The sequence below is a fragment of the Sorex fumeus genome, unplaced genomic scaffold (assembly GCF_029834395.1).
Source record: "Sorex fumeus unplaced genomic scaffold, SorFum_2.1 ptg000086l, whole genome shotgun sequence".
Classification (NCBI taxonomy): Eukaryota; Metazoa; Chordata; class Mammalia; order Eulipotyphla; family Soricidae; genus Sorex; species Sorex fumeus.
This window is the reverse complement of record NW_026606143.1, coordinates 2,055,280-2,199,458: the sequence shown is the minus strand read 5'-3', so window position 1 is coordinate 2,199,458 and position 144,179 is coordinate 2,055,280.

Sequence of the window (144,179 nt, the reverse complement as noted above, 5' to 3'; positions counted from 1 at the left end):
CCCCCTTCCTGGTGGCCACGTCCCTAGCCCGTCCCAGGCCACTCCCACCCAGGATCCTGGAATGGAGGAAGGGTGGTGGACATTCTCCTCGCTGGGCGGGGATGGAGGCACGGCTGGGGGGCAGGAGCGCTTCCCGGCTGGACGCCCCCTACCCACCTGGAGGGGAGGGGCCGATGGACTGGTGGGCGGTCCTGTGGAGCTGGATGGACAAGTCTCCCCACTGGGCTTCAGGCGGGAATGGAGACGCGGCTGGGGGGCAGGAGCGCTTCCCGGCTGGACGCCCCCTACCCACCTGAAGGGGAGGGGCTGATGGACTGGTCGAAAGTTTTCATATTCTTAACTTCCATAAAGAAGTATTCATATTCCATTAGGCTGTTAAAAAAGAAACAAGCAAACAAAACAAAAAGAAACGTGTTTTCTGTATGACTGAAACCCAAGCATGAACAGCTTTGTAACTCTGTAGCTCACGGTCATTCAACTTTTAAAAAGTGTTTAAATACCAGTCTTCCCAGTAATCTTGTGCCATAATCATCTGGAGGTAACTCCAGGAAGAGGGTCTAAATCTGACAAGTGACCCACTCAGAAAACAGAGAATTCACTTTCTCCGCATTTGAACCCTTTCCCAAATTGGTGCCTTTTTTTTTAACCATTGATACCTGCATTTGGAAGATTAAATAGCAAGAAGTGATGTCAGTGGGCCCATGGGTGACTTATGAGAAACGGGGTAAAGAAAGACGGTCACTTTCTCCTCATCTGTCTCTGCCACCCGGGACCCAGGGTTCTTGTCTCACCTCACAGAAAGTAACTTCAGGAGTAGACAAGCAGTGAAATAAATATATTTTATTTGGAGGGTTTTTAAGATGTGGAGGGAGGAAGGGAGGGAGGGAGAGGGAGAGGGAGAGGGAGAGGGAGAGGGAGAGAGAAAGAGAGAGAGAGAGAGAGAGAGAGAGAGAGAGAGAGAGAGAGACTCAAGAGAGAACATGGGCTTCTCCAAGGGCAAAGAGAACCCCTACACAGATCCTAGCATTAGACACGAAAGCATGAAAGTACACATCTCAAGAGGGGAGATGCAGGCGACACATGTGCTTAGGCGCCACATGTGCTCGGCCACGTGGGCACAAGAAGCACATGGGACATGTCTCAGGCAGCATATGTGTGCCCTTCCTTTGTTCAAGGTGGCTTTTAGAGGGTTTCTCCAACTTGTTTCCATGTGGGGCTTCTTCCTAGGTAAAACTTCGTTGCTAAGGAGGTTACCAGGGAGGTTGGAAGTGATGATGGTCTTCTTTGGGCTGAATCACTTGATCACTTCACATCCCGTTGCTCATTGATTTGCTTGAGCAGGTGCCAGTAATGTCTCCATCCCTGTCACATGCTAGTTTAGCCCAATGGTGTCTGCTCACTCCAGGAACATAAAGAGCTCAAACCATTCGTTCAGGGTCTTGATGAAGAAGTCTGAACATCTCGTAGGTAGGCAGCCATGCATTCTTTTGACATCCCGTGGAATCCAATAGGTAAGGACTCTAGTCCAGCAGTCATCTTCAAATCGCATTACATATCCAGCCCATTTGATTTTCGATGCCTTGACAAATGAGACAGTGTCCCTGATTCTCAATCGTTGACGGAGGTCAGAACTCCAGATTCCTTCTCTCACTTGAGTGAAGTGTGATACTCCAAGCATAACTCTTTCAATTCCTCTTTGGGAGACCTATACAGCATTCACATCCTGTTTCCATAGGGCCCAGGTCTCTGAGGCGTATGTTAGTGCAGGAAAAATGGTGGAGTCAAAGAGATGTGCCTGGAGCCGGAGGTCCTTCATCCTCTTAACTATTTCTTCAACGGTCTTGAAGGCGTTCCATGCCACTCTCTTCCTATTGCGCAGCTCAGGTGCCAGGTCATTCGTCATGCTGAGTTCTCGACCTAGGTACACATAACTGCTACATTCGGAGATGTTCACTCCATTGAGAGTAGATGGACTGTCAGGAATCAGTCCGTTTTTCATTAACATTGTCTTCATGAGATTCAGCTGCAGTCTGACCTTTCCACACTCATGGTTGAAGTCAGCCAGCATCCGTGCCACTTGGCTAATGTTTGGTGTTATTAGAACGATGTCATCAGTGAAGAAGAGGGGGTGTAGTTGCCGACCACCTATCTTCACTCCCATTCCTTACCATTTCAGTCACTGCATGATGTTCTCGAGGGTGGCACTGAAGAGTTTTGGTGAAATGGTATTGCCTTGCTGAACCCCTCTCTCTACCTCGATGATCACTTCCTTGTAGAATGGTGAGATCCTGGTGGTGAATCTGTAATACAGCTCATAGAGGATCCTGATGTACTGAGTTTGAACACCCTGTTTGGGTAGGGCTTCGATGGGTTTCAAATATGGTGTGAACCATATGGTTCACTGCCTCATAGTGGCAGGGGTGGCAATGGTGCCGACCAGCGAAGAGTGAACCAACAAGTGCTGCAGATGGTTGCAACATGCCGGTCGACCAAACGTTTGCATTCAGTAAACTAAGAGCACCTGTAAGGGTGATTGGAGGCCGCCCTAAAAGCCTCCGTCCCTCGCAGAGAGCCCGGCAAGCTACCGAGAGTATCCTGCCCACATGGCTGAGTCTGGCAAGCTACCTGTCACGTATTTGGTATGCCAAAAACAGTAACCCTCATTCCTCTGGGTTCAATCACTAAAGTTAATCAGATTAAGGGAGAGGTAGGAGGGTATTCGAAGAATTTCCTTCATGGAGAGGGTTCCAATCTCCTCAAGGTCCTTTGCGGCTCAAGGTCTTATCCTTATCCACAGGATGGATCAGCCTTAAAATTTTCTTCCCAGAAGTTTTGCTGACTGAGTTTCATTGCTGAGAGCTTTCCCTATCTACCTGCCTACATCAGAAGGAAGTTTGTCTTTGGGGTGTGAGGACATGGGGGTTTAGGGCTTAGGAGTGGGGGTGGGAAGTGTAGGGGGTGCTTTTGTAAGAGGGAGAAAGGTAAGCTATGAAGGTTTGTTTGCTCAATTGAAATCATTTTGACGAAACATGGATCCCTCAGTCTACAAGATATAGTTAGTAGCAGTGAGAGCTTTCCTCTTATATTCACCGTTATTCTAGCATTTGATGAATTTTAAAAATCATTTCAAGCACTGAGAAACATTTCATTATAATTACGTTTTACTTTCATATAGGAGAGTCTTCACAGCTTGTTTTTAACAGATACTTTGCTTTGGGGGAAGGGCAGCTTTCTCATTCTATTTGCAAGGAAACTATTTCAAATATTTACATGCAAGATATTATTTCTTTTAATATTGAAAAATAAAAAAGATAAATATCCTAATCTTATTTTAGAAAGCTGTTACAAAATGCTTTGAAACAATCTGTACCTATGAGGCGAGTGTATCAGCAGCCTGACGGCACCTTCAGACTTCCAGATACCTCAAAATTGCTGCTGTGCCTTTAGCCAACCCCAAAAACTTGGGGCAAAGTTTACCAAGAAAGTAAATGTCCAAAAGTTAGGTATGTGGGAAACACACCCACAAACCACCTCTGGTTCAGCTATATAATTGGAGGCATGGCCTCTCTGGTTCCTGATTGAACTGCTTAACGACCATGATCCCAGAGACTCAGAAACAAATCTCAAAACCCAGTGGCTTTTGGCAGAAATGTGTCCAGTCCCTGCAGTAGGTTACAGGTGCTGGGCCAACCCAGGTGGGAATAGGTTTCATGCCTTGGCCTGTTCCCTCTGGTGGCCCAGTGTCCGCCGTCCTCCAGAGGCCACTAGACAGTCAGGTTTGGGTCCGCAGTGACGAGACATGCGGGGCCTCATGTGATGGGGGTGGAGCCGGTCCTGTCCTCCCCACCTCAATGAGACCTCAAGTCATCGCCCACGAACAGCCTCTCTGGCTCCTAATCAAGCTGCTTAACAGCCATGATCCCAGAGACTCAGAAACAAATCTTGAAACCCAGTGACTTTTGGCAGAAATGCGTCCGGATCATGCAGTAGGTTACTGTCACCAGGCTACCCCAGGGGGGAAAGGGTGTTGTCCCTCCGCCTGCTTCCCCCTGGTGGCTCAGTAGCTGTCATCCTCCAGAGGCCATTGGACAGTCAGGTTTGGGCCTGCAGTGAGGAGACATGCAGGGTCTCATGGGATGGGGGTGGAGCTGGTCCTGTCCTCCCCACCCCAACGAGACCCTAAGTCATAGCCCACAAATGGCCTTTATGGCTCCTGATCAAGCTGCTTAACGGCCATGATCCCAGAGACTTAGCAGCAAATCTCGGAACCCAGCAGGTTTTGGCAGAAATCCCTCTAGATTTAAGTGTTAAAATTTCAAAATTTCAAAATCACACGGCCACTACTGCAGCCACGTAACATCATATGTTATTTATAACCAGCAATAGAAAACAAATTGTCTACTGCTGCCTTTTCAGCAGATCTGAGTGTTGGGGTAAAATCTCAAATAGTAATGGTGGGTCGGGTGGCAAAATATTGAATGTGATCAAAGTAAAGAGAGAGTAATGTGGAAATCATCTGCCCCACAGGTAGGGTGAAGATGTGGGATGGGGGTATACTGAGGTGGTTGGGGGTGGAGAATGGGCACTGAAGAAGGTATGGGTGTTTCATTGTATGACCGAGACGTAGACCCGAAAGCTTTGTAACTGCTCTTACGGAGGTTCAATAAATAAGATTACAAAAAATGAAAAAAAAGTAAGGTGGAGTTCATGCACAATTCAATCAGCTAATCAGTGGCTGAATAAATAGCAGTATTCCTACATAAAATAATGCTTTGAAAGTTTTTTTAAAGCCATTTGGAAGTAATGTATGTGTAAGATTTGCTCTGACAAAATGGCAACTGGCTGATGAAATAGTGACATTCCCAGAATCAGAGATAAGCCTGCCGCCCAGCTCGGAAAACAGGACTTACGGTCCTTGAAACAGGAAACCACCAGACTGAATTCCATGCTTCCACACTTCCATGCCCAGTACACCGGTTTGCTACTGTTGTCTGTACCCCTTTCCTGCCCAAGACAACTTAAAATCCCCCCCACCCCCACACCATGTTAGTCTCTCTCAGGGCATGCCTCTACCCTAGCCTTGCCAGGTTCCTGTAGGGTCTGCCTGGGAGTGCACCCCTAATAAACTTCTTTTATTTCTTCACTTTACTTGTTTCTGTCCCTCCGTCTGCACTGGCTGAGGTCAGTGATCTATCAGTATGAGATTTAAATAACTGTGTTAGTGATTGTATGCATTTTTTGTTTTATAGATGATATTCTCTTTTGTCATGATTTTTTATTTGCTTAAAAAATTAAGCAAAGTTATACAGGCCTAAAATTTAATAAATGCACAAGGACTGCTGCAAAACCAAACCAAACAAAACAAATCAGTAATCTCCCAATCATGTGAGCCTTGATCTCCAGAGACAACAAATTTTGACTTCTTAACCTGATGATTTAGGTATTTACCTCAATATTTCCACATAATCCTTAAATTTTTTTTTCATTTTCTAGCTTCCTCTCCCTTCCGTTTGTAGTTGTTGGTGATGGTCATGATGGTGGTGTTGCAATAACTGGGTGTCACACACACACCTGACTGAGGTACTTACACATTTTTACTGTGGTGTTCAGTAAAGAATTGCACATCAGTTTGTAGTGCTTGCACAGTCTTCATACTTACAGAGGTTTGGGCTCCTTCCTTTTTGTGATTGCCCACATGCTCACTAGGGTTCATACTCTTAATTGAGGCACACAAGTTATGATTGTGGTGCTTACTGCAGTGCTCACATATATACTCACAAGGAGTTGCATTTCTGATGATGCTTATACCTCTTTTTGGTTCTGGTGCTTGTCTGGAGTCACACCCCTTTGTGGTCCTACACACACTTGGATGCTGTGTGAATGGAAATCATCTGTAGAACTAGAGATCACAGACAACAGGGCTGCCTGTTTCAGACTCAGAAGTGGTCAGTATCACTCTCAGGGCATATGGGACAACAGGGATTTGAACTCATGACCATATCATTGCAATTCAGATTAAGCCATTGCTCTATTCCTTTAGGGCTCTCCAAAAAGTATTGATTTAATTTTATCTTTTTTTTTTAAGTTTCTGGCCTTACCTATGGACTTCCTTTTAGAATAGAAGAGGATTTTTGTTTTCCATATGTACATGATTCCCATTCCACAGTGGCTAACTTCTCAGTAGAATTATGTTGCAATTTTGGCAGGATCAATTGGGTATTTACACTATCATAACTATGTATATTCTGTTTATGACTGAACAATGTTGTTTTATGTATTAATAGCATACTCCCCCCCAAAATATCCTGGGGTTAAAGAAATAGTATCACTTGTCATCCCATTGATCATCGATTTGTTAGAGTTGGTAACAGTAACGTCTCCATTCATCCCTGTCTCGTGCTAGTGTAGCCCAATGGCGTCTGCTTGCTGGAGGAACACGAAGAGCCTCAAACCATTTGTTCGGGGTCTTGACAAAGGAGTCTGACCATCTCGTAGGTGGGCAGCCACCTGTCCTTTTGACATCCCGTGGAATCTAGTTGGTAACAGCTCTAGTCTAGTGGTCATCTCTAAATTGCATTACGTGTCTGGCCCATCTGATTTTCGATTCTTTGGCAAACAAGACAGTGTCCCTGATTCTTGATTGTTGACAGAGGTCAGAACTCTGAATTCCTTCTCTGACTTGAGTGAAGCGTGATACTCCAATCATAGCTCTTTTGATTCGTCTTTGGGATACCTGAGTAGCGTTCACATCTTGTTTTCATAGGGCCCAGGTCTCTGAGGTGTATGATAGTGCAGGAAGAACGGTGGAGTAAAAAAGATATGCCCAGAGCTGGAGGTTTGTCTTCTTAACAACTTCTTTGATGGTCTTGAAGGTGCTCCACGCCACTCTCTTCCTCCTACACAGCTCTGGCACCAGGTCGTTCCTCATGTTGAGTTCTTGACCCAGGTACACATAGCTGCTGCATTCGGAGATGTTCATTCCGTTGAGAGAAAATGGAACATCAGGGACTAATTCATTTTTCATGAACATTATCTGAAATTGAGATTCAGCTGCAGTCCGACCTTTCCACACTACGGTCAAAGTCAGCCAGGATTTGTGTCACTTGGCTAATGTTTGGTGTTATTAGAATGATGTTATCAGCGAAGAACAGGTGGTGTAGTTGCCGACTGTCTACCTTCACTCCCATTTCTTCCTATTCTAGTCATCGCATGATGTTCTTGAGGGTGGCACTGAAGAGTTTTCACCCTGCCGAACCCCTCTCTTCACGTTGATGATCACTTCCTTGTAAAATGGTGAGATCCTGGTGGTGAATCTGTAATATAGCTCATGGAGGATCCTAATGTACTTAGTTTGAACTCCCTGTTTGGCTAGGGCTTCGATGAATGCTTCAGTCTCAACAGAATCAAAGGCCTTCTTTAAATCAATGAACGCTAGACAGAGCAGCATCTTGAACTCTTGAAAAACTTTGATGAGCTTGGTCACTGTGCGGATATGGTCGATCGTGCTGAATCCTTTTTGGAACCCAGCTTGCTTGCAGAGTTGTCCTTTGTCTAGTGTTCTGCCTATTCTATTCAGGATGACTTGAGTGAACAACTTGTAGACGATGGACAACAGTCAGATTGGGCAATAGTTGCTGATGTTGTGGGTGTCTCCATTCTTGTACAACAGAATATTCCTGCTGGTTTTCCATTGGGATGGAACCTTGTATTCAGACAAGTAGCATGTGAAGAGCAGAGTCAGTGTATTGACGAGTACTGGCGGCAAGTTCTTCAGGTGTTCGGGTCTGACCTTGTCTGAACTGGGTGCTGTATGCTGTATGCTTCTTTACTGATGTGTTGGATTTCAGAAGGGAGAATATTGGGAAGGACATATCCATCCTGCAGAATTTGGTATGTGGGCAGGTGGACATGGCTATTGAAAAGATCTGAGTAGAAGTCATGGATAATCTTCTCCATTGCCCTTCTGGAACATGTGAAAGATCCAACAGGATGTTGGAGGGCAGTCATCTTGGTCTTGTGGTTGGTGAAGGACAGGTGAGCCTTGCAAATACTTTTCCCGGCTTCTGCCACATCGGGCAACACTACTGCTCTTCTCTCTTTGAGGTCTTCCTTTATCGCTTCTCTGCACAGCTTTGCGATCTCAGATGTTTGCTTGTGGTTGCTTGAGACTTGCGCCAAACCACATTGGTGAATGAGCTCAAGAGTTTCTGAAGAAGGCGTCTTTTTGTGGCTTTCCCACTCTCGGCATTCCTTATGCAGTCATAGAGGTGCTGAACCAGTCAATTGTATTCCTCATTGATGTTGTCAATAACAGCATCTTCTCACGTTGCCCAATAGTGCCAAAATAATCCCACGTTGTTGTAATAGTGCCAAAAGGCTCACAGTTGGTGGTCATTCTGGGAGTTCTCATCTTAAAATTTGCAGCCCTTTCTCCCCGCTCCATGAAGTAGAATTTTGCACAAAGGAGACAGTGGTCTGATCCCGTTTGGAATTTTGGGACAACAGCGACATTGGTCAGGCAAAACCGACAATTGAATATGATGTCATCAATTTCATTGAGGAACTTTCCATCAGGAAACTCCCATGTCCAACGTTTAGATCCGGCCTTCTGGAACTGTGAGTTGCCGTGGATGGTCATGGTCGACATGATGAACTCAGACCTGTTCTCACCCTGTTTGTTCCATTCTAGGCCATAAGTCCTGATGTGGAGTTCTTCTGCTGACTTTCTCGGTCCTATCTTGGCATTAAAATCACCGACAATGATCTTGTAGAAGGTGTGGTCTTATAGAACTTCTTCAGGTCCATGTAGAACTTCTCAATTTCTTCTTCATCGTAGTTGGATGTTGGTGTGTAGATGATGAAGATAGAAACTTCCAGCAGTGAGCCCCATCTATTCAAGTGTAATCGTCCAATTTGGGTTGTTAGGCATTCGAAGAGGTAGTACAGTGGTTAAAGCACTTGCCTTGCACATGCCCAACTCTGGTTCTATTCCTGGCACAACATATGGTCCCCTGAGCACCACCAGGAGTGATACCTGAGTACTGCCAGGTGTGGCCACAAAACGAAAAAATATCCTTAGTTTTACAATTTTAACAAGTGAATTATTGAGGTTCACCTCCACAGCCACCACCATGTTGACTCACCCACTGGCCCTGCTCTACTGCTTCCCGACTAAATCTCCCAGGAGATGCATGCCAGGCAGCTAAGCTTTCACAAAAACACTGGTACCTGCAGCTAAAAGTACTGGGGTGCCCTCAGGAGGTGGACAGACCAAATACCCAACCAGCTGAAGCCCCAGCAGTGGTGCTCACACCCTACCACTGCAGACATGCCAAGGGCTCAACTTTATTGCTTCATAAATATTCTCTGCAGAGAAACCAAACTACAAATAATTTTAATTACCCAGTGCCTAAGCTGTGAACTCTGATTTGGGGGGGGGGGCATTGCGGTGGGTAGCTCCCTTCCATATTTCTGGAGGTCCTAGCAGCCATGCTCACCTCCCAATGCCATCTCCTTGTCAACTCATTGGCCCAGACCATAGATTCTGAAGTCTCTGTACCACATAGGAAACACCTTCTAATTCCTCAATACTGAAATTCCAGTAGGAGCACACCTAGTTAAATGGGAAAGTAACATAGAAGCCAACTAAACTCAGAAAACAAAAACAATAACACAGGTTGTTTCCAGAGTCTGGCTATTGCACAACTAGCAACAAATAGCTTAATAAATTCTTAGACACGGACTTAACAACCCCATAATCAAATGTAACAATTTTCACATAAATTGATTTGGTTTTATGCTTATTGATTTTAATATCGAAACTTTGTTATCTAATCAATTTTAGATCTAGAATTATATCAACAGTTATAGCTTTTTCCTACAATAATATAAACATTTGTCTTCCCGTTGTTCATCGATTTGCTCGAGCGGGCCCAGTAACGTCTCCATTGTGAGACTTGTTACTGTGTTTGGCATATCGAATACATCATGGGTAGCTTGCCAGGCTTTGCCGTGTGGGCAAGATACTCTCGATAGCTTGCTGGGCTCTCCGAGAGGGGTGAAGGAATTGAATTCTGGTCAGTCACATGGGCCGCATGCAAGGCAAATGCCCTACCCGCTGTGCTATTGCTCCATGGTGTAATGGTTAGCACTCTGGACTCTGTTTTTTTTTTTAACTGTCACTGTCACTGTCCTCCCGTTGTTCATCGATTTGCTCGAGTGGGCCCAGTAACGTCTCCATTTTTTTGAGACTTGTTGTTACTGTGTGTGTCATATTGAATAAGTCACGGGTAGCTTGCCAGGCTTTGCCGTGCGGGCAAGATACTCTTGGTAGCTTGCTGGGTTCTCTGAGGGGGTGGAGGAATTGAACCCGGCTCGGCCGGGCTGGCTGCATGCAAGGCAAACGCCCTACTGCTGTGCTATCTCTCCAGCCCATTTTTTAAAGAAAGGAAAAAATAAATTATTGACACGGTCACTTTGGCACCTGATCTATATACCATACTGCTCAAAGAGTAAAGATTTAAGAGAGTTTTAAGGCTAACAATCCATTCTGCATATTGTTATTACTAGTTAACTAGTTGTAGGATTAATGATTAAACACAAGTCCTCAAGTGACACATTCAACCACTTCAAGATTTTCATTTTTGACTAAAGTGCACTGCGTAAACACCCAATTAGAAGTAATAGAAATAGTTTTAACTGACATTTTGAGTGTGTTGAAGATTTTTGTGCAATCACATTCTTTGTTTCCCAAACTCGTGTTGGCACATTTCCCTTCATCAGGGAACTTACTTCAGTATGAAAAAGTTTTCTATATACGGCTCATTTCTTTGCACATGATGCTGAAAAAATTCACATGATTTAATTATATGCAGATTGTTTGCTTTTCTCACCCAACACAAAGTTGCATGGTTCATTGCTTCCTGTGGATTATTTTGTGGAAATTAAGCAAAATGTAGATAAATACTGAACTGAACCTGCTCCAGATACACTTTGCACTTTATCAAGCTACATCATGGCTCATCAAATAACCCATAGTAAAGAAAACATCTACACTGTTGGTGGGAATGAAAATTGGTCCAGTTGTTATGAAAATCAATATGGGGTTGCTGTAAAATTTTAAATTCAAACTATCATATGATTTGTATTTCTACTTTGTATTTCTACTTTCTTCCTAAAGGAAGAAAAATATATCTGTACTCCATGTTCACTGTAGTACTAAAGACTATTTACAATAGCCAAGTTACAGGAGCAGTCTAATGAATAGGGGAAGTGAATGAATAACGAAAATATGATAAACACAGATATGCACACACAGAAATATTATTCAACTATAAAAATAGAACCTTAAAATATACTAAACAAATTAAATCAGGAACAAATTCCATAGATTTATAGATTTTACTTTTATGTGAACTTTAAAATAGAAATAACAAAAACCAAAGTTCTTATAAGAATAGATTGATGGTTTCCTAGAGGCAAGGGGTGGGGAAATTAGATGAAAGGAGTTAAAAGGTGCAAACTTCCAGTTACCAAATAAATCAATCATGAGGATGTAATGTACATCACGGTAACTATAATGAGTTATACCATATTGCATATTTGAAAGTTGCTAGGAGAACACATCAAAAAGAAAAAGAACAACCAGTGCTAGAGCGGATGTGGAGAGAAAGGGGCTCTCATTGTTGGTAGGAATGCCGACTGGTCCAGCCTTTTTCGAGAATATGGGCATTCCTTAAAAAAAAAACTAGAAATTGGGGGGCCAAAGAGATAGTACAGCAGGTAGGGCGTTTGCCTTGCACACGGCCGACCTGGGTTCAATCCCCGACACCCCATATGGTCTCCCCAGAACTGCCAGGAGTAACTCCTGAGTGCAGAGCTAGGAATAACCCCTGAACATAGCTGGGTGTGACCCAGAAAGCAAACAAACAAGCCAAATAAAAAAAGAAAGAAAAAAAAGAAAACTGGAAATTGAGCTTCCATATGACCCAGCAACACCACTTCTGGGAATATATCCCGGGGGTACAAAAAAGCACAGGAGAACTAACATCTGCACCTGTATGTTCATTGCAGCATTGTTTACAATAGCCAGACTCTGGAAATAACCTGAGTGCCCAAGTACAGACGACTGGTTAAAGAAACTTTGGCGCATGTACACAATGGAGTACTATGCAGCTGTTAGGAAAGATGAAGTCATGAAATTTGCTTATAAGTGGATGGTCATGGGGAGTATTATGCTAAGTGAAATGAGTCAGAAAGAGAGGGTCAGACATAGAATGACTGCACTAATTTGTGGAATATAAAATATCATAATATGAGACTAACACCCAAGGACAGGAGAGACAGAGCCAAGAAGATTGCTCCATGGTGTGAAGCCTGTCTTATGAGCTGGGGAAGAAGGCAGCTGGGATAGAAAAAGGATCACTGGAGGTGTGCTGAAAGTAAAGAACAAAATGTGATGGCCTCTTATTATCTGTATTGCAAACCATAAAGCCCATAAGTAAAGAGAGAGTAAGAGGGAAACTGTCTGCCATAGAGGCAGGGGGTGGGGTGGGAAGGGGATACTTGGAGGAGTAGGGATACTGGGGACATTGGTGGTAGAAAATGTACACTGGTAGAGGGATGAGTGTTTGATCATTGTATGACTGAAACTCAAATATGAAAGCTTTGTAAGTGTAGCTCACAGTGATTTAATAAAAAAAAGAGGGAAAATCTCAGCATTCATAATAGAAAGAAAGAATGAAAGAAAGAAAGAAAGAAAGAAAGAAAGAAAGAAAGAAAGGAAGGAAGGAAGAAAGAAAGTTGCTAGGAGAGTAAATCTTAAAAGTTCTCATATGAAAAATATTGCAACTCTATGTAATGGCAGGTGTGAATTAGATTTATTGTGGTGATCATTTCACAATATAGATAATATTAAATCATTATATTGTGCACCTGAAACATAACATAATATATCTATTATGTCTTATAAAAAAAGGTCTCCTCTTATAGCAAGACTTCTCAATTATAATTCAAGCAAGCTGTCATCCAGGCCTTCCTCTTCATATATATGCAATGCAGTTTGCTAAGCGCTGAGTCATACTTGGCATTTCAGAGTTTTCACCTCACTGTAAAGCAAAATATCAACCTATTGCAAGATACTATTTTTTCCAACAGCTAATATCCTCTTTTTAGAATAAAATATTCATCAATTTTGAGTTTGCTTTTATACGTTTCCAGAAGTAATGTTATTTATTTGTATCAGCCACAAAAATGCCAACTTTGAATCATGTCTCTTTGACTTGATATTTTCTCTAGATTTAAATTAATAATTTGCATGTCAGGAAGCATTATTTTATGGGCGTTTTGGGGCAATATACATAATAAATTTATCAGAGGAGTTGAGATATAATACAGCATGTATGGTGCTTGCCTTGCACAGAGCCAACCCAGGTTCAATCCTAAGCATCCCATTTAGTCCCATGGGCCTGCCAGGAGTAATTCCTGAGTGCAGAACCAGGAGTAATCCCTGAGCATCACTGGATGCAGCCCTCTATCCCCCCCCAAAAAAATACCAGGGAAATTACTTTGATTTGAAAATATTTTTGATCCAACTACTTAATAGAATTGTGTAATAAAGATATTTTATCTAATAAAGTTGTGTAATAGACTATGCCTTAGGAGATTTTAAAGAAATCACAGGTCCACTAAAATTCAATTTTTAGATATTACTAATTATGCTTCCAATTTGACTTTTCTTTTTCAACTCCTTGTCACTAGCAAATTGGCTTATATTAGCTCTTTCACACTCGTAGCAGTACTATGATAGGGTGCTTGCTTGCACACAGCTGATCTGTGGTGCACACAGCCACTAACACTGCATATAGTTCCCTGAGCACCACCAGAAGTGACTCCTGAACACAGAGCCAGTAGTAACACTGAATATCACCAGGTGTAGTTCAAAAAGCCAAAACAAATACCCCAAAGTGAAGCAAACAGACTCATAGTAAAAATTAGGGTGGAGTTTGTTGATTATATTTTTATTGGCTGAAGAATTATTTTAAGTTGAAACATTTTTACCACTGTTTCAATCACTATATTTCAATAAACCACATGTGATTCATCGACCTATTTGTGTGAATTGCAGATTCAACATTACAATAAGACAGTAATCATGAAAACATGCAAATTTAACGTATGTACTCAATGGCTTGGAAATAAAGTTAGACAATATTAGCAGAAAGAGTTATCTTAGTATTACCATTAATGAACTGATTAAAAGAGCGTTTGCAGAATATGTTCATCTAAAGATATACACGTTCAGAACAAGTAGGGAAGCATGCCTGAAGCCCAAGGTAGGGGTGCAATAGTGTAGCATATCCTTACCACTAGTTGGCGGGGAAATCAGCACATTAAAGGGACCCAAACTCTTTGGTCTCTGCTTCCTGTATAAGCTCTAGCTTCTTCCACTGCTTTATTGAACATAATAATAGCAACATCTGTTAAACAAACATGGTACCTTAAGCATTGTTGAAAAGATAACCTTCTGGCAGGGATCTTCTCTGATCACAAAGTTAAATAGGCAATACTCATTTTAAAAAGCAAGATTCTAGAATTGACCTCTGAGCACTGCCAGGTGTTGCCCCTCCTCCAAAAAAAAACCCAAATAAAAATATTCTACAAAAATGATTATTGATTTCATGTTTCATATTTGACAAATCAGGTTGAACAAAATTGTTTTGTTTACTTTCCTCTGAAGCCACCACTCCATCTCTAGACCTGTTTCATTCACCCCCTACCTCATTCTCCCAGATACCCACAGTGATCTACAATGCATACTTAAGAAAGAATACGCTGCAGTGTTTTATTTTTCCTTTTACTCTTTTAATTATAGAAAGTACAGGGTCTGGAGCGATAGTAGAGCGGGTAGGGCATTTACCTTGCATGCGGCAGACCCAGGTTCAATTCCCAGCATCCCATATGGTCCCCTGAGCACCTCCAGGAGTAATTCCTGAGTGCAAAGCTGGGAGTAACCCCTGTGCATCACCGGGTGTGACCCAAAAAGCCAAAATAAAAAGTATAGATCACAGAAAGATATTTTGATGAGACTGTTGAGGAAAAAAAAACTTACAAAATTTTTTCTTGAGGAAAAGGAGGAAGTTAATGGGCAGCATACCAAGGGGCTTATGGCACAGACTGTAAAAGAAAAACGTATTGAGTACAGACATACAGTCTATATTCCAACCACAAAGGATAGAAGGACCTCAGTTAATTCAGTTCTAACTATTCATTTTACAGATGAAGGGGCTGGAGTGATAGTACAGTGGGTAGGGTGCTTGCCTTGCATGCATCCAATCAAGTTTTGATTCCCAGCATCCCATACGGTCCTCTGAGAATCCCAGGAGTAATTCCTTAGTTCAGTGCCAGGAATAACTCCTGAGCATTGCTGAGTGTGCCCCCTTCCCTCCCAAAAAAATCAGATGAAGAACACAAATTTCAGAAGATTTTTTAAACATGGCAAATGTGGCAAGTTGTACATTAATGGCTCCCAATGAGTTAAGTTAGACCTCCTAGAATCCAAGCCTTATTATGGTCTTGTATAGTTATTCTGAGTTTTACCGTATGACTTGTTTTAACCAATCACAAATGTGACACAGGAATAAGTTTGATAAGTTCTTGTGCATTGGGGCTTGCTTTCTTGTAAATCTGATACTGCTCTGTTGAATAATTATTTTGTAAAGAAGCGAAGATAAAAGGCTACATGTAAGTGAATTCAAGGTCTCTAGTATATAGCCCACATCATGGACCTGACATGCAAGTAAAATCATGTTGGAAAACGAAGTTGAGCCTCCAGTTAGTTGAGCCTCTGTTGTTTGCAATAACATGAGTGACTAAGGTCACACCAACAAAACTGGCCAGCTGACCCACTGAATCTTGCAAAATAGTAAATTATGGTTGTCTAATCCAATAAGTTTTGTTTGTCTTAGTGTCCTGGATCAAAACCTGGGCCCCACACATTCTACTCATGTGTTTTACCTTTGAGTCACGTCCCTAGCTTAATCCATTAAGTTTTGAATGATTTACTTCCTAGCAATAGATAACTGAAACAGTGACTGGCATACTGGAGACAAAACCCCAAGTCACTTCAGAGGACATAAACTTTGGATTCAGATCCACTTGAGTTCAATACCTTACCAACTATATGTAGGTAAATTTTTATAGGTAAAATTTTCAAGACTCAGTTTTTATTTCTCATAAAATAGGAATAATTATCACCGCCTCATGGCACTATCCTAAGGATCAAAAGAGTTTGCCAGCTTTTATGTGTTGGAGAGGGGTAAAGTTCAGCAATGAGTAATCTAATGGAGGGAATTAGAGCATGTGCTTATTTAGAATTTTATTTAGAATTTTAACAAAGAACGAGAGTCCCCTGCCCCCGCGCCTGGCTGTCCTCACCGGGGCCCCTTGGAGGGGAGCTGGTTGAGTTTCCCTCCCCGCCCCGACCAGGGCTCCGGCAGCCGAAGACCTCCAGAACCAGCCACCACCATGCTGAGATCACTCTCCACACGCATGAAGGTACTGGCAGAGGAACAAAGGCATGCGGGTCCCGGGACTGAGATCTCCAAGCCTGCTCGGATCGGGACTGAGCATCCTCCACCCAGATCCTCCAAATTCCAGTAAGCAGGGGTCACACCCACCAATTGGCCCCCTGAGCCGTGTAATCCCATCTATGGCCAAGACTCAGAGACTATAAAATCCAGCTCCTGGAAGAGAACAGCGCAGAATCTCCTGCCCCCGTGCCTGGCTGTCCTCGCCGGGGCCCCTTGGAGGGGAGCTGGTTGAGTTTCCCTCCCCGCCCCGACCAGGGCTCCGGCAGCCGAAGACCTCCAGAACCAGCCACCACCATGCTGAGACTACTCCCCACATGCATGAAGGTACCAGCAGAGGAACAAAGGCATGCGGATCCCAGGGCTGAGATCTCCAAGCCTGCTCGGATTGGGGCTGAGCATCCTCCACCCAGATCCTCCAAATTCCAGTAGGCAGGGGTCACATCCACCAACTGGCCCCCTGGCGCCGTGTAATCCCATCAACGACCAAGACTCAGATACTATAAAACCCAACTCCCAGAAGCGCGCGACCACATTCGTGACTGCACAACATCTTATCATCTCATTCCTATTTTGGACAAACTGGCAGGGCTACCAAATGTAACCTGCCCACAAGGCACAGTCTGGCAAACTCCTCATGGTGTACCCAATATGCCAAATACCAGTAACAATGATGGGTCTCATTCTCCTAACCCTGAAAGAGCCTTGAATATGGCACTTTAAAAAAAAATATCAGGCCTAGGATGAAGGAGACATTACTGGGTCCTTCTCGAGGCAATCAACGAACAACAGGATGGTCGTGATCGTGATCGTGAACAAAGAACAACAAATTAATCGAGAGATGACAAGGAAAAAGAAGAGTTTATCTTCCATGGGCAGCAAAATATAGGAAGATAGATATATGAGGTACACCAATGGAAGATAAAGATTATTTTCATCAGGTTTTTAAGGTAGATTCCTCTCAAGGTTGTTTGTGGAGTGATAAGCAATACCATCTCATGGGAGTAAGAATCTAAGCTTTCTCTTAGGTAAACAGTGAGGATAATTGAGAGCTTCTTTTTTTCAGAATCAGCTGCCTCTTAAATGTCTTCAACTCAAAATAATCCTCAGGCCAAAGTTGTGTTGAAAGATAGATAAACTGAGGTGTATTACATTTTTAAGAGTGTATTTGAGTGAAAAGCTGATTAGATTTGGGTAGTGTCAAATCAGAAAGGGTTAGTTAGGAATATCCTAATACAGGAGCCAAGCAAATGTCTTTTATAAGAAAAAGGCAGAAGCAATGCCAATAAATTATAGCTGAAGGGTTTGCCTGATTTTGAAATGCCCAGCTGACTGATTCTGATTGGTTATTTTATAATTATAGTTTCTCAAACTTGAGATGTCTATATATAGGCTTCAGTTTTAGTGTGCTTACTCAGGCTACTAAGGTACAAGAATAGTCTCAGTTTAGTGGTCTCCTTGCTTTTATTCACTTAATCACTTAACTTCCCGTTAGTCATCGATTTGCTCGAGCGGGCACCAGTAACGTCTCCATTTGTCCCTGTCGCGTGCTAGTGTAGCCCAATGGCATCTGTTCGCTCCAGGAACATGAAGGGCCTCAAACCGATCGTTCATGATCTTGACGAAGAAGTCTGACCATCTGGTAGGTGGGCGGCCACACGGTCTTTTGACATCCCATGGAATCCAGTCAGTAACAGCTCTAGTCCAGCGGTCGTCTTTAAATCTCATTACGTGACCAGCCCATCTGATTTTCGACACCTTGGCAAATGAGACAGTGTCCCTGATTCTTAATCGTCAACGGATGTCAGAATTCCGGATTCTTTCTCTCATTTGAGTGGAACGTGATATTCGAAGCATAGCTCTTTCTATTCTTCTTTGAGAGACCTGAATAGCGTTCTCATCCAGTAACTACAACTGGTCTCATTCACCTGCTTTTATTATTTTATTTATTTATTTATTTTGCTTTTTGTATAATGTTTTCTTTTTTAAAAGATCTTTTGCAAAATAGCACAAGTTGAAAAATCACTTTTGTTTGGAATAAAATATGTAGGTAAAAGGGAGGGATTAAATGCACTGTGCATTCATTTTTCAGTCCTGTCATAAATATCAGTACATAAGATAAAAAACAATGCTGCCAAGCACTCACCACCAGAGAATTCTTCAAGTAGAGTTATCACGATCACAATCACGATCGTCCTGTTGTTCCTCGATTGCCTCGAGCAGGCACCAGTAACGTCTCCTTTGTCCTAGCCCTGAGATTTTAAAGTGCCATATTCAAGGCTCTTTCAGGGTTAGGAGAAGGAGACCCATCATTGTTACTGTTATTTGGCATGTGGGCAGGTTACATTTGGTAGCCTGCTAGGTTGTCCAAAGTAAGAAAGAGATAAGATGTCAAGTTATACTCGGGCACAAAGCTAGTTGCCAATTTTGATGGACTATAATAGATTTATTTCCAGTTTTTTTAAAATTTTTGTTAGTGAAACACCATGAGGTACAGTTGTAGACTTACAAATTTTTGTGCTCGGGTTTCATCTCCTTGCTTTTAATTTAACTTAACAGTGACATAATAATACTCAAGATACATATGGTAGCTATCATTACTTCTCTTCCAAACTTTTATGGTCCCCTTCTTGTTTCTGTCCAGCAGCTTTTAATCATGTTGTTGTACTTTATGTACATTCTTGCTTCCTTAGGGCAGGGATGACTCACTCACGTTTATACTCTCCAGTTTGGATCCTCCATATTGATATGTTTTGTGACTATATGTTTCTTAAATAGACCTTTGCTCATAACAAGAAGTTTCTGTGGTGCAGGACTATTACACTGTGTGCAAATATTATTGCTAAGAGCAGTGTTCCTTAGAACAGATAACACAATAAGGTCTGGCTTTTCTTTATTGAAATGCAAAGTGCTGTTTTTGTTAAGTAGATGATCACTAAAACCAATAGCTGGTCCAACCAGCATATTTTTTCCTTCATAAGAGAATTAATTTGCTAAATAATTATTTTCCTTTTTGGCAGTGGAGGTATATTCTAATTATTTATAATGTGATTTGATGCTTTCTGTATACCTATGTCTAATCCAATTTATGAAACAAATACTTCAAATATCAATAGATAAAATTGATTTCTCTTTTCTCTAAAAAAAGGCAGTTATATTAACATACTAATGAAAGAAATTTGAAAAGCAATAACGTTTTAAATCAGAACTGACACTGTATGTCATGCTATTTTGCTTTTAATGCAAGGGTGTTTGCTGTTTTCAATAAATGCAGACTGCATAGTGACAACAAATGTAATAAACACAGAAAACACAAAGATCCATTTTGTCACTGTGAGTTTCAGACTGTAAACAAATTAAAGAAATGTTGTATTTGATTCACAAATTAAAGGAATGTTGCATTTGGTTCCTGCATAGGAAATAGTAATCTTGTTCAGATTACTGAAATAGTATCTTGTTCAGATAAAGAATTTCATTCTTACCCTCAGGAAAAATAAAACTAAAATGTAAATACCACAACAAAATTCATGCAAAATTAATCTTACACTTTATGCCAAGTTTACCTATGAGCACAGCCAAGGTAATAGCAACAAGACCTGCTTTTATTTGTTTGTTTGAAGACCCCACCCAGAAGTGCTCAGGGCTTACTCCTGGGTTCTGTGTTCAGGGATTACTCCTGGCACTACTCAGGAAATCATACGTGGTGCCAGGGATGCAAACCGGTGACTGTGTGCAAGGCAAGTACCCAAACCCACTGTTCTATTGCTCAGGTCCAAGGCTGCTTTTATTAACACAAATCAAATGATAATATTTTCTATTATATATATTCCTAGTTTTTCATTCTTGTAGTGTTTGATATTTTTTTATGTTGTTTGTGCACTGTATGTGTCTGTTCAGTTTTCTTCTGGAAAAAAATCATTCATGGGGCCAGTAAATAACTCAGTGACTCAAAAGCATGCCTTGTCAGTGCAACATCACCAATTCAATCCCTAGTGTTGCCATATCTGCTGAGCAAGGTCTCCACAGCTCTACTGGTTGTACTTGGTAGTTATGCTATCTGTTCCCTGTAAATACAAGCGGTTTTCAGGCACAAATGAAGTGCACAACCCTCCCCTTCTGCCAGCTAGCACTACAACTAGAACAGGCACAAGCCCACAACTAGAGAATTGTGACTCTTGACCCGGTGTGTCAGTGCCACAACTTGATGTGTCACCCCCACCATGAACACCACAACCTAATATATGAACACATGGTCAGTCTTTTTTGTGACTCTCCTCAACCATTATAACAAAAACAGCACCAATAGAAGGAAGAAAGAGAGACTCTTCAGATGGAGTTTAAAATAGAAGCAAATCTCTACAGATAAAATGCAAGGTCTCCATCCCCTCCCCCGCCCCCACTTCCAGTACCCCTTCCTTTGCCATTGAGTGTGGGGAGGACCTATGGCCTTTTTACTAATTACTGTGTTTGGCATATTGAATACTCTCGGTAGCTTGCCAGGCTCTCTGAGAAGGGCAGAGGAATCGAACCTGGCTCAGCCAGGCTGGCTGCACACAAGGCAAATGCCCTACCATTGTGCTATCACTCCAGCCCTTTACTAATTAATAGAGTATGAAAAAAGTGATAAACATCACTACTCCTCTAACCATGCCAATACAATGTGAATGTGGAAGGCAGTACTTCCAGAGTTAGGTCTCCAGTTAAAATCTTTCCAAAATCTTGATCACGACTTGGGAGAAAGTGTGTGAAGGACCAATAAGTAATGAACAAACTTCTGACCACAGAAACTGTGGGATAATCAATGTGTATAGTTTTTAAAATGTTTTATAGGACTAGAGTGATATAACAGTAGATAGGGTGCCTGCCTTACTTATGACCAACCTGAGTTCTATCTCTGGCATCCCATATGGTCCTCCGAGCACCACTAGGAGTAGTTTCTGAGTGCAGAGCCAGGAGTAAGCCCTGAACATCACTAGCTGTGGTCCTGAAACAAAACAAAAGTTATTTTATTTTAGGCACTATGATTTATAATACTGATAATGATAAGGTCTAGCTACTGGAAGATGGAGAATCTGGGTGGAGGAGGCCCAGTTCCAATCGGAACAGACTTGGAGATCTCAGCCCCGGGTCCCGCACACCTGGGTTCCTCTGCCAGTTCCTTCATGCCTGAGGCTCATCCGAGCATGTGGAGAATGGTCTTGAGCATGGTTGTGGCTGGGTTACAGAGGTCTTCAGCTGCTGGGGCTCTGCTTGGGGTGTCTAGTTCTTGCTCTTGGAGAACCCGGCAGGCTACCAAGAGTATCCTGCCTGCACTGCACAGTCTGGCAAGCTCCCCGTGGCATATTCAATACGCCAAAACGCAGTAACAATGATGGGTCTCATTCCCCTGACCCTGAAAGAGCCTCCAATGTGGCACTTGCTAAAATCTCAGGGCTAGGACTAATGGAGATGTTACTGGTGCCTGCTCGAATAAGTCAATGAACAATGGGATGACAGTGTTACAATGAATAATAGGGCTTGTGCATAAAGCATTCCATCATCCTTCACAGCCTTCTATCTTCCTTCACAGCATTCTATCTTCCTTCACGAGAGTGTCTACACCCTACAGCATTATCTCAGTGTCTACCTGACCCCAACCTATTCCCTTCTCATCCTCTTTGCCATGGTAAGCTTCTTATTTAAGCTTTATTTAAGCTTCTTAAATAAAGAGTAGTTCTTTATTTCTGCCACCTTTGGGCATTTGTTCTTCCCTTACTATGTTTCTGTATATACACACATGAGAAAGATTATTCTGTCTGTCCTTCTCCTTCTGACTAACTTCACTCAGCATGATACTCTCCAGATCCATCCACTGGGAGAAAATTGTATTATTATATCTTTTCTCACAACCTACTGGTATTTCGTTGTGTATATTTGCCAGAGTTTCTTTATCCAGTCATCTGTTCTTGGACCCTTGGATTGTTTCTGGATTTGTGCTATTATCAATAGTGCTACAATGAACATAGGAGTGCATATGTCTTTTCTGAATACTGAGTTTTGGGGTCCAGTGGGTAGATGCCAAGAAGTAGAATTGCTGATCATGAGAGATTAATTCCTAGCTTTCTGAAAAGTATTCATTCTATATCCCACAAAAGCTGGAGCAATCAACATTCCTACCAGGAATAAATGAATGTCCTTTTCCCCCCACATCCATGCTAACACTGGTTGTTTTTGTTCTTGAGGTCTCATAGCAAGGTCCTTATTTTGTGCGTGGTGTGAGGTCTGAGTTCACTTTCTTTTTTTAATCCCAACACCATTTGTTGAAGAGGATTTCTAGCTCCATGTCATCCTCAACTTTTTGGTCAAAGATTAGCTGACCATATACCTGTGGATCTGTTTCTAGTCTCTTAATTTTATTACATTGGTCTGAGAGATTGCCATTATTCCAGTACAACAACAAAAATGTCAGCATTATTTTATCTCCTCTTATCTCAAATCTAAGCATTATCTCAAAATTAGTGTATGTTTTTGTTCCCAAGTCCAAATAACTTTCCTACATTTATGTTTACTGGTATATAATTTGTGCCATTTTTTATAGATAGAATAATTATGTTTTCCCCCAAATTCATATGCCCTCATATCCTAACCCCAATGTGATGGTATTCAGAGATGGTGGATTTTAGAAATTGATTATATCATTAGGGCTCATAAGTGGGCTCAATGTTCTTATCAAAGACACCCAAGAGAGATCCCTTGGCCTTCCACCATAGGTGAACATGTTTATGAACCAGTAAGTGGCCCTCACCAGACACCCAAATCTATAGGTATCTTAATCCTGTGTTGGGGCCAAATTGAGCCGTCAGGATGAGCCCATGTAGACTGTGCCACGCATGGGCAGGAACAAGGGACCCATGAAAATGGGAGTGATTACTCATGTGTCCTGACTGGTTTGGATTAGGCTGAATATCTTTTTCTTTAGGCTGCCTTAGTAAATAATTTCATTAAATTTCAGTATACCGAAATTGGCAGTATTCCTCTTCTCACATATCCTAGGTACTTTGTTTGTTTTCAGTATGCAGATCCTAGGTACTTGGCTTGTTTGTTTTCAGTATGCAGAAAAGCTTTCCTCTTTCCATTATCTTCCTGTAACTTCTTAGTTGATGACCTCACTGTGTTGAGTCCTTTAGAGGTATGAACAATAGGATGACAATAAAAGGAGATTTCAGGGTGCTCTACCATTGTCGCAGTGTCTGAGTGAACCTGGACTCTCCATGAAATATAATTTCTCTCGCGTTCCTTGTCTTAAAGCCTCCGACTGAACATTATTGCGTGATAATTCACGCAACAATCCTGGACTTCCTACCTTCCAGAGCTGTAAGAAATAGATCTGTCTCATTTACAAGAGTCTCATTCTAGTGCATTCTGTGATAGCCTCCCAAATTGATCAAGACACATTATTTCATGCCTTTTTTGATTTCCATAGTATCACAAAGGGTGTATTGTGCAACTGACTTTTTAAAAAATTCAATACTATATACTTGGATTACATCTAGATGGTTCATTGTAGAAGTACACTGCACTTGCTTATGTATTCTAATATTGATAGACATTTAATCAGTGTATTAATGTCTTCTAGTTTTGCATTTATTGGCATCAAGAGCTAGAAATCAATAGTGTACTGATATCAGAGAAACTGGCAGAAGTTAGAAAGTAGCTGTTTATCCTCATTCAATCCCTAAAGCCAGGGGCCATATATGAACAACTCACCACTTCATATCCTGATGGAATGGAAAGAGTTTATCCAGGTAAAAGTCCTAGAGATCACATTTGTGACTCTTACAAAACTGACACTTAAAATTTTATTCTGTGTTGTCAATTAGTCCTGGAAAACTTTCTACCATCTTTTCTTTCCATTACCACCATGAAAGTTCATTTTTCCCAGTCTCTCACCAACACCTGATATTCATGTATGCCAAACAGAACTAATAGGTCTAAAATAGTATTACTGTTTGATTTTTGTTGGTAATAATTGATTGATTGAGCTATAATTTACATAATATATCATGTTATTTAATGTACAGATTGATACATTAAAAATTTTTCGTTTTGTTTTTGGGCCACTCTGGGTGGTGCTCAGGGTTTACATCTGGCTTTACACTCAGGGATCACTCCTGGAAATTTTGGGGATTGGGGAGGGGGAACCAGCGTGGGACTACCGAATGTGGGCAGCGGGAGTGATAGAGCTGCCGCTGCTGTCTTTTATTGAGTTTACACAACTAATAATTTTGAGCATATTTTCACGGGATTTATTTGTCCTTCATGTATCTTTTATATGGGGTGCCAGGGATCTAACCCAAGTCTGCCACATGCGAGGCAAGCACCCTACCTTGCTATACTATTTTTCCAGCCACAAACTGATATTTTTTGTTTGCTTTTTTGGGTCACACTGATATCTCTGTGCTCAGATATCACATGTGGAGGGGTTTGGGACACCATATATGGTGCCGAGGATCGAACCTGTCAGCCATATGCAAGGCAAACATTGTACTCATTGTACTAATACTCTGGCCCGAGATTGGTAAGTTTTAATTCATGAGTGATGGTACCCTTGAAACCATCAGTATAATATGATAAGCAGTAACAAACATATCTATTATCCCTAATATTTCTTTATATTCCTTTGTTACTGTCTCATATCTCATCCCCATACCCCTAGCTGCAGCTAATTATAAAACTCTTTGATAACATTATTGTTAAGTTTGCATTTTCATTTTCTAGAACTTAGATAAATGGTATTATATAGTATGTATTGGCAGGGGGGCGGGGGCGTACAATTTTCTAGCTTCTTTCACTCAGCATAAATATTTTTTGGTTCATTCATGTTGTTTCTTGTTCATTTCTTCTTGTTGCTAACTAGTATTATATTTTTATTATGGTTTAGGTAATGCAGTCACAATAGTGCCAGCTATTGTACAAATAAGCAGATGTAAAAAGTTACTATACTGCACCACTGCCAAAATGCCTATGACTCACCAACGTTATCCCTAAGTCACCTTCTGTAGATCTTCATTCCTTCCCACCCCCAACCATAGTGTTTGGTAATTAGCTTTGTAATCCAGGGCTAAGGTTTTGTCATTGTTCACTTCTATTCTATGGTATACGGAAGTTTTTATTTATGCATTCACAGGTTTACAAATAATTTTGTTTCTTCTAGCTTTTGGATTTTGCAAATGAAACATCTATGGATCAGTCTGTGTGGACATGAGTTTTTATGGTGTTACTATATCATATGTAAGCACAGATTACATTTTTAAAGAAATTGCCACATCATTTTTCAAACTTATTATATAATTTAACATCCCTATCAGCCATCTCTGTGAGTTCTCGTATTACATATTGCCAACATTTGGTTTGGTGAGATTTTTCTGTATTTCAGAAATTCTAATTGATATACCTTTCATTTCTCTAACAACTAATTGTAGGATAACATTGCTTTGTCCTTTCTCCCTTGCCACAGGAGCTTAGGTTTATCAGGTTACACCCATCACAGTGCTCCCGAGTCACTCCCATTCCTTTGTTTACCTGTAACCACTTCTCTATGCCCTCTTCCCCAACCAGTTAATCAGCTTTTCCCCCTAATCAGAATCTGTTAATTTGTAAGGTCAGATCCTTCTAGGACACTGAAATTGTATTGTAAGTTAATATTGTCTTTCTCCTCTCCTTATGTCTTATGAATAGTTTACTTTAAAGCAATGTCCTTTTTGCATAGATACAGGAAGATAGTTAATATTATGCTTTTGTAACTTAGGGTTTAATTGGCTTTAAATATTATTCACTCCCGGGCAACTGTTTTCTTGACTTAAGTCTCAGTTGCCCTTGGTTCCTAACACCCCAAAAGCAGGGTTCCGACGAGGGACTGAATGGACCCAGGGCAATCAGTGAGCTACTCTGGCATAGAAATGGGCCAGGCCAAAGTGCCACAATTCTTAACTATAAGTTAAGAGCTTGATCATAGACAAATGCTGTCATGATCCAAAAGCAACGATGAAACTAGGACCCTGCTAGGGATAGGAAAGACTATCTGGCCTGAGCACTGTAGTCTGAGATCGAGATGGCCCTAGGAGAGCAATTCTATAAGCTTAAGGTATTTCTTACTGTATTCATACAAAATGATTTATAGTACAAGGAGAAGAGAAACACACCCAGGGGATTCCGCTCTAGGGTGGGTTGTCCTGCTGAGAGACTATCTGTCCTAGAAGCTGCTTTCCCTTAGGGAAAGAACTTTACCCCTATTGATTATTACCACACCTATGTGTAATTGTTACCCCAACTCCTCATGCGTTGGAATTTAATGAGACTAAAAGAGTAGGCTGGGGGATCCAGACTCCAGAGCAAGAGGAGAAGGGGATCAGGATCCAGACTCCAGAAGGAGAAGGAGAAAGGGGATCCAAATTCCAGAGTAAGAAGGAGAATGAAGGGGGATCGAGGAGGAGAATGAAATAGCATTGGGGAGGAAGAAGCAGGAGGAGAATCAGAGTAGAATGGAGATGGGAATGGAATAAACTGCAACTGACATCAACCAGCCTGGCCCTCATTTCCTTCCTTCGCCTGCCCATTGCCATCAACTCCCCCCGGGGTGGGGGAACCAGTGTGGGACTACCGAATGTGGGCAGCGGGAGTGATAGAGCTGCCGCTGCTGTCTCTTATTGAGTTTACACAACTAATAATTTTGAGCATATTTTCACGGGATTTTTTTGTCCTTCATGTATCTTTTATAAAATTGTCTGTCCAAAGTTTTTGCTTATTCTTTTTGTTGGGTATTTATATCCTTACTATTGAATTTAAGAATTCTTTATTGAACCAGAGGATAGTTTGATGGTAGGATGCCTGTCTTTCCTTGAGCACAGAGTCAGGAGTAATCCCTGAGCACCATTGTGTGTGGCTCAAAAATAACCACCATCACTACCACCACCGCAACAAAAATCTCCCCCCAAACTAGTTCTTATCAGATGTGTGATTTCCAAATATATTCTTTTAGTAGTAGACTTCTCCCTATGTTCTTTTTAAAAATTTTTTGCTTTTTTTTGGGGGGGGGGGTCACACCTGTCACTGTCCTCCCGTTGTTCATCGATTTGCTCGAGCAGGCCCAGTAACGTCTCCATTGGAGACTTTGTTGTTACTGTGTTTGGCATATCGAATACATCACGGGTAGCTTGCCAGGCTCTGCTGTGTGGGCGAGATACTCGGTAGCTTGCCAGGCTCTCCAAGAGGGGCGGAGGAGCAATAACACAGCGGGTAGGGCGTCTGCCTTGCACGCAGCCAACATGGCCGACCCGAGTTCTATTCCTCCGCCCCTCTCGGAGAGCCCGGCAAGCTACCGAGAGTATTCGATATGCCAGACACAGTAACAACAAAGTCTCCAATGGAGACGTTACTGGGCCCACTCGAGCAAATCGATGATCAACGGGAGGGCCTTTACTTTACTTTACTTAAAATTTTTTTATTTATTGAATCACCATGAGAACAGTCACAAAGCCTTTCAGTTTAAGTCTCCGTCAGTCATACAATGATCAAACACCCATCCCTTCATCAGTGCGCATTTTCCACCACCAAGGACCCCAGTATAATCCCCCCCACACACTTTTTCCCCTGCCTGTGTGGCAGATTTCCACTTTACTCTCTCTCTCTCTACGTTGATCACACTCACTATTACGACAGAAGACCCACCATTATTATTTGGAATTTTCCCCACAATCAGACCTGCCAAAAAGACATCATTAGATAATTTGTTTTCTATTGCTGATTATGAAGAGCATATTATGTCACACGGCCACTATTGTGGCCACGCGAGTTTGGATTTCTGATATTCTAGTAATAAGTTTGGAAGGATTACTGCCATAAACCGCTGGGATCTGAGATTGGTTTGTGTGCCTCTGGGATCATGGTCATTCAGGAGCCAGAGGAGGCTTTTGTGGGTGGCAACTTGGGGCCTTGTCATGGCGGGGAGCAGGGCCGGTTCCATCCCCCATCCCATGAGGTCCTGTGTGCCTTGTCACTGCAGTCTCATACCTGGCTCTTCATTAGGCTCTGAAAGATAGTGGCTACCATGTCACTGACACCAGGGGGAAAGGCAGAGGGACAAACACCCTTCCCCTCCCGGGGCAGCATGGCAGCTTATTTAATGCACAGTCCAGATGCATTTCGGTTGGGCATTATATTTTGCTCAAATTTTCCCACCACCATTCAAGCCTGCCTTCCAGGGACAGAGGCTAGATAATTTACTTTCCATTGCTCACTTTGCATATCAGGAAAGGTTGCATGGCCACACACAAAGCATCGCACAGTTCAGAAAGAATAGTCCTGGTGCCCACATACTGGAGCCATGCCTGTAGAAGCTCATGGTGGCCGAGATTCCATCTGGAGAAGGCGGGGAGACAGCACTTGCCCCATCTGGAACCTCCCAGTGATAACGGTTGGTACGGGGCCTAGAGAATTCTCTGAGTGTTGTGGAGCCTGCCGGCCAGGTTTCTTCACTGCTGTGTAGCAAGATCTGCCTACCTTCTTTTGACAGTGTCTTTTGAAGAACACAAATTCTTAATTTTAATGAATAATATATCAATTTTATTGTTTTTGCATTGTACATTTAATGCTATATCTAATAACTCTTTCCCCAATACAAGATCACAAATATTTTCCCCAATTTATATGCCAAAGGAGGGAAAAGATATATTAGATAGAATACAATAGGGGAACACTTTTAAAATATTGGAATATATATGTTTCCAGTGAAATATCTGTCAAACTTTAAGGCAAAATAAAGACTTCTTAAATATATTAAACCTGAAAGAGTTCATCATCAGCAGGTCTGCACGGGCAGGAATAAATGATACTAGGGAGAAGTCTGAATCTTTTCGAAGGAATAAAGGGTAATAAATTATTAGTGGTATAGATAAATAGATTAAGAAAAAGATATGCTAGAACTAGACACACATATATAGAGGTGGATAGAAATAGAGATAGGGTATATCCATTTTCTATTATTGCACAGTGCATTACCACAAGCTAAGTTATTAAAAAATACAAATTTATTATTTTACAGTTCTGTATATCAAAGTATCAGAGGCATAACACATGTCTCAATGAAATAAAATCAAGGTATTGGCTTTCATTGTGTTTGTGTTTTATTCTGGGAGCTCTAGGGAGGAATCCATTTTCTTGTAGAGGTTATTCTTTTTTGTTTGTTTTGGAGCCACACCCCCACCTAAGCTCAGGGTTACTCCTGTTTCTACACTCAGGAATAGCTCCTGGTGGCTTGGTGGACCATATGGAGTGCCAGGAATTGATCCCAGGTCTGTGGCATGCAATGCAAGAGCCTTACCTCCTGTACAATCTCTCCAACCCAGACAATTATTTTATTGTTGTTCTTCAGCCATACCCAGTGGTGCTCAGGGGTTAGTCCTGCATCTACACTCAGAGATCACTCCTGGCAGGGCTCAAGTGACCATCTGGGATGCCAGGGATCAAGTTTGGATTGATACTATGTATCAGATGCAAGCCTGTGCTATCTCTCTGATTCTTAGAGGTTATTCTGTTAGCTCTTGTTCAGAGTTCTCTGGTCCAATACAGCCCCAACATGTCAGACTCTTTCTCATATTGCCATCTTTCTGATTCCCTCTTTTTTTTTTGGATATAGCAACTCATATATTTATTTATTTTTTAAAAAAATTTTTTATTAGTGAAACACCATGAGGTACAGTTATAGATTTACAATTTTTTGTGCTTGGGTTTGATTATACAATGATCAGATACCCATCCCTCCACCAGTGCCCATTTTCCATCACCATGGATAATATCCCCCCCACCCCCATCCCCCCATCCCCCTCTGCCTCTGTGGCAGCGCAATCCCCTGTGTTCTCTCTCTCCTTTTGGGTGTTGTGGTCTGCAAAAGAGGCATTGAGTGGCAAACATGTTCAGTCCATAGTTCACTTTCGACATGCATCTCCCCCTCCTGGGAGGATCCTCCAAACACCCTTTATTTGGTGTTCCCTTCTCTATCTGAGCTGCCCTTTCCTCTAGAGTGCCCGACTGGCCACTAAGCTATGGAGTAATCCTAATGGTGCTGATCTCAGCTATTCTTGGGTATTAATCTCATATTTTGTTACTTTATATCCCCCAGATGAATGCAATCTTTCTATGTCTATCCCTCTCTTTCTGACTCATTTCGCTTAGCATGATACTTTCCATGTTGTACCACTTGTATGTAAATTTCATGACTTCATCTTTTCTAAGAGCTACATAGTACTCCATTGTGTAGATGTACCAAAGTTTCTTTAACCAGTCATCTGTTCTTGGGCATTCAGGTTTCTTCCAGTTTCTGGCTATTGTAAAGAGTGCTGCAATGAACAAACAAGTGCAGATGTCACTTCGACTATACATTTTTGCCTCTCTGGGATATATTCCCAGGAGTGGTATTGCTGGGTCAAATGGGAGCTCAATTTCTAATTTTTTGAGAATCGTTCATACTGTTTTCCAGAAGGGCTGAACCAGTCGACATTCCCACCAACAGTGAAGGCGTGTCCCTTTTTCGCCACATCCGCGGAGCATCGGTTGCTTTTGTTCTTTTGAATGTGGGCCAGTCTCTGAGGTGTGAGATGGTATCTCATTGTGGTTTTGTTCTGCATCTCCCTGATGATTAATGATGTAGAGCATTTTCTCATGTGCTTTTTTGCCATTCGGATTTCTTCTTTGAGAAAGTTTCTGTTCATTTCATTGCCCCATTTTTGGATGGGGTTGGATGTTTTCTTCTTGTGGAGTTTAACCAGTATTTTGTATATCCTGGATATCAACCCCTTGTCAGATGTGTATTCGGCGAATATCCTTTCCCATTCTGTAGACTGTCTTTGTATTTTGGTCACTGTTTCTTTGGAGGTGCAGAAGCTTCTTAGTTTAAGATAGTCCCATTTATCTATCTCTGTTTTCACTTGCTCAGACAGTGGCGTGGCATCTTTGAAGATACCATTAGCTTCAATGTCATGGAGGGTTTTGCCAAATTTGTCTTCAATGTACCTTATGGTTTCTGGTCTGATGTTGAGGTCTTTAATCCATTTTGATCTTACTTTTGTACACGGTGTTAGGCAGAGTTCTGAGCCCATTTTTTTGCATGTAGCCGTCCAGTGATGCCAGCACAATTTGTTAAAGAGGATTTCCTTACTCCACTTCACATTACTTGCACCTTTATCAAAGATTAGATGATCATATGATTGAGGGGATATGTCAGTGTATTCAACCTTGTTCCATTGGTCTGCAGTTCTGCCTTTGTTTCAGTACCATGCTGTTTTAATTATTACTGCTTTGTAGTTCAGTTTGAAGTTCGGGAGGTTGATTCCTCCCATTTTCTTTTCCCCAAGAATTGCTTTAGCTATTCACGGGGGCTTATTGTTCCATATAAATTTCAGGAATGTTTGCTCCATTTCTTTGAAGAATGTCGTGGGTATCCTTATAGGGATTGCATTGAATTTATACAATGCTTTCGGTAGTATTGCCATTTTGACAATGTTAAGTCTCCCGATCCATGAGCAGGGGATATCTTTCCATTTCCTCGTGTCCTCTTTTATTTCCTGAAGTAGCGTTTTGTAGTTTTCTTTGTACAGGTCCTTTACTTCCTTTGTTAAGCTGATTCCTAAGTACTTGATTTTCTGGGGCACAATTGTGAACGGGATTGTTTTTTTCATGTTGCTTTCTTCTCTCTCACTGTTTGCATATAGGAAAGCCATGGACTTTTGGGTATTGATTTTATAGCCTGCAACTTTACTATACGAGTCTATTGTTTCTAGGAGTTTTTTGGTGGAGGTTATTGGGTTCTCTAAGTATAGTATCATATCATCTGCGAATAGTGAGAGCTTGATTTCTTCCTTTCCTACCTGAATGCCCTTAATATCTTTTTCTTGCCTAATCGCTATTGCAAGTACTTCCAGTACTATATTGAACAGCAGTGGAGAGATTGGGCATCCTTGTCTCTTCCCTGATCTTAGAGGGAAGGCTCTCAGTGATTCCCTCTTTTTTATTTTTGGCTCCTTGAATCACACATGGCGGTGCTCAGGGGTTACTCCTGGTTCTGCACTCAGGAATTATTCCTAACAGTGCTCAGGGGATCACATGGAATGCTGGGATCAAACCCAGGGCAAACACCCAACAAGGCAAACACCCAATATATAATACAAGGCAAACACCCAACACACTACTATCACTCTGGTTCCTTCTGACTCACTCTTTTGCTGTTTCCTATTCTTTTCAGAGTCAGGGTATTAGTATTTTCCCACTTAATTATCAAGAATAATTTCCCCATCTCAAGGCCTTTATACTTAATCAAAACTACAAGGTCTCTTTTGCTATGTGAATAACACTTTTATTGGTTCTGGGGACCAGACTATGGATATTGTAGAGAGGATTATCATTCTTCCAGTGGTAAACATGAAAGACTTATCATTATCTGAATAATTTAAAAGCAAATTGACTTTTAAAAGCAAAAATAAAAATATGCTTTACATTTATAAAAGTTAAGATATATATGTCTATATGAATATGTTACGTGTGTGACAACAATAGTACAAAGATCAGGAACCGGAGAGATAGTACAGGAGGTACCACTATGAGCCTGGTTTGATCCCTGACTTCACAAATGGTTCTCTGAGCACTGACAGGGGTCACTCCCGAGCACAAGACCAGGAGCACTTCCAGGTATGGCCCAAATGCCCCAAATAAAGGAAAAATTAAAATTTTACCTAATAATAAAGCAAAAGTTAGTAGAAGAGAAACAGAACTGTTTTTATTTATTGTTTTTTAAATTTTATTTAAAATTTTTATTATTATATAAAGTAGTTCACAATATTTGATTACACTTAACATTCAAACACCAATCCCACCACTATTATACCATACCACACCATATTTCGGGTGTTTCCATCCTGAATCCCAATTCCTGCCACAAAGCAGAACCAAAATAATATATTTTGTATTGTATGTTATGAAAAACCGCTGAAAATGCTACAAAAAAGCATTCTTAGAGGAAAGAGTGTGAAGATTGTTGTATTTCACCCAGAGGCCATTAAGCCCTTCTATAAGAGATCACTACATGTTAAAGGTTGAGCCTTGTATGCTTTTTACATATGTATCAAAACAGAACTGTTATGTGAGGTTAGCATTGTAGCACTGTCCTCCTGTTGTTCATTGATTTGCTCGAGCAGGCACCAGTAACGCCTCACAACAAATTGTGAGACTTGTTGTTACTATTTTTGGCATATCGAATACACCACAGGTAGCTTGCCAGGCTTTGCTGTGCGGGCGACGTACTCTCTGTAGCTTGCAGGGCTCTCCGAGAGGGGCGGAGGAATCGAACCTGGGTTGGTCACGTGCAAGGCAGAAGCCCTACCTGGTGTGCTATTGCTCCAGCCCTATGTGAGGTTATAATACTAGTTGAAAGTATTGAAATTTGGGGCTGGAGCGATGGTCCCCCGAGCACCACACCACCAGGAGTAATTTCTGAGTACAGAGCCAGGAGTAACCAATGTGCATCGCAGGGTGTGACCAAAAAGCACTGTCACTGTCACTGTCCTCCCGTTGTTCATCGATTTGCTCAAGCAGGCTCAGTAAAGTCTCCATTGTGATCATTGTTACTGTGTTTGGCATATTGAATATGTCACAGGTTGCTTTCCAGGCTTTGCCGTGCAGACCAAAAAGAAAAAAAATTGAAATTTAATAGTAATAAGTTAATCAATTATCTAAACAAGAATTGTATATGTTTGTACAGTTGTCCTCATATATGCAAATAAAACTTCATGAGGTTTCTATCAAGGAAAGAAATTTGTAAAGGTCAGAGACCAGGTTCATAGTTAACTTCACTGGGAATTACCAATGTGGTTTTATTCTCTCCTATCATGACTTTGATGGTGCTGAATCCTTTGCAGAACCCAGCTTGCTCGCATGGTTGTCCTTCACCTAGTGTTCTGCCAATCCTATTCAGGATGACTTGAGTGAACAACTTGTAGATGACAGACAATAGGCAGATCGGGCGATAGTTGCCAATGTCATGGATGTCTCCCTTCTTGTACAGTAGTACATTCCTGCTGGTTTTCCATTGGGATGGAACCTTGCATTCAGACAGGTAGTGTGTGAAGAGCCGAGCCAGTGTATTGATGAGTACTACGGCAGGTTCTTCAGGTGTTCAGGTTTGACCTTGTGTGGGCCGGGTGCCGATTCTTTCTTTACTGACGAAATGGCATGTCGGATTTCAGAAGGGAGAACATTGGGAACGACATATCCATCCTGTGGAACTTGGTATGTCGGCAGGTGGACATGGCTATCGAAGAGATCTGAGTAGAAGTCATGGATAATCTTCTCCATTGCCCTTCTGGAAGATGTGATAGACCCATCAGGATGTCGGAGGGCAGTCATCTTGGTCTTGTAGTTGGCGAAGGACAGGAGGGCATTACGAATACTTTTCCTGGCTTCTGCCGCATCTACCAGCACTTCTGCTCTTCTCTGTTTGAGGTCTTCCTTGAGCGCATCTCTGCACTGCTTTGCAAGCTCGGACATTCGCTTGCGGTTGCTGAGGCATGCGCCAAACCACATTGGTGAATAAGCTCAAGAGTTTACGAAGACAGGCTTTTTTTTGGTGGCTGTCTCTTGGCGTTTCTCCCACAATCATGGAGGTGCTGAACCAGTCGATAGTATTCCTCATCAGTGTTGTCAACAATGGCATCTTCCCATGTTGCAGCAATAGTGCCAAAGAGCTCCCAGTTGGTGGTCGTTCTGGGAGTTTTCTTCTTAAAATTTGCAGCCCTTTCTCCCTGCTCTGTGAAGTAGAATTTTGCATGAAGGAGATGGTGGTCCGATCCCGTTTGGAATTTTGGGACAACAGCAACATTGGTCAGGCAAAACTGTCGATTGAATATGATGTGGTCTATTTCATTGTGGAATCGTCCACCGGGAGACTCCCATGTCCAACGTTTAGATTCGGCCTTCTGGAATCGTGAGTTACCATGGATGGTCATGGTTGACATGATGAACTCAGACAGTCTGTCACCCTGTTTGTTCCATTCTAGTCCATGGGTCCTGATGTGAAGTTCTTCAGCTGATCTTCTCCATCCTATCTTGGCATTAAAATCACCCACAATGATCTTGTAGAAGGTGTGGGCTTCTTTATAGTACTTCTCCAGCTCCATGTAGAACTTCTCAACTTCTCCTTCATCATAATTGGATGTTGGTGCATAGACAACAAAGATAGAAACTGCCGGCAGTGAGCCACATCTATTCAAATGTAAATGTCCAATTCGGGTTGTTAGGCATTTGAATGAATCAATGCTCATGGCCAAGTTCGTGTTGACAAGGACATCGATGCCTCCGACACCTCTTTTATCGCATGTTCCGAGAAATAATTCTTCTCCAGTGTCGAAAACGGCGTGCTGAGATTGGTGCCTTCTTGTTTCGGTCAGACCAATGATGTCGTACTTGATCTTTCGCGCTTGTACCATCAGGTTCTCAATGGATCCATCTGATGCTAGCGTACGTGCATTGAAAGTACAGAAGATCATTTTTGTCTTCCTTTGTTGTGGCAGCCTAGTTTGGCCTCTCAGTAGCTTGCCAGGCTTTCTGAGAGGAATAGAGGCCTTTGGGGCAACCTCTAATAGCCCTTGTAGGTGTTACCATATTTGAACCCTATAAAATTTTCTACGGTAATTCTGGAAGATGGGTATTTAGTGTCTTATAATGTGTCGCGCGGTCGCTTTGGTCCGGAAAGAATCCTGGAGCATGGCAGCAGCTGGGTAGTGGAGGTAGCGGAGGTAGTGGAGGTCTGCTGGTGAGGTATTTATCTGGTACCCGTAGGGGTACGGTGGGTCTTCTGTGCGCAATCCAATCCCTGGGTCTCTGGTGGTTGGTGGAAGCAGACAGGGCAGGGTAGGTTGGGCTCCTGATTTTAATCCCTTTGTCACCTGTGGTTTGTGGGAGCAAGCAGAGAATCTCTGTCCCTGGATCCGTTAAGCCTGGAGTCCAAGGTCTCAGAGTTCTGCTTATCTTGTTCTATGGGGCTTCAGTTAATCATGAGTCTCGGCTGGAGCGTCCAGAAAGCGTCCTGGAGCATGGCGGTGGCTGGGTAGTGGAGGTAGTGGAGGTAGTGGAGGTCTGCCAGTGAGGTATTTATCTGCCGGGTTCCTCAAAGGATTCAGCACCATTGACCATATCCACACAATAACCAAGCTTATTGAGGTTTCTCGGGAGTTCCAGATGCCACTCTGTCTAACGTTCATTGATTTAAAGAAGGCCTTTGATTCTATTGGGATGGAAGCGGTCATTGAAGCCCTAGCCAATCAGGGCATTCAAACTCAATACATCAGGATCCTCCGTGAGCTGTATTACGGATTCACTACCAGGATCTGACCATTCTACAAAGGTGTAATCATTGATGTCAAGAGATGGGTTGGGCAGAGTGATACCATTTCACCGAAACTCTTCAGTGCCACCCTCGGGAACATCATGCGACGACTGGAATGGGAAGGAAAGGGAGTGAAGATAGATGGTCGGCAATTACAGCACCTCTGCTTTGCTGATGACATTGTTTTAATAACACCAAACATTAGCCAAGCAGCACAAATGCTGGCCGACTTTGACCGTGAGTGTGGGAAGGTCGAACTACAGCTGAATCTTATGAAGACAATGTTTATGAGAAACAGCCTCGTTCCTGACGCCCCACTCGCTCTCAACAGAATGACCATCTCCGAATGCAACAGTTATGTGTACCTAGGTCGAGAAGTCAACATGACAAATGACCTGGCACCCGAGCTGTGCAGGAGGAAGAGAGAAGCTTGGAACACCTTCAAGAGCATTGAAGAAATAGCTAAGAGGACGAAGAACCTCCGGCTCCAGGCACATCTCTTTGATTCCACTGTTCTTCCTGCATTAACATATGCCTCAGAGACCTGGGCCCTATGCAAACAGGATGAGAACGCTACTCGGGTCTCCCAAAGAGGAATTGAAAGAGCTATGCTTGGAATATCACGTTTCACTCAAATGAGAGAATGAATCCGGAATTCCGACCTCCGTCGACGATCAAGAATCAGGGACGCTGTCTCGTTTGCCAAGGAGTCAAAAATCAGATGGACTGGTCACGTAATGAGATTTAGAGACGACCGCTGGACATTACCGACTGGACATTACTGACTGGACATTACCGACTGGATTCCATGGGATGTCAAAAGACCGCATGGCCACCCACCTACCAGATGGTCAGACTTCTTCATCAAGATCATGAACAATCGGTTTGAGGCTTTTTCGTGTTCCTAGAACAAACAGACGCCATTAGGCTACACTTGCACACGACAGGGACAAATGGATACGTTACTGGTGCCCACTTGAGCAAATCGACGATTAACAGGAAGTCAAGTAATCAATTGATCATGACTTTACTTGGAGTTGGTAGATTATTTCATCTTTTATCAGCTTAATGGGTGTGAATATGATGTTTTCACTTCATTTTACGTATTAGTTATCTTCTCATATCCTTTCACATGTTTATTGATAATTCAAGTTGCTTCATCTATAAAAAATTTATTGTCCTTTGAATTGATTTGTAGTTTTCCTTTGATTTAAAGGAATTCTTTATATATGTATATACTGATTCTCAGTAATATATTATAAATATATATATTTAGTTTCTAAGTTTTTTTTTTTTTTTTGGATCATACCCGGCAAAGCACAGGGGTTACTCCTGGCTCTGCACTCAGGAATTACTCCAGGCGTTGCTCAGGGTACCATATGGGATGTTGGGAATCGAACCCAGGTCGGCCGCGTGCAAGGCAAACGCCCTACCCACTGTGCTATCACTCCAGCCCCATAGTTTCTAAGTTTTTTCATTTTGTTCTTCTTTTTTTGTTGTAGACTTCTAAAACCTTTAATGTAGTCATTTATGTTTTTATTTAATGTCGTGTCTTATTGAAGACACCCTACATTTTTCCTTTATTTTTTGACACCCTACATTTTATTTTGAAATTTTATAAGGCTTTCTTCTTAAATTATATATTTATTTAATTTGCCTGGGATTTATTTTTAACTTTATATTGCTTTTATTTCCGTTTGCCCCAGTTGTATCAGGCCAGCCAAGTTCACTGTTGATTTATACTAGATTTATACTACCATCTCTGCTGTATCTCAAATTTCTACCACTTGGGGATCTGTTTGTGAATATTTTTAGTATTTTCAATAAAATCTATTTGAATTATTAGCACATTGGTTAATTTTACAAGCTTGTGTAACAAGCTTTACCCTGTTTATTCTTAAACACTATTTATGATTGCTAGATAATATTAAATACTATTTAATAAGAGTAGATCAGATAAATTTCGACTCCTTGTTTTTCAGAACATTATTGGGTAAGCTATAAAACTTCTTTACACTGAAATCAGCATGATTCATTCTTTCTATTAAACATGTTTTTTTATTACAAGTAAGCATTAAGTTCCTTTTAAGACATCAATCAATCCTCAATACACTTAGAAAAATGTCTAAATTCCATGCTCTGACCCATAAAGTGCTTCGTGATATGTCCCTGGTATCGTCTATCTTGTACCTTTCATCTTTCATATGAGTTTTAGAATTGGGTTGTCAATTTCCAAGAAAATTTATGTTTGGAGGGGGGGGTGTTTCATCGTATTTATAGATGTTATCTATTCTGCAGTGCCGCAGATTTTAAGATACATCATTATTTTATATGCCACTAAGGAAAAACTGCTGCCCATTAAATAATGACACAGTGCTTTCTTATAACTTACACTTTTTATTTTATGCTATTGAAAGAGCTCTTTTAAACTTATTTAAACGTATTCTTTTTGCATATGTTTTTCTTATGAGTCCATAACAATAAAAATATGAGTGAAATAAACTGGTTAAGATATCTCTGAAACTTTTTGACATTCAGCATTTGACTTTCTAACTCAATGTAAAAGTTAATATGCTTTTTCCGCACAATAATATCCTCTGTGTCATCAAGAACATCAGTAATTCAACATTTATTATAAGAATAGTCCATCCGCTGCTGTCTCTGAAACATTCTTTCCAACCATACTTCCAAAACATAATTCAGTTTCACCTACTTTTATCTTCTTTTCTTAGGTCACTGACTATTCTTTGCAGGAAAATAGTAATTTTAGTCATTCTTCTATAAAAGATTTGCTATCTTGATAGCAAATTTATACCCCTTGCTATGTTTCTATGTCTTTCTGCACTCACAATAAAGTTTCATTTTAATGCTAAATCATGATATTAGCATTTTAAGAAATTTTGAATAGCCAATAAATTCAAGACATTAGCCCCCCAAAAGCACATAACTCAATTGAAGTGACAAGAATATGAGCTGCTGTGACCAAGTTTAGCCATATCAGACAATGACAGCTATATCACAATGTATCTTGGAGGAAAAAACATAAGAAACCTTTGATTGTAAGACATATTCTTATCTTAAAGATGTTTTTTAAAAGTTTATAATTGATGGAATATGGTATTTTAGTAGGATTTATCTTTTAAAGATAAATTTTTAAATATAAATGGACAGCTAACTTGAGTTTTAATTTTTGTCTTTTAATAATATGTAGTATTTTTGTTATAATTTTAAAAATTCAATCCAAATTTTCAAAATTACAAATATGATAATTTTAATTTTTATAGCATTGTTCACAATAATTTATTATAATCACTATTCCAACACCAATCCCACCACCGTTTCAAATTTTCTCACCACCACCTAAGCCTGCCTCAAAGGAAGTTCCTAAATAATTTATTTTCTATTGCTTGTTATAAATAATCCTCTAATAATGATCCAAAAATTTTTCTTAGAGGAAAGTGTGTGAAGATTGTTGTATCTCACTGTGGAGACATTAAGCTCTTGTATAAGAGATTACTAACATGCTGTTACAGTTTGGGCTTTGTGTGCTATTTTTTTTAAATCAAGATGGGTTGCCTTTCACTTAACACTACATCAGATGTCCCCTGAACACTCCCAGGAGTAATTCCTGAGTACAGAGCCAGGAGTAACCCCAGAGCATCACTGGGTGTAACCCAAAAAGAAAAAAGAAAGAAAGAAAGAAAGAAAGAAAGAAAGAAAGAAAGAAAGAAAGAAAGAAAGAAAGATGTGTGGAGACCTATTGAACTAATAAGAAAGTGTACTGGGATTGCTGAATACAAAATTAGTGTATTATTAAACAACGATAGTCTTTCTAAACCCAGTAATTGTATATAAAATAAAAATGAATAAAATATTTCAACTGTTTTTCAAGACTATTTCTTTATGCTGGAGCGATAGCACAGCGGGTAGAGCGTTCGCCTTATACGCAGCCAACATGGCCGACCCGAGTTCGATTCCTCCGCCCCTCTTGGAGAGCCCGGCAAGCTACCGAGAGTATTCGATATGCCAGACACAGTAACAACAAAGTCTCCAATGGAGACGTTACTGGGCCCGCTCGAGCAAATCGACGATCAACGGGAGGGCCTTTACCTTTACCTTTACCTTTACCTTACTAGTTTGCCAAATTACAAATTTTAATCCTGGAGTAAAATGGCCATATAATTTCTCCAATTCACTCTATGTTTTTTGTAGGAATATTGCTATTTATTTCCAATTCACTCTATTAATGATGAATTCATTTGAAGTTATTTGTTTTTTAAAAAAAGTCTTGCATTTCTGCCATAAAATCTACCTAGACATAATATATTATCTTAAAGCAGGGTTGTGTTTAAGTTGCTGATATTTTTAAATTGTTGAATAATGAGTAAATGTAAGATTAATCTATAATTTTCTTTATGGGCTGGAGCAATAGCACAGCGGGTAGGGCTTCTGCCTTGCATGCGGCCGACACGGCTAATCCGGGTTTGATTCCTCACCCCTCTCAGAGAGCCTGGCAAGCTACCGAGAGTATCTCGCCTGCACGGCAAAGCCTGGCAAGCTACCAGTGGTGTATTCGATATGCCAAACACAGTAACAACAAGTCTCACAATGGAGATGTTACTGGGCCCACCCGAACAAATCAATGAACAATGGGAGGACAGTCCTACAGTGCTACATAAAATAACTTCCCCATTCTCTCATACAGCTTGCATAAACTGAATTTTGTGAATTTTGTAAAACTCATGTGAACTACCATACCTTAAGATTTGATGAGGAGAGATAAATTTTATTACAAATTAAATTGCTGTTCATAATTAATAGTCTGCTCAAGGTTTCTATTTCTTTTCAAATCAACTGTAGATATGTGTGCATATACTTTTAATTACCCATTTTATCTGTTCTTTAACTTACTAGCAAAAATTTTTTACAACATTATCTTATTTCTAAGATAAGGTAAATTTCTAGGTAAGTTAATTGCTTTTCATTCGTAATCTTTATTCATTTTAAAAAAAATTTAATCACCATGAATTACAAAGTTATTCAAAATGAGTTTCAAGTGTTCATTGTTCCAAAAATAATATTTTCGCCAGAGTCCACTTCCTTCAGTTTCCCTCTCATCCTTTGAAATTCTCAAACTTGTGTAAAGATGCACGGTACCTCCCACCCACCCAACCCCTCTCCTGCCTGTCCCCACAGTCTGTCCCTTTTGCAAGCATTTTTTCCTTATTGTTTTCTTTAATCCAGCACTTAACTGTTTCCGTTGGTGGTTATTTGAAGTTATTTGTTTTTTAAAAAAGTCTTGCATTTCTGCCATAAAATATACCTAGACATAATATATTATCTTAAAGCAGGGTTGTGTTTAAGTTGCTGATATTTTTAAATTGTTGAATAATGAGTAAATGTAAGATTACATTTGGTTGGTTATACACTAGGTAGGGAGATTTTGAAATTGATTAATCTGAATAGTTACACAAAACTATCAGTGGGATTGAAGATTTAATGACCAATCAAATTACATATACATTGACTAATTAGAAGGCATATATAATCACCAATCAGAGCACTAAAATATTAGTCATCCTGAAATTTTCATTGCCTGCCCTGCTCCTCATTTCTCCCATAACAGTATTCTTTTTTCCAGCTTCTTTCCACTGCCATTTTACATGGTTAAAATGGATTTATTATGAGATTCAATACTCAAATTTCACTTTCTCAGAAAATCTTTCCTTAATGCTCACATTTCACACTTATTTATATTCGTTTTGAGTTTAATCAATTTTATTTATTAAGCCAGCTACTTTTTTCATCTGCAAAGCACTTTTGTTTGAGAGCCCCACATACCCTGTGCAGACATCTGTCTTAGCCTTTCCAGGTGTGTGGCCTTAGGTCTTCCTGTTTATGAGTCTCAAGCCTTGAGCACAATGACTAGACCATGACAGGTGATGACATTTTTGATAACCACCATTCATCGATCATGTGCTGCATACCAGGCATTGTGCCAAATGCTTTGCATGTATTATCAAAATTTGTTAAAACAGTAATTACTTTTAAAAATATGGCCAATAGTTTTTAAAAATATAAGTGCTATGAGGATTGGGAGAAACTGGAAACTTTGTGCATTGTTGATAAGAATATAAAATAATGGAACTACTTTAGAAAACTATAGAATTCCTATAAAAAATTAAAAATAAAACTTCCATATGATCCAGCAATTTCATTTCTGGGTATATAGTCAAAAGAATTAAAAGCAGGGTCTCAAAGAGTTATTTGTACATTCATAATTATAGCAGAATTATTCACAAGAGCCAAGAATTGGAAGTGAACCAAATAAGTTTCACGTAAAAAAATTAATAGATAAACCAAAATGGTATGTATACACAATGAAATATTATTCACCCTCTAAAAAGGAAATGCTATAGTTCAGATCATCCATAAGTCAAATGCTATGGTACAGATGAACCTTAAGGATATTATACTAAGTGAAATAAGCCAGGCACAAAATAAGAAATAATTGATGATTCCATTTATTTGCTGTGTCTAAAGAGCTCAAACACTTAGACAAAGTGGCATTATGTTTGCTAAGGACTTAAGGGCACCAGGAAAATTGTTCAATGGGATCAAAGCTTCAGGTTTGTCACAGTCAAGTTCCTCCCTTGTTCATCGATTTGCTCGAGCAGGCCCAGTAACGTCTCCATCGTGAGACTTGTTGTCACTGTGTTTGGCATATTGAATATGTCATGGGTACCTTGTCAGGCTCTGCCGTGCGGGCAAGATACTCTCGGTAGCTTGCTGGGCTCTTCGAGAGGGGCGGAGGAATCGAACTCGGGTCAGCCATATTGGCTGCGTGCAAGGCAAACGCCTTACCGCTGTGCTATTGCTCTAGCCCTTCAGGTTTGTAAGATGAAAAAATTATTGAGGTATGTTGACAACAAAACTTTTTTTAAATGGTTAAGGATCAATTTTGTTTTTTTTTTTTTTGCACCAATAAAATTTTTTTTGGCTCTTTGGAGTCACAATCAGCAATGCTTAGGGGTTATTCCTAGCTCTGCGCTCAGGAATCACTTCTGGTGGTGCTCCGGGGATCATATGCGATGCAGGGAATTAAACCCAGGTCAACCACATGCTAGGCAAACGTTCTGCCCACTGTGCTACAGCCCCATCAATAAAACTTTTTAAAGAAAACCTTGCAATATTTAGGATTGAGAAATCAGGATTTGTATCTCTTTTATACATGGGATTTAAAGATACACAGCAGGGGCTGGAGCTGGAGTTCAGCGGGTAGGGCTTTTGTCTTGTATGCGGCCCACCCAGGTTCTATTTCCAGCATCTCATATGGTCCCCCAAGCACCGCCAGGAGTAATTTCTAAGTGCAGAGCCAGGAGTAATTTCTGAGTGCAGAGCCAGGAGTAACCCCTGAGCATTGCTGGGTGTGACCCAGAAATAAATAAATAAATATACACAGCAAGGTAGCAATCAAAGTACAAAGGCAGAGAACTGAGCCACACAGAGTTGGTGTGAGAGGAATGGCATTGGGGTACTTTGGGGAGAGAGGTGGGAACACTGGTGATGGGCATGGTGTTAAAATTATATGCATGAGAAACTATTATTAACACTATTGTAAAACATAGAATTTCAATCAATAGAAAAGAACTTTTAAAAAGAAATCATGTGGCTTATATAAAGCCTAAAGCAACCTGTCCAAGGTGAGCTTGCTTAAATCATGGATTTTTTGTCTTACTTTTTATGTTTTTACTTTTTTTTTCTTAGAGTTTAATCAAATATGGTACATATGAATAATTGGCTGAAGGGATAGAACAGTAATTTAAAATGCCTTTCTTGCAAGTATATCGTAAGTTAAAATCCCTGGCCTGGCTGCATGTACTGAGTGCTATGCTAATATCTGGGATCCCTGGCACCAAAAGCAAACTCGTTTCATTGCAGTTAGGCGGGTGTAAGTAGCGCAAAGGGGAGCAACCTCTGACAGGTACCAGAACTAAATAGATGTCTAAGCGCAACCACAAGAAGTGTGACTCCATGCTGAAGAAAAAAAGCAACTCAGACAGAAAAGGGAATACCAAGCAAAGGGTGCCGGGAGGACCCACTCAGGGTGGGAGCTGCTGAAAATAGACTATAGACCGAACATGATGGCCACTCGATACCTCTATTGCAAACCACAATACCCAAAAGGAGAGAGAGAACAAAAGGGAATGCCCTGCTACAAAGGCAGGGTGGAATGGGCGGATGGGTGTGGGAGGGATACTGGGATCCATGGTGGTGGAAAATGGGCACTGGTGGAGGGATGGGTACAGTGCTCTGGCCTTGCAGAAATTCCTCTATCAATGTCTAAAGCCATATAAGTTGGCAGTTTATAAAAAAAATGCGTATTTTACAGACTATGACTGAATCTAACGGGGTCAAAAGACATAGGTGATTAGTCAGTACTTTATGACAAATATCTGTATCACTCTCACCAACAGAATTTCTGGTACAAAGTGGCAACCTTAATTTCAGAAGCATGACTATCCTCTGTTCCGGTTTATGTCATCTACAAACCTGAAATATTAAATCCACTAAAACTATCCCGTGGACCTCTGGCCTCACATGATGTGGGGAATAGGGTCCCAAGTTAGATAAGAAACCTAAAAGTTAAAAGATGAATAAGACCCAGAAATGCCATAAATATGTTGGATACCCTGTTACATTGGAACACAAGAAAAGAATAAAGAATTTTTAATGCAGGTAAGGTCTATGTAAAAATTATGCCATATTATTACTACAAATATGTTAATCTGAATTAAAATTAAGTAGGATGTATTCCCCACCCTCTTCCCTTTCTTTTTGTGGTTGTAGCAATGTTCAGGATCTCACACATGCCTAGTTTTGGTATTGAATATTATAGTTACAGTACTCACTAGGATGAAACATTATTATGTAGTTCTCAAACACTTCCCTTTAGTGCTCACTGAGGGTAGCACTTCATAAACTGTGGTGTTTGCACATGTGCTTGCCAGGATGTTGCTCATCCACATCATAGTATAGTACTCTTTAGGGGTTGTACTTCCTGGTTATGTTACATGCACTTTTTTCTGTTGTGTTCACTGGGAGTCACACCCATTTATTATGAAGTTTGCACACATACCTGGCTGTATTGTCTTCGGAAATGGAGAGTTCCACTGCTTAGGTGTCTGGAAGAGGAAGATGTTTTTGTTTCTTTTTTTCTTTAAGAGCAGGAGTGAAAAATCATTTTACAGCTGTGGTGTGACAACTTGTAGGCAAAAAGGTCAGTGGGAAAGGAAAAGAAATAAAGGGTTACTGATGATTTGAAGACAAAGGGCGGGGCTGGAGCAATAGTATAGTGGGTAGGGCGTTTGGCTTGCACATGGCTGACCTGGATTTGATCCTTGGCACCCCATATGGTCCCCCGAGAAGTGTCAGGAATAACTGCTGAGTGCAGATCCAGGAGTAACTCCTGAGCATTGCTGGTAAGACCCAAACAGCCAAAAGAAGAAGAAAAGGGCGTTTCTGGAGAAGGTGGATCATTATTTCTCCCCTGATGTATGACAGAGGATATAAATCAGGAATCTTGCACCATAGTCCTCTTCTCAAATAGAAATGTCTTAGAGAGAAAGAACTGCACCTCACCTATATCTATGAGTGTCTATGGGTGTTGGAAGTAAGCAGAGGTAGAGGAGGGGTTATTTGTATTCTGCAATCTTTAAACAAGGTGTACCGAAGTCGTGGTCTAGGTTCCCACATTTCTAAAATAACCCTTTAAGGGTGGATTTGCAGGCCAGAGATACTACAGTGGGTTGGGGGCTTGCCTTGCATGTGACCAGCCCCGGTTCAATTCCTGGCACCCCAGATGATCCCCAGAACCTGCCAGGAGTGATCTCTGAGTGCCCAGCCAGGAGTAAATCCTGAGCAGTGATGGGTGTGGCCAGAGAACCAAAAATAAAGGAAAATACTCGAGGGTTTGAAGAAGACTTAAAGTCTACTGTTTCAGTATGTGTGCACAGTGTATTGTGAGAACAAGTGCTCATGATCCCATGTGATCAGAAAACCATTTGTTGCTCCTTGAAGTTTTGTTTTGTTTTGTTTTGGGGGCCATACCCATTAGTGCTCATGGCTTACCCTGACTCTGTGCTCAGGAACACTCCTTGACAGGCTGGGGGTGGGGGGCATATGGAGTACAAGGGATCAAACCTGAGTGACTCACATACAAAGCAAGCACCCTACTGGCTTTACTATCTCTCCAACTTATGCTCTCTGAATTTTTTAGATCACAAACAAATTTATTTAGTTGATAATAAGTTAAATGGAGAACGGTGAAATGGGCCTTTCCAAGTCAAAAAGCAGAGGGCTTGGGGGGGGCAGAGAGATAGTACAATAGGTAAGGCGCTTGCCATGTGTGTAACCAACACAGGTTCAATCCCCGTCATCCAATATAGTTCCCTGAGCATCGCCAAGAATGATTCCTGAGTACAGAGCCAGGAGTAACCCCTGAGAATTACTGGGTGTGGCCCCCAAACCAAACCAAAAAAGGGAGAGGGCAATAATTTTTCAAACCCAGGCTAATTGTATTTATATTCATGATTTTTTAACAAAAATAGTGAACCTCTCCGAATGGTATCCCAAAGTTCTGTGCTTATAATTTATGGTAACATTTAGCGAACTTCTGAATAGCGTACATCATTGTTGGATTATGCTTTCTCACTTCAGAACCTAAATTTTCTGGGTGTCCATCCAGTCTAATGTAAATAAATTTTCATTTTCTGTTGGGAAGTAGCCATAAACAGTCAGCACTAATGTATCATTTGTTCGTGTCTTATGCTAAAATTTGTTTAAGATGAGTAAGTCTTGTTTTTACTTTCATTAAGAAGGCCGTGTGTTATTGTAGCCATATGTGGGAGTATTTTTGTTCTTTTAAGAGATCAGAAAAGGGCATCTTTCAAGAAGCCTTAATTACATGTCCAAATACAATATTAAAACAAAGCAATAAGTGAAGTTCTAGTCATGCCAAATGTCTGTTTATTGTACTCCATTTATCTCCAAGTTCAAGTTGAGCATCCAAAATCAAAGAAAAATGAAACACAGCAAAAGCTAATTTTATTTTTTTAAGAGGTCCTATCCAAGCAGTGCTCTATGTAATGTCTGTGATTGAACTTGGGGTCTCAACACACATGCTGGGTGTAGGCTCCCAACTATTTAAGTTATCTTTCCAGACAAGCCAATTTTATTTCACAGATTGACATGGTAGAATATGGTGCCTGAGAAGACTGTACCAACATATTCTGGAAATAATAGCTGCTCTACAATTCTAATCAAACTATATTTTATGCTAGTATAGGAGCTGCTTGTAATTACTGGTCTGTCTGAATGTAAGGTTCCATCCCAATGGAAAACCAGCAGGACTGTACTACTGTACAAGAAGGGAAACATCCATGACATTGGCAACCATCGACCTATCTGCCTATTGTCTGTCATCTACAAGTTGTTCACTCGAATCATCCTAAATAGGATTGGCAGAACACTAGATGAAGGACAACCATGCGAGCAAGCTGGGTTCCGCAAAGGATTCAGCACCATCGACCATATCCACACGATAACCAAGCTCATTGAGGTTTCTCGGGCGTTCAAGATGCCGCTCTGTCTAATGTTCATTGATTTAAAGAGGGCATTTGATTCTGTTGAGACGGAAGCGTTCACTGAAGCCCTAGCCAATAAGGGCATTCAAGCTCAATATATCAAGATCCTCCGTGAGCTGTATTACGGATTCACTACCAGGATCTCACCATTCTACAAAGAAGTAATCATTGATGTCAAGAGAGGGGTTGGGCAGAGTGATACCATTTCACCGAAACTCTTCAGTGCCACCCTCGAGAACATCATGTGACGACTGGAATGGGAAGGAAAGGGAGTGAAGATAGATGGTCGGCAACTACACCACCTCCGCTTTGCTGATGACATTGTTTTAATAACACCAAACATTAGCCAAGCGGCACAAATTGCTGGCCGACTTCGACCGTGAGTGTGGAAAGGTCGAACTACAGCTGAATCTTACGAAGACAATGTTTATGAGAAACAGCCTTGTTCCTGACGCCCCATTCGCGCTCAATGGAACGACCATCTCCAAATGCAACAGCTATGTGTACCTAGGTCGAGAAGTCAACATGACAAATGACCTGGCACCCAAGTTGCGCAGGAGGAAGAGAGGGGCTTGGAACGCCTTCAAGAGCGTCGAAGAAATAGCTAAGAGGATGAAGAACCTCCGGCTCCAGGCACAACTCTTTGATTCCACTGTTCTTCCTGCATTATCATACGCCTCAGAGACCTGGGCCCTATACAAACAGGATGAGAACGCTATTCGGGTCTCCCAAAGAGGAATTGAAAGAGCTATGCTTGGAATATCACGTTTCACTCAAATGAGAGTTCCGACCTCCATCGACGATCAAGAATCAGGGAGGCTGTCTCGTTTGCCAAGGAGTCAAAAATCAGATGGGCTGGTCACGTAATGAGATTTAAAGACGACCGCTGGACTAGAGCTGTTACCGACTGGATTCCACGGGATGTCAAAAGACCATGTGGCCGCCCACCTACCAGATGGTCAGACTTCTTCATCAAGATCATAAATGATTGGTTTGAGGCTTTTCGATTTCCTAGAACGAACAGATGCCATTGGGCTACACTAGCACGTGACAGGGACAAATGGAGACATTACTGGTGCCCGCTCGAGCAAATCAAGGATTAACGGGAAGTCAAGTGATCAAGTGATCAAGTGATAGGAGCTGCTTAAATAAAATTATTTCCTTTCTATGCAAGCAATGGGAGGACAGTGATACAGTGAATCAGTGATATGCAAGCAAAAAGGAGAACAAAGTATTTACCTTGAGTTGTGCTTACTGTCACTTGATTTAAACGTGATTTTTATCTTTGACACTACTTTTAAACACGCATAACAACTTTCTCAAAGTATAAATTAATTTAGATACAAAATAATAAAATTATCTTTCTTATAACATGCCAGAAATTATCTTTTAAAAATTAGAAGCCTGTCCTTTTGACGATTTTTCAAACTAGATTTCTCTGGTTCATTCTGTGATTCTCCCCTTTCAAAACATTTATTCTTTACCCTTTAAAAAGAACTTATGCATCTGCTGTTTTGAAAATATTTCAAGGTCTTCTTGGGAATACACATGTTTTTACTCTCAAATCTTGAAATAACTAGAGTCCCAGAATATATACCAGAGTTATTTTACTTTTGAAGATGATCCACTTTTAAAAATTTCCTCAAGTTTTGTATGTTTTTAGTTTTGATGGTATTGGATTTCTCAGCATTATATTCTAAGCCATCACTTTCCTCCCATAGGGTTTCAGATTGTGATATTACTGATGTAGGCAGGTAGACAGGGAAGGGTCCCGTGGCAATGGAATTCCTAGGAAGTAATAAACCAATAGGCCTTAGGCTACAAAGAGCCCAGTTTGTGAGCTCAGAGGCCTGGTTAGACTTCAGAGGCCTGATTAGACTTCATCTGGTACCAACAAACACAGAGAAGACTGGATCCCATTTTGAGAGAAATTCCAGCAGAAACAAAGACCAAGGAAACGACTTTCAAAGAAGATCATCAACCACTGCCAACTCTACCCCCCTGGCAATCACCCTAGCAATAGACTCTTAGCTAGGGAGAAGCCCCATGTGGGGCAGCTTGAGAAAAACCCCATAAAAGCCATCTTTAGCAAAGGAAATGTGCACATATGCTACCTTAGCTCACGTGCTGCTTGTGCCTACATGGCTAAACACATGTGGTGCCTGAGCATGTGTGTCACCTGCATCTCCCCTCTTGAGATGTGTACAAGGACTCTCTTTGTCTCTGGAGAAGCCTTCATTCTCTCTTGAGTGCATTACTCTTCTCTCCCTTTTCTCTCCCTCCCTCCCTCCCTTCCTCAAAAGTCTCAAATAACATCTGTTTTACTTCACTGCTTTTCTATTCCTGAAATTCTTTTCTCTGAGATAATATGAAGACCTGTAAGGGCTGGGTAAGGCCTAGCACTAGCTTTCCTTTCCTTCAAAGAGCCTTCCCAACTGGTCCTGGGATGGCAGAGGTGGATTGGGAGAAAGTGACCATCTCTCTCCTCTTGCCTCACATAAGCCACCCATGGGGGCCCACTGACTTCATTACCAATTTAGAGTTGAGGAAGATCTTAAACATTAAATCTTGATCTTAAACATTAAGTCTTGATTGGGGTTCAAGTTGTTCTGTTCTCACTAAAGTCCAGCAGGCTGTATGGAGGAGATAGAGGTTGACACAGTAGGAGACTTCCATTAGTATATAATTTTTTCAGTTGTATTTTAGATAACATGATTGCTATAAAGTTAGTGTTTATGATTTTGATGAAAAAAGTTATTGCACCCCACAATCTCCCAAAGTGCTCAAGATCCTCTACCATGATACCTAGTCACTTTCTCTTCCTCCAACCCTTCTCTACCTGCCCATCCCCCTCACTACTGCTTGGTAATCTGCAAAGGTTACTTGTTTGTCATTGTTCTATACAGTTTATTCTCATTTTTCTCTGTATGCCACAGCTGAGTCATCTCATTCTGCACTTTTCCTACTATTCATGCCCTAGAAAAGGTTAAAAAGTTAAAAAAAAACTTAAAGTTCTGTAACAAAATGCCTGCTTGTTGGTCTAATTTAGAGGGATTAACTAGTTCCAGATGCATTTGATGAAGAATATGCAAATCTATGTCTTCAGGATAGCTATTGCTGATTAGTGTTCCCTATGTGGGTACGACATGGTTTAGTCAGTCAGTTTCCTACTGTTGGACATATGGATTACTCCCAATCTGCTGTTTATTAAAATAATATTTAATAAGTAACATTATCTGTTCAGGGGTAGTTCACATTTGATCCTTAGAAACAGGATTGCTGCATCACACTGCAAACACATTTGCATTTTCATATTTTTCTTTTGCTAGATATCTACTCCCCATCACATACACATTTTTTAAAAATTTTTATTGAGCTGGAGTGATAGCACAGTGGTAGGGCGTTTGCCTTGCGAGCAGACAACACGGCTGACCCGAGTTCGATTCCTCCGCCCCTCTCGGAGAGCCCGACAAGCTATCGAGAGTATCTTGCCCGCACAGCAAAGCCTGGCAAGCTACCTGTGACATATTCAATATGCCAAACACAGTAACAACAAGTCTCATGATGGAGACGTTACTGGGCCTGCTCGAGAAAATCGATGAACAATGGGAGGAGGACCGTGACCATGAATTTTTATTAGTGAGACACCATGAGGTACAGTTGTAGACTTACAAATTTTTGTGCTTGGGTTTCAATTATACAATGATCAAATACCCATCCCTCCACCAGTGCCCATTTCCCACCACCACAGATCCCAGTATCCCTCCCACCCCCAACCCCCCAATCCCACCCTGCCTCTGTGGCAGGGCATACCCTTTTGTTCTCTCTCTCCTTTTGGGTGTTGTGGTTTGCAAAAGAGGCATTGAGTGGCAATCATGTTCGGTCCATAATCTACTTTCAGCATGCTTCTCCCATCCTGAGAGGATCCTCCTAACACCCTTTACTTGGTGCTCCCTTCTCTATCTGAACTCCCTTTCCCCCTAGCATGTGTAGCTGACCTCCAAGCCATGGAGCAAAATTCCTGGTACTAATCTCGGCCATTCTTGGGTGTTAGTCTCCTATTTTGTTACTTTATGTTCCCCAGATGAATGCAATCTTTCTATGTCTATCCCTCTCTTTCTGACTCATTTCGCTTAACATGATACTTTCCATGTAGTACCACTTGTATGTAAATTTCATTACTTCATCTTTTCTAACAGCTACATAGTACTCCATTGTGTAAATGTACCAGTTTCTTTAACCAGTCATCTGTTCTCGGGCACTCAGGTTTTTTCCAGATTCTGGCTATTGTAAAGAGTGCTGCAATGAACAAACAAGTGCAGATGTCACTTCGACTATACATTTTTGCCTCTCTGGGATATATTCCCAGGAGACATACACATTTCTTAATAATTAAGTCTCCTCTTGGGAGGTCTGAATTTGATTGCTGCATGACATCTGTGAGCACCACAGGGTGTAGCCCTGGTGTCATCCAAGCACCACTGGATCTGGTTCCCACAACTGTAAATTTTTTTTTTAAAAAAAGGTGGAAATCCTGAATTGTCCCTGGTGTAATAACAAAATTATGCTATGGTGACTTATAAAAGAGTCGTCCCATGCTTGTTTTCTAATAAACTAACCACTGCCCTACCAGAAAACGATTCCTCAGTGAGAAAGAACTTTAATTTGTAAGGACTTACAAATTTGTTAGTAAGAACTTAAATTTGATGGCTGGTTAATTACTAACAAATTTGTTAGTAAGAATTTAAATTTGATAGCTTGTTAACTGGCAAGAATTTGTGGGGCAAACTTTCAAGCAAAGACAGAAAGGAGCCAGATGATAAAATTTACGCGCTTTTCTCTGCCACCAGCCAGAAAAATCCTGGGACAACACTCTCATAGACTGGTGGTCCACAACTGCACTTCAAGGTGATCAGCTTGATAAGACATGGTTGTATAGGCTGTCTGACCAGCTTCCTTCTCTGATTCACTCCTCTAATGAGGCAGCAGTGTATCCAATCTGTCTTATATTATCTTCAGAGGGAAATCAATCTAAAAGTTAAAAGGAAAGTTTAAACGACCTGAAGAGAAAACGATATAGTACAGAAGGTAGTGTGCTTACTTAGCATACTACCTGGAGCAATATATGTTCTTCCAGAGTGCCAGAAGTGATTCGTGAATGCAGAACCAGGAGTAAATTTTGAGCAATGACTGGGAGTGGCCCCACCCCCCACCCCACCCCCCAAAGGAAAAAGGAGACTCAAACTACATGCCCACTGACAGATGAGTGGATAAAGAAACTATGGTATAGATACATAGAAGAATAATGCCCAGTTATTATGATTTTTTTAGAAATTTTTATTAATGAAACACCATGAGGTACAGTTGTAGACACAAATTTTTGTGCTTGAGTTTCAGTTATACAATGATCTAGTACCCATCCCTCCATCAGTGCCCATTTTCCACCACCAATGATTACGATTATTTTTTTAAACGATGAAACTGTGTTTTTAAGAACATGGGTGGTACTTGAAGTGATTGTGCTAAGTGAAACAAGTGCAAAAGAGAGTTGCTAGGGAGTTCAGTTCGATGTGGAAAGTGAATTGCTAGGGCAAACATACTTGCAGAAACCCAGCAAAATGAAGGAAAACTGGTCGTTAGCAGAGAAAAAAAGGCAGGGTGGGTAAGAGGAATGAATAGAAGGGTCTTTCCCTCAAGGTGGAATGGCACTGAACTTAAGTGCTGGGTGTGGTGCTTCCTATACACATGTAGAGTTGTGAAGCTCAATCAGTATTGTATTGTATTGTTAAGCAATACATTCATTTAAAAAGAGAAAAGAGCACTGAAAAAGGGAAGAGAAGCTACTGATGGGAGCTATAGTGCAGCTAAATATCTCTTTCAAATTGAGAGGGTCACGTTGGAATAATGAGTCAGACTTTAGTGGGCAGTTACTCAAAGAAGGATATAGCTCAGAAAGGCTCTTTGGGCTGGAAGTATCAACAATTCTTATGTATTAAAAAAAAAAATGAAGAAAAATGTCCAGTCAGATGGTTCAAGGGGCTGGAACACGAAATAACTCCAGGTTTGAACGGTCTCAAAAAAAAAGAAGGAAAACCTTTTCTCATGATAAAAAGCCACAGACTTAGTTAAAAGAAATAAAAAATATTTGCAAATTATATATTGCAGAAGCACTCAGAGACTCCTCCTCCCCTCCCCAAAAACCAAGATAGAAAAATAGATAAAACATATCACTGATAGGTTCACAGAAAAATCAAAGCAAAGAATCTCAAACATATGAAAAATGCTCTTTACTTTTAATAAAGAAAATGGAAATTCTAACTACACTGAAAATACCATTTGCTGTTTATAAGACTGGCAAAAGTTCAAGATTGAAAACGCACTCTGTGGGCAAACCCGTGGGAAAAAATGTGCACTCTTAATCATTACTGGTGGCGGTGCAAAATATTACAGCCCTTACAGAGGGAAATTTGGCAAAATTTAACCAAAATGCAAATGTCTTTACAGTTTCACCCAGCAATCCCACTTCTAAGGAAGAAATTTGAATTATACCTGAGCAGATTTACTATAACATGTGCACAGGGTTATTTATAAAGCATTATTTGAGCAAACAAAAGTTTGGGAGCACTCTACATCTCCATGGAAAGCACTTGTTTCACTTAGCACAATCACTTCAAGTACCACCCATGTTCTTAAAAACACAGTTTCATCGTTTGGGAGCACTCTACATCTCCATGTGGCTAAAAAATTATTTAGCCACATAGGCAATATGAAGCAGTCATTAATAGGGGAAATGATCAGGAATCTTGTATTTATTTATTGTAATGATATTAACAAATCACTATAAATTTGGTAACTGTAGGCAACCAAATTGTACATATTGCGGTTGTGGAGGTCAGAAGTCAAAAATCCAGGTGTTGTCAGAGTGGTTTTTTTGTTTGCTTGTTTTGTTTTGGTAGATTCTAGGGAAAATCTTTTGTATACTTCTCTTCTGGGTACTAGTTGCTATCCACCATCCTCAATAATTTTTGATTGTGCTGCTTGACCCTTGTCTCTTCCTTCACCTTCGTATGATCTTTCTTGCTGTTTGTTAAACCCCCCTCTCATTTCTCTTAGAAAGAGTCTTATAAATTAAATTTAAGGCTTACACAAACCCAAGATCCTGATCTCAGTGAGGTCTCCAATGATTTAGCTATATCTCCAATAAGGTCACATTCTAAAATTCTAGGTGGGCATATTTTTCTCCCTTAATTATTAAAGTAACATTAGTTTTTAATAGTGTTGAAATTTTAGGGGTACAATGCTATGACACCACATTCACTACCAACATCTCAATATCCCCCCATCACTGTCTAAAAGACTCTTGCATTCATTCTCCTCACTTTTTTGGGAAGGAAAATCAATTTATTGAACTGGCCTATTACAGTTTGTTCTCTGGAGTTCACCAAATCCACACTTAATGGTGCTTGGCTAGAGGTGTGAGAAATGCAGTACAACTCATGACTTTGCACAAACTAAAATAAGCTCAACAATTTATTTATTGATTTATTTATGTTTGGCTTTTTGGGTCACACCCAGAGATGTTCAGAATGCAGTACAACTCCTGGCTTTGCACTCAGGAATTACTCCTGGTGGAGTTCAGGGGACCATATGGGGTGCTGGGAATTGAACCTGGTGGGCTGCGTGCAAGGCAAACACCCTACCCACTATACTATTGTTCCAACCATTTTAATCAACATTCCTGCTCTGACTCTCCTCACCTTTGGTAAACTTAACATTGTCTATTCCTTTGCTTTATTTCTTTATGTACTACATATGACTGAAATCATCCAATATTTGTCATTCTCCTGACTTACTTCACTTAACATAACCTCCTCCAGTTCCATCCATGCTGTAGCAAAAGGCAAGAGTTCATCTTTTCTTATAGCTAAGGACTATTGTGTATATATCATGACATCTTTATCCACTCATCTGTTGTTACAAACTAGGGGAGTGTTCAGATATTAGTTCTTGCACATAGCACTACCATGAAAACAAGTGTACATATATCTATTCAGAGTAGTATTTTTCTTTGCATAATTTCCATACTGTTTTCTATAGACACAAAACCAGTTTACATTCCCACCAGAAGTGAATGAGATTTCCTTTCTCTCCACATCTCTACCAGTACATACTGTTACTAGTTTTTCTGATATTGCCTTCCTCATTGGTGTGAGGAGTATCTCATAGTGTTTTGTTTTGCCTTTATGTTCCTTATAATAAGTTATAATTTTTTTATTATATTGATTTGGGGCCACACCTAGTAGTGATCAGGGGAATACTCTTAACTCAATGCTCTGGAGTTGCTCCCAGAGATACTCGGTACTCAGAGACCATGCAACATTGAGAATCAAACAAAGATTCCTGCACACAAAGCATGAACTCAAACCTTTGAGTCATATCATTAGTCCAATGATGATTGTTTTCATGTGCTTGTTGGCCACCAGTATGTCTTCTTCAGAGAGTATCTCTCTGTTTCTTTTGTCCATTTTTTAAAATTTATTTTTTTATTTTTCTTTTTGTGTCATACCCGCAGTGCACAGAGGTTACTCCTGGTTCTGCACTCAGGAATTACTCCTGGCGGTGCTCAGGGAACCATATGGGATGCTGGGAATCGAACCCGGGTTGGCTGCTTGCAAGGCAAACGCCCTACTCGATGTGCTATCACTCCAGCCCCAAGTCCATTTTTTTGAAAGGGTTATTTGTTTTCTTGTTAAAATTTGTGAGTGCTTTATGAACATATCTTTTGGAAGACATAATTCAACCCATTAAAATTTCCATATAATGAGAACAATTAATTTCCAGAATATATCATTAGGTTAATAAACAAAGTGCGGGGATTACAGTGATAATACAGCAGCTGTTGCATTTATCTTGTATACAACCGACCCAGGTTTGAATTCCAGCACTTCATATGATCCCCTGGGCCCTACCAGTGGTGGTCCCTGAACACAGAGCCAGGAGTAAGCCCTGAGCACCAATGGGTGTGGCCCCCAAACAAAACAAAACAAAATAAAATCCCCAAAGTTTAGTTTTCTCATACTTTTGTGTGAGAAAGAAAAAAGTAATATATGTGCACAAACACATGTAAGTATGCATGTACTGCACTGTCCACTGTCCTCCTGTTGTTCATCGATTTGCTCTAGCGGGCCCAGAAATGTCTCCACTGTGAGACTTGTTGTTACTGTGTTTGGCATATCAAATACATCATGGGTAGCTTGCCAGGCTCTCCCGGAAAGGGTGGAGGATTCAAACCTGGGTTGGCAGGATCAACTGGGTGCAAGGCAAATGCCCTACCCTCTGTGCTATCGCTCCAGTCCACATGTACATGTGTATATATTTTCAATAGTAATACTTAAATGATAAACCAGAAACTTACCCAAATGATTAAGGAAGTGGAAGAAGAGAGATTATATAAATTTAATATAGTTTTGGCTTTTAAAAATGTAAATTTTCTATTTACTAAAAACTCAAGTTAAATATTTTTAAACCTTAAAATTGAAAACTTGAATCAATGAACCTAACTTTGTATCAGCTGACTACTATAGAAAAGGAACTAGTTACTTCATGTGTCATATAAAACTGATTCTTTGATTGTTTAGATGCGATAGCTGGTACTCAGGGCTTACTCCCAGCTTACACTCAGGACTCACTCCTGGTAGAGTCAGGGGTAGCAAAGATTGGACCTGGGTCTGCCATATAATTAAAACTTCTTTAATTCAGGCCGGAGTAGTAGTAGTACAGCAGGTAGGGCATTTACCTTGCACATGGCTGACCCGGGTTTGATCCCTGACCTCCCATATGGTCCCCCAGCACCGTCAGGACTAATTCCTGAGTGCAGAGTCGGGGTGTGACACAAAAAAATATAATAAAAACTTCCTTAATTCCTGATATTAGTATTTTGTGTCATCTTTTCTGTTTTCTTGGTGTGTATATGTGTTTGTACCAGATCAAGATGCTTACAGGTTAGTACAGGCACGTTGAAAGAATAAAGGAACTAGATTGAAGAGGTTCCACTGATTAAACTTGGGAAAATTTGAACATAAAAAATGAACATAAAAAATTACCCACTGTGGAGCTGGAGCAATAGTACAGCAGGTAGGGCGTTTGCCTTGCATGCAGCCAACCTGGATTCGATTCCCAGCATCCCATATGGTCCCCTGAGCACTGCCAGGAGTAATTTCTGATTACACGAGTCAGGAGTAACCCCTATGCATCGCCGGGTGTGACCCAAAAAGAAAAAAAATTACCCGCTGTACTATCTCTCCAGCTTCTAAAACTAAGATCTTAATAGTTTTAGTGGTACATTTTCTAAGACAAAGACAACTGCAAATAAACATTTAATTTAATTCCATAGTTTGCCAGGAGTTATACCAATAAATTGTTTTAAAACCATTTTATGTTTATTGTAAGAAAGACCAAGTAAATACTAATTCTAAAATGATTAGAAATCAATATTTTCAGTGTATAAGAGATACAAATATTGTGAGGTATGGTGAAGTGTTGTGTAGTGAGAATGTACAAATCTACTCTCTTGGTAGCTAAATAAGTCTATGATACAGCATTGTTGCCAATAGGCATTATACTTATGCTATATCCCCAGAATTTATTCATCTTCTAAATGGAATTTTATACCCTTTCTGCTTCCTGTCTCTAGCCCCTGCCAATCACCAATATACTTCCTATTTCTATAAGTTCAGCATTTTCAGATTCTCTGTATGAGACTGTACAGCCTTTTTTTCTCTGTCTGACATTTCACTCAGCTTAATGCTCTCAGGTTTTATCCATATTATCAGAAATGTCAAGATGCGCCAGGAGTGATCCCTGAGCACAGAGCCAGGAGTATGCCCTGAGCACTGCCAGGTGTGGTCCCCAACCCAAAAAATAAATTAATAAATCGAGTCCTTATTTTCCTATGGCTGAATAATACTCTATTATATAGTTGTTTCCATGTCCTAGTTATTGTGAATAATATTGCAATGAGCAGCGGGATACAGGTATCTCTTTAGACAGAAATTTTACTTCTTGCTGCTTAATGTCATTTCAGTCAACAACAAATTGCCTTTATAAAAATGGTCTGAATAGGCTAAACCAGTGCTTCAAGCCGGTTTCCAGCCATGGTCCCCTTTAGACTTCATTTTCTTTCCCCTAGTCTGTGCTGTGCACCATCTTCCCCTTAACATGATTTTCATCTTTAGCCCCCTTAGAATATTCTGGGTGACCAGATAGGTTTAAAACCCCTGGGCTACTGCCACAGAGGCAGGGTGGGGTGGGGGATATGGAGGGTGGGAGGGACACTGGGACCCATGGTGGTGGAAAATGGGCACTGGTGGAGGGATGGGTACTTGATCATTGTGTAACTGAAACCCAAGCACAAAAATTTGTAAGTCTGCAACTGTACCTCATGGTGTTTCACTAATAAAAATTTACAAAAAAAAAACCCCTACATAGCCTAGATTAAATAAATAAATAGGCTCAACATTCTGTGATTTGTGCCCAATGAAGAAATCACCTCATGACATTTTGCTCAGGACCTAACTGCGTTGATAAGCATTGACTGAATGTATATCTGCAAATGAGACTGCATCATATGGCAGTTCTATATTTAATCTCTTAAGGAGCCTTCTTTTGTTTTCTATAGTGGCTTATTTTTGCAGTATAATTAGAAAGACCAATAGTAGTGAAATAGAAAATCAATAAAAGCCAAAGCTGGTCCTGTGAAGAGATCAATAAAATTGACTTTTTTTTTCATTTTGTCTATGGCATAAAACATTTATTGGCATAAAACCGTTCATGGTATATCCTCACTAACCTCTAAATATCTACAGGATCTGTGATGATTAAAACTTCCTTAATTCCCGATATTGGTATTTTGCATCGTCGTTCTATTTTATTGGTGTATATGTGTGTTTGTATCAGAATCAAGATGCTTTACAGATTAATAGAGGTGTGTTGAAAGAATAAAGGAAACTAGATTGATGAGGTTCCATTGACTAAATTTGGGACAATTTGGACATTAAAAATGAATATAATTGAATAAAACACATGAAATGAAATGCATGCACATGCACACGCACACACAGCCACACACACACACACACACACACACACACACACACACAAGAAAGCCTTGTAGTGTAAGCCCTGACAGCTGCATTTTCTCTTTTCCAAATGCAGGAGCATGACTTAAACTGAGGCATCTGCTTCAAAGAAGGCAATTTTCAGTGAAACCCTTTAAGTGAAGGGCTTTTTATTGCCAGCCACACTAGCCCGAGTCAGGCACACATGTGTGCACGCATACACACTCATACCATCCCACACCTACCCCTAGCTCCTTTGTTTTAGAGATCTTGATTGATTTCAATGACTAATTATTTGCACTGCTTCCCCCTCCCCTGATTCCAGTGCTCTTATTACATTTTAAATTCACCAAGAGTGAGCCCACAAAACCTTCGCCCGCCACCCTCAACCCCAGTAAAAGCAAAACCCCAGGCCTACTGTGTGATCCCAGGTGTGCTGTGTAATTTCTAGGTCCTGTAAATAACAAGATTCTATTTTTTTCAAAGATTCCTCATGATTATTGCTGAAGGATATCTTGCAATCATAATAAGAACTAACATTCACTATTGATAAGTTGAAGTTGGCACAAAACAAAACCTTGTTTTGCAACATTAGAGGTTATTATAAACATTATACTTGTTCCTAACTATGAAAATTGGTAATTATAGGGTAAGATCTAAGAAATTTTTTACTTTTCGTAGAAATTGTACTTCAGGGGCAATGAAATAATCCCAGCTGTGGAAGCAAGTGCTTCATATTAGCACAATGCTTGCTATTAAATGAAGAAATGATGAAATTAGATGATAAAATCATTATTTTCCTACCATCAGTAGGAAAATATCAAAGTATCAAAATATCAAAAATATCAAACTGATTCAGGCAGAAATCATCAGTGGATGTTTAAAACCCTTATAAGAAACCATTACTTCTTCATATCTCATAGAGAAAAGATAATGTCAAGGCATCATAGATAACTTGCTGGTAGAAAAATAGAAAGTGGTAACAATAATAAAACATCTAAAATACAGAGACATTTGTGAGAGACATTGAAATTGACATAGGATTTCATTCTCTAATGAGAAAGTAGATGTTGTTATGGGGCTAGGAAGATAATACAGTGGGTAAGGTGTTTTACCTTGCATGCAGTTGACCACAGAATGTCACACTGTTCTTATTCGTGATACGTTAATACTCCTACTAATACTCATGTGATAAAATGGGCTCCATATTATGGTATATGTGAAGCAAACACAATGAACTGTACTATATTCTTTAAAAATACCTGACTTCCTTTTTACAGTTTTGATTCTCAGCACCATACTACTGTTAGAAGTGATTTATGAGCACAAAGCCAGGAGGAAACTGAGCACAGCCAGGTGTGGCCAAAAACCAAACCAAACAAGAAAACCTGGGAAAGTGTTGTGCATGTTATCTGATTCCACTGGATCTCTGAACTTTTCATTGTCTTTGAGCCGTTTTACAACTCTTTAAGTTATAGAATATGGAAAATAATGCAAATGATTCTTATTTACAGCAAGTTAAACTCGAGTAGAGATGAAGTTTATTATAGCGCTACAGATATTGACCAATGTAAGCAAATTTATTCTGGCATTTATTTAGTCTATGTATGTGTCTGCTCTTTGGATCTTCCATTGAACCAGTTATAACATTTTCCCTTATTAATTAATACATTAGACTCTTTGACACGTGTTCATTTGGTATTTGTGTGAGAATCCCAAGTTTGTAGTTTTCAGAAACTGTCCTCAATAAGCAGGAACCACTTTAAGTCAGCTAACTAGGAGTTAGTGCTCCCAATAATGTTCATGTGAAAAAAAATAGGCTTCTTGTTGACCTTTGAGTTTCTTAAAAAGTACAGTGGGTAGGGTGTTTGCCTTAAAAGCAGCCTGGTTTTATCCACGACAACCCATATGATTCCCTGAGCTCTCCAGGAGTCAACCCTGAGCATAGAGCCAGGAATAAGCCCTGTGCACCACCAGGTGTGTCCCCTACCAAATGAGTTCTTTATTGTGGTATATATTTAAGTAAATACCATCAACTAAACAATGTTCTTTTAAAAAAATATCTGACCTTTATATCTAACTTCCATTGTACAGATTAATTGTGGGAAGAGAAACAACAGGGAAATTATACAAAAGTCATAATGCAGAACATACCCAACATTTGGTTGTTTTCTTTTAAAAGTCAGTGTCATGAAATAAGAAAACTGGCCCAAATTTTAAAAGACTGAAGAAACATAATTACAAAGAAACAATTACCCTTGACTGAATTCTGACTCTAAACAAAATGGTGATGAAAGATTTTTAAACAATTGGGGACATTTGTAAAGGAAATGATTATTAGATGATAATAAGAAGTGACGGTGTATTCTCTTAGTTTTATAGTTTGTTGTATTTATGCAGAAAGGAGTTACTTATTTAGAGATAAGTGCTAATATTTTAGAAGAAAAATTTGTATCTTTATTTTTATTAATATTTTATTGAGATTCTGTAGTTTATAATACTGTTAATAATGGTTTCCCATCACATTATTTCAAGATCACACCCATCATGATACCTTTGTTTTAAAAGAGTTCAGAAGTGAAGCAAATATGGCGAAAGGTTAAGAAGTTGTTAAAGCAATAGGTGTAGGGATGTTCAATTTCTGACTTTTTCTATTTTGCTCTAAGTATGAAGTCACGATCACAATCACAATCATCCTGTTGTTCGTCAATTTCCTCAAGCAGGCACCAGTAACGTCTCCTTCCTAGCCCTGAGATTTTAAAAGAGCCATATTCAATGCTCTTTCAGGGCTAGGAGAATGAGACCTATCATTGTTACTGGTATTTGGCATATTGTGTACAACATGGGAAGTTTTCCAGACTCTGCCGTGTGGGCAGGATACTTTCGGTAGCCTGCCGGGTTCGCCAAAGTAAAAACGAGATAATAAGATGTCGCACGGCCGCAAATGCGGCCACATGCTTCTGGAAGCTGGGCTTTATAGTCTCTGGTTCTTGGCCGTTGATGAGACCACCTGGTGCCGGCAGCAGCTGGTAGGTGTAATGCCTACCTACTGGAAGATGGGGGATCTGGGTAGAGAAGGCCTAGTCCTGATCTGAGAGGCTTGGAGACCTCAGCCCCAGGACCAGCATTCCAGGGTTCCTCTGCCGGTTTCTTCATGCATGAGGCTTGTCCGAACATGTGGAGAGTGGTCTCAGCATGGCTGTGGCTGGTTCTGGAGGTCTTCGGCTGCCGGGGTTCTGCTCAGGGCGGGGAGGGAAACTCAACCCACCCCCCTCCAAGGGGCCCTGGTGAGGACAGCCAGGCATGGGGGAAGGAGACTCTGCCAAGTATGAAGTAAATTGTAACAAACAATGAGAATAAAATAAATCCCTATGCATGGAGGTACCATGGACACATCCATAGAACAACTAAGAGCTGGGAAGGTAGTTTCCTTCATATTTGTTTTTGGTATTTATTCCTCATAATACCTTACTTTTGGGGCCAGAGTGATGGTACAGCAGATAGGGCATTTGACTTGCAACCTGCTGACCTGGGTTTCACTGGTATCCCAGATGGTCCTCTGAGCACTGCCAGGAATAAATCCTGAGCGCAAAGCCAGTGAGTATTACTAGGTCTGGCTCAATAACTAAAAAAGAAAAAAAAACTAAGGAAGAAGCCAAATCCATAACACATTGCTTTTATAATTAACCTAATAAAATTAGTAAGTTCACCAATACAATAATTTTGTTTCATTTTGTTACTAACTTTAAAATTTTTCATTCAAGAATTGAACCCAATGCGTCTCTCATGCAAGCGGATACTCTGCAAATTGGGGTAGCCACTCACTGCTTCTCCTTAGTAACTTTTGTTTGTTTGGGCCAAACTTTTTGATGCTCAGAGCTGACTCCTAGTTCTGCACTCAAAGACATTCCTGGAAGGGATTGGGGGACCATGTTGTGTGCTAGGAATCAAACCCAGGTCAGTCACATGCAAGGTAAGTGTCCTAGCCACTGTATTATCACTCCAGGCAGTAAACTTTTGAGTGTGTGAGTGTTTAATATTTTATTTTATTATTTTTTATTTTATGGGCTGGAGAGATAGCACAGTGGTAGGGCATTTGCCTTGCACTCAGCCAGCCCTGCCAAGCCAGGTTTGATTCCTCCGCCCCTCTGGGAGAGCCCAGCAAGCTACCGAGAGTATCTTGCCCACATGGCAAAGCCTGGCAAGCTACCCGTGACGTATTCAATATGCCAAACACAGTAACAACAAATCTCAAAATGGAGACGTTACTGGGCCCATTCGAGCAAATCAATGAACAACGGGAGGACAGTGACAGTGTATTTTATAAATTTATTAAGTCATTGGTTTAGTTACAGACATTCAATATTCCAACACAAGTCCCACCATTACTGCACCTTCCCACCACCATTATTTCCAATTTTACCAACCACCCCTGAAGCCTGCCCCCGTATCAGGTCCTCAATATCTTATTTCATATTGCTTGCTATTAATAATTTGCTAAAAGAATAGTCAGAAAATGATTTCTTAGAAGGAAGTTAATGAAGATTGTTGTATCTCACCATGGAGACATCAAGCCCTGTATAAGAAATTACTAAGAAGGACAGACGTAGAAAGACTGCACTCATCTGGGGAATATAAAGTAACAGAATGGGAGACAAACACCCAAGAGTAGTTAAGTACCAGGAGGTATGCTCCACAGCTTGGAAGCTGGAAGCATATGCTGAGGGAAAAGGCAGCTCAGATAGAGAAGGGAACACCAAGTAAAGGATATTTGGAGGATTTGCTTGGGATGCGAGATACGTGCTGAAAATAGACTATAGACCAAACACGATGGCTGCTCGAACACGATGGCCATTCAATACCTCTATTGCAAACCACAACACCATAAAGGAAAGAGAGAGCAAAAGGGAATGCCTTGCCACAAAGGCAGGGAGGGGTGGAGTGATGGGGTGGGGGTGGGTGGGAGGGCTACTGGGATCATTGGTGGTGGGGAATGGGTACTGGTGAAGGGGTGGGTACTCGACCATTGTATAACTGAAACCCAAGCATGAAAATTTGTAAATCTACAATTGTACCTCATGGTGTTTCACTAATTACTAAGATTTTATTACAGGTTAAGCTTTCTCTATTTATATTTTGATAATTGAGATGTTTGACATTTACATTACATTCAATCCAATCTAATGCTCTGCTTACTCCTGATTTATCAGTGTTGTAGAATTTGACATGTCACACAGTTGGGAATGTGGCCATGTGCTCGAGGGTGTCCAAAATTTTTACAGCTGGAGTGGCAGCTTTGGGGTTGGAGCATGACTGCTGGGAAATCCAGAAGAACAGGGAGATGGGGTGAGGTAGCCCACCCCAGACTCCGTGAAAGTGTGGAGATTTCAGCCATAAAACCTACGCACCTGTCCCCGCCGGCGGGCTGCGCCTTCGCCGGCGCGTCCCCTGCTACGCATCGGGACTGGGTCTGGTGCGGATAGCCGTTCGTCTCAGGAACCAGGGCACGGCGCAAAGGCGGCCGCCCCCTCACCTGTCACGCAAAGCACGTTCGTGGGGTACCTCGTGCTAAAGCATTTATAGACGACCTGCTTCTGGGTCAGGGTTGCATACGTAGCAGAGCAGCTCCCTCGCTGCTATTGAAAGTCAGCCCTCACCGAGCCCCACCAGAGGACAGCGCAGACCCCAGCGTGCGTCCAGCTCCGGGACCAGCGCGCCCAGGAGCCCACCGGCCCCCCCCATCCAGGTGGGTTGGAGGAGCCCAGCGGAGCCCCGCCCCTGACCCCAGACACGCCGACCGCCCACCGAGCCCCGCCGGAGGACAGCGCGCGTCCATCTCCGGGACCGGCGCGCCCAGCAGCCCACCGGCCCCCTCCTATCCAGGATCCTGGGAGGGAGTGACCTGGGACTGGCTAGGGGCGTGGCCTCTAAGAGGGGGCGTGGCCTCCTAAAAGTGGGCGTGGTCTGCTTCCGGGCGGGCGGGCACGTACGCTGCCGCAGGTATATCACTCACTCCAAGCAATTTGGACCTTCATCTTTTCATCCTTTTCATCAACTTGTTACCTAATACCAACCAAAAATTTCTCACCTCTTCTACTACAATTCAACAAAATCCCACTCGCCTACTCCATTTCCAACAAAAGTCCTGTTTGAAAATAGCTATACAAGCTCAGTAGTAAATAGCACCTCCTCCAAAAGTTTCACTCAATGTCAGTTATAAAACAAAGAATAACGCCTGATTGAGAAGAAGGTCAGACTAAGAAAGGTAGAAGAGGCACATCTAGCAGCAGCAAAGCTGAACGGCTCCTAACAGTCTCTCCTCACTCAACCAGAACAGTAACAGCGAGTGTGAAGGACCAAACCACACTGGTCACAATGGTAAAGCAATGCAAAAGCCCACCAAACTTTCTTATTCACGGGGCTAGCCTAGAAGACACCAACAGTCTATAGCGTTAGACAACCTCTCTGACAAGGAATTAAGAATGGAGCTACTCAGGATGCTTAGGGAACTAAAAGAAACAATGGAAACCAATGCCAATAAAAGACAAGAGGATTTGAAGGCAGAAATGAGGAAAATGCAATCAGAAATGTCGGACCTGAAAAACCTGGTAGCTGAATTGAAAACCTCAGTGGAAGGCCTCAGCAGCAGAATAACAGCGTCTGAGAACAGAATCAGTGAGCTCGAAGATCAAGTTCAGAGACATGTGAGAAAAGAGCAGAAAATGGAAAAGAGACTCACAGTTCGAGAACAGATGGCAAGAGAAGATCGTGATGAAGCCAAGAGGGGTAACATAAGAATTATTGGAGTCCCAGAGGGACAGGAAGAAAACCTTGATGAAGAAGAAACTGTCAAAGAAATCATTGCTACAACGTTTCCAGAGCTGAAGAAAACTTGTGACCACATCCAGGAGGTCCGAAGGGTACCGGCTAGAAGAAATCCAAATAAAAATACCGCAAGACACATCCTGATCAAAATGACCAAAACCTTAGACAGAGACAAAATTCTGAAAGCAGCAAGATTGAAGAAAGAAATCTCTTACAAAGGAGCATCCTTAAAATTCACAGCTGATTTTTCTGATGAAACCCTCATGGCCCGAAAACAGTGGTGGGACATAGTGAAAAAACTCAATGAAATAAATGCTTCTCCAAAAATACTTTACCCAGCGAGACTCTCATTCATAATAGAAGGAACTACACACAGTTTCACAGACAAACAACAGCTCAGGAACTTCATAGACTCAAAACCATGGTTACAAGTACAACTAAATGGGCTACTTTAAGGCAAGACAGGCCTCTAAAATACACCAAATTTCAACAGAACAATGGGACAAAATCCCATAACAATAATCTCTCTCAATGTCAATGGGCTAAACGCACCAATTAAAAGACATAGAGTGGCAGGATGGATTAGAAAATTGAACCCAACATTCTGCTGCCTGCAAGAAACAAATCTAAATAGTCAAAGCAAAAACAGACTCAGAGTCAAAGGCTGGAAAACAATCCTACAGGCAAACAGCTCCCAGAAAAAAGCTGGGGTAGCCATCCTAATATCAGACCACATCGATTTCAGAGTGAAGAAGGTCATAAGAGACAGTGAAGGCCATTTCCTATTGATCAAATGATCTGTACAACAGGAAGAACTTACAATAATAAATGTATATGCACCTAATGAGAGACCAGCAAAGTACTTAAAACAACTACTCATAGATTTGGAAAAAGACATCGATAGCAACACAATAATAGTGGGAGACTTCAACACCGCTTTGTCACCTCTTGATAGATCAACCAGACTCAAGCTTAGCAAGGACATACTTCATCTGAGGGAAACAATGGAAGAAAGGGACTTAGTAGATATATACAGGACACTTCATCCACAAAAAGCTGAAAACACATTCTTCTCAAGCGTACATGGAACGTTCTCCAAGATAGACCACATGCTGAGCAATAAAACATGCCTCCATAAAATTAAGAAGATAGAGATTATATCAACAATCTTCTCAGACCAGAATGCGCTGAAATTAGAAGTAAATCACACACAAAAACAGAAAACTAAATCAAACACCTGGAAATTAAACAGTGCGCTATTAAACAACGAGTGGCTTAGACAGGAAATTAAAGAGGAAATCAAAAGATTCCTAGAAACGAATGAAAATGAGGACACGAGTTACCAAAACTTAAGGGACACAGCAAAAGCGGTCTTAAGAGGAAAGTTTATAGCTCTACAAGCATTCCTCAGAAAGGAGGAGCGAGCCCACATAAATAAACTACCCTCACAGCTAAAGAACTTGGAGAAGGACCAACAAAAGGAGCACAACCCTAACAGGAGGAAGGAAATAATAAAACTCAGAGCAGAGATTAACGAGATGGAAACCCAGAAAACAATCCGAAAGATCAATGAAACCAAGAGCTGGTTCTTTGAGAAAATTAACAAAATCGATAAGCCCCTAGCAAAACTCACAAAGAAAGGGAGAGAGAAAACCCTAATAAACCGAATCAGAAATGAAAAGGGGGTCATTACAACAGAAACTACAGAAATTCAAAGGATCCTCAGGGAGTACTTTGAAAAGCTTTATGCCACGGAACATCAAAACCTCGAGGAAATGGATAAATTCCTAGACTCCTACAGACTCCCAAGGCTGAACCAAGAAGACCTGGAATACCTGAACAGATCTATCACCATCAAGGAAATTGAAATGGTAATAAAAAGTCTCCCCAAGCACAAAAGCCCTGGCCCGGATGGATTCACCAGTGAATTCTTCCAAATCTTTAAAGAAGACTTACTCCCAATCCTCTTTTCCATGAAATTGAAATATCAAATACACTTCCGATCAGTTTCTATGAAGCAAATATCACACTGATACCAAAAGCAGACAGAGATAACACAAAGAAAGAGAATTACAGGCCGATATCCCTGATGAACACAGATGCAAAGATCCTCAACAAACTACTAGCAAATAGAATCCAACTACTCATCAAAAAGATCATACACCATGACCAAGAAGGATTCATGCCAGGGATGCAAGGATGGTTTAACATTTGGAAATCAATCAACATAATCCATCATATTAACAAAAGAAAAGATAAAAAGCATATGATTATATCAATAGATGCAGAGAAAGCATTTGACAAGATCCAGCACCCCTTTATGATGAAAACCCTAGCCAAAATGTGTATAGAGGGGACTTTCCTCAGCATAGTTAAAGCCATCTACCACAAGCTTACAGCAAGCATCATCCTCAATGGAGAAAAACTGAGAGCCTTCCCTCTAAGATCAGGGACGAGACAAGGATGCCCACTCTCTCCACTGCCGTTCAATATAGTACTGGAAGTACTTGCAATAGCAATTAGGCAAGAAAAAGATATTAAGGGCATTCAGGTAGGAAAGGAAGAAATCAAGCTCTCACTATTCGCAGATGATATGATACTATACTTAGAGAACCCAATAACCTCCACCAAAAAACTCCTAGAAACAATAGACTTGTATAGTAAAGTTGCAGGCTATAAAATCAATACTCAAAAGTCCATGGCTTTCCTATACGCAAACAGTGAGAGAGAGGAAAGCTCTATGAAAAAATCATCCCGTTCACAATTGTGCCCCAGAAAATCAAGTACCTAGGAATCAGCTTAACAAAGGAAGTAAAGGACCTGTACAAAGAAAACTACAAGATGCTACTTCAGGAAATAAAAGAGGACATGAGGAAATGGAAAGACATCCCCTGCTCATGGGTCGGGAGACTTAACATTGTCAAAATGGCAATACTACCGAAAGCACTCTATAAATTCAATGCAATTCCTATAAGGATACCCATGACATTCTTCAAAGAAATGGAGCAAACACTCCTGAAATTTATATGGAACAATAAGCCCCCACGAATAGCTAAAGCAATTCTTGGGAAAAAGAAAATGGGAGGAATCAACCTCCCGAACTTCAAATTTTACTAGAAAGCGGTAATAATCAAAACAGCATGGTACTGGAACAAAGGCAAAACTGCAGACCAATGGAACAGAGTTGAATACACTGACATCTCCCCTCAATCATATGATCATCTAATCTTTGATAAAGGTGCAAGAAATGTGAAGTGGAGTAAGGAAAGCCTCTTTAACAAATTGTGCTGGCATCACTGGACGGCTACATGCAAAAAAATGGGCTCAGAACTCTGCCTAATACCATGTACAAAGGTAATATCAAAATGGATTAAAGACCTCAATATCAGACCAGAAACCATAAGGTACATTGAAGACAAAGTTGGCAAAACCCTCCATGACATTGAGGCTAATGGTATTTTCAAAGATGACACGCCACTGGCTGAGCAAGTGAAAACAGAGATAGTTAAATGGGACTATCTTAAACTAAGAAGCTTCTGCACCTCCAAAGAAACAGTGACCAAAATACAAAGACCGTCTGCAGAAGGGGAAAGAATATTCGCCGAATACACATCTGACAAGGGGTTGATATCAAGGATATACAAAATACTGGTTGAACTCCACAAGAAGAAAACATCCAACCCCATCCAAAAATGGGGCAATGAAATGAACAGAAACGTTCTCAAAGAAGAAATCCGAATGGCAAAAAAGCACATGAGAAAATGCTCTACATCATTAATCATCAGGGAGATGCAGATCAAAACCACAATGAGATACCATCTCATACCTCAGAGACTGCCCCACATTCAAAAGAACAAAAGCAACCGTTGCTGGCGCGGATGTGGCGAGAAAGGGACACTCCTTCACTGTTGGTGGGAATGCCGACTGGTTCAGCCCTTTTGGAAAACAGTATGGACGTTCCTCAAAAAATTAGAAATTGAGCTCCCATTTGACCCAGCGATACCACTCCTGGGAATATATCCCAGAGAAGCAAAAATGTGTAGCCGAAGTGACATCTGCACTTGTTTGTTCATTGCAGCACTCTTTACAGTAGCCAGAAACTGGAAGAGACCTGAGTGCCCAAGAACAGATGACTGGTTAAAGAAACTTTGGTACATCTACAGAATGGAGTACTATGTAGCTCTTAGAAAAGATGAAGTCATGAACTTTACATACAAGTGATACAATATGGAAAGTATCATGCTAAGCGAAATGAGTCAGAAAGAAAGGGATAGACATAGAAAGATTGCATTCATCTGGGGGATATAAAATAACAAAATATGAGATTAATACCCAAGAATAGCTGAGATCAACACCAGGAGGATTACTCCATAGCTTAGAGGCCAGCCGGGTATTCTAGGGGAAAGGACAGTTCAGATAGAAAAGGGAACACCAAATGGAGGGTGTTTGGAGGATCCTCCCAGGAGGGGAGATGCAGGTTGAAAGTAGACTGGACTGTACATGTTCGCCACTCAATGCCTCTTTTGCTGATCACAACACCCAAAAGGAGAGAGAGAACAAAAGGGAATGCCCTGCCACAGTGGCAGGGGGGGATGGGGGGATGGGGGGATGGGGGGGCAAGGGATATTATCCTGGTGGTGGAAAATGGGCACTGGTGGAGGGATGGGTATTTGATCATGGTATGACCGAAATCCAAGCACAAAAATTTGTAAATCTACAACTGTACCTCATGGTGTTTCACTAATAATAATAATTAAAAAAAAAGAAAGTCAGCCCTCGATTTTAATTTTAAATTTTAAAAAATGCAAATTAAAAACCAACACGCCTGAGTTTTCCAACAGATTAATTTCTGGATGAGGCTTGTCAAAGCAGTAGAGTCTGACTGGGAGCATGGTGGTGATTGTGGAGCGTGGAGGCTTATGGCTACTGGGGCTCTGTTTGAGTGGGAACTGGGCTCACCCGCCTCCCTGCAGGGTGCCCTGGACAACTCAGTCATGCGGGGGCTGGGAGAAATTCTGCAGCTTGTTTACCTCTTTCGAGATTTAATTACAAGTTCTGGATCATGGCTGGTAAAAGAGATTACTTGGTGCTGGTTGCGGATCATCAACATTTTTTTTTTTTGAAGTGTTAAACATTATTTTTATTATACAGAGGTCACACTAAAACACTTTTCATTAGCAAGAGGCAAGATTTGATGTACAAGGAATTTTAATTATACTGGAATCGTTAGCAGCAAAACAGTGTAAGGCACACTACCAGTTTATCCTCAGCCCTTGCCTTTATCAGGCTAGTGAACAAAACTTGAAAGACAGATGAGCCTTTCTTCATTCTAGGAAACAGTGAAGAGATTCCCTCAATATTTAGATGTATCAATAACCAATTCTAGAAATCAAAAAAGAAACTCTCCCAGTGGCTTTTGAGATGACATTCACCATTTCTGAAAAGGTGAACCTTACTAACAGAGTACAGTCAGATTTTTAAAAAATTTTTATTAGTAAGACATCATGAGGTAAAGGTGTAGACTAATGTGTTATGTGAGGCTTCTTTTGTTTACTACTTTGGACAAGGGTGGGCCATACCAGAGTGTGCTCAGGACATATTCCTGACTCTGTGCTCAGGGATCACTCCTGATATTAGTCAGGGGACCTTATGTTGTGCCAGGGATCAGAACAGGGTCAGCTATACACAAGGCAAGAGCTTTAGTAACTATACTACTTCTTTTTTATTTTAATTTTTATTAGTGAGACATCTTGAGGTACAGTTGTAGACTTACAAATATTTGTGCTTGAGTTTCAACTATACAATGATCAAATACCCATCCCTCCACCAGTGCCCATTTCCCACCACCACAGATTCCAGTATCCCTCCCAACCCCAGCCCCCCCTTCCCACCCTGCCTCTGTGGCAGGGCATTCCCTTTTGTTCTCTCTCTCTTATTGGATGTTGTGGTTTGCAAAAGAGGCAATGGGTGACAATCATGTTTGGTCTATAGTCTACTTTCAGCATGTTTCTCCAATCCTGGGAGGATCCTCCCAACACCTTTATTTGGTGTTCCCTTCTCTATCTGAGCTCCCTTTTCCCCAAGCATGTGTGGCTGGCCTCCAAGCCATGGAGTAAAATTCCTGGAACTAATCTCGGCCATTCTTGGGTGTTAGTCTCCTATTTTGTTACTTTATGTTCCCCAGATGAATGTAATCTTTCTATGTCTATCCCTTACTTTCCGACTCATTTCACTTGAACATGATACTTTCCATGTATTACCACTTGTATGTAAATTTCATGATTTCATCTTTTCTAACAGCTGAATAGTACTCCATTGTGTAGATGCTCCAAAGTTTCTTTAACCAGTCATCTGTTCTCGGGCACTCAGGTTTTTTCCAGATTCTGGCTATTGTGAAGAGTGCTGCAATGAACAAGCAAGTGCAGATGTCACTTCTACTATACTTTTTTATGTCTCTGGGATATATTCCCAGGAATGGTATTGCTGGGTCAAATGGGAGCTCAATTTCTAATTTTTTGAAAATCATCCATACTGTTTTCCAAAGGTAAAGGCCCTCCCGTTGATCATCGATTTGCTCGAGCGGGCCCAGTAACGTCTCCATTGGAGACTTTGTTGTTACTGTGTCTGGCATATCGAATACTCTCGGTAGCTTGCCGGGCTCTCCAAGAGGGGCGGAGGAATCGAACTCGGGTCGACCATGTTGGCTACGTGCAAGGCAAACGCCCTACCCGCTGTGCTATCGCTCCAGCCTATCCTCCACCGCCACGAGTCCCAGCATCCCCCCACCCCCCATCCCCCCTGTCCCACCCTGCCTCTGTGGCAGGGTATTCCCCCTTGTTCTCTCTCTCTCTCTCTCTCTTCTTTTGGGTACTGTGTTTTGCAAGAGAGGCATTGAGTGGCAATCATGTTTGGTCTATAGACTACTTTTAACATGCGTCTCCCACCCTGGGAGGGTATTCACAACACCCTGTATTTGGTGCTCTCTTCTCTATCTGAGCTTCCTTTTCACCTAGCACGTGTGGCTGGCCTTCAAGTCATGGAGCAAAATTCCTGGTACTAATCTCAGCCATTCCTGGGTGTTAGTCTCCCGTTTTGTTGCTTTATGTTCCCCAGATGAATGCAATCTTTCTGTGTCTATCCTGCTCTTTCTGACTCATTTCGCTTAACATGATACTTTCCATGTAGTACCACTTGTATGTAAATTTCATAACTTCGTCTTTTATAACAGCTACATAGTACTCCATTGTGTAAATGTACCAAAGTTTCTTTAACCAGTCATTTGTTCTCGGGCACTCAGGTTTTTTCTAGATTCTGGCTATTGTAAAGAGTGCTGCAATGAACAAACAATTGCAGATGTCACTTCGACTACACCTTTTTGCCTCTCTGGGATATATTCCCAGGAGTGCTATAGCTGGGTCAAATGGCAGATCAAATTCTAATTTTTTGAGAATCGTCCATACTGTTTTCCAAAAGGGTTGGACCAGCCGGCATTCCCACCAGCAGTGAAGGAGGGTCCCTTTCTCGCCACATCCGCGCCAGCACCGGTTGCTTTTGTTCTTGTGGATGTGGGCCAGTCTCTGTGGTGTGAAATGATATCTCATTGTGGTTTTGATCTGCATCTCCCTGATGATTAATGATGTGGAGCATTTTCTCATGTGCCTTTTTGCCATTCGGATTTCTTCTTTGCAAAAGTTTCTTAACACGTATTATTGTTCATTTGTATGCTCTTGAGTAGAATAGTAGATTAGGTGAATTTCTAAGCATAATGTGATTAGTTTTCCTCTTTCAATTCATTGAAAAATAAAAGGAGGTTCAAATTCAATGTAAATGAATTCACTGACAGTACTTGTCCCTAGTAAGTTAGTTCAGTTTACTCTAGTTTTGGTTCACTGCTATGTCAATATTAATTTTATTTGAAATAGTCTGTTTTGAGATTTTTCCAGCATACTTCGAAATTTCACCATTATTCCTCTTGATATTTGACCAGAGAGAATATCCAAGGAGAAATTTAATGGAAACAGTAATGTGATATGAGTAAGAATAAAATTTGACTGCTTTTTAAAGAGTTGGTCACATCAGTGCTACTCAGGAGTCACATTTGGCACTACTTAGTCAAACACATGCAAAATATATGGTCCAATCCTTTGAGTTATCTCCCAGCCTTAAAATTTGATTTTTAAATATACTCATAGCTAAAAGCAACACATTGGGGGGAGGGCTTCTTTTGAGTTTTCTCTGCTATTGCATTGAACATTTAATCAATGGGCATTAAGTTGTATTTGCATAACAGTTTCTTATGTATGTGTGTATGTGCGAATGTTGGCATTGTGGGGGAATAGGTGATTAGTGGCATTTGACTTTGAATAACCGTTTTTAGATAAGAAGTGTGATGAATTGCAGGGAGCAGGAGGGGGTAGTTGAGGAATTCAGGAATTCTGGGACCTGTCATTTTTCACATTTGTTCAAAGGTATACAATTAGGAATTGCATTTGACCCCATAGCCATCAGTCACCACCTTAAACTTGGTGAAGTCCCACTTATTAGAGAGTGGGTCTGTGGAAGACAGAGAGCTTGAACTTGGACCAGTATAGATCCAGGGAAATTTATAATTAATCAATCATACCTCAGAGCTTTAATGAATTAAAAGAGGAAATATCTAATACCACATCTATCCTTGGTAGGTTATTTTCATCACATTCACAAAAAATATTTTAATGAAGATACAAAGGCTTTTTAAAATCATAAGTACAGGAAACATAAAGTCAGAAGGATGGTGTAAGGATATAGAGACAATTCAACCAGGTAAAAATAATGTGCCAAATAATAAAGATGATAAATTATTATGATAATAAGAGATTACTATGATAAATAATCAAGAGAGATAAATTCCACGTATGTTCCCTATTTCATATAGATAATTTAGTTTTAAAAGTTTAAAATGGTGAAGACAAGGCAACTAAATATAAAAGAGAATTAGGTTATTTCTGTAAAAGGACAAACAGAACTTTCACTTTGATGGGACTCCTAAACCCAGACCAAGCCAGAAACCTGTTCACAAATGCAAAGTATGGAGGTAACTCGTTTGCAGTCCTTTCTATTCTAATATAGTGACCAAGACACTCTGATAACCTGGGTCATATCTTTTTATTTTTTATTGAATCACTGTGAGATACAGTTAGAAACTTACGAACTTTCATTATTATGTTTCAGTCATACATCAAGCATCCATCCCTCCACCAGTGCCCATTCTCTTCCACCAATGTTCCCAGTATCCCTCCCCCCACCCCCACCCCATCCCACCCCCTGCCTTTGTGGCAGGCACATTCCCTCTTACTCTCTCTCCTTTTGGGTGTTATGGTTTGCAATACTGAGAGGCCATCATGTTTGGTCCATGGTCTACTTTCAGCACGCATCTCCCATCGCGAGCTATCCCTCCAACCATCATTTATTTAGTGGTCCCTTCTTTATCCAACCTGGGTCATATCTTTATCCTAAAAGTCTTAAGAAGGTGAGGAAAAAGGAAGCTGGCCCATAGCAAGTCACACTATAAAGAGCACCTTTTACATGACTGATCCTTGAATGTATTCACTCTCACTCTGATCTCAATCCAGGTATGAAATTACCCTCATGATATTGTAGGAGCATTTTAGGAGAAATGCTGGCAATGTTCTTTTTTAAAAATATATTTTATTTTTATAAAAGTAGTTCACAATAGTTCATTATAGATAATATTCAAACACCTATCCCACCACCAAGCACCTTCCCACTACAATAAGAGTGACGTGTGTGAAGGTTGTTGTGTTCAATTCTGGAGCCACTTAAGCCTGAATATAAGATAACACAAGCAAGTATGTTAAAACCAAACAAATGTGTGCTACTTTTGGTACATAAATGGACTAGAGTATAATAGGTATAATAGAGTATAATAGCTCCAGGAAATTCTGTGGCACTCTCTTCCGGGAGTTTTAGTTTATAGTCTCTGGGTCTTGGCCGTTGATGAGATTATATGGTGGCAGGGTCAGTTTGTGGGTGTCACTGCCAAGCTACTGGAAAACTGGGAAGCTGGGGATAGGAGGCCCAGTCCTGATCCAAGCAGGCTTAGAGATCTCAGTCATGGGTTCCCACATATCTGGGTTTTACTGTTGGTCTGCTCTTGAGTGAGGTTCATCCCATCTTGGGTGAGGCTCATCCCCTCTTGGGTGAGGCTCGTCCAAGCATGTGGAGGGTGGCCTGGAGCATGGTGGCGGTTGGGTTCTGGTGGTTTTTAGCTGCCAGGGTTCTGCTTGGGGTGGGGAGGGAAACTCAACCCGGCCCCCTCTGAGGTGCCCCTGTGAAGACAGTCTGGCATGAGGTCAGGATATTCTGCGGTGCTCTCTTCCAGAAGCTTTAGTTTATAATCTCTGGTTCTTGGCCATTGATGAAACTACATGGGCTGGCAAAGTTCTGAGGAGGAAAATTATGATAGTGAGACACTTGAACATGAATAAAATGAGGACTTGAAAGAAATGTTTAGCTTCAATTTTTAAAATAGTATGAGAGGATTCATTTTTAAAAATACACAATAAAACCAGAGAGATTGTACAGAAATTAAGGCAGTTGTCTTGCATGCAACTGACCCTATTTCCATCCCCTAACACCACACATGGCCCCCCACAAGCTCCATCATAAGTAATTCCCACACAAAATCAGGAGAAAGCCCTGAGCACTGCTGGGTGTGGATTATTGCCACCTTACAAAAACCTCCAAATGCATGGGGACAGTGGTGGACAGTCTTGAGTACTTTGGTGGGGGGGAGGAGGGCTATAGTAACTTTTATGTCAATATAATAATATTAACACTATAAGAACCATGTAACCTAAAACTATAGTTTGAGTTCATTAAAAATCAATCATGGAACTAGAGAGATAGAATAATGGATACAGAGCTCAACTTGCATAGGGCCAACCCAGTTAGACCCCAGGCCCCCCTATTGTCTCCAGAGCCCTGCCAGGAGTGATACCTGAACCAGGAGTAAGTTCTAAACACTACCAGGTGTGACCCAAAAACAAGCAAACAAACAAACAAACACAAATCTAGCATGCTGGATCACAACCTAAGTTGTGAGCTTTAAAAAACCTAGATTCAAATTCAGGTGTACCAGCTCATAAAAATAGAAGATACAGGATTAAATAGAACATTTAAGGAATCCACAGCCCAATCTTGGCCAAACAAGTTAGCTACCTTCTAAGTGATGCTGAAGATTTCTGTCTACCCAAATTCATGGCTGAAATTTTATATTGAAAGTTAAGGTATTGAGGTTGTCAATGAACTATTAAAATGGGCTTCTCAGTCTCTAATGCCAATCAGATTGGCACTTTTGACCTCCATCCAGCAGAGGTCTCGATAGCAAAGAATGAGACAAACAAACATATAAGGAAACTGACAAACACACAAGGACTGTCCAAGCTTTAGGGTTCACCAGGCAAACATCAGTGGTCTCATATGTAGGCTGTTTATTCAATACCATATGGCTACCTCACCGTGGCTAACATTGTTTACGTTGACAGACATTATCATGCAAAAAGGTACATGATGATCAGAGGTTGGGGTGTTTCACATAGCTAATTAGCAGACACTAGGGTAAAGTTGTGACAATTCCCTATTCTATTTTCCCCCTACATCTAAAGACCCTAAACAGTCTTATTTTAGACTTGCCCAGTGCATTTTTGCAGTGGCAGATATTTATTATCTATTCCATTCTTTCTTGCTATATTCTTCTTCTTTATTTATTTATTTATTTATTTATTTTGCTTTTTGGGTCACACCCGGCGATGCATAGGGGTTACTCCTGGCTCTGCACTCAGGAATTACTCCTGGCGGTGCTCAGGGGACCATATGGGATGCTGGGAATCGAACCCGGGTCAGCCGCTTGCAAGGCAAACGCCCTACCCGCTGTGCTATTGCTCCAGCCCCATGCTATATTATTCTTTCCTGGGTGCATTTTTGCAAACGCTTTGCATTTTAATACCTAAATTATCTTACCTACGGGCATATCCTATCCTTGAGTATTTTTGTTAGGAGGATGAATTCCCATATCTGAGGAAGGCTCCTGGAGTTATAATACAGCAGGTAAGGTGCTTGCCTTGCACGAGCTAATTCAGATTTCATCACAGACTCCCCATATTGTCCCCTGAGCTCAGCAGGAGTGATCCCTGAATATAGAGCCAGAATTTAACCCTGTGCACTACAGGGTATGACCCCCCCCAAAAAAAAACTTAAAGAAAATAAAAGAAAAGAAATAGAAGAAAAGGAAAAGAAATAGCTTAACCAAAAAAATCCACAAATTCAACTTTACAATTTAAGAAAAACTAAATATATAAGGTCTACTAATTGGGAAGTAAGGGACTAATCTTGCTTGTGGTTGACCCCAGTTAGATTCTCTATACCACATATGGTCCACCGAGTGCTGCCAGAGGTTACTCTTAAGCACAGAGGCAGGAGAGACTCCTAAGCACCACCAGGTGTGACTCAAATCTCCCCCAAAGAAAGAAACTAAGTATATAAGTCAAATTTAACATTAATATAAAACCCAACTAAGCATAGACAGTGGAACAGTACTTCTGGGTCTACCAGACTAAAGTTGGTGTGATTCTTATATATAAAATGTCACCTTGCAATAAGTTCCAGTAGCCTCATCTGTAAAATTCCAGGCATTTCTGTAGCCACTAAATAAGACTAAATTATTGAAAAATATGGATTTAAACATATGGATTCGTTAGCAGGTAAAGAGAATCCAAAGGCAGTCTACAATGTCTTGAAGAATTGGTTTAATACTTCTATAAAACTGAAAAATAAGAGAGATTTGAAGACTGTGGATTCTTATCTTTGTCTTCAACACTCCAAGTGTTTCATGTACTTTATCTTAATTCATTTTTCACAAGATACTGGTATCATTAGGGTTTGATAAGAGCAGCAGAAATAGTATGAATAATGTGAGCTCTATCTACAGAATTAGAACTCATCTAGTAGTGGGTACTGTATAGTTTGTGTATACAAACCAGGTCTGTGACAATGAGGAGGAACCTTAGCAGCAAGAGTTCCACACCACCCTCTTGCCTATCTTCTTACCTCTCCGATTTCTCTCATAAGGGACCTTAACAAAGAACCAACTGAGGAAAGGAGTTCAAGTGATCTTAGTTTTAACTAAGTGAAGTTAATATGATATTAAGCCACTACTGCACTGCCCTTTCATGGAGAAGCAAGTTGGCTTAGAAGGCTAAGTAAAAATACAAAGGTGCATAGAGGTTAAGCAGGGAGCTGGAATGTGAACAAAACCAGACTGGCTTAAAACTTGGGATCTTAATCACAACCCACTATGGTCTCTCCCTAACTGCTCATGTTAGAGGAAAGAGACTTTCCACTCACTGTGGGGAAATGTCTTCTTCAGCAGTGTGAGCTCTCTGATGTTGGAACAAATTGCCTTGTAAAGCAGAGGGTTCCCTGTCCTAGAAGATGCTCAAACACAGTCTGGGTGGCCATCTGTCAGAAACATTACACAATAGGGTCCTCACCAGGAGGGAGAATGAACTGGGTGGCTACTAACAGCACTTTCTAATCCAAGAGTCTGTATTTCAAGAACATACGGTTCAGAGGCAGGGTTTGAAGTCACAATGTATAAGGGACATGACAGAAGGGATGGAGAAAAAGACAGAAGCACTCAAGGATGGGTAGCAGTAAAACTTAACCAAGCTGTGTCCAAGAGTGGCAAATTGATTGAGAAAATGAAAAATTATGTCAAACTCAAAGAGCTGTTTCACACACAGGATGCCACATAATCAATGGTAGAATAGTCGTTTTCCTGCATTTGATTTCACTGGATAGAGTATTTTTGATGTTGGGTAGCATAATCTTTAACAATTCTGAGGAAGGATTGCAATTTCAGGCACACAATGCATAGACTTATGCGGTTTTTGATTGATTGCTTTTGTGCCATAACCAGTGATGCTCAGGGATTACTCCTGGCTCTGCACTCAGTAATTGACCTTACCAGTGGTCAGGGATCCATATAGGATGTCAGAGATCAGACGAGGGCGGTCACATGCAAGATAAGCACCCTACTATCATTCCGGCCCCATGCACAGACTCGTTAAAGTGAAATTTTTTAAAATTTATTTTTCTTTAATATTTATTAGAGAAACACCATGAGGTACAGTTGTAGACTTACAAATTTTTGTGCTTGGATTTCAGTTATACAATGATCGAGTACCCATCCCTCCACCAGTGCCCATTCTCCACAACCACTAATCCCAGTATCCCTCCCACCCCCCATCCCCCCCATCCCACTCTGCCTCTGTGGCAGGGCATTCCCTTTTGTTCTCTTTCTCTTCTTAATCAATTACAAAAAAAGTTTAAAGCAAATATCCAAATGTTTCAAATAACTGCTTTGAAAAGAAGCTTCACATCTGAAGCTTTGTCAATATAAACACATAATAATGAATCTTATGTCTTGGGAACAGTTTTAAAAAATAAAGGAAAAAGCAGTAACTAGACCAACATTTCTGGAGCAGATGCATTCTGATGACATCCTTCCAAAGCAGATATTATAATTATTTTTTTCTTCCCTCAAATGCTACACAAGCTGGTTAACCAATTGGAGGTCATAAAAACTCATCCAAAAAATTAGTGGGTGAAACAGATCTCTCAGTAAGAAAAATTACAAATCAAGAGTTGCACATTGTGGGTTTCCAAAGTTGGGTCATAAAATTAAGAGGAACAATTAATTGCTAGATAGCAAAATTCCCCCAGTCTCTTTTAGAGGTTTACAATAACCACCATATCTTGACCCAGCATTCTGTCATTTGACAGGATATTAGAAGAGATGAAATGTCTCTGCCCCACATGATGTCATGTAGGGTCAATCCTGTGGCTACATTGAACTGCAATCTGGGCTGGTGCTGAAGCATTCAAGATGGTTTCACAGGTCTAGCATCTCAGCTTAGGTGATAGGAATGACTGAGTTCTCTCCATAACTGTATAAAATCTCTGAGGGCGGCCAGAGCTTGGCCCCGAAGGCTTTTCCTCTGACTGCCCAGGTTCTGTGGGGCCTGGGCCATAGGGCAGACAGTAGATGAAACAAGGGCAAAGCTGGTTGATTGATCAGATGCCATTTATTCCAATCTCCTCCCTGTTCACCTCTCTCTCTCTCTCTCTCTCTCTCTCTCTCTCTCTCTCTCTCTCTCTCTCCTTCTCTTCCGGCCCCCTATCTGGAACCCCTTTCTCTTCTGGCTCTGACTCTGGCTCTGGATCCCCCAGCCCACTCTTACCACCTAGTTACATCCCAAAACCAAAGGGGTTGGGACTTACACATAGGTGTGGTCACAATCAATAGGGGTAAAGTTCTTTCCCTCAGAGGATGCTGCTTCTAGGACAGATTCTCTTTCAGCAGGACGACCCACCCAAGGTCAGAATCCCGTGAGTGTTTCTCCTCTCCTTGTCCAACAAACATATAAGCATTCATAATATTAATCATTTTGTATGGACACAGTAAGAGATGCATTAAGCTTATATAATCGCTCTCCTGGGGTCATCTCGATCTCAGACTACAATGCTCAGGCCAGATTAGTCTTTCCTATCCCTAGTCTCATTGTTACTTTTGGATCATGACAGCATTTGTCCATGATCAAGCTCTTAACTTATAGTTAAGAATCACGGCGTTTTGGCCTGACCCATTTAGCTCAAAGCTTGCCCTGGGTCCCGTCAGTCCCTTGTTGGGACCCTGCTTTTGGGGTGCTAGGAACTGAGGGAAACTGAGGCTTAAATTGAGAAAGCAGATGCCCAGAAATGAATAATATTCGAGGCCAATTAAATCCCAAGTTACAAAAGCATAATATTAATTGTCTTCTTGTGTCTATACAAAAGGACATTGCTTTAAAGTAAACTATTCAAAAGACATAAGGAGAGGAGAAAAGCAATATTAACTTACAACACAAGTTCAGTGTCCTAGAAAGACCTTACAAATTAACAGAAACTGAGACTGGAGTGATTGCACAGCGGGTAGGGCGTTTGCATCCCATATGGTCTCCTGAGCACCGCCAGGGATAATTCCTGAGTGTGAAGCCAGGAGTGACCCTTGTGCATCGCCAGGTTTGACCCAAAAAGAAAAAAAAAGGACAAATTAACAGAAACTGATTAGGGGAATAAGCTGATTAACTGGTTGGGGAAGAGAGCATAGAGAAGTAGTTACAGATAAACAAAAGAATAGGAGTAAATCAGGAGCACTGTGATGGGTGTGACCCAATAAACCTAAGTTCTTTGTGGTAAGAGAGAAAAGACAAAGCAATGTCATCCTACATCTCCCCCTTTTCTTTTTACAAAAACACAAAAATTTGAAACAGAGGAACAATTCCAAATCACAATACAGTCTTAGTTGTAGTAAGATTTCAGTCTAGTTGTACTAAGATTTCAGTTCAAACCTGGACCCAGAGAACTGCTTGTAGTAAAGCGTCCAATTGTCCTGCACTATCCAGGGGTGATAAGAGTCACCAATGACGAGAATCATTTAGTCCCATTCTGAAGAAATGAAGTGTCTGGATCAAAACTGAAGAGTTGTTCCTGTAACAGCATCAGTAGTGGTTGCAGCAATGAGTCCCAGGGGAGCAGTTATTAGGAGTCTGGTAAATTTCTGGAAGCACTGGATCAGTCTGGGAGCACTGGAACAGGAGTATCACAATTTCTGGCAGGAGTTCTTCAGTAGGGGAATGCAGCCTTTCTCTGGCCAGGTTCATCAGCAGTCATAGATGTGCAACCTAGCTTATGTTTGAGAAAAAACCTTTTTTAAAGTTATCAGAAGCTTTGACCATCGTGCTTTGGTCTTCATGCCTGTGGGTAGAGAAAGAGACAGAGGGAAACTCCAATACAAATGGATATCCTAGAGAGAAATGAAAAGGTGTTCCTGTTAAAAGTCATTCCTTCCTTCTTCAGAAACTGAGGTATCTGTGAATTCCAATAAAGGGGTAAAGAATTGTTCATTCGAAATATGGAGTCCTGGTGTTGGAAAATCCACAACCTGTAAAAGAGAGGTATAAGGAATGCTTTTATGTGAACTCATGATATGTTCGGCAGAGCCTGGCAAGCTCCCTGTGACGTATTCGTTATGCCAAACACAGTAACAACAAAGTCTCCAATGGAGACGTTACTGGGCCCGCTCGAGCAAATCGATGATCAACGGGAGGGCCTTTACCTTTGCCTTTACCATGATATGTTAAAAGAGCTAGAGGCCTTTCTGTAGGTCCTCTGATGCTGGCTCCTGAATGTGTGTGTGTCACCATGTAGTGGATGATCATTTAGAAATCCAGTTTCTCTATAATCAAATGGTTTCTGTGATGGTAAAACTGAAGCCAAATCTACTAAGACCCATGTTTGCAATGGCATCACATCACATCTTCCATATTCCCTTGGCATTATCAATATCATCCATTTTAAGAGAGAAAAATAAATCACATTTCTTCATTGGAGTTACAGCAAGCACATCCAGGCATGGAAGTGACTGAGCATTTTGTGAACAATCTATTTCTGGGACCAATGACATCAGAGGTCTTTATTTTGCTGTTCCCCTTTTACTCTCTAATACTCTGTCATAAATAACATTCACTGCAGAACATCTTATGAACATTCCTTTTGTATTTTCATCTAAAAGAGTCTTATTAAGGAGAGAGCATGTAGAGGCAACAGCAGGAAAAGTCATTTCAGATGTCACAATTGCCCCATGCAATAGTTGAACTCAGGTCAAGGAGAACCAGAGAACTGAAAGCCAGCAAGCACACCATGGCTTAAAATGATAGCACACTGCGAGAATTCAGATTTTACTCTAGGATATTAGTGGGAATACCATAACTCTCTGGAAAAATCCTGTTGCTTGCCCTTTTAATGAAGTTTTGCTGGTATATAGCCACACTCAATAATTTACTATTACCTATGGCTACTATGTTACTGCAAAAACAGCTGTGTAGTTGCAACAGAGATGCATGACTCATGACACCTAAAGTATGTGCTGTCTGCCTTTACAGAAAAAAGTCTGCCAACTGTGCCACTGGGGATAATATTGAATAGTGCTACTCTTTCTCCTACTTGATTTTGTTTCCAGAAATTATATTGACCCCAGGGTTCACAATTAAACTGGTAGAAATAGGCAGTTCTTGAGTCACTCTATAAAATTCCTTGAAGAGACAAGAGAAAAGCAGAGATTTCAATAATAGATTTTTAAGGTGAAAATCTACATGAAGCTTTTTATATCAAATCAAGTTGTGCCCTTAGCACTTTTAGAACATGTGCTTAAGCCATCCATGTAACACTCTCTTCATGAAAACCTCTTATTCTTCCCAAGGGACAAAAATTACAGTAAGTTTCTATACCCAGAGACTTTCTTTTTAAATGAAGCATTTGGCAGGCAAAATTATAATTCTCAGTGAATAATCATTGTAAAAATTTATAATAAATAAAATTCAACAGAGTAAATCTTGTTAGTTTGTTTTTTGAGTCATACCTGGTGAGGCTCAGGAGTTATTCTTGGCTCTTCATATTCTTGACAGTCCTTGGGTGTGTAATTACAAAATAAATGAGAGGTGCGGGGTCTCTCCCACCACATGCGCTTAGTGGCCATGAGCCACTTCCCCACCCCGGCCTACAGCCACCACCAACAGACGCATAAAGGAGGGAAGAGAGCCACCAGGCTGGTTGTTTATTCAGTTACCGTTTATTCCAATCTCGGTCCTGCCATTTATTGCATTCTCCCCACGCACCTGTTCCAGTCTCACTGAGCACCCCATTCCAATCTCACACTGCCCCTCATTCCCATCTCTTACTTTCCCCCATTGCGACTCTCCCCATTCAGTCTCCCAGCCTACTCCAAGCACTGGGGGAAGCAACTACACCTAGGTAATGTAGCACAATCAACGTATGTAAAGCCCTTTCTTTCCTTCTGGAGAAACTCTTCTAAGACAAAGGTCTTCTGGGAGAGCTGCTCAAGGGTGGAATTTCATCTAAGGACATACTTCTCCCTTCCTTAGTCCATAACTACTTAAACCATCACCTTAAGTTTATTTCTTAATAATCTTTCTAGTCATTTTGTATGGACACAGTAAGAGAAATATTAAGCTTATAGGGTGGTTCTCCTGGGGACATCTTGTTATAGATTCCCGACTACAGTGCTCAGGTCAGATAGTCTTTCTTAACCATAGCAGAGTCCTTGTCCAGTTGTTTCTCTTCGGATCATGACAGAATTTGTCCATGACCATGTTCTTAACTTATAGTTAAGTATTATGGTGCTTGACCTGGCCCATTTTGATGCCAGTGTAGCTCACAGCTTGCCCTGGGTCCATCCAGTAACCTTCGTTGTGACCCTGCTTTTGGAGTGTTAGGAACTAAGGGCAACTGAGGCTTAAATCGAGTACATAAGACAGATGCCCAGGAATAAATATTATTCAGAGTCAGTTAACTACAAAGTAACAAAAACATAGCATTAACTATATTCCTGTGTCTATACAAAAAGGACATTGCTCTGAAGTAAACTATGCAAAGGATATAAGGAAAGGAGAAAAGCAATATTTCACTTACAAATACAGAATTCAGGGTCCTTAGAAGAATCTGACCTTATAAGTTACAGGGACTGATTTGGGGATAAAGGTGATTAACCAGTTGGGGAAGTAGAGCACAGAGGTGAGGAATGGGAGTGCCTTGGGAACTCTGTGATGGATGTAACCCAATAAGCTATAAGCTCCCTGTGGCAAGGGAGAAAAGACAATCCAATGTTATCCTACACTCAGGGAATTATATAAGAATCCAGAGATTCAACCTGGGTCCACAAGCAAGGCAAGCATCCTAATCACTGTACTATCTCTCCGGCCCCCAAAGTAATTCTTAAACTGCCAACCAAGTACAACCTGAACTTCCCTTATAAAAAGGAAAAAAAAACTCAGGGTAATTGCAGAGGTCTGAACTTTTCCCTTCGTTTTATCATATTTATGAAGAATTTTAATGTGCAATTTTGAAGAGTGTTTAATGATGTGAAATTGTGCTGCTCCATGACAAATTATTTTACTATGTTTTTGTATGTAACATGGAAACGAAAAATAAAATTCATGATTCACATCCTATTTCTCTAAGTTATTGAATTTCTGTTTCCTTATAAAACAAGATTATATTTGGGGTGTCTTGGGATATGGCTCATTGGTAAAGCACCTGCCTAGAATGCATGAAGAAGACATTTTTGTTGTTGAAATATTTGTTTCAGCACACAGTGGGTATGTGTGTCTGAAAACTTTTTCAGACCCAATAATTTCAGCTTTTAATTTTACCCTAAGTTCATAAATAAAAGTTACTCATGGCAGAATTATTTTAATAGCAAGGAATCTTAACTAGAATATACAACAAAGGTGGTGAAAAAGCAGTTACAGATAATATATAAGCGAATGTACATGGCTGTGTTTCAACAATTTATTTAATTTGGTAGACTCATGGGATATATTTAAAAGAATTCCAAGATCTTTGGAATCTTATACAGAACAAAGTTCAGTATTATTTCTAAGTAATAAAAGCAAAGTGCAGAGTTGTATGTATAATATTTTGTCATTTGTGGGGAAAATGGAGAGAAAAGAATATATATACATATATAATTTGCTTTTATGTGCATTAAATACCTCTGGAAGGCAACATAAGCAATTGATTATATTGCTTGACTCTAGGAGTAACTGTAAGATAGTATATAGTCAAATAAACCACTCCAGAGATTTTAGTTGGGGTGGGGGATTTAATACTGCCCCTCTCCCCCCAGAAATAAAGGATACACAAGTAATAGGAGAGTGAAGATTCTAAATGAAGGGCTGGAGAGATAGTACAGAAGGTAGAGCACTTGCTTTGCATAGCGACCCAGGTTCAATTCCTGACACCCCAGATGGGCCCCTGAGTGAACCCTAAGTGCAGAGCCAGGAGTAAGCTCTGAGCATGGTCAGCTATGGCCAAAAAGGGGGACAAGTTGCATGGACAAGGTGGTATTACAGTCCCAGAAAGCTAGGACGATACAGCAATAATAGAAAAGTAGAGGAGGGGAAGTGGGTGGAGGAAGCCAGGCTCACATGCAGTGAGCTGAGCTGAAACCAAAGAGAAGTTGCAGTACATGCAGGAAGTCCTATTAAAACAGGAGTATAAATAGAAAAATACCTTGATCCCCACGCCCTCCAGTCTTACCTAGTGCCCGCGCCTTTCCCTCATAGCAAAAATCTACCCAGAAGTCAACGTGCTTGGGAAATGTAGTCTTCTGTCTTGTGAGCAAGGATAATGAATGAAGATGTGAAGAAGCAGATAAAGGGAAAGTATTAATGGAATAATGTAGTTGCAACAAACGATGGAATTGTACGATTTGCTGCAATATAGTTGGAACTGGAAGATATCATGTTGAGTGAAGTAAGCCAGAAGAATAAAGACAAATACAGAATGATCTCACTTATCTTTGGAATAAACTGGATGAGGAAATGTTTTGTAGCAAAAGGGCGATGCTTAGATCACCCTTGACCCCTGTGTTTTGAGAGGAGGCTGACAGAGAAGGAAAGAAATGAAGAGCGGGAAGAAGGGAAATGGGTTAACAGGCATCAAGGCTTCAGTTATACCAGTGGCATGAGTGAGAGGTATAGCCACACCCAAAACACAGATTCAACAGAACAGACAACATGAAATCTAAGCGACTATTACTGAAGCCTTGTAAAGTCCTGGTCAAGTTTATGGGCAGGGGTGGAGTGGGGGTTGGGATGGGGAGGGAATCTGAGAACACTGGGAAAGGAATTGGTGTCAAATTATTTTATGCCTAAAACACAAGTATCAGTGACTTTGTAAATCATGGCTCTCTGATAATTTTTTTTTTTTTGCTCTTTGGGTCACACCCGGTGATGCATAGGGGTTACTCTTGGCTCATGCACTCGGGAATTACTCCTGGTGGTGCCCGGGAAACCATATGGGATGCTGGGAATCGAACTGGGGTCAGCCGCATACAAGGTAAACACCCTACCTGCTATGCTATCGCTCCAGCCCCTGATAAAAAATTTTTTTTTAATAGGGATTGTGTTAACCTGGGAGATAGCAGTAGCAGGGAAGGCATTTTAATGTTCACCCTCTTTCACAAATTTTTAAAATAGGGGCCTTCCTCTTGCAAATCTGATTGTTGAGTGCTGGACCCCAACCAGGGCTACATGTGAGGAAAAGACACGGAAAGCCTGTGTTTTCTATCTCTGCCCAACACCATCCTTTTCTTTTTAGTCCAGTGAGAAAAATAAAAATTAAAATGCTATTAATTATATAAATGTATAACAAATGTTTGTTTCATTAAGAGATGAGATTCCTAAAAAAAAAAAAAGACATCAAGCTAGAAATAAATACATGACTACTGCCAGGAGAATGGAGAAAATATGATATTTATATACAAAAAACTACAACAGAGCTCTTCAAAACAATGAGTCATAGATTATCTATAGATTACACAAGAAAAAGTTGATGCCCAAGAAAAGATAGCCTGGGACAGCTAAGATCAGGAGACAAGTAAGGCACCATAGGAAAGACCTTTTTCAACTTTCTGGTTTGGTGCCTTGTTTATTGCCTATACAAAATAGAAATAAAGATTTTTTTCCTACTTTTCAATTAAAAGTGATTTTCGTTTGATGTGGTTTTTTTTTTTTTTTTTGCTTTAGAGCCACACATTGAAAGAGAGTGCTCAGGGACTAGTCCAGCTTCAGTGCTCAGGGGTCACTACTCTAGAGACAGGACAAAAAAACATGAACTCTAATTGGCTACCACTGAAACTTTGTAACATCCCTGTCAAGTTGACAGGCAGGATGAAGTGGGGGTTGGGATGAAGAATGAATCCGAGAACATTGGTGGAGGATTGGTGTCAAATTATTGTATGCTCAGAGGACCAAGTGGCAAGAGGAATTGAAGAAAGGCTTCCTGCATGCAAAGTATTCACTCTAGCCCTTTGAGCTATCTCCCCTGTCCAAAAAATATTTTAACTGTGATGAAAAAAAACATAAATTTGACCACCAGTTTTTACATGTACAATTAAGTTATTCATTTTATTGCATAGCATAACATATTCTATATTCTATTTTTCATCCCTATAACTTGATTACTCATATAATTGGAACCATAGTGAATTTGTCTTTTTATGACTGACTTATTGCACTCAAGTTTTCTTGTATGTTCATCTATCTTGTATTATGTACCAGAATTTCCTTTCTTTTTAAGGCTGAGTAAAATTCCAGTATACACAAATACCATATTTGTTTGTCTATATATTTGACAATGGACAGCTGTATAACTTCTATCTTTTGGCTATTTCTTCCATTTTTTGTCAGTATGTTTATATGTCATATCATCTAGAGCTTCACGGCAGAGCTCAAATATGCCCAAAACAGTAACAATAATGGGTCTCATTCCCCTGACCCTGTAAGAGTCTCCAATATGACAGCATTGGGAAAGATGAGTAAGGAGACGCTGCTAAAATCTCAGGGTAGGTCTTCCTCTTCATACCAACACTGTGCCGGTTTCTTCCCCTCCCAGGTCAGTTAATCCGTCAGTATTTGAACCCAGGACTTGGTTTTCTCTGCGCATGCACCCCAGGCATCCTCTAGAACCCTGGGACGCTCAGCATCCCTGAGACTCTTTGTCTTCCTCCCCAACGCTGTGCAGGTCTTCTTCCCCTCCCAAGTTGTACCTGCCACACATCCAGGTACCCGTAGGGGCGTGGCCTCTTCAGAAGTGAGCGAAGCTTCTGTAGAAGTGGGCATGGCCTAGTTTTGGGTGGTGCCGCTGGTAGTTTACTAATACCCAGAAATCTCACGTAACATATAAGTCCCCATATCTCCACACCAACATGAAGAAACAACGCAAAACCCCACCACATGTGGAAGACGATGTAAAGAGTCCAGAAACCCCAGTAGGTGCTACTCACCTAAGGGACCTCTCTGAGAAAGAATTCAGATATGAAGGTAATGAAGATGTTCAATGAACTCAATGAAACAGTGAGATAGATATCCAGTAAATTGAAGGAGGACGTGAAAGAAACAATGGACTTGACGATCTAGAAAATCCAGGAAGAAATGAGAGCAGAAAATGGAAAGCTGCGCACAGAAATGTCATGAATAAAAGATTCCATAGACAAAATAAAAAAAACTCAGTCTGTGCCCTCAACGGTAAAATGACCACAGCTGAAGAAAGAATCAGTGAGCTGGAAGATCACCTGCACCAAGCCAACAGGCAACATCAAACAATGACAAGAGACCTCAAAATAGCTCTAGATAAAATCAGAGTACTAGGAGATGGTTCCAAGAGGAACAACATTAGAATCATTGGAGTACCAGTAGGTCAGGAAAAGAAGACCAATGAAAAAGCCACGGTTAAACAAATCATTGCTGAAAAATTTCTAGAGCTCAACAATGCAGCCATTCAGATTCAAGGAGCCCAAAGGGTGCCAGCTAAAAGAGACTGTAACAAAAACACTCCACGATATATCATAGTTAGAATAATGGATGCCACGGATAGAGGCACAATATTGCAAGCAGCAAGGTCAAAGAAGGAAATCACATACAAAGGAACACCGCTTAGATTCACAGCAGACCTATCAGAGGAAACCCTCCAAGTCGAAAGGCAATGGTGAAATATAGTGAAAAAACTCACTGAAATGAATGCTTCACCAAGAATACTCTATCCAGCTAAACTCTCACTCAAACTCAAAGGAACGATACACAATTATCTGGATAAACAGCAGCTCAGGAACATCATAGACACTAAACCAAACCTAAAAGAAGGGATAAAGGGGCTACCATAAGACAAGACAAAACCTACAAGCACAATAGACACTTACAGAAAGATGACAAATATCCCCATAACAGTAATCTCTCTCAATATCAACGGTCTAAATTCACCTATTAAATTCACCAACGGTCTAAATTCACAGAGTGGCAAAATGGATTCAGAGACAGAACCCAAAATTCTGCTGCTTACAAGAAACTCATCTGAACAGTCAGAGCAAACACTGACTCAAAATTAAAGGAAGAAAAACAATCCTGCCAGCAAACAGCTCCCTCAAAAAAGCTGGGGTGGCCATACTAGTATCAAACAACATTAATTTCAGGTTGAAAAACATTAGAAGGCCATTTTCTATTCATCAAGGGATACGTACAACAGGAAGAAATCAAACTCTTAAATGTATACTCACCTAATGAGAGAACAGCTAAATATTTAAAACAACTGCTAACAGATTTTAAGGAGGACACTGCTAGCAACACAATAGTAGCTGGAGACTTCAACATCACCTCTGGATAGATCAACAAGAACAAAACTCAGCAAGGAAACATTGGTTTTGAAGGAAGAAATAGAAGGGAGAGGGCTTATAGACCTATACAGTGCTTTACACCCCAAAAAGAAAGAATACAAATTCTTCTACAGTGCACATGGAACATTTTTCAAAATAGAACATGTGCTAGGACACAAAACATACCTCAATAGTATCAGGAAGATAGAAATGGTATCAACAATCTTTACAGACCACGACGCACTGATTCTCAGAAGAATCACACACAGACACGGAGAACCAAATCAAACACCTGGAAATTAAACAGCGTGTTTAATTGCATCCAATGCAATGCTGAACAACGAGTGGATCAGGAAGGAAGTCAAGGACGAAATCAAAAGATACCTGGAAACAAATGAGAATGAAGACAAGAGCTACCAGAAGCTATGGGATGCAGCTAAAGACATGATAAGGGGAAAATTTATAGCTCTGCAAGCATTTCTCAAGAAGGAAGAAAGGGCCCACATAAACAACTTGACTTCACAGCTCAAGAGCTTAGAAAAGGATCAACAGAAGGAGCCCAAATGAGGTAGAAGGAAAGAGATCATAAAACTTAGAGCAGAAATCAATGGCATGTAAACCAAAGAAACAATCTTAAAGATCACTGAAACCAAGAGCTGGTTCTTCGAGAAAATAACATAGATAAACCACTAGCAACACTCACAAAGAAACAGAGAGAGAGAACCCTTATAAACCAAATCAGAAATGAGAAGGGGGATATCACAACAGAAACCAAAGAAATTCAAAGGATCATCAGAGACTACTTTGAAAGTCTCTATGCCATGAAACAAGAGAATTTAGAAGAAATGGATAAATTCCTGGATTCCTATAATCTCCCAAGGCTGAATCAAGAAGATCTAGAGTACTTGAATAGACCTAGTAACATCAAGGAAATTGAAACTGTAATCAAAAGTCTTCCCAAAAACAAAAGCCTAGGTCAGATGGATTCACTAGCGAATTTTTCCAAACATTTAAAGAGGATCTATATCCAGTTCTTCTCAAGCATTTCCAGGAAATTGACAGAAACTCTCCCAAACAGTTTCTATGAAGCCCATATCTCTCTAATACCAAAAGGAAACAAAGACACCACAAGAAAAGAAAACTACAGGCCAATATCCCTGATGATCATGGATGCGAAGATTCTCAACAAAAGACTAGCAAATAGAATTCAATAACTCATCAAAAAGATCATACACCATGACCAAGTGGGATTCAACCTGGGGATGCAAGGATGGTTTAACACTCAGAAATCAGTCAACATAATTCATCATATCAACAAAAGAAAAGATAAAAAACCATATGATCATATCAATAGATACAGAGAGAGCATTTGACAAGATCCAGTACACGTTTATAATGAAAATTCTCGCCAAAATGGGTATAGAGGGGACTTTCCTCAATATAAAGGTAAAGGTAAAGGTAAAGGTAAAGGTAAAGGTAAAGGTAAAGGCCCTCCCATTGTTTGACGATTTGCTCGAGCGGGCCTAGTAACGTCTCCATTGGAGACTTTGTTGTTACTGTGTTTGGCATATCAAATACGTCACGGGGAGCTTGCCAGGCTCTGCCATGTGGGCGAGATACTCTCGGTAACTTGCCCAGCTCTCCGAGAGGGGCGGAGGAATCGAACTCGAGTGGGCCATGTTGGCTGCGTGCAAGGCAAATGCCCTACCACTGTGCTATAGCTCCATATATAGATAGTCATCTATCACAAGCCTACAGCGAGCATCATCCTCAATGGGGAAAAACTGAGAGCCTTCCCTCTAAGATCAGGGATGAGACAAGGATGCCCACTCTCTCCACTACTCTTCAATATATTACTGGAAGTACTTGCAATAGAAGTTAGGCAAGAAAAAGATATTAAGGGCATTCAGGTAGGAAACGAAGAAATCAAGCTCTCACTATATGCAGATGACATGATACTATACTTAGAGAACCCTAAAACCTCTACCAAGAATCTCCTAGAAACAATAGACGTGTATAGTAAAGTTGCAGGCTATGAAATCAATACCCAAAAGTCCATGGCTTTCCTATACACCAATAGTGAGAGAGAAGAAAGTGACATGAAAAAAACAATCCCGTTCACAATTATGCCCCAGAAAATCAAGTACCTAGGAATCAGCTCAGCTAAGGAAGTAAAGGACCTGTACAAAGAAAACTACAAAACTCTACTTCAGGAAATAAAATAAAAGAGGACATGAGAAAATGGAAAGATATCCCCTGCTCATGGATCGGGAGAATTAACATTGTCAAAATGGCAATACTTCCCAAAGCATTGTACAAATTCAATGCGATCCCTATGACAACACCCATGACATTCTTCAAAGAAATGGGGCAAACACACCTGAAATTCATATGGAACAATAAGCCCCCACGAATAGCTAAAGCAATTCTTGTGAAAAAGAAAATGGGAGGAATCAACCTCCCTAACTTGACTCTACTACAAAGCAGTAATAATTTAAAAAGCATGGTACTGGAACATAGGCAGAGCTGCAGACCAATGGAACAGGGTTAACAATACTGACATCTCCCCCCAAACATATGTTCATCTAATCTTCGATAAGGGAACAAGAAATGTGAAGTGGAGCAAGGAAAGCCTTTTTAACAAATTGTGCTGGCAAAACTGTAGATCTGCATGCAAAAAGAATGGGCTCAGATCTCTACCTAACACCATGTACAAAAGTAAGATCATAATGGATTAAAGATCTCAACATCAGACTGAAATCCATAAGGTACATTGAAGACAAGGTTGGCAAAACTCTCCATGTTATTGAAGCACGTGGTATCTTCAAAGATGTCAAGCCACTGGTCAAGCAAATGAAAACAGAGATAGACAAATGGACTATCTTAAACTATGAAGGTTATGCACCTCAAAAGAAACAGTGACCAAAATATAAAGACAGTCTACAGAATGGGAAAGGATATTCATCCAATACCCAACTCACAAGGGGTTGATATCAAGAATATACAAAGTACTGGTTGAATTCCACAAGAAGAAAACATCCAGCCCCATCAAAAAATGGGGTGACAAAAGGAACAGACACTTTTCCAAAGAAGAAATCCGAATGGCTAAAAGCACATGAGAAAATTTTCTACATCATTAATTATCAGGGAGATGCAGATCAAAATGACAATTAGATATCATCTCACACGACAGAGACTGGTCCACATCCAAAAGACCAAAAGCAACCTGTGTTGGCGCAGATGTGGCGAGAAAGGGACCCTCCTTCACTGCTGGTGGGAAAGCCGACTGGTCCAGCCCTTTTGGAAAACAGTATGAACGATTCTCAAAAAATTAGAAATTGAGCTCACATTTGACCCAGCAATACCACTCCTGGGAATATATCCCAAGAGGCACAAAAGTATTGTTGAAATGACATCTGCACTTGTTTGTTCATTGCAGCACTGTTTACAATAGCCAGAATTTGGAAAAAACCTGAGTATCCAAGAAAGATGACTTTGGTACATCTACACAACGGAGTGATCTGTAGCTGTTAGAAAAGATGAAGTCATGAAATTTACATACAAGTGGTACTACATGGGAAGTATCATGCTAAATGAGTCAGAAAGAGAGGGACAGACATAGAAAAATTGCATTCATCTGGGAATATAAAATAACAAAATAGGAGACTAATACCCAAGAATAGCCGAGATAAGTACCAGGAGGTTTACTCCATGGCTTGGAGGCCAGCCACACATGCTAGGGGAAACGGTAGTTCAGATAGCGAAAGGAGCACCAAGTAAAGGTGTTAGGAGGATCTTCCCAGGATGAGAGATGCATGCTGAAAGTAGACTATAGACCGAACATGTTTGCCACTCAATGCCTCTTTTGCAAACCACAGCACCTAATGGAGAGAGAAAACAAAAGGGAATGCCCTGACACAGAGGCATGGTGGGATGATGGGTATGGGGGTGTTGGAGGGATGCTGGGATCAGTGGTGGTGGAGAATGGGCACTGGTGGAGGATGGGTACTCGATTATTGTATAACTAAAACCCAAGCACAAAAATTTGTAAGTCTACAACTGTACCTCATGGTTTTTCAGTAATAAAAATTAAAAAATTAATTTTAGGGCTGGGACAAATGGAGTAGTTACTGGCAACCACTTGAGTAATTGATGAACAACAGGATGACAGTGATTTAGTTATACTCTATAGAATTTAGGGCTTGTGCCTGGCTGTGGTTCCCCGGTAGGCCACATGCAAGTGCCTTACTGCACTGTACTACTCTGAATACAGAGTCAAGACTCAGCCCCGAGCCTGCTGAGTGTGGCTGGGATAAAAAGGGAGAGAGAAGAGAGAAGGCTGTAGAGAAGATAAGTTCCAATCACAGAGAAGTCCCTTATTTAAACAACACTAATGCCACCTCTGCATTTTTTGCTAATGAGAAAATGAGATTTTCTGGATGATTTAAACTAATTCTGATTGAGTTTTATGCTATGATCTTTCTTGATATGATGTGCAGTGCATGATATTATTGCTCAGCATCATGATTCTATTATGTTTTAATGTTCCCTTAACTGATCACATTTAAAATATGCAGTGGTTTCTTATTTGGCCTTGCTTATATTTACTCTAAGTTTATTAACATATTTCTTGAATAAGAAATTATGTTTCTTTGTTCAAACTTCCTCCCTCCCTCCCTCCCTCCCTCCCTTCCTTCCTTCCTTCCTTCCTTCCTTCCTTCCTTCCTTCCTTCTTCCTTCCTTCCTTCCTTCCTTCCTTCCTTCCTTCCTTCCTTCCTTTCTTCCTTGCCATACCCAGTGGTGTTTTGGGAGTTTAGGGCCACTCCCCGTGTTCAGACTTCTGTGATGTAAGCCTAAATGTTCAGTCTCAGATTAGTCGTGCTTAGGGACCACCAGTGCTGGGAAATTGAACTTGGCCTTACATATGCTGGGCTCACATATGCTCAATCACTTTAGCCGGATCCATGGCTTCCAAATATTTTTCTTAAGAAAATCTTTTGTTTCTCTTCTCAGCACTGATTTGCTAGTGAATTTGCTTGTCTTAGTCTATAACTGTTTTTTAACCCTCTTGATTGATGATAGTTTAACTTCATGATGAATAGTTTCACTTTTTTTTTTGAGATTTTGGTCCACAAGTGTGTGCTGTGAGTGCTCAGGAGTGGCTACTACTCCCATTTCTGTGTTCACAGTCAGTTGGTCCTGACTGTGTTTACAGAACCACAGGATGCAGGGGATCAAAACAGTACAGAAGGCATGCAAGGCATGAACTTTACCCAGTGTATTCTCTGAATTACTATGCTTGCATAAAATAATGAGAATTTTCATGTTCCACATATATCAAGGGTCTTCAAGGGATAAAACAATAACGGTCAAAAAGGAAAAATCTCAAATTCTGGCAGAAACTGAAAATGAAATCTTTTTTTGTTTGTTTGTTTTGGATTGATTTGGGTTTTGTTCCACACCTGGTGGTGCTCAGTTTACTCCTGGGTTTTCTGGCTCTGTGTTCAGGCCTCAAGACACCATATGGGGTGACCTACTGCTGTACTATCTCTCTGTCTGTAACAGTCTTTTGGGGAATGGGTGTGTGGGGGGGACAACTGGCTTACTCAAGGGCCCCCGCATGTGGTGCCAGTGAATCTAGTGAGTTTGTTGTTTTCCTGGAAGACAAGAGCCTTATCTTTTGTACTATCTTTCTGCCCCACGTCTTTTTTTCCCTGTCTCTGTTTGTTTTTCTTTCTCTGTTTGTCTGACATCCAGGTACAAAATGATGTTTCCCTGGGAAAAAATGTATAGCCACACACTTCATGATCTAAGAACTTCTAAAATTAAAACTTACCATAAAGGCCAGTGAGATACTATAGGTACTAAGACCCTTGCCTTGCTCATGGTCAACCCTGGTTTGATCCTTGGCACAGTGTTTTGATTCCCTGAGGCCCATTAGAAGTAATCTCTGAGCACAGAGTCAGAGTAAGCCCTGAGCACAGCCAGCTATGGTCCTAAATAGATCACTTAATCACTTAATCCCCGTTATTCATCGATTTATTCGAGCGGGTGCCAGTAACGTCTCCATTCATCCCGGTTGCGTGCTAGTGTAGCCAATGGTATCTGTTCATTCTAGGAACATGCAGAGCCTCAAACCGATCATTTAGGGTCTTGACGAAGAAGTCTGACCATCTTATAGGTGGGCGTCCACGTGATCTTTTGATGTCCCGTGGAATCCAATCAGTAATGGCTCTAGTCCAGCGGTTGTCTGTAAACCTCATTACGTGTCCAGCCCATCTGATTTTTGATGTCTTGGCAAATGAGACAGCGTCCCTGATTCTTGAGCGTTGACGAAGATCAGAACTTAGGATTCTATCTCTCATTTGAGTGAATCGTGATATTCCAAGCATAGTTCTTTCGATTCCTCTTTGAGAGACCCGAATAGCGTTCTCATCCTGTTTTCTTAGGTTCCAGGTCTCTGAGGCATATGTTAATGCAGGAAGAATAGTGGAATCAAAGAGATGTGCTCGTAGCTGGAGGTTCTTTGTCCTTTTAGTTATTTCTTAAATGCTCTTGAAGGCATTCCAAGCCGCTCTCTTCCTCCTGCGCAACTCAGGTGCCAGGTCATTCATCATGTTGATATCTCGACCTAGGTATATATAACTGTTGCATTAGGAGATGGTGGTTCCGTTGAGAGTGAATGGAGCGTCAGGAACAAGGCTGTTTCTCATAAACATTGTCTTCGTAAGATTCAGCTGTAGTCCGATCTTTCCACATTCACGGTCAAAGTCGTTCAGCATTTGTGCTGCTTGGTTGATGTTTGGTGTTATTAGAACGATGTCATCAGCAAAGCGGAGGTGGTGTAGCTGCCGACCATCTATATTCACTCCCATGCTTTCCCATTCCAGTCGTCGCATGATGTTCTCGAGGGTGGCACTGAAGAGTTTTGGTGAAATGGTATCACCCTGCCGAACCCCTCTCTTGATATGGATGATTACTTCTTTGTAGAATGGTGAGATCTTGGTAGTGAATCCGCAATAGAGCTCACGAAGGATCCTGATGTATTGAGTTTGTACGCCCTGATTGGCTAGGGCTTCCATGACCGCTTCCGTCTCAACAGAATCAAAGGCCTCTTTAAATCAATGAACGTTAGACAGAGCGGCATCTTGAACTCCCGAGATACCTCTATGAGCTTGGTTATTGTGTGGATATGGTCAATGGTACTGAATCCTTTTCGGAATCCAGCTTGTTCACATGGTTGTCCTTCATCTAGTGTTCTGCTAATCCTATTCAGGATGACACGAGTGAATAGTTTGTAGATGACAGACAATAGGCAGATTGGGCGATAGTTGCCAATGTCGTGAATGTCTCCTTTCTTGTATAGTAGTACAGTCCTGCTGGTTTTCCATTGGGATGGAACTTTGCATTCAGACAGGTAGCGTGTGAAGAGTCGAGCCAATGTATTGATGAGTACTGATGATAAGTTCTTCAGGTGTTCAGGTCTGATCTTGTCTGGGCCAGGTGTTCTTTGTTTCTTTACCGACGAGATGGCATGTTGGATTTCGGAAGGGAGAACATTGGGAACGACATATCCATCATGTGGTATGTGGTATGTGGGCAAGTGGATGTGGCTATTAAAGAGATCTGAGTAGAAGCCATGAATAATCTTCTCCATTGCCCTTCTGGAAGATGTGATATATCCATCATGATGTCGGAGGGCAGTCTTCTTGGTTTTGTAGTTGGTGAAGGACAGGCGGGCATTATGAATGTTTTTCCCAGCTTCTGCTGCATCTACCAGTACTGCTGCTCTCCTGTTTTTGAGGTCATCCTTGATGGCTTCTCTGCACTGTTTTGCCAGTTCGGATGTTCGCTTGTGGTTGCCTGAGACATGTGCCAAGCCACGTTGGCGAATAAGTTCAAGAGTGTTCGAAGAAAGACGGTTTTTTGTGGTTATCTCTCTCTTGGCATTCCTTGCACAATCATGGAGATGTTGAATCATTCGATCGTATTCCTCATCAATGTTCTCAATGACGGCATCTTCCCATGTTGCCGCATTAGAGCCAAAGAGCTCCCAGTTGGTGGTTGTGCTGGGAGTCCTCTTCTTAAACCTTGCATTGTTTTCTCCTCGTTCTGTGAGGTAGAATTTTGCACGAAGAAGACGGTGGTCTGATCCCGTTTGGAATTTTGGGACAACAGCAACATCGGTTAGGCAAAACCACCGATTGAATATGATGTGGTCTATTTCATTGTGGAACCGTCCATCGGGAGACTCCCATGTCCAACGTTTAGATTCAGCCTTTTGGAATTGTGAGTTACCATGGAAGGTTTTGGTTGACATGATGAACTCAGACAGTCTGTCACCCTGTTCGTTCCATTCCAGGCCATGGGTTCCGATGTGGAGTTCATCGACTGATCTTCTTGGTCCTATCTTGGCATTAAAATCACCGACAATGATCTTGTAGAAGGTGTGATCTTCTTTATAGAACTTCTCTAGCTCCATGTAGAATTTCTCAGTTTCTCTTTCACCATAACTGGATGTTGGTGCATAGACAACAAAGATAGAAACTGCCGGTAGTGAGCCACATTTATTCAAGTGTAATCGTCCGATTCGGGATGTTAGGCATTGGAATGAATCAATGCTCGTGACTAAGTTTGTGTTGACAAGGATACCGACACCACCGACGCCTCTTTTATCACATGTTCCAAGGAACAGTTCTTCTCCAGTGTCGAAAACAGCATGATGGGATTGTTGTCTTCTCGTTTCGGTCAGACCAATGATGTCGTACTTGATTTTTCGCGCTTGTACCATAAGGTCTTCAATGGATGCAGCAGATGCCAGTGTACGAGCATTGAAAGTACAGACAATCATTTTTGTTTTTCTGCGTTTTGGCAGCCTATGTCTGCCTTGGTGTTTTATCAGCCTCTCCTTCCATATCCTTCTCGACTCTGCATATTCAGGGTTAGGGAAATGAGATCCATTTATTACTGGATTTGGCATATCAATTTGGTCTATTTGGCATAGACCACGGATAGCTTGCCAGGCTCTGCCATGCGGGTTGGATATTTAAGGATATTTAAGGTACCCTGAAAACTTAGAGAAAAGTAAATAAATAGATATACCACAGAAATTCTTTCCAGTCTGTGTTGCCTGAAAAAATAAAATGCAAAATCACTTTTTGGCTTGTGATTTCCAGTGAGGCTTACATTCCCTTGTAATTCCCTTGTGAGGTTTACATTCCCAGTCTGAGTTGCAAAGAATTTCACAGATAAAGCTCCACTTATGCTGAGCTTAAGCTTCAAGATGCAAAACATCAGAAGAAAAAAATTTCATTATGAGTACAGGTGAGCATATAGACAGCAGATCTATATCCCCTACCTCAGATACTTGAACAAATGTCCTAATGAAAGGATAAAATAAGTATGATTAGAGTAATTCAAAACATAAAGACAGCACTATAATCCATAAAGGCAAGTCACTATTTTAAAATTAACAAGTAGATATAGAAACAAACTACCTCATAGTTGAAATTTGCCCAGGCATTTAGCTTAGTGGTAAAATGCATGAGTCACATGTATAAGCACTGGATTTGATCCCTAGTACCTTCACTCCATCATCCTAAAATTTTAAAAATTAAAAAGATTGAAATTTAAAATCCAGTAGATTTTAAAATAAGATTTAATACTGCTGAAGAAAATTACCAAACTCTTTGGAGAATATATATGAAGTATTTATTCAAAACACAACACAGCAAGATGAAAAGCAAGACTATATGAATTATGGAATACACAAGGTTATGAGATATCAAGGATAGAATTAGATAGTCATAGATAATCAAATATATCTCTAACAGGAGCTCCAAGAGGAGAGAACAGAAAGATTGTGAGGAAAGTGGGATGAAGAATCAATATTTTTAGACAAAATAACTATATTTTTTGGTATTTGTTAAAGTCACAAATCTGTTTTTTTTTTTTATTGAATCACTGTGGGAAAGGTTACAAAGCTTTCAGGTTTAGGTCTCAGTCGTGCAAATATCAAACACATTTCCCTTTACCAATACTTATTTTTTACTATGAAGAACCCCAATAAAACCCCACCCCGACCCCTCCCAGTCCCTGTGAGGCAGATGAATTCTAGTTAACACTCTATCTGCTTTGATTAGATTCACTCTTTCAATAAAAGATTCACCACTATTATTTAGAGTTTACCGCCCCCCCCAAATCAGACATGCTGAAAAAGCATTGTGAAGTGATTTGCTTTCTACAGCTAGGTTCAAGAATTAAATGTTGGTTTTGGATTTCTGCTATTTTACCTATGGAAGTATTTCTACTGAAAGTCAGATAGTTAAGAAATTGGTTTCTGTGTTCTGGAGTCGTGGCCGTGCTGGAGAGCCGCTCGTGGGGGGCAACTGGTGGCCTCGGTAGGGCATGAAGGGCGGACCGAAACGCCCCCCTTCCCATGAGGTTTTAGTCGCCCCCACACCCCCGGCTCATACCTGCTGTCCACAAGGCTCCCATGCGGCCACCATCTTTCTTTCCAGAGAGGAGAGGGCGAATGGGGCAACACACTTTCCCCTCCAGACAGACATGATGGCCTGGATTAAAGCATAGTCCTTTCACTTTTCTGCTCCAAGCTGCTGGTTTCTGCATTAAGTCCTTGTGCTTCTGGGGCTGTGGCCGTGCTGGAGAGCCGCTCGTGGGGGGCAACTGGTGACCTCGGTAGGGCGTGAAGGACGGACCGGAACGCCCCCCTTCCCATGAGGTTTTAGTCGCCCCCACACCCCCAGCTCATACCTGCTGTCCACAAGGCTCCCATGCGGCCGCCATCCTTCTTTCCAGAGAAGAGAGGGCGAATGGGGCAACACCCTTTCCCCTCCGGGCAGACATGATGGCCTGGATTAACGCATAGTCCGTTCACTTTTCTGCTCCAAGCTGCTGGGTTCTGCATTAAGTCCTTGTGTTTCTGGGTCTGTGGCCGTGCTCCAAACTTAACTCTGATTTTCAGCGAGAAAGGTTGGGTGGTTTACTTCCATTGATTAGTTTGTATATAGAGAGATGTTGCGTGGCCGCGTAAGCGGCCACGCGGTTTTGAGAAAAAGTCCTAGTTCCCGCATACTCGAGCTGTGCTTGTAGAGGCTTCTGGTCACCGGGGTTCCATCTGGGGGAGGCGGGATGCGGTACCTACCCCATCTGGGACTTCCCGGTGATCTTGGCTCTTTTTGGAACCTGTTTTTTTTTTCCCCTCCGGGATCTGTGGTTCCCGCCCTCCATGTGGTCCTTCTCTTTGGCTGTATGTTGTAAAGATGGCGCTGGGGGGCGGGCTGTGGGCGTGACTTCCGGAATCAGAGGTTACCTGGGAGCTGTAGTCCCGGCAGATTTGAGAAAATGTCCTAGTTCCCGCATACTCGAGCTGTGCTTGTAGAGGCTTCTGGTCACCGGGGTTCCATCTGGGGGAGGCGGGATGTGGTACCTACCCCATCTGGGACTTCCCGGTGATCTCGGCTCTTTTTGGAACCTGTTTTTTTTTTTCCCTCTGGGATCTGTGGTTCCCGCCGTCCATGTGGTCCTTCTCTTGGGATGTATGTTACAAATCTGTTTTAAGAAGCACATGCATGCCAGCAAGGAAAAATAAAAATAAACTCAAACCTAGATACATTGCATAGAAACATAAAAATGCCAAAGTTAAATAGATCTTAAAAGTCATCATAGAGGAAGAACAGAGCACGTTAAAAACAAAACAGAACAAAACAAAAAGTTCCAGAGAGATAGTCAGCTGATCAAGTGTTTGGTTCGCACACAGAAGGCTCGTTTGGATTGGATCCCTGGAACCTCATGTGGTCCCCTGAGCCGTGCTAGGAGAGTGATCCCTGAGTACAGAGCCAGGAGTAAGCCCAGAGCATACCTGAGCATGGCATAAAAATCGAAGACAATCTCTCTCTCTCTCTCTCTCTCTCTCTCTCTCTCTCTCTCTCTCACACACACACACACACACGTTAACAACGCAAAAGAAAAGACAGCAAGTTAAGAAGCCAGAAAAGGATAGATTAACCGCTTTATTGATTGAAGGACAAGAGCTATTAGATTGGAATACAAGAAGATTGATGATGATGATGATGATGACGATGACAATGATGATGATGATTGGTTTGGGACCCATACCCAGCTGAGCTGAGGGCTTACTCCTGGCTCTTCACTGAAGGATCACTCCTGGCAGTGATTGGGGGACAATGTTTTAACCAGGATCAAACCCAGGTTAGCCATGTGCAAGGCAAATGCCTTGCCCTCTATACTATCTTTCCTGCCCCAAGAAGATTAAATAAAGATATTTTCCAATAAAAACTGAGAGTTTACTAGATTCTTGCTGAAAACAAAGTCCTCTCAAAATGTTCTTAGAGGGGGTATGGTGCCGCCAGCAGATCAATCTGTACCTGTGAGGCGAGTGCATCAGCAGCCTGATGGCACCTTCAGACTTCCAGATACCCCAAAATTGCTGCTGTGCCTTTGGCCAGACCCCAAAAACTTGGGGAAAAGTTTACCAAAAAAGTAAATGGCCAAGAGTTAGTTATGTAGGAAACACATCCACAAACCATCTCTGGCTCAGCTATATAATTGGAGGCATGACTTCTCTGGTTCCTGATTGAACTGCTTAATGGCCAGATCCCAGAGACTCAGAATCAAATCTCGAAACCCAGCAGTTTTTGGCAGAAATGCATGGTCTTTGCAGTAGGTCCCGGTGCTGGGTCACCCCAGGTGGGAATAGGTTTTGTGCCTTGGCCTGTTTGCCCTGGTGGCCCAGTGGCCGCCAACCTCCAGAGGCCACGGGACAGTCAGGTTTGGGCCCGCAGTCATGAGACACACAGGGCATCATGGGATGGTGGTGGAACCGGTCCTGAACTCCCAACCTCAACGAGACACCAAGTCATCACCCACGAACGGCCTCTCTGGCTCCAGATCAAGCTGCTTAAAGGCCATGATCCCAGAGACTCAAAAACAATCTCGAAACCCAGCGTCTTTTGGCATAAATGCATCCAAACACTGTGGTCACTGTCGCCGGGCCACCCAAGGGGGGGAAGGGTGTTGTCACTCCACCTGTTCCCCCTTGGTGGCTCAGTGGCCGCCATTCCCCAGAGGCCATTAGACAGTCAGGCTTGGGCCCGCAGTGACGAGATATGTTGGGCCTCACAGGATGGGGATGGAGCCGGTCCTTTCATCCCTACCTCAATGAGACCCCAAGTAATTACCCACGAACAGCCTCTCTGGCTCCTGATCAAGATGCTTAATGGCCATGATCCCAGAGACTCAGAAATAAATCTTGAAACCCAGCAGTTTTTGGCAGAAATGTGTCCAGACAATGCAGTAGGTTACTGTCACCAGACAATCCCAGGGAGGAAAGGGTGTTGTCCCTCCTCCTGCTTCCCCCTGGCAGCTTGGTGGCCATCATCCTCCAAAGGCCATTGGACAGCCAGGCTTGGGCCCCCAGTGATGAGACATTTTGCGCCTCATGGGATGGGGGTGGAGCCGGTCCTGTCCTCCGCACCCCAACAAGAACCCAAGTCATCACCCACGAACGGCCTCTCTGGCTCCTAATCAAGCTGCTTAATGGCCATGATCCCAGAGACTCAGAAAAAAATCTTGAAACCCAGTGGCTTTTGGCAGAAATGCATCCGGACCATGCAGTAGGTTACTGTCACCAGGCTACCCCAGGGGGGAAAGGGTGTTGTCCCTCCGCCTGCTTCCCCCTGGCGGCTCAGTGGTTGTCATCCTCCAGAGGCCATTAGACAGCCAGGTTTGTGCCCTCAGTGACGAGACATTTTGGGACTCATGGAATGGGGGTGGAGCCGGTCCTGTCCTCCCCACCCCAACGAGACCCCAAGTCATTGGCCACGAATGGCCTTTCTGGCTCCTGTTCAAGCTGCTTAACGGCCATGATCCCAGAGACTTAGGAGCAAATCTCGGAACCCAGCAAGTTTTGGCAGAAATCCCTCCAGATTTAAGTGTTAAAATTTCGGAATTTCAAAATCGCAAGGCCACTACTGCAGCCACGCAACATCATATGTTATTGATAACCAGCAATAGAAAACAAATTGTCTACTGTTGCCTTTTCAGCAGATCTGAATGTTGGGGTAAAATCTCAAATAATAATGGTGGGTCTGGTGTCAAAATATTTAATGTGATCAAAGTAGAGAGTAATGTGGAAATCATCTGCCCCACAGGTAGGGGAAGGGTGTGGGTTGGGGGGATATGGAGGTTGTTGGGGGTGGAGAATGGGCACTAGTGAAGGTACAGGTGTTTCATTTTATGACTGAGACTTAGACCTGAAAGCTTTGTAACTGCTCTCACTGTGATTCAATAAATAACATTATAAAAAATGGAAAAGAATGCTCTTAGAGATTAACATAATGACTTCAAAATGATCAAGAAGACATAAATCTTAAATGCATATACATTAAACTGTAAAACTTTAAAAGATATGCAATACTAATCTAGAAAAATGGCAAGGAGAAATATATAAGTGCACAGTTATTACTCAATATTTCAACACTTTTCTCAATCATTAATAGATCAAGTAGACAGAAAATCAGTAAGGATGTACAGGACTTAAATACCATTCAGCAACTTGACATAATTAATATTTATAGGACATTCTACCCAACGTTAAAATAATATAAACTCGGGTAGGGCGTTCGCCTTACAAGCGGCCAACATGGCCGACCCGAGTTCGATTCCTCCGCCCCTCTCGGAGAGCCCGGCAAGCTACCGAGAGTATTCGATATGCCAGACACAGTAACAACAAAGTCTCCAAAGGAGACGTTACGATCAACGGGAGGGCCTTTACCTTTACCTTTACCTTTTAAAGTACACATAGAATAGTCTTCAATACATAAAAAGTCTCAAATTTAAATGGATTCATATTATATAGCATATGTCCTCTTACCATAATGAAATAAAATTAGTAACAGAAAGATAACTAAAAATAATAAAATAAAAAAAAATAAAGGCCCTCCCGTTGATCGTCGATTTGCTCGAGCGGGCCCAGTAACGTCTCCATTGGAGATTTTGTTGTTACTGTGTCTGGCATATCAAATACTCTCGGTAGCTTGCCGGGCTCTCCGAGAGGGGCGGAGGAATCGAACTCGGGTCAGCCATGTTGGCCGCTTGTAAGGCGAACGCCCTACCCGCTGTGCTATCACTCCAGCCCACAAAGCAGGCCCGAGCCGCCTGGATACCGCAGCTAGGAATAATGGAATAGGACCGCGGTTCTATTTTGTTGGTTTTCGGAACTGAGGCCATGATTAAGAGGGACGGCCGGGGGCATTCGTATTGCGCCGCTAGAGGTGAAATTCTTGGACCGGCGCAAGACGGACCAGAGAGAAAGCATTTGCCAAGAATGTTTTCATTAATCAAGAACGAAAGTCGGAGGTTCGAAGACGATCAGATACCATCGTAGTTCCGACCATAAATGATGCCGACTGGCGATGCGGCGGCATTATTCCCATGACCCGCCGGGCAGCTTCCGGGAAACCAAAGTCTTTGGGTTCTGGGGGGAGTATGGTTGCAAAGCTGAAACTTAAAGGAATTGACGGAAGGGCACCACCAGGAGTGGAGCCTGCGGCTTAATTTGACTCAACACGGGAAACCTCACCCGGCCCGGACACGGACAGGATTGACAGATTGATAGTTCTTTCTCGATTCCGTGGGTGGTGGTGCATGGCCGTTCTTAGTTGGTGGAGCGATTTGTCAGGTTAATTCCGATAACTAAAAATATTCCTAAATAATTGGACATTAAACAAAGTGCTTTTTTGTTTTCTTGGGCCACACCCAACAGTGCTCAGGGGCTACTCCTGGCTCTGCACTCAGGCATTATTCCTGGCAGGACTGGGGGATCATAAGAGATGCTGGATTTCAAACTCAGGTTGGCCACATGCGAGGCAAACATCCTACTCGCTATAGTATATATTTCTAGCCCTAAACAACATATTTTTAAGAATCTCAAAGATCAACAAAGAAACCAAAGGAAATTCTAAATAAATGAAACTAAAATATCAAATTTATGGGTTATGTCAGAATTATTTTAGGGGACAAAAAGTTTTTTAATGACCATAGTTTATACCATAAGAAGCCTGGGGGGCTGGTGAAGGGGGTAGCAAATTAACATTAAAGAAATAAAAAGAAAGTTAAGAACAGAGATCACTATCAGTAAATATTGGAAGTTTAAATGTTTTGAAAATACAAATAGCAACAAAAAACTGGAGTAAATTTAACAAAATATACAAAACTTCTAGTGTGAAAATGATAAAAAGGGTTGTTAAAATTTGAAAAATTAAAAATGTAGAGATGTAGAATGACTATAGTTTGGAATATTATGTGTTGTTAAGATGTAAATTCTTGCTCTTCCTCTTTGTCGCCCAAGCTGTGCTGGTCTTCTCCCCCACCCAGGTCAGTGTGATGTAGGCAGGTAGATAGGGAAAGGCTCTCTGCAATGAAACAAATTCTCATAGAAGAAGAATTCTAGGATCGACCCACCCTGTGGAGACAGAGAATAAGGACTTGATAAGACCATTCCCAGACCCTGAAGGTATGGGCCTCCTCCCCATGAAATTCCTCCTTTCCGAGAACCCCCTTTCAATCCGGTTAACTCCAGAGACCCAGCCCCAAGGAGATTCCAGGACATTCCAAGTCAGATGATTCTCGAACCCCCTTTCAATCCGGTTAACTCCAGCGACCCAGCCCCAAGGAGATTCCAGGACATTCCAAGTCAGAAAGATTCTCGAACCCCCTTTCAATCCGGTTAACTCCAGTGACCCAGCCCCAAGGAGATTCCAGAACATTCTGAGTCAGAAGGATCTATAAGAGCCAGCTTGAGAGACCACTTGCCGCTCTCTCCACCCTCAGAGAAGCCCGCGTTCCCTCTGGACGCGTTACTCTCTCTCTCTCTCTCTCTCTCTTACTATCTGCTTATCCCTTTCTCTCCCTCTCCAAAAGCCTCCAAATGAAACCTGTTACTTCACTGCTCATCTACTCCTGAAATTCTTTTCTGCAAGCGAGACAAGAACCCCAGAAATCTTGGGTAAGGCTTGGGACTGGTCTCTCCTTTCCTGCAAAGAGCAAATTCTCGCCCCAGCTTGAGTCCGTGGCTCCCCGAGCAATCGGGTGGCGGGGATTAACTCCCGTGCCGAGAAGATCAAGCGGACTTCAGGTGTGGCTTGACGGCCACCTTGTGGGGCTGGCGGGGCTTAGGCCCGTGCCGAGCAGGTGCTCACTGCAGACTTTACCGGTCCTAGCCTACCCAGGGTCCCGGGTGGCAGAGGCGGGTGGGGAGAAAGTGACCATCTTTCTCCTCCCCACTTCACATAAGTCACCCGTGGGGCCCACTGACATCAAGTTTATCTGCCAGTATTCGAACCCGTGACTTGGATTTCTCCCTGCAAGCCCCCCAGGCGTCCTCTCAGACCCTGGGAGAAAAACAGGCCTGAGAGTCTGCCTCTTCCTCTTCGTCCCCCAAGCTGTGCTGGTCTTCTTCACCACCCAGTCTTTACTACCCCCACACATACCAGGTACCCATGGGGGCGTGGCCTTTTCAGTAGTGGGCATGGCTTCAGTGGAAGTGAGCGTGACTTGATTTTAGGTGGGACAATGCTCACGTGGCTGCTGGTAGTTTATCCATAACAAGAAACCTAGTCCCCATACCTACACAACAACACGAAGAAACAACGCAAATCCCCACCACATGGGGAGGACGATGAAAAGAGTTCAGAAGCCTCTGTAGGTGCTATTCACCTAAGGGACCTCTCTGACAAAGAATTCAGATATGAAGTCATGAAGATGTTCAATGAATTCAATGAAACAGTCAAAGAGATATCCAGAATATGACAGAAACTACCGAGAAATTACGGGAATAAATATTCCCTGTTCATGGATCCGGAGAATTAACATTGTCAAAATGGCAATACTTCCCAAAGCACTGTACAAATTCAATGAGATCCCTATTACGATACACATGACATTCTTCAAAGAAACGGAGGAAACACTTTAAAATTTATATGGAACAATAAGCCCCCACGAATAGCTAAAGCAATTCTTGAGAAAAAGAAAATGGGAGGAATCAACCTCCCTAACTTCAAATTCTACTACAAGCAGTAATAATTAAAACAGCATGTTACTAGAACATAGGCAGAGCTGTAGACTAATGGGACAGGGTTGAATATACTGACATCTCCCCCCAAGCATATGATCATCTAATCTTCAATTAGGGGGTAAGAAAGTGAAGTTGGGCAAGGAAAGCCTCTTTAACAAATTGCGCTGTCAAAACTAGACGGCTACATGCAAAAAAGTGAGCTCAGATCTCTGCCTAATGCCATGTACAAAAGATCAAAATGGATTAAAGGTCTCAACATCATACCAGAATCCATAAGGCACATTGAAGACAAAGTTGGCAAAACCCTCCATGATATTGAAGCTAATGATATCTTCAAAGATGCCACGCCAGTGGCCAAGCAAATGAAAACAGAGATAGATAAATGGGACCATCTTAAACTAAGAAACTTCTGCACCTCCAAAGAAACAGTGACGAAAATACAAAGACAGTCTACATAATGGAAAAGGATATTCACCAAATACACATCCGATGGGGTTGTGTCAAGGGGTTGATATAATATCTATATAATAAAAGTTGTCAAATGATTGTAAATTTTAAAAGAAAATGGAAAAGGACCAATAATGCCCAAAACAATTTTGGAAAAGAAGAATAAACTTGGAGGCTTATAAGTCTTCGCTAAAACTAAACTCATAAAAAAGGTGTGTCACTAGACTCAGGACAGACATATTATTAATGGAACAGAATTGGGTGTCCAGAAATTAACCCAATTGACATTGGGTCAATTGATTTGGGGGAAAATTGACAGAGTAAATGCTGAACAACTAGGTATTCATATTTTTAAATTTTTTTAAAATTTTTTTATTAGTGAAACACCATGTGTTACAGTTGTTGACGTTACAAGTTTTTGTACTTGGGTTTCAGTCATACAATGATTGAGTACCCATCCTCCACCAGTGCCCATTCTCCACCACCAATGATCTCAGCATCCCTCCAACACCCCCATACCCATCATCCCACCCTGCCTCTGTGGCAGGGCATTCCCTTTTGTTCTCTCTCTCCATTGGGTGCTGTGGTTTTGCAAAAGAGGCATTGAGTGGCAAACATGTTTGGTCTATAGTCTACTTTCAGCATGCATCTCCATCCTGGGAGGATCCTCCTACCACCTTTACTTGGTGCTCCCCTCTCTATCTGAGCTGCCTTTTCCCCTAAGCATGTGCGGCTGACCTTCAAGCCATGGAGTAAACCTCCTGGTACTTATCTCGACTATTCTAGGATGTTAGTCTCCCATTTTGTTACTTTATATTCCCCAGATGAATGCAGTCGTTCTATGTCTATTCCTCTCTTTCTGACTCATTTCACTTAGCATGATACTTTCCATGTAGTACCATTTGTATGTAAATTTGATGACTTCATTTTTTCTAACAGCTCCATAGTACTCCATTGTATAGATGTTCCAAAGTTTCTTTAACCAGTCATCTGTTCTCGGGCACTCAGGTTTTTTCCAGATTTTGGCTATTGTGAAAAGTGCAGCAATGAACATAGAAGTACATATGTCACTTCAGCTATACGATTTTGTCTCTCTGGGATATATTCCCAGTAGTGATATTGCTGGATCAAATGGGAGCTCAATTTCTAATTTTTTGAGAATTGTCCATACTGTTTTCCAAAAGGGCTGGACCACTCGGCATTCCCACCAGCAGTGAAGGAGAGTCCCATCTCGCCACATCCGCGCCAACACTGGTTGCCCCTGTTCTTTTGGATGTGGGCCAGTCTCTGTGGTGTGAGGTGATACCTCATTGTTGCTTTGATCTGCATCTCCCCTGATGATTAGTGATAATAGAGCATTTTCTCATGTGCCTTTTAGACATTCGGATTTCTTCTTTGAGAAAGTTTCTGTTCATTTCTTTACCCCATTTTTTGATGAGGTTGGATGTTTTCTTCTTGTGGAGTTCAACCAGTGCTTTGTATATCCTTGATATCAACCCCTTATCAAATGGTATTGGACGAATATCCTTTCCTATTCTGTAGATTGTCTTTGTATTCTGTTCATTATATCTTTTGAGGTGCAGAAGCTTCTTAATTTAAGATAGTCCCATTTGTTTGTCTCTGTTTTCACTTGGTTGGTCAGTGGAGTGTCATCTTTGAAGATACCATTAGCCTCAATATCGTGGAGGGTTTTACTAACCTTGTGTTCGATGTATCTTATGGATTTTGGCCTGATGCTGAGATCTTTAATCCATTTTGATATGACTTTTCTGCATGGTGTTAGGTCGAGGTCTAAGCCCATTTTTTGCATGTGATTGTACAGTTATGCCAGCACCATTTTTTTGAAGAGGCTTTCCTTGCTCCACTTCACATTTCTTGCTCTTTTATTGAAGATTAGATGTTCATACATTTGGGGTTGTGTGTGCTGATATTCCACCCTGTTCCATTGGTCTACGGACCTGCCTTTGTTCCAGTACCATGCTGTTTTAATTATTACCCCTGTAGTAGAGTTTGAGGTTGGGGAGGGTAATGCCTCCCCATGTCTTTTTTCCAAGAATTGCTTTAGCTATTCGAGGTGTTTGTTGTTCCATATGAATTTAAGGAGTGCTTGATCTATTTCTTTGAAGAATTTCATGGGCATCCTTATAGGGATTGCATTGAATCTGTATAAGGCTTTGGGGAGTATTGCCATTTTGACAATGTTAATTCTTCCTATCCATGAGCGGCAGATATGTTTCCATTTCCTCGTGTCCTCTTTTATTTCATGGAGTAGTGTTTTGTAGTTTTCACTGTAGAGGTCCTTTACCTCTTTAGTTAGGGTGATTCCGAGGTATTTGATTTTCTGGGGCACGATTGTGAACGGGATTATTTTTTTCATGTCATTTTCCTCTCTCTCGTTATTTGCATATGAAAAGGCCATAAATTTGGGGGCATTAATTTTATAGCCTGCTACTTTACTGTGCAAATCTATTTTTTTAGGAGTTTCTTGGTAGAAGATTTGGAGTTCTCGAGATATAGTATCATATCATCTGCAAATAGTGAGATCTTGATTTCTTCCTTTCTATCTGGATGCCTTTAATGTCTTTTTCTTGCCTAATCGCTATTGCAAGTACATCCAGTACTAATTTGAACAGAAATGGTGATAGTGGGCATCCTTGTCTTGCCCCTGATCTTTGAGGGAAGGCCCTTAGTTTTTCCCCATTGAGGATAATGCTTGCCAGGGGTTTATTGTAGATGGCTTTGACTATCTTGAGGGAAGTTCCTTCAAAAACCATTTTGGTGAGAGTTTTCATCATAAACGGGTACTGTTTCTTGTCAAATGCTTTCTCTGTATCTATTGATATGATCATATGGTTTTTATCTTTACTTTTGTTGATATGATGAATTATGTTGATTGATTTCCGAATGTTAAACCATCCTTGCATCCCTGGGATGAATTCTTCTTGGTCGTGGTGTATGATTTTTTTTATGAGTTGTTGGATTGTATTTGCTAATATTTCGTTGAGGATCTTTGCATCCGTGTTCATCAGGGATATTGGCCTATAGTTTCCTTTGTTGATGGTGTCTTTTTTTTTATTAGGGTTGTTTGCTTTTGCTATTAGGGAGATATATGCCTCATAGAAGCTGTTTGGGAGAGTTCCTGTTTTTTCTATTCCCTGGAAAAGCTTGAGGAGAACTTGGCAAAAGGTCTTCTTTAAATGTTTGGAAGAATTCACTAGTGAATCCGTCTGGGCTTGGGCTTTTTTTTGGGGGGGGGGAAGACTTTTGATTACTGCTTCAATTTCCTTGATATGAATGGGTCTATTTGGTATCTGAAGTCCTTTTGTTTCAATTTTGGGAGATTATAGAAATCCAGGAGTTCATGCATTTCTGCTAGGTTCACTTGTTTCCTGGCATACAGACTCAAAGTAGTCTCCAATTTCATTGGTTTCTGTTGTGATATCCCCTTTTTTTTTATTTTTGATTCGGTTTATTAGGGTTCTCTCTTTCTTTGGTAGTGGTTTATCGATCATATTTATTTTCTAAAAGAACCAACACTTGGTTTCATGGACCTTTCTGATTTTTTTTCTGGGTTTCCAAGTCGTTAATTTCTGCTCTAAGTTTTATGATCTCTTTCCTTCTGCCTGATTTGGGCTCCTTTTGTTGATCCTTTTCTAAGCTCTTGAGCTGTGAAGTCAAGTTGTTTATGTGGGCCCTTTCTTCCTTCCTGTGAAATGCTTGCAGAGCTATAAATTTTTCCTTCAACATGGCTTTAGCTCCATCCCATAGCTTCTGGTAGCTCTTGTCTTCATTCTCATTTGTTTCCAGGTATCTTTTGATTTCGTCCTTGACTTCCTTCCTTACCCACTTGTTGTTCAACATTGCATTGGATGCAATTAAACATGCTGTTTAATTTCCAGGTGTTTGATTTGGTTCTCCGTATCTGTGTGTGATTCACTTCTATTTTCAGTGCGTCACGGTCTGTAAAGATTGTTGATACTATTTCTATCTTCCTGATTCTATTCAGATATGTTTTGTGGCCTACGACATTTTCTATTTTGAAAAATGTTCCGTGTGCATTGTAGAAGAATGTGTATTCTTTCTTTTTGAGGTGTGAAGCCCTGTATAGGTCTATAAGCCCTCTCTCTTCTATTTCTTTCTTCAAAGCCAATGTTTCCGTGCTGAGTTTTGTTCTTGTTGATCTATCCAGAGGTGATAAGGCGATGTTGAAGTCTCCAGCTACTATTATGTTGCTAGCAATGTCCTCCTTAAAATCTGTTAGCAGTTGTTTTAAATATTTAGCTGTTCCCTCATTAGGTGCATATACATTTATGAGTGTGACTTCTTCCTGTTGTATGTATCCCTTGATGAAGAGAAAATGGCCTTCTAATCTTTTTCAACATGAAATTCATGTTGTCGGATACTAGTATTGCGACCCCAGCTTTTCTGAAGGAGCTGTTTGCTTACAGGATTGTTTTCCATCCTTTAACTTTGAGTCAGTGTTTGCTCTGACTGTTCAGATGAGTTTCTTGTAGAAAGTAGAATGTTAGTTTCAGTTTCTGGATCCATTTTGCTACTCTGTGTCTCTTGATTGGTGCATTTAGACCATTGACATTGAGAGAGATTATTGTCATGGAGTTTTGTGCCATCTTTCTGTAGGGGTTGGTTGTGTTTATAAGTGTTTTCATTCTTCCCTTACAGGAGCCCCGTTCATCCTTCTTTTAGATTTGGGTTTTTTAAAATTTTTATTAGTGAGACACCATGAGGTATAGTTGTAGACTTACGAATTTTGTGCTTGGGTTTCAATTATACAATGATCAAAAAACCATCCCTCCACCAGTGCCCATTTCCCACCACCACGGATCCCAGTATCCCTCCCACCCCCCCATGCCCCCATTCCACTCTGCCTCTGTGTCAGGGCATTCCCCTTTGTTCTCTCTCTCCTTTTGGGTGTTGTGTGTGAGTGCCCGAGAACAGATGATTGGTTAAAGAAACTTTGGTACACCTACACAATGGAGTACTATGTAGTGGTTAGAAAAGATGAAATCATGAAATTTATATACAAGTGGTACTACATGGAAAGTATCATGCTAAGCAAAATGAGTCAGAAAGAGAGGGATAGACATAGAAAGTTTGCATTCATCTGGGGAATATAAAGTAACAAAATAGGAGACTAACACCCAAGAATGGCCGAGATCCAGGAATTTTGCTCCATGGCTTGTCGGCCAGCCACACATGCTAGGGGAAAAGGCAGCTCAGATAGAGAAGGGAGCACAAATTAATAGTGTTGGGAGGATCATCCCTGGATGGGAGAAACATGCTGAAAGTAAACTATATACCAAACATGATTGCCACTCAATGCCTCTTTAGATTTGGTTTTGAGTCTATGAAGTTCCTGAGCTGTTGTTTATGTACAAAATGGTATATGGTTTCATCAAGTTTGAGTAAGAGTTTAGTTGGATAAAGTATTCTTGGAGAGGCGTTTATTTCATTGAGTTTTTTCACTATATCCCACCATTGTCTTCGGGCTTGGAGGGTTTCCTCTGATAGGTCTGCTATAAATCTAAGAGGTGCTCCTTTGTATGTGATTTCCTTCTTTGACCTTGCTGCTTGCAGTATTGTGTCTCTGTCCACAGCATCCATCATTCTGACTATGATATGCCTTGGAGTGTTTTTATTTGGGTCTCTTTTAGCTGGCACCCTTCTAGCTTCTTGGATCTGGATGTCTGCATTCTTCAACTCTGGGAACTTTTCAGCAATGATTTCTTTGACTGTGGCTTTTTCATTGGGGTTGCTTCCCTGTCCTTCTGGAACTCCAATGATTCTAACGTTGTTTCTCTTGGTGTCATCCCCTAGGTCTCTGATTCTCCTTAGAGCTATTTTGAGGTCTTTTCCCATTGTTTGTTTTTCCCTATACTATTTCTGTCTCTCATCTTCAAGCTCACTGATCCTGTCTTCAGCTGTATTCATCCTACTGCTGAGGACACCTACTGAGTTTTTAATTTCATCTACCGAATCCTTTATTTGTGACACTTCTTTTTGTAGCTTTTTTTATTTCTGCTCTCATTTCTTCCTGTATTTTCTCTACTATCTATTCTTCTGTCTCTTTCATTTCTTCCTTTAGTTTTCTGCATATCTCCTCCATTGATTCTTTGAGTGGTTCTTTGAACATCCTCTGCATTTCATCTCGGAATTCTTTATCAGAGATAGCATATTTGTGGATAACCCCAGTTGGGGATTCGGGACTCTTCTTTGTCCTCTTTTTGTAGTGGAGATTTGTGCTGTTTCTTCATGTTGTTTTGGTTGTCTAGAGGTAGAACCCTGGAATTCACTATCACTGTTCCCTCTTATCGTATGAAAGGATTCTGGATAAGGTCAGTCGATGGTAGTCATCCTTCTCCCTTTCTAAAGTCTGACCTTCCTCTCAGTCACTATTCTTTGGCTTATAACAGGCATCTAGTGAAGCTTTGCAGGAGGTGCTCTTTAACATTGGGCTTGTACAGCTACTTGTGTACTGGTCTTTTGTTAGAATGGAGTAGGCCGGTGAAATATTGTTGTATTATAGTTGAGGTAACAAGAAATTTTTCCTCGGAATTAGGTGACAAAGGCTGGGTTGAAAGTCCAGAGTGATGGGAATGGGAAATATAACTGTGGCCGCATGAATGGCCACCCGCCTTGGAGATGGCCAAACCCAATTTGGGGTAGGCTACACCTCCTACATAGAGGCCACGCCCCAAGCAGGTCCCAGGGACACTCCTACCGAGGAACCTGGAAGGAGGGCTCCTAAGAGAAGGATGGGAAGTCCAGTGGCACTCGGGCAGGTGTTCCCCAAAGTGCCCTCTGGTTGCCGGGCGGAGGGGGTCCAGAGGGGTGGGAAGAAGGGGTGTGTGTGCGCAAGGTGCGGGAAAGGGGCTAGGTATTCATATTTTTTAAATGGACCCTAGTGTTCACTTTCATATAAAAGTAAACTCTATAATGGATATAAATGTAGAAGTTCGACTATGAACTATTTAGAGGAGAACATAGGAGAACATTTGTGCATCTTGGACCAGGAAAGTCTTAGAACATACAAAAGCACTAACCATGAACAGAAAGCCTTGATAAATTGAACTTCATCAAAATGCGAGATTTTTGCTATTTGAAACACATTTTAGAAAATAAAAAGGCAATCCTTAGATTAATAAAATATTCATATATCATATATCATGGTCATGGTCCTCCCGTTCTTCATTGATTTGCTCGAGCGGGCCCAGTAACGTCTCCATTGTGAGACTTTGTTGTTACTGTGTTTGGCATGTTGAATATATCACAGGTAGCTTGCCAGGCTCTGTCGTGCGGGCGAGATACTCTCGGTAGCTTGCCGGTCTCTCCAAGAGGGGCTGAGGAATCGAACTCAGGTCGGCCATGTTGGTTGCATGCAAGGCAAACGCCCTACCGCTGTGCTATCTCTCCAGCCCATCATATATCATTAATAATAATATATCAATATTCATATGTTCATGAGATGGGGGATGGAAATGTTCTATATCCTAATTGTGCTGGTGGTTACTGGCTACATGGGTGTAATCAGTAACAATTGTGAACATTTATCAAATAGCATATACTGCAAAAGCTTATATGCAGAGCGCATAGAGAACTCTTACAACTAAATTATAAGAAAAATAACTCACAGTTTTAAATAGGCACAATATTGCAGTGGGCCAGAATTCCTAATGCTAGGCAATTAATATACGAACTGGAATATGTCAATACAATGCTTTATACATGAACATACATAGTGGCTCTGTTCAAAATTGTCAAATAATGGAAACCACGAAAGCATCCATTAACCAGGGAGTGGCTCAGCAAAATGTGATATACTCATGTCCTGGAATACTACTCAGCAATAAAATTGATAAACTATTGATACATGCAATATCATACACAGGTATCAAAATTCTTAGACTGAGTGAAAATAGACACAAGAGTACAATTCTTGAACTCCCGTTTAATAAAAGTCTACAACTGTCAAATTTAAATCTATACTGACAGAAAACAGATCAATGGTTGCCTGGAGCTGAGGTGAGAGGAGGATTAACTACAAAGAGGCCCAAGAGAACTTTGAGATGGGGGATGGAAATGTTCTATATCCTAATTACACTGGTGGTTACTGGGTATATGGGTGTAATCAGTAACAATTGTGAAAATTTATCAAATAGCACACCTCCAATCCTCACAGCCTTCAGTATGTATTTGTTGGTTCTTGTTCACTCCAATTTTACATGCATTTTAAAAAACTAAAATTTCATAATTTTAATATTAGCCACTATATTTTATATTTTTACAATACTGTAAATGGTAGAGTTTCATGCAGACAATAGTACAACACCGCACCCTCACCACAGTGTCCATTTCCCTCCACCATTGTCTCCGGGTTTCTTTCCTGACTCAGCTTTCCACAGCCCCAACACCTCCCCTGTCCCCCAACTCATATCTCAGCACCATGGTAAGCTCCCAGTCTCTACATCAGATCTTAGATGTGGTGCTTTTGGTCACCCATAAGCCCTAAGCAGTGCCAGTGTAGCCCGAAGTAACCAAATAAATGAATAAAAATGTTAAACTTATCTGTGGAAAAGACACAAAAACAATACAACAAACCAAGGCGTGCACTTTTTTAAAGTTTTTTTTTCTTTTTGAGGCCACACCCAGCGATGCTCAGGGCTTACTCCTGGCTCTGCACTCAGGAATTATCCCTGGCAGTCCTGGAAGTGCACGAACCCTGTAGGGGATGCCAAGGACCAAACCCTGGTCTGTCACTTGCAAGGCAAACACCCTACCAATGTAATATCCCTCTGGTCCCAAAAGTTTTAATATTCTAAATACACATACAGTATTATTTATGAACAAAATTATATATCTTAGACTTGCTCCAAAATAGCCTTGGGGAGCTGAAGAGTTATTACAAGACACTTGTCCTGTATGCAGTTGACTCAGGTTTAATCCCTGGCACCCTTTTGTGCTCAGAAATGATCCCTGAGCACAGAACCAGGAGTATCCACCAAGTGTGGCCCTGGCCCTGCCAGGTGTTGCCCAAACAAACAAACCACCACCCACCACAACAACACTCCCAAAATAAAGAACACAAGAAACAAGAAGAGTAATTAACAGCAGTCTGGGATAGGACTAAAGAGCAGGTTGGACAGAAATCTAACAAGACTGGGCAGGAATTAATCATTGCTAAAGCTAGGTGGTAGCACTCAAAAGGAGAGAGAGGGAAATGCTCTGCCACAGAGGCAGGGTGGGATAGGGGCTGGGGGGTGGGAGGGATGCTGGGATCCGTGGTGGTGGGAGGTGCACACTGGTGGAGGGATTGGTGTTTTATCAGTGTATAATTGAAACCCAAAGCACAAATATGCATAAGCCTGCAACTGTACCTCATGATGTCTCACTATTAAAAAAATTAATTAATAAAAAAATAAAATAAAGCTAGGTGGTGATTACTAAGGGATGTATTACACTATTTTCTCTAGCTTGGTATATACATTTGATTACCAATGTAAAAACTTTTTAAAAGAGGGAGAGTGACAGAGAGAAGACGTGATGTTAAAAGAAAAGTCCAGTCAGATTAGAAGAATATGTCATAACACATTTCATTAAAAAGGACTAAAAATCTCAACATATAAAGCCTGGCTTCTTAAACTGTAGATTGTGATCCCATATGGGATAACTGAATTGTGGGTATTATAAAAAAAGCGGCAAAGTGGCCGCGCGACACATCATAAGACACTAAATACCCATCTTCCTGAATTGTCGTACCGTATTTGATAGGGTTCAAATATGGTAACACCTACAAGGGTGATTAGAGGTCGCCCCAAAAGCCTCTATGCCTCTGGGAAAGACTGGCAAGCTACCGAGAGTATTCCACCCGCACGGAAGAGCCTGGCAAGCTATCCGTTGTGTATTCGATATGCCAAAACCAGTAACTACAACTGGTCTCATTCACCTGACCCTGAAGGCTTCACCGACATGGCAGCACTGAGAAGGATGAGAAAGGAGAGGCCGACAAAATCTCAAGGCCGACCTAGGCTGCCACAACGAAGGAAGACAAAAAAGATCGTCTGTACTTTCAATGCACATACGCGAGCATCAGTTGCATCCATCGAGGACCTAATGGTACAAGCGCGAATGATCAAGTACGACATCATTGGTCTGACCGAGACAAGAAGGCACGAATCTCACCATGCTTTTTTCGACACTGGAGAAGAATTGTTCCTCGGAACATGCGATAAAAGAGGTGTTGGAGGTGTCGGTGTCCTTGTCAACACAAACTTGGCCAAGAGCATTGATTCATTCGAATGCCTAACAACCTGAATCGGACGTTTACATTTGAATAGATGTGGCTCACTGCCTGCAGTTTCTATCTTCGCTGTCTATGCACCAACATCTCATTATGATGAAAGAGAAATCGAGAAGTTCTACATGGAGCTAGAGAAGTTCTATAAAGAAGACCACACCTTCTACAAGATCATTGTGGGTGATTTTAATGCCAAGATAGGACCGAAAAGATCAGCTGAAGAACTTCACATCGGGGCCCATGGCCTAGAATGGAACGAACAGGGTGAGAGATTGTCTGAGTTCATCATGTCGACCAAGACCATTAATGGTAACTCACAGTTCCAGAAGGCAGAATCTAAACGATGGACATGGGAGTCTCCTGGTGGACGATTCCACAACGAAATTCACCACATCATATTCAATCGCCGGTTTTGCCTGACTGATGTCGCTGTTGTCCCAAAATTTCGAACGGGATCGGACCACCGTCTCCTTCGTGCAAAATTCTACTTCACAGAGCGGGGAGAAAGGCCTGCAAAGTTCAAAAAGAGAACTCCCAGAATGACCACCAACTGAGAACTCTTTGGTACTATTGCGGCAACATGGGAAGATGCCATTGTTGACAACATTGACGAGGAATACGATCGACTGGTTCAGCACCTCCATGAATGTGCGAGGAACGCCAAGAGAGAGATAGCCACAAAAAATCGCCTATCTTCAAAAACTCTTGAGCTAATTCGATAGCGTGGTTTGGCACATGCCTCAGGCAACCGCAAGCTAACGTCCGAGCTCGCAAAGCAGTGCAGAGATGCGATCAAGGAAGACCTCAAAGAGAGAAGAGCAGAAGTACTGGTAGATGCGGCAGAAGCCGGGAAAAGTATTCGTAATGCCCTCCTGTCCTTTGCCAACTACAAGACCAAGATGACTGCCCTCCGACGTCCTGATGGATCCATCACATCCTCCAGAACGGCAATGGAGAAGATTATCCATGACTTCTACTCAAATCTCTTCGATAGCCATGTCCACTTGCAGACATACCAAACTCCACAGGATGGATATGTCATTCCCGATGTTCTCCCTTCTGAAATCCGACACGCCATTTCGTCGGTAAAGAAGCAGAAAGCACGCGGCCCAGACAAGGTCAGACCTGAACACCTGAAGAACCTGCCGTCAGTATTCATCAATACACTGGCTCGGCTCTTCACTCGCTACCTGTCTGAATGCAAGGTTCCGTCCCAATGGAAAACCAGCAGGACTGTACTACTGTTCAAGAAGGGAGACATCCATGACATTGGCAACTATCGCCCGATCTGCCTATTGTCTGTTATCTACAAGTTGTTCACTCGAGTCATCCTAAATAGGATTGGCAGAACACTAGATGAAGGACAACCATGCGAGCAAGCCAGGTTCCACAAAGGATTCAGCACCATCGACCATATCCACACGATAACCAAGCTCATTGAGGTTTCTCGGGAGTTCAAGATGCCGCTCTGTTTAACGTTCATTGATTTAAAGAAGGCCTTTGATTCTGTTGAGACGGAAGTGGTCATTGAAGCCCTAGCCAATCAGGGCATTCAAGCCCAATACATTAGGATCCTCCGTGAGCTGTATTGCGGATTCACTACCAGGATCTCACCATTCTACAAAGAAGTGATCGTTGATGTCAAGAGAGGGGTGCGGCAGGGTGATACCATTTCACCGAAACTCTTCAGTGCCACCCTCGAGAACATCATGCGATGACTGGAATGGGAAGGAATGGGAGTGAAGATAGATGGTCGGCAACTACACCACCTCCGCTTTGCTGATGACATTGTTTTAATAACACCAAACATCAGCCAAGCGGCACAAATGCTGGCCGACTTTGACCATGAGTGTGGAAAGGTAGGACTACAGCTGAATCTTACGAAGACAATGTTTATGAGAAACAGCCTCGTTCCTGATGCCCCGTTCACTCTCAGTGGAATGACCATCTCCGAATGCAACAGCTATGTGTACCTAGGTCGAGAGGTCAACATGACAAATGACCTGGCACCCGAGCTGCACAGGAGGAAGAGAGCAGCTTGGAACGCCTTCAAGAACGTCGAAGAAATAGCTAAGAGGATGAAGAACCTCTGGCTCCGGGCACATCTCTTTGATTCCACTGTTCTTCCTGCATTAACATATGCCTCAGAGACCTGGGCCCTACGCAAACAAGATGAGAACGCTATTCAGGTCTCCCAAAGAAGAATAGAAAGAGCTATGCTTGGAATATCATGTTTCACTCAAATGAGAGAAAGAATCCGGAGTTCTGACATCTGTCGACGATCAAGAATCAGGGACGCTGTCTCATTTGCCAAGGTGTCGAAAATCAGATGGGCTGGTCACGTAATGAGATTTAAAGATGACCGCTGGACTAGAGCTGTTACCGACTGGATTCCATGGGATGTCAAAAGACCGCGTGGCCGCCCACCTACCAGATGGTCAGACTTCTTCGTCAAGATCATGAACAATCGGTTTGAGGCCCTTCATGTTCCCGGAGCGAACAGATGCCATTGGGCTACACTAGCATGCGACAGGGACAAATGGAGACTTTAGTGGCGCCCCCGCTCAAGCAAATCGACGACTAACGGGAAGTTAAGTGATTAAGTGATTAAGTGATAAAATGTTATTTTAAAATAAATTTATGATTTATAATCAGTAAATATTTTATTAGGATACCAATTTTATGTACCCAGAATGGTATGAAAATTCCTTGGGCAAAAAGAATATGGATTAGAAAAAAGTTTAAGAAGCCATGGGATAAAGAATTCTATGCTCTCAATAAGAAAATATTAATAATACTATTAAAACAACACCTCAAAAACTTTGAATAGAGGAAGAAAGTTTCACAGAAGAAGAAACTCAAATGGACAATATGCATATGGAATGTGTTCAAAGATAAACCATCCTTATAAAATAAACTAAAATTGAATTAATTATTTTACAATGAATTTTTTATAAGAGATTGAATAAAGGCCCCTCTTGGAGTCTGGGTGGGTGACCTTCCCCCACTTCACTCCAACCCACACCTGCCCCATACTTTCAGAAGCACCAGCTGTTACACCCACATTCCACCAGGACAGTCATGTAAACTTACTGCCTAGGCTAAATTTTCTGGATTTTCTGGAGACATCTCCAAACTCTACAATATTAACATACCAGTAGGATCACACAGGATTGAATGGGAATGTAAGGTAGAAACCAATGAAGTTCAATGGACAAAAACATTAACACAGAAGGTTCAACTACCAACAGCAACTTAGTAAATCCTCAAACAAGGACTTAATGTCCCCATGATGAAATATAACAATTTCCACAAATTTTCTTTACTGAAGAATTTTTCGATAATTCCATTAGCTATGCAATGGTAACAAGCATATAAAATAAATTATTTTAGCCTGCTATAGGGGCGGGCTTCACGGGCGGTTGGGAAAATAGGGACAATGGTGGAGGGCAGGTCACAGTGGTGGTAGGACTGGGTTTGTAATATTGAATACCTGTAACCAATGCATCATGAACAATTTTGTAAACCATGGTGTTTAAATAAAGTGGGAAATTTTTTTCAAAAAAAAGAGACCGATAAAATGTTTAATGTGTTGTTGAAGATCTGAAGAAACTTAATATGGTACTTAGAGAACAAGTTGATAATACTTATTGAAATCCAACAATCCAACTTTTCAAATATTCATCCTGAAACAATATTTCCACATGTGCCCAGGTAAACATTGATATGTGTTTATTAAAACACTGTAATTATGGATAAATAATAGCCATCAACACTATTTTTCAGTGAATTCATATAGGTATCTGAATGACACACACCAACTTTAGAATCCTAGTTTTCTTTAGAAATGGAAGGAAGGTAAAGTAAAAGAAAGAAGCTTTAGATTAATCACAATCCTTAATTTACTTCGTTTTATTTTATGAAGGGCTGGAGCAATAGCACAGGGGGTAAGGCGTTTGCCTTGCACGCGGCTGACATGGCCGACCCGGGTTCGATTCCTCCACCCCTCTCAGAGAGCACGGCAAGCTACCAAGAGTATTTTCCCCATAAGGGCAAGCCTAGGAAACTATCTGTGTCGTATTCAATATGCCAAAAACAGTAACAACAAGTCTCACAATTTGTTGTGAGATGTTACTGGTGCCCACTCGAGCAAATCGATGAACAAAGGGAGGACAGTGCTACAGTGCTATTTTATGAAAATAAAGTCACTAAGGCCAGTGTTAATATCTCTTCTTCTTCTTCTTCTTCTTCTTCTTCTTCTTCTTCTTCTTCTTCTTCTTCTTCTTCTTCTTCTTCTTCTTCTTCTTCTTCTTTCTCTCTCTCTCTCTTTCTCTCTCTCTCTCTCTCTCTCTCTCTCTCTCTCTCTCTCTTTGGGTCACACCAGGAGATGCACAGGGTTACTCCTGACTCTGCACTCAGGAATTACCCCTGGTGGTACTCAGGGGACCATATGGGCTATATGGGATCCTGGGAATCGAACTCGGGTCAGCCACGTGCAAGGCAAATGCCCTACCCGCTGTCCTATTGCTCCAGCCCCAATGTCTGTTATTCTATGGTGAATAATTATTATTTACACTATGAAAATGATAAGTGGGCCTTTTTTGCTTTCTTGCCCACTAAAATAACTATTTTGGTATATCATGAGTTAGGGATTAAAATCACATATCAACTAGAACACTAGAAAATTCTTAAATATCCCTTTAGAATTGATCATTCACTTAGAAAAATTAAGCTTGGACAATATCTTTCTTTATCATCATATCAACATTTACCTTTGCATTTATAAGAGCCTAGAGTCCCATGATCATAAGATTATGAAAATACTTTCTTAGTTTCAGGCCTAGGTTTGAAATATAGTTCAACATCCAAACAAGTGAGGAATTTTCCCAATAGGCCACAAACAAAATGTGGATTGGAGAAGATAATGAGATGGAGCATATGATGACCCAGGTGTTACATGATGTTTCTACTCTCCCAAGGACAGTCTGTTTTTATATTGCTGTTGCAAGCAGCTCTAAAACAATGCTGTTCTTTTAAATTCACCTTTGAGTGTTGTCCTGTTTCCATTTAAGAAATAATTCATTACAATAGTTAGCAACATCTTGGTAGAATCATCCATGGAGACTTCTAGAACCTCAATACCAGGTTTAAGAGTCCTCAGACTGAAATCTCTAAGACAATATTCCCTCAATGCAAACATATACATCAGAATTCTCTAATCATTTTATAACATTTTCCTGCAGCTGGTAAAATATTCTCTCCTCAACTCTCATCCACTGATGGTGTGAACGTCATCTAATTTCAACCCCATACAGGAAAACAGTATGGACAAATCTAAGTAAAGTAAAAATTGAGCAGCAATTCCTCTTTTGGATATCTACCCTAGGACACAAAAACCATTCATTCAAAAGAACATTTATACTGCATTATTCACTGTTGCACTAAGTACAATAGCTAAGTTATAGAATCACTCTAAGCATCCAATAACAGATACAGAATGAATACTATGCAGCTCTAAGGAACAATGAAATCATTGGTTGGAACTGAAGAATATCATGTAAAGCAAAGTAAGTCAGAAGAATGACAACCACAGGATGATCTCACTTATCTGGGGTATATAGAATAACTGGAGAAGAATATGTACGGCATTAAAGGGAAAGCTCAATCACATTGACCCCACAATATAGGAAGGATGAGGATAAAGAGGAAAAGAAATTGAGGGACTAGAAAGAAAAAACAGAGGGGAAATAATAGGGGGCAAAGGTCAACATCCTCATATCCATCTGAGGCATAGAGGAGTGATATAGCTGTATATCAAACCAGAGTCAACAGCACTGAAAAATGGGAGAACAAAGCCACAACAAACAAACTTTAAAACATTCCTATCAAGGAGGCAAGATGAGAGTTGGCTGGTGGGAGTGGGGTGGGAGGGAACCAGGGGACACAGGTAGAGATAAATTCCCACTGATGTTGGATCAGTGATGAAACATAGTATGCCTAAATCTCAACTATAAACTACTTTGTAAATCATGGTGTCTTGAGTACAAAAAAAAATGTAAAGAAAAGATTGTCCACTCTATCTCCCCCTCCCCTGCACACACATTAACCTATGATCTAAGCAAACCTTAACTTGCAATATTAGGATTGAATAACAAATGGTTAGGCCTTAATTGTCACATAACATGTCTCTATTTGCATCAGCACTTTCCACAAGAGCTCAAAACCAGCTGGAAACCATTTGTATTCTTAGTGGAGTCATTGTAAAACATGAGGTATACATAGGATTGACAGAGTAAGAAATGTATTGCCAGTTTTTCCTTCTTTAGAATTGAAGTTCTAAACTAGATGGGGAAAGACAAATGCGACATGAGCTGTGAATTATTCTTTTTTATTTATACATTTCAGCAGTTCATTGTTGCCTTATCTCCTGAAGGATGAAACTAATGAGAGACTGAATAATTTCATGTACGTTTTGAAAAAAATGGAACCAGGTATGTTTTGAACAGTCATAACATAAAAAAAATGGTTGTTTTTATTGCTTTTAACTTTTGCTTGGTAGACTAACTTGCTAATTCAATAAAATTTTTATGAAGGCGAATGAGTAATGTTTGCAAGTTTCTTTAACGTCCTTGGATGAAAGGTGCTATATAAAACAAAAGTACATAGTGTCGGGTTATTGTTTCATCTCATAATTTCTGCAGCCCAAAAGACACAAATAAAATTTCTCCATGGTTCAAGAGATGATTATTATCTTCCTACTCCTGAGAATAGATATTCAGGATTTTGTGAAGATAGGAACTCCTACTTTTTGTCATGCACAAGTTTTGTTTGCTCAGAAGCAGAAATTAACAATAAAGTTTTTTTTGTTTTTGTGTGTGTGAATGAAGCACATGCCTGTGTTCCAGTGGGAAATGAGTAACACACAAAATGAGTCAGACATTTGATTAGATGTCAGTTTATTTTATCGTTTAGTTTATGGTCAATATTTATTTATGGCTGATATTTTGTACTGCTATTTTGAAATTGGTACTTTTTTTTCCTCTCAAGGGTCAAGGGGAGAACTTGATTGTTTTCAGGATACAGATGTTGAAAAAAAAAGTAAGCTTTGTCATTTTGTGACATCATAGAAATTTATACATATGCTACAGAATTAAATTATTCAACAAAGGAAATGGAGTGCCCTCATGGAATCGCATAGCATAATCCCAAGTGAGTTTGATGAATTAGGGAATTTAATACAAGTTTAATACTCAGACTACATTCTAGAGGTGATGGAGGTTTAAAATTATTTAAAAAAAATTTAAAGCTAAGTAACTGTAATGGACAAAATATATGTCAAGAGGTGCCTAAAAGGTAATTGAGGATTAAAGGTGATGTACTCAGATAATTAAATGTAAAAAAGACAAAAGAAACGTGGGGTGGGGGTTGGGGGCGGGCGGTGTGTATATAAAAGGGACTGCAAAGTCCTCAATTAATGGAACAGTGGGTACTACAGGATTAACTGGAATTAGCATTTCCTGGGATACAAAGCAAGAGACAAAACTGAACATTTATTTTGATAATACACCAAACTTATAAACATTATGAAGAATCCTCTATTTTCTCCCTCAAATATAATTATCCTTAATTATTTACTTCCATTAAGCTCTTTACCCTTTCAGTTTTGCCCTTAATTTAAGTCTCTAAATAAGAGTATGAATGCTACCCAGGAGAGAAAAACACAGTTGATCTTGCTTTTCCGATAAGTATGCAAGAAGAGATTGAAGATGACACTGCTTCTAATATTTAATTTTATTTTAGCATTGTTTCTGAGTCTTCTTTATGCAACAGGCTCATGCATTGTTGGCAGCTCTAAAACACCTGGTATGTTTCTTGTATCTCTTTCTAATCTTAAATCTAATCTTAATTTCTAATCTGAATCTTGAAATTTTAAGAGTTTAGATCTGTTGTCAGCAGTCTTGGAATTTTGAGTTAATACAAAAAACAAATAATAGGAAGAAATCGATTCATCTTCATACATTGCTGGTGAGGATGTAAAATGGTGCAGTCACATTGAAAATCTAGTGATTCCTCAAATGTTAAACAAAGAGTTACACTATGACCTAGAAATTCCACTTCTATATAAATGTGTTCACCCAAAAATGTTTACAAAATTGTTCCTATTAGCATTATTTTTCTTAACTTTTTTTATTTAGTCACCATGCAAGGTTGTTCATGACTGGATTTCAGGCATACAATGTTTCAACATTGATCCCTTTACCAGTGTTCACTTCTCTCCACCAATGTCCCATGTCTATCAACTGAGGAATGAATAAAGATGTGGTCCATATATAGAATATTATTCATCCATAAAAAGGGTCACTGATCAGAAGCACAAGGACTTAATGCAGAACCCAGCAGCTTGGAGCAGAAAAGTGAAAGGACTATGTGTTAATCCAGGCCATCATGTCTGCCCGGAGGGGAAAGGGTGTTGGTCCCTTCCGCCCTCCTCCCTCTGGAAAGAAAGATGGCGGCCACATGGGAGCCTTGTGGAGAGCAGGTATGAGCCGGGGGTGTGGGGGCGACTAAAACCTCATGGGAAGGGGGGCGTTCCGGTCTGTCCTTCACGCCCTACCGAGGTCACCAGTTGCCCCCCGCGAGCGGCTCTCCAGCACGGCCACGGCCCCAGAAGCACAGACTTAATGCAGAACCCGGCAGCTTGGAGCAGAAAAGTGAACGGACTATGCGTTAATCCAGGCCATCATGTCTGTCCGGAGGGGAAAGGGTGCTGCCCCAGTCGCCTTCTCCTCTCTGGAAAGAAAGATGGCGGCCGCATGGGAGCCTTTGGACAGCAGGTATGAGCCGGGGGTGTGGGGGCGACTAAAACCTCATGGGAAGGGGGGCGTTTCAGTCCGCCCTTCACGCCCTACCGAGGCCACCAGTTGCCCCCCACGAGCGGCTCTCCAGCACGGCCACGACTCCAGAGCACAGAAACCAATTTCTTAACTATTTGACTTTCAGTAGAAATACTTCCAGGGTCAATAAGTAAAATAGCAGAAATCCAAAACCAACATTTAATTCTTGAACCCAGCTGTAGAAAGCAAATCACTTCACAATGCTTTTTCAGCATGTCTGATTTGGGGGGGGGGGCGGTAAACTCTAAATAATAGTGGTGAATCTTTTATTGAAACAATGAATCTAATCAAAGCAGATAAAGTGTTAACTAGAATTCATCTGCCCCACAGGGACTGGGAGGGGTGGGGGTGGGGTTTTATTGGGGTTCTTCATGGTAAAAAATAAGTATTGGTAAAGGGAAATGTGTTTGATATTTGCATGACTGAGACCTAAACCTGAAAGCTTTGTAACCTCTCCCACGGTGATTCAATAAATAAATAAATAAATTTAAAGAAAAGGGTCACTGATACTTGATACAACTTTGATACATCTTGAAATCATTCTCAGTTAAATAAGCCAGACTTATCATGTCCAGAAAAGGAAAAATGGGTAAAAACAGAAACTATATTAATGGTTACCTTGAGCTGAGGTCAGGGGATGTTAAGAGGAATCTGAGTAAGTACTAAAAAGTTTATTTTTGGAGTAATGGGATATTCTTAACTTAGGATGTGGGTATTGGTTAATACAATTAATATACTAAAAACCATTGAATTGTACACTTGTTTTCAATCCAGGAAAAAATACATCAAGGGCCTTAAGGCCTCAAATATCTAACCAAACTCTCTGCTCCTGAGTTGCCTTCTCAGTCCTGAGTTGTATAGGTGGCTGAGATGCTCAAAATGACTGAGTTGACTATCATGGAATTTATACCCCATATTTTGTTTCTTTGTTTTATTTTTAGGCCACACTCAATGGTGTTCAGACCTTACTCCTGGTTCTATGTATCAGGGATCCCTTTCAGAGGGCTCGAAAGACCATATAGGGTACCCAGGGTCAAACCTCAGTCTGCCCAATGCTAAGCAAGTGCTCTAACTGCTGTACTATTGCTCAGGTCCAATTAGTAGAGCTGTTTTAAATGTCAAACATCATAAGATTTCTTTTGAATGTCAGTTCTTGCTTTGAGTTTTAACTGTTGATAGTCACATTCTCCTTTTGATGTCTATGCAATGGCTGTTACGTTGTGCCACATATCTTCCTCTGTTTTTCTCTGGACGATATCTTTTGATTCTAAGTACTTCTGAAAATTTCTTAGCAACTACTTCAAGAATTGATTTCTTCTCTGCACCAAATGATTCAAAGGAAACAACTGCACTTTTATAAATTCCTCTTTATGCTTGGAAATTGAAATTGATTTCTTACCAAATGTGATTTCAGAGAAATGACTTCATTTTTACAACTTGAAAATCCAATGTTTCTGATACAAGCAGAGTTCATCTTTTTAAAAACAAAAAATTTAGGCACTGTGGTTTACAAATACTGTCAACAGTAGGGTTTTATGCATCTTCAGTGTCCATTTCCTTTCACCATCATCTCAGGGCCACTCCCCACACACACACTGCCCACCACCCAGTCTCCCCACAGTGTTCTTTCCATCATGGTAAATTTAGCTCTATAGATCAGTTCATAGCAAAGTTTATACCTTAAATAAGATAATATCATGAAATCATGGCTGCTGTTATTTTTAAAACAAACCCATTTAAATATCCATTTCCAAGAATGTTTCAGATTGTCTATTTAGGAAGTTTTAGGAAGAAATCAATGACAAGATTTAATTAAATAACTGCTCAGACATTTTTGTGTGTTTTGGGACCCCACCCCAAATGCTAAGGTGTTACTCCTGACTCAGCATTCAGAAATTACTCCTGGCTGTGCATGGAATGCCAGAGATTGAATCTGGGTGGGATTTGTGCAAGCACCCCACCAGTTGTACCATCTCTCCAGACCCATTGCTTAAACATTTTTGAGATTCTTAGAATTTTTGCTTAGAATTGCTTTCAAAATCATGACATATGATTTGTAAAATATCTTGGATAAATAGCTATTTATTTTCATCCTCTAATGGTGATTTCACTTTCAGAAATAATGAAAATCCACCCATGTTCAAGAAGTAGGTCAAAAGAAGAGTCTGGAGAACATTTTTCAGTGTCAAAAATGAAAATTGACTCTAGGGTGATGCAGCTTTTCTTTTTCAAGTTACTCAAATGGAATCTGAAAGACATTTCAAAAATATGTGTTTCAAAAATTTATTTGAGTAATTGATTAGCATTATTGGAATGAGCCTCTGGCTTCTCACCACATAAAATGCCAGGGACGTTCCACAGATTATTCCAATAAAGCCTTTCAATACTCCTGAAGGGTGAAAATTATTCACATTTTATTGATAAGAAACAAGGTCAAGTAAGTTAAACCCTGCTGTCCTGAGGCAGATTTGGTTCTCAAATCCCCAACCTGCTGACTCTCCTTCAGGCCAACTGGCTAATAAACATTCTTGTTTTAGTTTTTAAAGTAACTTTTTCTTCTTTTTTTTTTTTAATGTAGGAGTACTGCTATTTATTCAGCCACTAGCTTAGCTGATTGAATTGGGAATGAACTCTACCTTACCTTTTTTTTTTCAGTTTCTATAATTTTATTTATTGAATCACCGTGAGAGCAGTTACAAAACTTTCGGGTCTAAGTCTCAGTCATACAACGAAACACCCAAACCTTCACCAGTGCGCATTCTTCACCACCATTAATCCCAGTATACACCCATCCCACACCCTCCTCCTACCTGTGGGGCAGATGATTTCCACATTACTCTCTCCCTACTTTGATTACATTCAATATTTTGACACCAGATCCCCCATTATTATTTGGGATTTTACCCCAAAACTCAGATCTGCTGAAAAGGCAATAGTAGACAATTTGTTTTCTATTGCTCGTTATGAATAACATATGATGTCACGTGACTGCAGTAGTGGCCGTGCAATTTTTGAATCCCAAAGTTTTAACAATTAAATCTGGAGGGATTTCTGCCAAAACCTGCTGGGTCCTGAGATATGTTCCTGAGTCTCTGGGATCATAGCCTTTAAGCAGCTTGATCAGGAGCCAGAAAAACCGTTCATGAGTGGCGACTCAGGGTCTCGTTGGGACGGGGAGGAAAGAGCCGCCTCCACCCCCCCCCCAATCCCGTGAGGTCTCACTTGTCTCATCACTGAGGGTCCAAACCTTACTGTCCAATGGCCTCTGATGGATGGCAGCCACCGAGCCACCTAGGGGGAGCAGGTGGAGGGACAGCACCCTTTCACCCCTGGGGCAGCCCGGCGACAGTAACCTTATGCAGGTCCAGAAGCATTTCTGCCAAAAGCCACTGGTTTCCGAGATTTGTCTCTGAGTCTCTGGGATCATGACCATTAAGCAGCTTGATCAGGAGCCAGAAAGGCTGTTCATGGGCGGGAACTCGGGGTCTCGTTGGGGTAGGGAGGAAAGGGCCAGCTCCACCCCAATCTTGTGAGGCCCCACGTCTGAGGGCCCAAATCTGACTGTCCAATGGCTTCTGGCGGATGGCAGCCACCGAGCTGCCTAGGGGGAGCAGGTGGAGGGACAGCACCCTTTCCCCCCTGGGGTGGCCTGGCTACAGTAACCTACTGCGGGATCTGGATGCATTTCTGCCAAAAGCTGCTGGGTTTCGAGATTTGTTTCTGTGTCTCTGGGATTATGGCCATTAAGCAGCTTAATCAGGAGCCAGAGAGGCCGTTCATGGGCAGCAACTCGGGGTTCCGTTGGGGTGGGGAGGAAAGGGCCGGACCCCCCACCCCATCTTGTGAGGCCCCATGTGTCTTGTCACTCTGGGCCCAAACCTGACTGTCCAGTGGCCTCTGGAGGATGGTGATCACCAGGCCGCCAGGGGAAACAGGCCAAGTCATGAAACCTGTTCCACCTGGGGTGGCTTGGCGCCGGTAACCTACTGCAGGGACTGGACGCATTTCTGTCAAAAGCCACTGGGTTTCGAGATTTGTTTCTGAGTGTCTGGGATCATTAAGCAGTTAAATCAGGAACCAGAGAGGCCATGCCTCCAATTATATAGCTGAGCTGGAGGTGGTTTGTGGGTGTGTCTCCCACATACCTAACTTTTGACCATTTACTTTCTTGGTAAACTTTGCCCCAAGTTTTTGGGGTCTGGCCAAAGGCACAGCAGCAATTTTGGGGTATCTGGAAGTCTGAAGGCGCCATCAGGCTGCTGATGCACTCGCCTCACAGGTACAGATTGACCTGCTGGTGGCACCATACCCCCTAAAAGTAACTTTTTCTTATCCATGGAGTAGTTTACAATTTTTATTTCTCAATTCTTCCTGTTATGTGCATGTCCCAGCTTGAAAATGGGGCCAAATCTTATTTACGGATCGAAGACATTTCTGCTTTTTTTAAAATATGATAATTTCTCTTTAATTATTTTTAAACATTATATCCAAATATCTTAATTGTTTGGATTGTTATATTACCAGTTATTTCTTAATAAAATATTTTCCTCTTTTTCTAAAAAAAATAGTCAATAATCTATATAAATTACAACAGAATGGCCAGCTGGACATATATAGAAGTCTTATCAGTTATCAGTTATTTTGGAGATCAGTTATTTTACTTTATTTATTTTATTTTATTTTTTTTTGCTTTTTGGGTCACACCTGGTGATGCTCAGTGGTTACTCTTGCCTCTGCACTCAGGAATTACTCCTTATGTTGCTCAGTTGATAATATGGAATGCTGGGATCAAACCCAGGTCAGCTGCAAGGCAAATGCCCTACCCATAGCCCTGTCGCCCTGTCCCAAGTCTTGTCAGTTATTATTCTAGAACTTTGACTAGTTTCTTGTGTTGCAGTATCACTGTATCACTGTTATCCCATTGTTCATTGATTTACTTGACCGGGTGCCAGTAACGTCTCTATTTGTCCCAGCCCTGAGATTTTATTTTATTTTTTATATTTTGCTTTATTTATTTGTTTGTTTGTTTGTTTGTTTAAATTTATGTATTGAATCACTGTGAGAACAGTTACAAAGCTTTCAGGTTTAAGTCTCAGTCACACAATGATTAAACACCCATCCCTTCACCAGTGCATATTCTCCACCACCAAGAACCCCAATGTACCCCTTATCCCATCCCTCCCCCTGCCTGTGAGGCAGGTGATTTCCACTTAACTCTCTCCCTTCTTTGATTACATTCATTATTTTGACAAAAGATGCATCATTATTATTTGGAATTTTCCCCCAACAGTCAGACCTGCTAAAAAGGCATCGTGAAATAATTATTTTCTATTGTTGGCTATGAAGAGCAAATGATGTCATATGCGCGATTTTGGATTTTTATATTTTACTAATTAAGTCTGGAGGGATTTCTGCCAAAAGCCGCATAGTTCCTAGATTGGTTTGTGTGCCTCTAGGTCCATGGCCATGCCGGAGAGCCGCTCGTGGGGACAACTTGTGGTCTTGGCAGGGTGGGAAGCCTTTTCTGCCTTTTTAAGTCTGTTTTTTCACCTCATTTTTTTCAGATATTAAACTGTGTAAATTTAACCTGGTCAAAATAAGTGGTATCTTTCTCCTATAATAACACCAAGAACCTCTCATTAACCCTGTCTCAAAATATCACAATGGATATCAGAGTCAATGGAGTTGGAATTAATGAAGGATTGCTATGTTTCATCTTTCAGCTCTTTTTGTTTTATGTTGTTTTGTCTTTGGGTCACCCACCCAGTGATGCTCAGGGGTTACTTATGACTCTGCTTTCAGGAATTACTCCTGGCAGTGTTCAGGAGACCATATGGGAAGCCAGGGCTCGAACCGGGGTTGGTAGTGTGCAAGGCAAAAGCTCTACCCATTGTGCAAAGCTCCCGCCCCAATCTCTGAGCTCGTTGCAAGGCCCCCATGCCATGTATCATCCAACAATGCACTGTTTAGCTTATGAAATCAGAAAACATAACTGAAAGGAGCAGAGACAAAGAAAGGCATTAGGAGGATAATATTCAAACTTGCATTTATTGCAATTTATTTTAATTTTATATTAAAACCATGACTATAACTCAGCTAAAGTTGTCCATCCAAAGAATCAGCATATGAATGTCAATGAATTAAGAGTTAGGAATTAATGAGGTCTATTCACTGAGTTGATGCCTGTACTCTGGTAAAATTCAAATAGCATCTTTTTTATTGGTCTATGAATAGCCTGCATCACTAGAACCTAAAATAAATCAGTATGGGGGCCCAAGGAAGGCTCAGTGGCACAGAGCTTATCTTGTAGGAATGAGGCCATGAATTTGATTCCTAGCACCAACCAACATGTCAGGTGTGATCTTAGAAGTACTACTGTTTGTGATCTCTGGCACCACAACAAAAAGAGCATCTCCAATACACTGTAACGAGGTCTGCAACTCTGAGTAATAATAACAACAGCAATAACAAAATGAAGGAAGGGGGGAAATAATAAGGCACTACAGCATGCATGAGGCTGTTGGTTTGACTCCCAGCAACATGTCAAATTTTAAAATCTTTCAGTGGAGCCCCACCTGACATGGGCTTGAGTCTTGGGCTCCTGAAATTAAGGTGATCACAGTAACAAATTGTTACATCATCCTATCTTGTGCCAATACTGTTCTAAGTTGATTCAGTCTTTATACCAATGTGGTAGGTGCTATTACCATCACTCCTATATTCCAGATAGAGAAATCAAAGCACCAGGTCACAAAGCTAGTTAATAGTGGAAGTAGAATTTCAGTGTCTCCTAAACCATTACCCTATTCTGTATTTCTTCTTGTCATGCTGCCTTTCATGTGAAGTGTTTGTTTGTTTTGTTTTGTTTTGTTTTAGCAAAAAGGGCAGAACTGGCAGCTAAGGAGAGTGTCTTTTCCAAGAGCTAAAAAGATTTTTCTGGTCATAGTAAAAAGGGAAAAATAAGGTATACATATTCTAATACAGATGATTGAAATAATATGCCTTCTAATATAAAAAAAAATACCAAAGCCTTTCTCTCCTTGCTATCAGATTCCCTCTGTGGCAGATTACATTTTTGCCATCTCATGCTCCCTCCATGTTTTCCTTGCATGTAACCTTGCTATTCCTCTCATTAGGAAGGGTGTCTATTGCGCCACTCCTTCATTTTCACCTCAGCCATGTGATTCAATTTGACCAAAGGATGTTAGTAAAAGTAATGTAAGCAAAGGATTGAAATGTGCTTGCACAGCTGAGTTGCTTTCTCCTCCTCCTCCTCCTCCTCCTCCTCCTCCTCCTCCTCCTCCTCCTCCTCCTCCTCCTACTCCTTCTCCTTCTTCTTTTTTTAATGGGCTGGAGCGATAGCACAGCAGGTAGGGCTGTTTGCCTTGCACACAGCCAACATGGCCAACCTGAGTTCGATTCTTCTGCCCCTCTCAGAGAGCCCGGCAAGCTACTGAGAGTATCTCACTCGCACAGCAAAGCCTGGCAAGCATTCCGTGACGTATTTGATATGCCAAACACAGTAACAACAAAGTCTCACGATGGAGATGTTACTGGGCCCGCTTGAGAAAATTGATGCTTTCCCGTTTTTTACAGTGACAGTGACAGTGACTGACAAGTCATTACCATGACAATTACAAGCTCTGGGGAGCTGACTTGTTTAAGGGGGATGAGAGACACATGAAGTTGACCCTTAAGTCAACCCCAGCTGAGCCCAGCCTGCAGCAGCTGACCCACCACCCCCACCCTGACAGCCCACAGAGGAGGAGATGAAAACAAATGATTATTATTTTAAGCCTCTGAATTTTAAAGTGGTTTGTCTTACAGGAAGTTTGGGCAATAGCTGACGAATAACTCATTTCATTCGCTTGGTTATTTTAGGTGCCAATTCTCCCACCCATAAATATATCTTGACACAATTATCCTATATTTAATTATAGCAACTATATACAGCTATCTTTCCCTCTTCCATTGCCTCTTCCTAAATATGGCTTTACACCATCACATTCTCTTTTTTTTCCTTTTTAGCACTTCTGACACAATTCCACCTGATCCACAACCACCTTTGTGGTGGAATTATAAGCCTACAGCAGAGGTTTCCAAACTTATTTGACCTACTGCTCTCTTAAAAAATATTACTCTGGCCACCACACCCCTCTTTCCTCCCTTTTCTTTATTCCTTTTCTTTAAGGAATAAGGAGAAATTATCCTCTAATTGCACCTGAGGCTACTACCATCTCTCCAGATTATTCCAGCACAACCAATCTCACCCACTTATGGAGAGACTGCCCTACCGGGACAAAAACAATCACCGTTTCCCCTTTACTATTATGAAACCTATGAACCCTGTGGTTTTATGGGCTAAAATTATCCAAACAAATTCAGGAGAAGCTGGTTTTCAAAAACCAACAAACAACTGCCAGTTCTTTTCATCTAATAACCAAAGTGAATATATGTGATTGGGCTGGAGCAATAGCACAGAGCATAGCAAACGGGTAGAGTATTTGCCTTGCACGTGGCCAACTCGGGTTCGATTCCCAGCATCCCATATGGCCCACTGAGCACCGCCAGGGATAATTCCTGAGTGCAGAGCCAGGAGTAACCCCTGTGCATCGCCTGGTGTGACCCAAAATGCCAAAAAAAAAGTGATTATATGTGATTGGTCTGGATATAATCAGTTGCCACCCACCCCTTTTCAGCAGCGTGGCCATAGCCATTATTAACATGTTAATAGAAACTTTAGTCACTCTTCTAGAAGGTTATCTTACTTAAGCCTCTCTTCCAAAAGTATTTTTATTCAATATATATTGAAATAATTTCATACACACTCAGAAAAGTTTCAAGAATAGTACAATGAAATCCCAAACACCCATCATCCACATTCAGCAATTCAATTTTGTCACGTTTGCTTAAGCGTTGCCTCTTTCTCTTTTTTCTCTTTCTCTGTTTTTTGTCCTGAACTTCTTGAGACTAAATTGAATACATTATACCCTTTGCTCCCTAATTCTTCACAGATAAATATTTCACATCAGAGACATTATTTTGATGTAATATTACTATCTGATATACAATCTGTGTTCAGATTTTATCATTGTCCCAATAATATCTCTGATGTCATTCCTCCTCTTCTTTGGATTCTCTGAATCCAATTCAGAATCACAGATTGCAATTAATTGACAAATCTCTGTAGTCCCTTTCCATCTAGAAGAGTCTTTGCCTTTCTTTAGCCTTCATTGATAATGATATTTTGGACTAGTACAAACCAGTTATTTCTTATAATGTCTTTCAATTTGTACTGTCTTAGGTTTTCGGATGGTAAAATTTGTACTGTCTTAGGTTTACAATGTCTTAAGATTTATAATCTCTTTCAATTTGTACTGTCTTAGGTTTTCGGATGGGGGCAGGAATACTACATAGGTGGCATTTAACTTTGAGTTCTATTTCTATTTTTGATGGACAATATGTATTGTAATTTAAAGACTTATTTTTCATGGAGGGAAAAGTTAGCTATTCTACCTATATTTCAGACCAATATTTTTTCTTTGTGTTACATTCAGAATAACATAATTTAAAAAGAACACACTGTAATTCCATCCCCGCACCGACCAGGGCTCCGGCAGCTGAAGACCTCCAGAACCAGCCACCACCATGCTGAGACCACTCTCCACATGCATGAAGGTACCGGCAGAGGAACAAAGGCATGCAGGTCCTGGGGCTGAGATCTTCAAGCCTGCTCGGATCGGGGCTGAGCGTCCTCCACCCAGATGCTCCAAATTCCAGTAGGCAGGGATCACACCACCCACCAACTGGCCCCCTGGCGCAGTGTAATCCCATCAGCGGCCAAGACTCAGAGACTATAAAACCCAGCTCCCAGAACCGCACGGCCGCATTCGCGGCCGCATGACATCTTATTATCTCATTTTTACTTTGGACAAACTGGCAGGCTACCGAATGTAACCTGTCCACATGGCAGAGTCTGGAAAACTCCCCGTGGCGTACCCAATATGCCAAATACCAATAACAATGATGGGTCTCATTCTCCTAACTCTGAAAGAGCATTGAATATGGCACTTTTTTAAAAATCTCAGGGCTAGGACAAAGGAGACGTTGCTGGGGCCTGCTCAAGGCAATCGACAAATAACAGGATGGTCGTGATCGTGGTCATGACTGTAATTACTGTCATGCTGTAATTGTAGGAGAATTTTGGCATAATATTTAAAAACTTCCTACATTTTAAAGCCACATAAAGATGCCTTCAATTCGATGAGCTCTCTAATTCTGAATAACTCTGCTGCGCAAAGACAGGGAGGTCAGGACTAACCTAGCTAACCATGAAGGGACCTTCTAACGCTAAGATATGTTTTAGGAAGGCAGATATTTGGATTCACTTTAGCTTTTCAGTTCCCAGCAGAGATTTCACTTCAAGTCAATAGGAACTTTTTGTCTTTTAGCATAGTAAGAGTCTTCATGTCATACGAAAAGAGGCTCAATTTTGCTTAAAAATTAAAGAGGTTTAAATTAAAACCACGTGGAGAGCTAATTTTTAACCTATGAAATTGGTAAAGCTCTTAAACTTTAGTAATACTGTGTTGGTGAAGACATAAGGAAATAGAAGGCTCATGTACTAAAGGTGAGAAAGCAACTTGTAAACCCTCTTTGGAAGATAATTTTGCAATGGCTATCAAAATTATAAATGTATTTCCTTTTGATCAGCAATTAAAGTTTGGGCAATTTATACTACAGATAGATACACTTACACTCATAGAAAATAATCTGAGCAAAGGTTACTCGGTGCAACACTGTAAGCAGAATATTTCTAACAATTCAATATGAATTTCAATAGAAAATTGGTTAAATAAATGCTTATATATTCATGGAATATATAAGTCATGCAGATATTAAACTCCAATGGAATGTCATGCAGATATTAAAATAATAGTCATACAGGAAGGAGGGGGAAGTTGTCTATGTGTAAGTTGGAAAGTGCTCAAAATATATTTCTTATTTTGCTTTGGGGCCATGCCCAGTGATACTTAGGGGTTTCTCCCAGCTCTGTTCTTTGGGGGTGTTCAGGAGACCGTACAGTGTCAGGGACAGAACCTGGGTCTTTCACATGCCAAATATGCATTGCAAGTGCTCAGTCTATTGAGCTATCTCTCCAGCCCTCTAAAATATATTCATTTTTTAAAAACACAGCTGGTGTTTTAGTGGTATAGTTCATACATTTTTCATTGGTAGAAAAGAAAAGGGAGTTGAAAGTCTCTATGCACACTTGCTTATGTGTTCACATATAAACTACAAGCAGGAATGAGAGAAATGTCTTGACAGAAGGAGATCAAGGATTAGCAAAATGACTTTTGTTATTTTCAGGACTTTGTATGTTCAGGACTTTGAATCACGTGAATGTATTCTCTACTCCCCCCCCAAATGAACTTAATGGGATCCAAATAAATAATGTTATTTTTAATTTTTTTATATTTTAGTTTTGGCGTCACACCCAGTGATGCTCATGGGTTACTTCTGGTTCTGCACTCAGAAATTACTCATATTGGTGCTCAGGGGACCATATGGGATGCTGGGGATTGAACCTGGGTCAGAGCCTGCAAGCTCCTTACTTGCTGTATTATCTCTCTAACTTTACAATTATAAATTAGCCAGGGGGGTGTCATGTAAAGAATAGTGACTAAATTATACTGCTTAACATACTTGAAAAGCACTCAGGATATTTTAAAAGTTCTCATCAGAAGATAAAAATAGTTATTCTGTATAGTGATGGATGTTAACTATCTGCATTGTAGCTATTTTTTACAGCTATATTTTTTTACAGTGTATGCAAATATCAAATTATTACATTGTACACCCGAAACACGGCCAACACGGCCAACCCAGGTTCAATTCCTCCACCCCTCTCGGAGAGCCCAGCAAGCTACCTAGAGTATCTAGCCTGCAGGTAAAGTCTGGCAAGCTACCCGTGATGCATTCGATATGCCAAACACAGTAACAAGTCTCACACTGGAGATGTTACTGGTGCCCGCTCGAGCAAATCAATGAAGGACAGTAACACCTGAAACTAATATAATGTTATATGTCCATTATACCTAATTAATTAATTAAAATTAATCAAATAGATAGAGGATGGTTTTTAAAAGCATACAAAAATCTGTATTTACTTTCCTCCCTACTTAGAGGCCACTTTCTAGCTTTCAAGACTTTTCCCCTTGAAATGGAATAACTCCAGGTGTCAAAAAGGCATTCTCAGTAGTTTGTGTGTGTGTGTGTGTGTGTGTGTGTGTGTGTGTGTGCATGTATGAGAAAGAGAGAGAGAAAGAGAGAGACAGTACATTTGTTTTCTTCCAAGAAACCAATTCTTCATGAAATTATATATGCATAGAATATTCAGACCTCTTGATGCTCTATAAAAAATCCTCTTGGATTACTTTTGCTTTTTCTGAGACCTCCTTCTTCCTCCACCTAATTTGTGTGCTCTGTTTATGAAAGTATATTGCCTATGATGGCCATTTTGGAGCCCTTCCTTGGGGGTGTTATTTTGCTTTCTTATAGAGATAGCAAGAAATGCCTAGGACTTTATTCCCTTGGAGCAGATTTAAACAATAATTGACTCATGCAAGAGTATGAAATCCTAGATCTTTGCCTCAACAAACTTGAAGGTGAAATTTATGTTCCGAAGCTTATCACAAGATGAGGCTAAGGCTTAGTTTGACATCTACCCTTCTGTGCCCTCTTTATCCTACTCCTTTAATGATTTTCCTAAGAGCACTTTCTCCATAAATCATGAATCCAAGACGTAGATGTCCAGAACCACATCCTGCTGTGCTCAGGGTAGCATACAGGGGTACACCTGGTAATCTGAGGGAGCCATGTGGTGACAGGGATTGTACTGGGGTCAGCCACATACAAGGCATTTGCTTTGATCTCTGTCCTGTCTCTCTAGCTGTGTAGTTATTTTCATGATGCATAATGATTTTGACACTTTGTTTCTATCAGTAAATGGACTTTACCACACACCTAATAATATTACCAATTTAGTTTATATTGAAATCCTGTCTTTTGGGTCTGGTATATTAAAAAAATTGTAATTGTAAATCCCATTTGCAATGTTTCCGGCAGACCAATACCAATGAAAAAGGGGGGAAAAAAGAAAAACAAGAAAACTCCCACATCACTTTGAGTTATCTCCTAGATTCCCAAAAAATGGGATCTGATTATGCTTTTTATAATTTTTGCCTGCTCACCAAAAGATATCATTTAATCTCAAAACAGAACACAGTTAACTGAACAGCTGCTTATCTGTATATTTTCATATAAAAGCTCTTTTCCTCAAATATAATGTATCTTTGTTCTTACAGAACCAGTTTTCCTAGGCAAATTTTTCTGTAACTGTGATCCGGTATTTTACTACAGTCAAGGATTTTGGTCAAACATTTGATCCCTTTAAGAAGCATTCACTTTTGTAGCAAAAGTCAGAGAAAACACTTATACCT